This window comes from Schistocerca gregaria, chromosome 2, assembly GCF_023897955.1.
Source record: "Schistocerca gregaria isolate iqSchGreg1 chromosome 2, iqSchGreg1.2, whole genome shotgun sequence".
Taxonomy (NCBI): Eukaryota; Metazoa; Arthropoda; class Insecta; order Orthoptera; family Acrididae; genus Schistocerca; species Schistocerca gregaria.
In genome coordinates this window covers 990797107-990941285 of record NC_064921.1, presented here as the reverse complement: position 1 = coordinate 990941285, position 144179 = coordinate 990797107, and the positions used below count along the sequence as shown (strand labels likewise).

Below are 144179 nucleotides of genomic sequence, written 5' to 3'. Positions count from 1 at the left end.
TACTTGTCACTGCAAAGGCGACGACTTACCTTACTCGTCATCTGTGTTGTCATCATGTGAAAGTCCATTACGGTGTTCTGGATGGATAATTTGAATGAGTCGAACCAAGTATTCTTCCTGAAACTCGCCCGTTTGCGCACAGTCCGCAATGAAAGTGTAACGGTATTTCAGCATCGAAACTGTTCTTACGAAGTTTTAAACACTTCGCACTACCACAGTCTACACAGTCCCTTCTTTCCTCGTCTGGTAGTGCTCTGTATTTGCGACAAAAAGTCGAACAATTTTCTACGCTGGATAAACATGGAATTAGATTCTTCCACGTGAGAGAATCCGCTGAAGAAACGTCAAGTACACCAGACATCCAACTCACTAACTACATAAATCGTCTGGGTTTCCCTAGCAACTCACGAGTAATTCGTGGAGGTATGTAATTCAGAGCAACTAAGGGAACGATGCAAAACAGAAAAAAATGAGGACCACAAATAATTGATTAGCACGCCCGCCAGCGGCGTCGCAGGATCGATTAACGAACGCAGGCTCGATATGTATCGCTTGGACACCTCGACTTCCAAAGGCAATCATTCTTGGAAATTACCATGACTTTTGTTCGTTGCACTTCACCGTCAACGAGCAGTGATGGAATGCGATAGGAGCCAGTTTTACCTATTGTGTTGCTGCTGAGAAGCCTCCAAGCACAAGAATAGAAGCGCGACGTCACTAGGGGCAGAACAAACAACGCCTTGCTTGATCCCAAGGACGTATCTAAGCTGAGGCAACAGGGCCATTTTCCCGGAGCCGAAGAGGAGGAGAGGCCTTAGCTCCCGAAAAAAAAAAAAAGAAACGAAATAAAGTAAGTTAAAATTAAAAGATATATTTTTTTTTAATCTTCTAGTCAAGTGAAATCTTTCTCTATATTCGAATACATTCTAAGGGGAACAAATGGTATCGACGCAAAATGCAAAACTGTAAACTTTGGCGACCAATGGATGGGTGAGTGACGCTGCAGCACAATTTCACCGCGCAGCTGGCAACAAAAATGAACACGGGAGATTTCGACACCAGGGCACAAAGTCTTTGCGAATTTCATTGCGTGTACTCAGTTGGGCAGTAAATATGCCTTGCATACAGGCACGTGAACAGTATACGCAGACGTCAGCATTTGAGAGAAGACTTGTATTTGGACTCAAAGAAGCCTGTTGGAGTAATCGGCGAAACTCTCGACATTTGAATAGGAGCGATGCCACTATTCTACGATGTTGGTAGGAATGGATGCTCCATGACCGAACACACTATCCAGAAGGAAGCGATCGGCCTAGAGAGATGACAGAATGTGAGAACCGACCAATGGTCAGAGAGGCACCCAGAGTTCCAGATTCATCACTATCATCGATATGACGTGCACCTGGCGCATCAGTGAACACAAGGACTATTCAAAGGTGACTCACAGAAAGGTGGCTGACCTCACGGCCCACCTTTCACCGTCTACCAGTGACCTCTGCACACAAACAAGTCCGTTTGCAGTGGTGTCGGGCGCATTCGGGCCTGGAATCTCACTGACTGGAGTAGAATTGTCTTCAGTGATGAGACCCACTCCGAACTGAGTCCCGATGGCCAGTGAAGACTTGCCTGGAGACGTCCTGGGAAGTGGTGGGTTACCAACCTGATTGTCGCCCGCCCGACAACCACGAGTGATGGTCTGGGCTGCCATCTCATTTCATAGCAGGACACCTTTGGTTGTCATCCACTGCTCGCTTACAGCACAGCGGGATGTCGACGCTGTTCTACCCCCCGTTTTGTTGCCCTTCATGGCAACCCATCCAGGGCTTATATTTCAGCAAGATAATGACCACCTACACATGGAGAGGGTTTCTACTGCTTGTATGCTTGGTGGCCAAATCATACGTTGGTCAGCAACGTCGCCGGATCTCTCCCCATTTGAGAACGTTTGGAGCATTATGGGCAGGGCCCTCTAACCATTATTATGTTATTATGTAGTAATCTGCCTAGTGGCAGGTCCATGTCTTCGTACGGAGAATTTCTGATTCCACTGTTCCCTGTCTTCAGCTTCCTTTCTTTAGTCTGTTGTACCTCCTTCCATCTGTCATGTCGTCCAGATGCTGAATTCTTCTTCTTCCTCGTCCTGCGTTTCCTCTGAGTTTCCTTCGATGACACCATATATGAGTCCCTCGTGTCTAAGTACATGTCCAATCCAGTTGGCCTTTCTCTCAAGAATTTTAAGCAGAATACTTCTCTTCTCTCCTACTCTTCGACATCGTCATTTTTTATGCGATCTGTCCACTTGATCTTTTCCATTCTCCTCCAGCACCACATTTCAAAGCTCTCTAAGTATTTTTTCTCCTTCTTTCTCAGGGTCCATGTCTCTACTCCACACAGTGCAATGCTCCAAATGTAGCACTTTATCAGTTTTTTCTCTCAATGCCAAACTCAACTTGCTGGTCAGCAGGGGCCTCTCCTTGTTGAAAGCAGCTTTGGCCATGGCGATTCTTGCTCGGATTTCGTTGCTGTGGGCATCCTCTGTGATAAAACTTCCCAGGTACTTGAACTGATTCACATTTTCCAGTTCCCGATTGTCAACAGTTATCTTCAAGTGTTTCTCACGTTTTGATATGCGCATCACTTTTGATTTTTCGATGTTGATTTCCACGCCGTATTTTCTTCCAGTTTCCACCAAATTGTCCATCATGAGTTGCAGCTGTCTCTGATTTTTGGCGAGCACCACCAGGCCGTCTGCATACTTGATGGTGTTGATGAGACACCCTCCTACTTTGGAGTTTCCGCATCCTTTCAGCGCTTCTCTCGCCAGCATTTCTCCATACAGGTTGAAGAGACTTGGAGACAGAAGCATCTGAGGATTTTAATGATCTAACGCGCCAGCTGGACAGAATTTGGCACGATATCCCTCAGGAAGACATCATACAACTGTATCAGTGACTGCCAAGCCGAATACCTGCTTGCATAAGGGCCAGAGGTGGACCAACGCTTTGTTAACTTCCTCAATTTGTAAATCTCTTTCTCTTGAATAAATGAACAAGTTTTTCTGGAATTGTAATCATGTACGTCACATCTATCGATTTCCGTCACATTCCGATAAATTCCTCGTGGCGCATCCTTTTCTATGATATGAGCACGTAAAGCGTGCGTTTAAAGGCACTACGGAGACACTCTCGACTTGTCCAACAATGGCTACTCGAGCGAATACAGAGATCGGTTAGCTCGGAAGTCTCACAGGAGAAAGTACAATTCAATGCATTACAACTTTCCTGTACTAACACAATTTATAAAACTCATGCTCCTTCAACACTAACGGCATCACACCTTGATAAACACTCTGAATGATTGGTTTGCTAAATCAAATTGCCATGAGTATACCTATAGTTTCAGAGGTCCCCATATTCATACATATATGCTTATGGGAATTTTCGTTAAGCAGAAAGGTGCCTTTGATTTGACGCATGTATTTTGGGGGCCATGGATTGGAGTAACTCAGATGTTTGTTAACAGCTTACCTTCTGACTGCTATCGATGCTCGGGGTCCTTAGCGCATTTCACGGGTTTCTTAAGATTTTGCTGACTGGGGACGGATACACTCATGTTGCTCGCCAGCCGCCTCATCTCAAACTAATGCTAAGCAATGGTGTGGGCTGCTACATAGACCCTGTATTGTTGAGAACGTCACGATACGTTGTTTATTCTTAGAGGTTACGCGGAAAATAATAACCGCACAATTAAGGAAGCCATTCAGCGATAACAGCATGGTCGTAACTAGGCTGAGACGAACGGAGAAATGCTCCCGAGAATAAGGTGCCACTGGAATTAAACAAAAAAAGTAAAAATTAGAAAAAATTGTAATATGAAGCAAAAGCAAAAAATTTAGTAAAATCGATCAGTGAAGAGAAGTCATTCCCTGTGTTAAAATAACGAAAAATTCCCTTGGGAGTCCTTCAGCCGTAAGGATATGCGAGTCATTTACTTCCTTTACCCAGGTCAAAAATCAGTCTGCATTAGGATACGAAAATCAGTTAACTGAATATACGGAATGAGAGGGGCTAGATGTGGAGAAATGTTTTCGGGCAAGGCTATGACGGAACTTCTGTAATGAGTGGCGTACACAATGGTGCACAAAAAAGAATCAATCGCGACTTAAATGTAATCCTCAAAGCTGTTGTAGAGGATAAGGGGCTAATCAAGAAACGCTCTCTGTTTTGAAACAGGTGTCACAGTACACTACTATTGCAGGACTGAAAAACTTGTTCTGTGAGTATTTACAAGGTAATGTTGAAACACTATATCCAACGAGTTGAGCTGGCAAATAAAATACCGTGTTTGCACTTAGCAACTCACCAGCGTTGTTAAGACTCTCAGAAACATATTTCGTAAGAGTAAGAAACGTAACGAACGAATTGTAGCAATAGGTTTTACAAACACAATCTTACCCCTTTCAAATTAAAAACAAACCGCGAAAACAATTAGTGCAGCACCTATGACCTTGCATTCTGCGAGTATAGACATTACAGCTGCTCGAGACATCTTAGAAACTGTGCTGTCAGAAACAAAGATGGAATATAAGGACTTAAGACCCCCGCGAAGACGGCTTATTAGCGACGGAACGAAACTCGAATAGCGGAATGGTGGGTAGGGAAATTGACCGCGTTCTTTTCCAAGAAACCATCCCCGCATTTTCCTGAAACGATTATGGGGGAAATAACGGGAAACGTCAATCTGGATGGGCTGATGGAGATTTGAATCACCGTGCTGTCGAATGTGAGTCCACTGCCTGTCTCACAATTGTGACATCTTGCGCATTTATCCACAGACACACCTAGCATCAAAGGTTCATGAGACAAACTACTTGACGAAAAATTTCAACATGTGACAAATGTGGATCACTGAGTGTAAATTGCTTAACAAACGAATTGAAGCTGATGTGGTTTACCAACACAAGTACAACGATAGCGTACCAATACGGACAAGAAAGGAGGCATGAAGGTCGCCAAAAACAGAAACAACAATCATCCATTTATTGCACCATTACACACGCACATCATGATATATGAGACATAATAGTTGCCATACTCAAATATATTATGACAAACAATACATATCACGAAGTGTACACACAATGGAGTTTAAGAAATTACAATGGCACATCAACTCCGCCATGACAAACAGTGTGCATAATGAAAGCCTCACATTTTTACCAATGTAAGAAATTAAAATAATACTAGCATAAAATTAACTAAAATGCCTTAAAGGAAATGTTTATGAGAAGAACACGTTGGGCCGTAAGGGAGGAGGCAACACAATACTTAACTGAGGTGCACCAAAACAATCAACGGACACCAGGCCGCGCCAACAACGGACACGTAAGGCACGCAACTACTCTCTCCGCGCGTTCCACCCAAGTAATAGCTACCTGAAACATTTTAATACTTGGAACAGTGACCAGCAAATTAAAAAAAACAATAACATGACATAAAAATACAATAATTTAAGAAAATCACATCATATGACTATGAGCGTAAGGTCTTTCGGTAATTTACAGATTGCGAAACAGGTAAAGGGGCATGTGCCACTATTAAATCTTCCGTAATTACATTACTAAATTTCTCAGTACCCAAGTTGCAATTAACGCAACAAGAATTAAATCATTTAAGTGATAATGTTACTTTAAAATAATAATAAAATCATTTCATACAGCAGAGGACCAAGAATGGCCCGATCAGTATTCCCAGTGAAGCAGTTCACACAAATGGTACTCCACGGCTCCGAGCACACAGCCGCATACAGAATGCAATACAACCACAGGGACCCGGCGTACTACCAGAACAAACAGGCAGTAAACCAAATCGTACTCAGCCAAAACAATGACCGACTTTTAAAATAACGAGGCCTAGCCCGGGCCGGACAACAGACCGAATCCCGGGACATCTATAAGGAAACTCAGCCAACTTAATACCAAAACACCAGTTTATGAACAATATGCAAAACACAAGACCTCTCAGTCCAAAGGCTTCCGTTTAGTCGCGAAGGTGGCTCCGACCCGCCTGCTGAGGCGCCAAGCGTCCTACGGAGTGCCGAATCAAGCTTAACCTTCGTTAACGGAAAGCGGAAGCACCACAAGACAAAATAAACTCCAATCTAACTGCACCAGGCAAACTCTAAGGAGTGCCACTATAAGACTATGCACTTGAAGATCAAACATAAAGCACCCAGACTAACGTGCCGCTGAACGACGCACTTCCATCACCAGCGTCTAGCAGAGTACGGAGAGCAGCGTACCCCATCGATGTACATCCATGGGACGGTAAACGAGGATAGCAATCCCAGCGACGGAGAGACAGGAGGACGAAATGGCATCCCGCGGCACATAGAAGGTATTTCAAACTCAGGCTCGACAAACTACAAAAGGCGAGATTTTGCTCCCCTTGCGAATCAAGTTAAACGGCACACCACGCCGCTGTCCACACTGTTAACCGTAAAATCACGGTCCGGTCTTCCCATCGGGCCCCACTCGCCGTCCAGACGCAAACAACCCCAGCCGAGCCGAACTGTCACCACGCCAAGGCAGCCACCTCTTTCCTCCTCACACGCCTCCAGCTAAGCTCCGGCCAGCGATCACACACGGAAACAACTGCCTAACGCCAAAGCGCCGTCTGAATGAAAACTCAGCATTAAGATCGATACGGACTTGGAAATAAGTGAGCACCGTAACAGAAGCAGTAGATGAGTTTTGGGAGAACGAGAAGCTGACAGAGCCCGTAACTGGGCTTAAAGTAACACTTGTCGTACCGGTACACTGACTGAAATAATTTATTAGCAACTAAGTACACGGTTTTAAGGAATGAAGTATATTACACCTGGGTACTTACAGAGAGCTGAAAAAAGTCATGAGATATCTCCAAATACCGTGTCGCACCTCCTATCGATGGGCGTAGTGCAGCAGCTCGACGTGGAATGGACTCAACAAGTCCTTGGAAGTCCCCTGCAGGAATACTGAGCCATGCTGCCTCAATAGCCGTCCATAACTGAGAAAGTGTTGCCGGTGATGGATTTTGTTCACGAACTGACCTGTCGCTTATGTCCCATAAATATTCGATAGGACTCATGCTGAGCGAACTGGGTTGCCAAATCATTCACCCGAACTGTCCAGAATGTTCTTCAAACCAAACAATTGTAGCCCCGTGACATCCACAAACATTCCATCGCTGTTTGGGAACATGAAGTCCATGAATGGCTGCAGATGGTCTCCAAGTAGACGAAAATAACCATTTACAGTCAATGATGATTTCATTTGGACCAGAGGACCCAGTTCACTCCAAGGTTCATGTAACCACAGCCTACGCCACTAGGAAGCCACCACCAGCTTGCACAGTGCCGTGTTGACAGCTTGGTACAAAATGGTTCAAATGGCTCTGAGCACTGTGGGACTTTACGTCTGAGGTCATCACTCCCCTAGAACTTAAACCTAACTAACCTAAAGGACATCACACACATCCATGCCCGAGGTAGGATTCGAACCTGCGCCCATAGCGGTCGCGCGGTTCCAGACTGTAGCGCCTAGAATCGCTCAGCCACTCAGGCCGGCTGACAGCTTGGATGCATGGCTTTATGAGGTCTGCGCCACATTCGAACCCTACCATCAGCTCTTACCAACTGAAATCGGGGTTCTTCCGACCAGGCCACGGTTTTCCAGTCGCCTAGGGTCCAGCCGATATGCTTACGAGCCCAAGAGAGGCGCTGCCGTCGATGTCGTCCTGTTAGCAAAGACACTCGCGTCGTTTGTCTGCTGTCATAGCCCGTTAACTCCAAATTTAGTCTCATTGTCCTAACGGATCCGTTCGTCGTACTTTCCACATTGATTTCTGCTGTTATTTCAGGCAGTATTGCTCGTCTGTTGGTACTGCCAACTCTAAGCAAACGCTGTAGCTCCCGGATGTGCCGTCGGCCACTGGGTTGTGAGAGGCAATATCTAAAATTTGGTAATCTTGGCACACTCTGGAAAGTGTGGATCTCTGAATATTTAATTAATTAACGATTTCCGGAACGGACTGTTCCATGCGTGTAGTTCCAACTACCATTCCGTGTTCAAAGTCAGTTAATAATTTTCGTCGTGCGGTCATAACCACCTCGAACACATTTTCTCACGAATCGCCTGAGTACAAACGGCAGCTCTTCCAATGCACTGCCCTTTTACACTGAAGCGCCAAAGTAACTGATATAGACATGCGTATTCAAATGCAGAGATATGTGAACAGTCAGAATACGGTGATGCGATCGGAAACGCCTACATAAGACAACAAGTGTTTGGCGCAGTTGTTGGATCGGTTACTGCTTCTACCATGGCAGGTTATCAAGATTTAAGTCAGTGTGAACGTGGTGTTATAGTCAGCTCACGGGGCAATGGCACCCAGCATCTCCGAGTTAGCGATGAAGTGGGAATTTTCGCTTACGACCATTTCATGAGTGTACTGTGAGTTTCAGGAATCCGGTAAACATCAAATCCCCGACATCGCTGCGCCCGGAAAAAGATCCTGCAAGAACGGGACCAACAACGATTGAAGAGAATCGTTCAACGTGCCAGAAGTGCAGCCCTTCCTCAGATTGCTGAAGATTTCAATGCTGGACCATCAGCAAGTGTCAGCGTGCAAACGGTTAAACGATACAGCATTGATATGGGCTTTCGGAGCTGCTGGCCCACTTATGTACTCTTGATAACAGCACGACACAAAACTTCCCGCCTCGCCTGGACCCGTCAATACCGTTAATGTGTTGAAACACGTTGCCTGGTCGGACGAGTCTCGTTCCAAATTGTATCGAGCAGAGGGACGTGTACGGATATGGAGACGACCTCATGAATCCATGGACCCTGCATGTCATCAGGGGACTATTCAAGCTGGTGGACGTCCTGTAATGGTGTGGGACGTGTGCAATTGGAGTGATATGGGAGCGCTGATACGTCTAGACACGACTCTGGCAGGTGACACGTACATAAGCATCCTGTCTGATTAACTGCATCCGTTCATCTCCATTGTGCACTCCGATGGACTTGGACAATTCAAGCAGAACAATGCGACACCTCACACGTCCATGATTGCTACAGTGTGGCTCAGAAACACTCTTCTGAATTTAAGCACTTTCGCTGGTCACCAAACTCCCCAGACCTGAACATTATTGAGCATATCTGGGGTGCCTTGCAACGTGCCGTTCAGAAGAGGTCTGCACCCCCCCTCGTACTCCTACGGATTTATGGACAACCCTCCAAATTGATGGTGTAAATTCCCTCCAGCACTACTTCAGAAATCAATCGAGTGCATGCCACGTCCTGCTGCGGCACTTCTGCATGCTCGCGGGGGCCCGACAAGATATTGGGCACATGTACCAGGTTCTTTGGCTCCTCAGTTTATACCTGATACCACCGCCATCTGTATGTGTGCATATCGCTATCCCACGACTTCTGTCACCTCAACGTACAGTCAAGTGATGGACAGATTTTTTTTTACTTTTTCTTGTCGGGATAATGCTGGTTTTGATTTTCAAATGAAACATACATGAAGATTAAAGAAGTTGCAATTTCCTTCTAACATCTTCAAAAATCTTTACTGGGGAAAGGGGACGGTTCAAAGCAATGCCCGTACATGTCTCAGAGGGTTACTTCGAAAACTCCAAGACTCATCTTACAACGAAGGAACCAAGAACGTTCATCAGCTCCACAAGGCTCTACCCCGTAGAGATCGTGCAGATGAAACTAGGGAACTAAGAGCTGGCACAGCGGCGCAGAAGAGTTAATTGTTTCCACGGTCCATTAGCGAATGGAAGAGGAACAGAGTTCAGCGAATGCTTCAGTCAAAGGGATCTTCTGCCACGTAGTGATTCCCAGAGTGTAATGAAGTTGTAGATGTCTAAGTTATGGGAGAGCATGAAACATGGAGCTTCCTAAAATATGGACCATTTTTCATATGCAAGAACGTGGAAAAACTCATTAATGTCACTAAGTAAATACAGTTCACTAGCAGTTTACATTTTTAGTTGGATGTTCTAACTTACATACTTGTTTGAAGTCGTCTATTCATTCTTGTTTTGCCTTGCAGTGCAGCGTTTCACCTTTTGTAACACTATTAAATGTTTCAGTTAACTAGTTTTCATACGTTTCATTTTAAATATAAGAATTTTTTATACTAGTTAAATAATGATTCTCATAAGAAAAATCTGTTTTTGTATACAATTACACTCTACATTGGATGGCGTGCAGTATTTGTTAGTTGTTATGATGCTGCTGTGGCACATTTGAATAAATCGGAGAAAATTATTAAAATTATATTTCGCTTCATCGAACTAATGAAAATAAAATAGACAACTTTTTTAAAGTTTTTCGTATTTACTTTACTTTTTGATTCAAGTGGGAGGACAGCGATCGAGATAATGGTGCAATGCAATGTGTGTGTGTGTGTGTGTGTGTGTGTGTATGTGAGGAGAATGGGAACCGTGGGAAGAGAAATCGGGGGGGGGGGGGGGGGGGGGCAGGGGCTTATGTGTTAATGTGAAACCGATTTACAGTGTAAAAAAATTAGTTCAAATTTTAGCCCCTAGGAGCAAATCTGGCGCTGTACACTGTCTGTATGAGGATATGACATTTAAGTTATCATTTGACGAGCCATAGCGTGAGTGAACAATACGGCTGTGGAGAAGAGAGACCGTGTGCTGTTAGTGAAACTGTCGTGTGTGAACTGCAGCAATTACTGTGCTGCGTTGAGAGAGTCATGAAAGCCCTGAGAGGAGGCCCGATGTCGTTAAATGGTTTGGAGAAGATGATAATGAAATTTGAAAACACAGCTGAGCTTGGTGTGGCACCTTGAGGAGAGAGGCGTCCTATCTGAGTGAAAGTTACTGAGGAGGCTGTTGTCGCTGTAACTGCTACCGCTTGCGCAGTGCACGAGAATCGTCCACACCGTGGTCAACATCACAGAAATTTTTGCAGTCTGTTTTACACTGATACCTGTACAAGGTGCAGATGTTGCAGCAACTGAAATATTATGATTCGCAGAAACATTCTGAATTTGCTTTTCGGTTTCTGGCACGGATCAAAATGAATTATTCTGTGAAGTGTCTAACAACCCTACCACAACACAGGTCAGCATTTAATAACGATTGTGGTATTGCTCACGCTGCTAAATACTGCATTTTCGGGCAACAACAGTCATACTATGTGGCAGGTGTCATTAGAGCACAGTTCATAGTCATTTCATATAATAATGAAAAAAACTAGGCACTCATCTTTTTGTGTTTCCCACGCTGGTCTCGTCGTAAAATCATGGCTCAATCATTGAAAATCTAGGTGGTTATGATTCCAAGCTCGGATGCAAAGAGGCCTAGGTTTTATTCTGCTATATTCAAAAGTTTTGTAGATGCGCTTCTCAAACCATTCTTGGAGATTACACTTTCGCTGGACAATGGTGATGTAAAAAAATAATCAGCACTCCGAAATTAAGTTACGCTTCCTTTTAATTGCTTTTATTCCAATATCACGTGACACACAAACATCACTTCACAATACAAAACATACTTGAAAACATCTTCCCCACAGTCACTCTTAAATTTCACATTTTATAAGCTGACTACGTTAAGCGACTTTCTCAAGGTCCGACCCTCTAACAAGTTAACGACTAACTAACTAATAATCGCTTACGCGCCCAAAAATCAGAGTTGCAAATACGTCAAAGATCATAGTAACAAAAGAAAGAATACACATAAGAATAATATCATTGCAACATAAACATATCGATGTATCACAAATGAAATCAAATGTGAATGTTGTCTCAGAAACATGTCAACTACTTTGCAGAAACACAGTAGAATATTACTGGTATCGAGAGGTTCAGGTGAGGTGCCGTAATGGTTGCGTAATTCAAGTACCGTTACAAGTGACAAGGCAATTTTACGCTACAGGATACATGATACACAGAAGTGCCGAACTTGTATTACTGTTAAACGACGCGTTGTGCGCAATGAGGAGTTGCACTCGCCGTATGTGACTTTGTGGTGTGGCTTCAGAAGCACTCTTTTCCTCGTTTCGTTCTTCTTTGAAGATGGTACACCCATAGGAACTGTCAGGTGTACCGTGGCGTCTGTACGGTACTGACACCTTCTTCTACAGGGTGTAAATTTTAAGTTGACAAAGCCAGAGTAACTCGAAAAATCAGCTTCACACCAATAAAGGTGTAGAATCCAAAGTTGACTATTTTCGAGGGGGTGCTAAAAAGCCCACCATCCCTGCCCCCTGGGGGTGGAACTGGAGGCAACTTTAAAATTTCAAATAGGAACCCCCATTTTTTACTGCAGAATCAGATTCTACGCAAAAAACTACGTACATTTTGTCTTAAACATTTGTTTTGATTCTTGGTAGTTGGCGCTGTAATTCAAGAAAATCCATGTTCTCATTAGGTTCGTGAATCAGTTAGTTTTTTAGTTAAGGAGTTCACTTGTTAGTAAGTAGGACGTCTGGTTAGTTAGATAGCTAGTCAGAAGATTTGTTTGATATTTAAAAGTTGTGTGGCCTCACGACCACGAAACAAACAAAACCTATCCGAATCTGCTGAAAAAAAAAAAAAAAAAATTTGGGTCAACATTTGTAAAACTCTAATTCCTCTCTCTCAAACGCCACTCTATGGGGAGAGAGGGAGGGTTTCAGTTTTAGCAAATCAAAATTTACGAAGTAAATAAGTATTTTTTATTCATCCGTAACCATTTTCCACGCAAAAATGAGAACAACCTGTATATCATGTGATTCCTCCTTTGGCAGAGCATAACTGTGTGAATACCACTATTTTCATGCAAGATGGGGCAACACCTCACGTACCTCGCTCAGTGAAAGATCTACTTAATGCAACCTTCCACGAACATGTTGTTTCCAGAGGTTTTCCAGGTGCGTGGCCTGCAAGATCACCTGATCAGAATACATCTGCCTCTAGTTTCTGCCGACCGGTGTGGCCGTGCGGTTCTAGGCGCTTGAGCCAGGAACCGCGTGATCGCTACGGTCGCAGGTTTGAATCCTGCCTGGGTCATGGATATTTGTGATGTCCTTAGGTTACTTAGGTTTAAGTAGTTCTAAGTTCTAGGGGACTGATGACCACGGATTTTAAGTCCCATAGTGCTCAGAGCCATTTGAACAATTTTGAACTCTAGTTTCTGGGGATATCTAAAATAACGTGTTTACCAGGGATATGTTCAGTCACTGCCTGATCTGAACGCCAACGTACAGGAAAACGTTCCTCAGATGCCATCGGGACTGCAGCGAACAACTGCTGATCACATTTTCTTACGAATGCTGCATCTAGTGCATTCTCCGGTGCTAATACTGAACAGATTGTGTAAACAGAAGATAATAATAAAACCAACGTTATGCCTTTCTCGTTTGTTTTACCTTTTCCGTCCAGATCCCATTCCTATTCCATTACATATAGGAACATTGCTATACGTCTTTCTTTCATTCACAGTGCCAAATTTGCACCTGGTGGCTAAGACTGGAACTAATTTTTTTGTAGCGCAAATTGGTTCTGCATTAATACATTAACATATCTATCAAGTCTGCTGCCATACGATGATTACAGCCCACACTGGACCTCCGCTGAGTAGCTATACAGTAATTATAACCACCTGGTAGTTGCTGCAAAGAGATGGCAAGCATGCACACAGCAACTGTCTTGTAACAGGATAATTTTCATCGACAGCAGAAATAATTTTGTAATCGCAATAATTACCAATTCACAACCATTTATTTAAATCTTATAAGTACAAAATTAAACAGCTTTAGTGTGATGATAAATATGATGTGTAGGTGTTGCACTGATGGTATAATTCTGAACACTGGTCCAAACCTAACTCAGTGAACAACGACTGACTAATCTAATAGTAGCTCCACTATGGATCTGCTGTCAGTGACAATATTTGAGTCTTTCTCTGTTTAGAAGCCCACAGTAACACACAGCAGTTACTGAGAAACCGTACAATGACTACAGCACTGTGACAGAACTGGTGACAACCAGTAACGGTTGTGACAACTGGCCAAGTTTTCATCGGTCGATGAATGTTCATTTGTGAACTATTTGCTCTGACATCAGGCGGAAGCAGGATGTATTTCCTGTTGTCAGTGCTACAGAGGGGTCAAGTGGAGACACCTCACAATGAAGTTGGGATAGCTGTCGAGAATCTGTGAAGCATCTTTGACGCTAGTAAAACATTATTAGAGTTCAATCATTTATTGACAATGCTTAGAAGTCGTCATTCTTTTAGCGACCTAAGCACTGTGGTGGGTTGCCAGCCAGTAGGTGTGGCTGTTGGCCAGCGCAAACTGGTCTCGTCCTGCCTGCTGGAGTGTCCTAAATATCCCTGTTGCTGGCTACATATTTGAAATTAAGTGCTAGGTAATAGGCGGTGATCAGCATGAAGTTCATCGGGTGAAAACGCTCATCTCGAGTACATCTTACACTAGTTCATATCCTATGCTGGAGTATCTAGGGCATAGATTCACCACAGTACTGTAATCATGGAATTGGATGCTATTGCTATGAATGCCACCAATCCCATTGATCAATCCATGATGAGAACTGGAACACTGGAGTATTCAAAAGGAGCCAGGATGAGGCTATGATGCAAGGCTTGGTTTGTAATGACCGCATCTGTCCTTTTTATTTTCCTATATTCACTTGACAAGCTGGTGTGTCAGTTCCTCATTATGTGCTCTTGTGAAAGAGTTAAGAGTTTCTTCCAACATGTCTTAAAAACTAACAAATATGCTTGTCTGGCTTCCTTTGGTTTTCTGTCACAGTCTCCTTTCTGCTGAATGTGTATCCTCAACCGTGAGATGGCGCCATAATGTTTCAACGACCTGACCTGGCCCACTGGCGACATATGCACTCGCTTCCTGCTTCTACCTCCGTCTCTGTCATGACTTGAGTCTGCTTGTAAAATTGTTAGTGAGTTTTAATAAAATTTCTAATTTCCTACTCTTATATTCAGTGCCTGCGACGGTACCTAGTGGTTACTGCTGCTGAGTGTAGTTGCTCTACCTAACAGCATCCACTACAAACAAACCAGTTGTGACTCTCATTGACAGCAGTTAATTCGCTGGAAATAATACCTTTTCCTGCGATTCTACAGTCAAATATTAGCATACGTTATGCAAAGAATAGTCACTCACACTCTGTCTATTCTCCGTTCTGTAAATCAAGCAGCAATAGTTAGAGTCCTACACTGGAGCACATTCAGATCTCTCGAATTGTAGAGTCTGTTCAGAAGTCAAGGTAAGGTACCGGCCGATCACCTCCCAGAATAGTCCGGCCCTGGCAGCTGAGTGGTCAGCGTGACGGAATGTCATACCTAACGGCCCGGGTTCGATTCCCGGCTGAGTCGGGGATTTTCTCCGCTCAGGAACTGGGTGTTGTGTTTCCCTAATAATCATCATTTCATCCCCATCGACGCGCAAGTCGCCGAAGTGGCGTCAAATCGAAAGACTTGCACCCCGCGACCGGTCTACTCGACGGGAGGCCCTAGCCACACGGTATGGTAACCTCCCAGAATCAATCACCTACACTACCTAATACCTCTAATTACCATAGACAGGTCTTCCTCCTTCCAGCAATCAACTCAAAGTGAAGCTCTTTACTCCGGAAGTCCCAGTCTCCACTTGATTCCCGTAGTGTTCCACCTCTATCTGCTTTTCCATTGAAGGAGAACCACACCAAACATACTTCGTCCTTAAGCTCTACAGGCATGATATGATTTGAGTTGACCACTTCCTTGATTAATATATCAAAACAATATTTAAATAAAGATATGTCATAAACATTCGGTTACAAAGAAAAATGGTTCAAATGGCTCTGAGAGCACTATGGGACTTAACATCTGAGGTCATCAGTCCCCTAGACTTAGAACTACTTAAACCTAACTAACCTAATGACATCACACACATCCATGCCCGAGGCAGGATTTGAACCTGCGACCGTAGCAGCAGCGCGGTTCGGACTGAAGTACCTAGAACCGCTCGGTCACAGATCCCGGCCCATTCGGTTTCACTCAGATCATTCACAATAAATATATACAAATATAAGTAATAGTTGGCTCATAAACAAATCAGCCAGCGTTCTTCCACAAGTGTCAAAATGGTTCAAATGGCTCTGAGCACTATGGGACTTAACATCTATGGTCATCAGTCCCCTAGAACTTAGAACTACTTAAACCTAACTAACCTAAGGACATCACACAACACCCAGCCATCAGTAAATCAATAAATAAAACAGATGCAAATACGTAGCCTTTAGAGATGATAGCCCACATCGGGATTTTTCCCACGCCAGATCCTTTGTTCCTCCCTGCACCTGGTTCACCTGGAGCGGCTGCGTAGCCGGATTGCCGCAGCATGCCCTGAGCCTTAGGACCTGCAAGCTCTTATCCGTACATCAGATTCACCTCTTACCATTACCGGAGGGGCCAATTAGCGCATGTAAATACAAATAACGTTACATGCCGTAACAGCGCCCTCTGTGGCGTCAGAGCATAAGTAAGGCACATGGATTTGGCATGTCGGCCAAATAGCACTCCGCGAACGCGAGTGCTGTGGCAGCATTCCTGGCTAGCACTCAGAGCACAGCGGCGACTGAGGTTGAGGGGGGAGGGGGGAGGGGGCAGAGGAAAATGAAGGCTGCAGCCGGATGCCAACAGAGCGAAGTATTAGCCTTGTCAGACGTCAGGCAGTTCGCTGACAGTACTGCTTGAGTTAAAGTAGATTTTCGTTCTGCGTTAGGAACGCTGTGGCGCCTACACCCTTGTCACAAAAAGAAAAAGTGTAGAACACACATCCCTCAATACCTTATCGTATCGTTTAAATACCGTGCAAAGTTCTTAATAAGCCATCACACTATAATGAGCTGGCAAAACATTCATTGGAACGTCATTACAATACCGACCACAAAGACAGTACCATGCGCTTACCTTCTGACGAACGACAGTGAATGCTGGCTGAACTGAAGGTGCCATTAGTGAAAAGACTGACTTAAGCGTAAATAGAGTAGTGAAAAAGTCTTTTATGGTCGACTTCACCAATTATTTTAATTCATTAAGTGTCTTAATGTAAGAGGAGACTCATTTGGTAGCAGATATGGCGGACAAGATTGATGCTATCAAACAAAAAGTAATCCTACTTAAAAAATCAGCTTCAAGTACATGACATGTAACATTTCACGTAACTCAGGGCAGTCATTTGTGGACCAGACATGACCCCCTACGTTTTAGTAATCGAAAAATTTCATCATGAGTTCTCTAATAGATTCCAAGACATCGCACAGACTTTGATTTATCTGTCAGACAGTTCTCGCTTTTGGTCGCTGATGTACCTCATTACTTCCAACTTGAGCTGACGGATCTACCCAGCACAACGACTTGTCTGTCCAATTCATAAACTTACAGGACTTTTACAAAATGTTACCTTAAGAGCAACTCGACTGCACAGATAAGCGCTAAAGTTATTTCACTATTTGGTCCAACACAATTGTGTGAATGTCTTTTTTTCTTCTGTTGTGAAACTGACGGAGTCAATCGTAAGGTCTAACAACGTTGGCAAATTTATTATGGAAGTAAAGAAAACTGTGCCGCTTATTTCGAGCAAAACATACCCTGTAGAAAACAAAAGCTATCCGAAAATCAATCTAGCGTTAGAAAAGTTATTAGAGAGGTCTTGAAAGGTATGCTTCAGCTTTCATGAAGTTCAGTAACCTTTGTTGTCACATACAGTCACTTAACTTATGCATTTTACATGAACTCGATTACTGGAAATACTGGTGCCAGAAAGAAAGATTATACGAAACTTAAAATGTCGACTTTTGCTTTCCATTGTTGTATCATGGACAACATAGCATCTCCATTCCACATTCCGGTACTCGTAAGAACCAGAAATGGCAACTACAAAAGAGAAAGTTGTCGAGGAGTCACTCCATATAGGCAAGGCCTCTTGACCTAGTGTGATCACTCTCAGAATCTGCGCGGAATACGCAATGGAACTAGCTCGTCTTCTAGCAGCAGCTTTTTGGAGGTCACCAATGCACTGCAGCATTCCGTGTGAAATGCGAGAGCCTGATTCGTATTACTTTTTAACTGGTATTGCAGGCCGGTATAGGACAACAGACGAACAAATCTAACGTCAGCTTGTTGTAGGATGCACGGGTTGACAGTAACTTAATTCCCCATCAGTGCGAGGCAGAAGATCATAATGGTAATAAAAATAATAACTAACAACAAAATTGATTTTTTAAAATTGTTATTGAAGTAAATATTTTGCCTTCGTGGTAACTTGTCGAACGATCCAATACATCCTCTCTAGCGCGCAACGTAAATTTTGCAAGCAGCTCACTGAACTCGTTGCTCTTACACTGTTATGAGACATCTTGGCCTCTTGAGAGCTTTGGTACAATCCCATACTGTTGCTAATGGAATGAAATCCATGTTCATGATATTAATATGTGATTGAAACTGACTATTTCCAACAGCACAAAACTCAGAATGTCGTTGTCAATGAGAAGGAATTGTCAGAAGTTAATGTAACATCGAGAGTACTTATCATAATAAAAAAACTGGTTTACTAGACGCAATGTATATAAATAACTTAATGCTAGTAGATAATGAAAGTAACTTTCAGGAACTCCTGGCCAACGACTATGTTATGTACAAGAAGGAAATTAGTTAAAATGTTGTTGCCATGTGTAAGAACGTATTGCAGGAGATAAAAACTTAGTCTAAAGCTCTCAGCAAATTCAAATTTAACATGAAGTGCCTAAGCAGACGAACAGACAAGATCTTTATATGGGCCAGTTAGTAACAATGAGTGTATTTCTAAGAAGTATTCACCTCTAAACAACTCCAGTTGCCGATCTGCTCTTGTCTGTTACCCTTTAGCGCGTGTAGCGCGTCACACTTCAGCCGTTTTATCCTCATTTTGCCTATCATTTCATTGGCCTCCATATATACCTCCAAATTTTCCCTTTTATTTCAAGTTTCACCTCCCTTTCTGGGTCCTAACATCTTCCTTACTATATCCCTACCTTCCTAACCCCTCGTTTTGATATCCATATATTTCTGACAGTATCATTGTACTGCACTGCTTCAGTTGCGATTAGTTCTTACTATAAATACGTTGTTCGAACTTGTGAACTATTCCATTTTCTTAACCCTACTGTTATTCTTTTTTTGTTGTCCATTTGGCGGTAGAAAGTGCAGTATACGCCCTCCTGGAACACTGATACGATTAAATTATATCTGGTAGCGGCCACAGGCAATAAGTAATAGGCTGAAAACAGAAAGATACAGACTCAGTTTTTATACTTAACCTTTTCTCTCGGCAGCTCACTGCCAGCTCATGTAATCTCTCTCTCTCTCTCTCCAGTTTTAGCTGCGGTAGAGTAGAGACGGTCCTACATGGTCGTCCATGGTTATACGTAGTAAATGGTCTTTTTGTAGTTGTTGTTGTTGTCTTCTGTTCAAAGACTGGTTTGATGCAGCTCTCCACGCTACTCTACCCTGTGCAAGCTTCTTCATCTCCCAGTACCTACTGCAACCTGCCTCCTTCTAGATCTGCTTAGTGTATTCATCTCTTGGTCTCCCTCTACGATTAGTATTGTATTGGAAAGTCGGCCACGGACGGCAGCTTCAGTACAAAACTTAATATTTTCAGTATGGAAGAATAATTTTTTGACTAAAAATGTTAAGGGAAATTTCGACGTCTAAATCTTTTCAATGTAGCTATTTGTTGAACTTCTTTTACTAGGCACTTTTGGGCCTCTTACGTTATACACTAATGGCCATTAAAATTGCTACACCACGAAGATGACGTGCTACACACGCGAAAGTTAACCGACAGGAAGAAGATGCACTTATGAGTTCTTACTTCTTTACCGAGCGAAGTGGCGCAGTGGTTAGACACTGGACTCGCATTCGGGAGGACGACGGTTCAATCCCACGTCCGGCCATCCTGATTTAGGTTTTCCGTGATTTCCCTAAATCACTCCAGGCAAATGCCGGGATGGTTCCTCTGAAAGGGCACAGCCGACTTCCTTCCCCATCCTTCACTAATCCGATGAGACCGATGACCACGCTGTGTGGTCTCCTTCCCCAAAACCAACCAACCAACCAAGATGCTATGATATGCAAATGATTATCTTTTCAGAGCATTCACACAACGTTGGCGCCGGTGGCGACACCTACAACGTGCTGACATGACGAAAGTTTCCAACCGAATTCTCATACGTAAACAGTAGTTGACCGGCGTTGCCTGGTGAAACATTGTTGTAATGCCTCGTGTAAGGAAGAGAAATGCGAACCATCACGTTTTCGACTTTGATCAAGGTCGGATTGTAGCCTTTCGCGATTGCGGTTTATCGTATCGCGACATTGCTGCTCGCGTTGGTCGAGATCCAATGACTGTTAGTAGAATATGGAATCGGTGGGTTCAGGACAGTAATACGGAACCCCGTGCTGTATCCCAACGGCCTCGTATCACTAGCAGTCAAGATGACAGACATCTTATCCGCATGGCTGTAACGGATCTTGCAGCCACGTCTCGATCCCTGAGTCAACAGACAATAACCATCTTCAAGAACAGTTCGACGACGTTTGCAGCAACATGGACTATCAGCTCGGAGACCATGGCTGCGGTTACCGTTGACGCTTCATCACAGACAGGAGCGACTGCGATGGTTTACTCAACGACGAATCTGGGTGAACGAATGGCAAAACGTCATTTTTTCGGATGAGTCCAGATTCTGTTTACACCATCATGATAGTCGCATCCGCGTTTGGCGACATCGCTGTGAACGCACATTGGAAGCGTGTATTCGTCATCGCCATACTGGCGTATCGCCCGGCGTTATGGTATGGGGTGCCATTGGTTACACGTCTCGGTCACCTCTTGTTCGCATTGACGGCACTTTGAAAGATGAACGTTACTTTTCAGATGTGTTACGACCCGTGGCTCTACCCTTCATTCGATCCCTGCGAAACCCTACATTCAGCAGGATAATGCACGACCGCATGTTGCAGGTCCTGCTCGGCCCTTCTGGATACAGAAAATGCTAGACTGCTGCCCTGGCCAGCACATTCTCCAGATCTCTCACCAATTGAAAACGTCTGGTCAATTGTGGCCGAGCAACTGGCTCGCCACAATACGCCTATCACTACTCTTGATGAACTGTGGTATGGTGTTGTGGTTGCATGGGCAGCTGTACCTGTACACGCTATCCAAGCTCTGTTAGACTCAATGCCCAGGCGTAACAAGGCCGTTATTACGGCCAGAGGTGGTTGCTCTGGGTACTGATTTCTCAGGATGTATGCACCCAAATTGCGTGAAAATGTAATCACATGTCAGTTGTAGTATAATATATTTGTCTAATGAATACCCGTTTATCATCTGCATTTCTTCTTGGTGTAGCAATTTTAATGGCCAGTAGTGTATATTCCTACAAATAAGAATGGTACGAGTGCAACCTACACTCATTTTACGAGATCCGTGCCTATTCCGACCACAAGGGCGAAATGTGACACTCACTTAATATGAACTTTATATGTGATTGAATAAGGGAAGAATATTATCAGATGTACCACACCACTTTCACAGATATTTGAATTAATCTACCTTCTTCAATCCTCTGTGTGTTGGTTTGCTTGTTGTTTCATTTAGGATGATTGCATCACCATCGAAGGCTGAGAGTGTCGTCCATGTATGCCAGTGTTATTACGCCTTTTTTCTTGCATTCTATACTCCATTTCGAGATTATTTTTTCCAAAACTAAGTTAAATGTCGGCGGGGAGGCCGAGCGGTTCTAGGCGCTACAGTGTGGAACCGCGCGACTGCTACGGCCGCACGTTCGAATCCTGCCTCGGGCATGGATGTGTGTGATGTCCTTAGGTTAGTTAGGTTTAAGTAGTTCTAAGTTCTAGGGGTCTGATGACATCAGAAGTTAAGTCCCATAGTGCTCGGAGCCATTTGAATGGTTTGAACTAAATTAAATGGTATTGATGAAAGCCCCAATTCTTGTCTCACTACTCTGGTGTACATAAAAACCTACTTTGTTTAGCCAATATCTCATTACATCGTCAACATCGGTTAAAAGTATCGGAGGCTAACGGCATCCTTGACATGAAACTAGATTTGTCCGTACTTTAACATTATCGTTTTCAGCAGTGGCATTTTTGAGTCTTTGTACATTTGTTGGACTATTTTTATTAAATCAGATATTCTCAATAACATGGACCTGTTTACTATGGGAATAGCTTTCCAGGAACAATAAACAGTTCTTTGTTGAACTCTATATGCTTCTCAGTTATTTGTCTTATAACAAACGTGACTTCGGAACTTGGTTTATCCTTCCCGGACCCGGCTTGCTCCTCTAAAAGGATATTTTCTGAAATTACTGCGAGTATTTGTGTTTCTGTCTTCGAAAGAATTTATACCCGTATAATTCTCACAATCTTTCTTAAATATGTGTATTATTGTCGTCAGTTTTCAGTCGTTTCGAATTTCTTTCTATGTCCAGCGTTAGTTGAGAACGGAAGGTAGGTCGACTTCATAAGATGCATACGTGATCAGCTGATGTTCATGCTGTCATTCCCTGGCATATTCCTGATTTTTTTCCGGGACTCCTCTAATTCTGTCATTTCATCCTCATATTCAGATATTACACCTTGTTTTTCTCAGTTCCATTTTGCTTGCCCTAGCTCTAAAGTTTCACTGTGGTACAGATTTACTTCACTTCTGTCTGTCCTCTTAACTGAGGGGGCAGCGCATTTGACTGCCATGCAGTGCGCCTGGTTTCGACTCCTGGACGCGTCGAAGATTATCTCCACTTGGGGACTAGGTGTCGTGTTGACTTCATCATCATTTCATCACTGTCGACACTCAAGTCGCCCCATGTGGCGTCAACTTAAGAGAGCAGTCACTTTTGCTTCTTGGAGTCTTCTTTTGCAAGGTTTAGGGAAGCAGCGAAATCAAAAAAAAAGGTTAAAATGGTTCTGAGCACTATGGGACTTAACATCTGAGGTGATCAGTCCCCTAGACTTAGAACTACACTCCTGCAAATGGAAAAGAGAACACATTGACACCGGTGTGTCAGACCCACCATACTTGCTCCGGACACTGCGAGAGGCAATGATCACACGCACGGCACAGCGGACACACCAGGAACCGCGGTGTTGGCCGTCGAATGGCGCTACTGCGCAGCATTTGTGCACCGCCGCCGTCAGTGTCAGCCAGTTTGCCGTGGCATACGGAGCTCCATCGCAGTCTTTAACACTGGTAGCATGCCTCGACATCGTGGACGTGAACCGTATGTGCAGTTGACGGACTTTGAGCGAGGGCGTATAGTGGGCATACGGGAGGCCGGGTGGACGTACCGCCGAATTGCTCAACACGTGGGGCGTGAGGTCTCCACAGTACATCGATGTTGTCGCCAGTGGTCGGCGGAAGGTGCACGTGCCCGTCGACCTGGGACCGGACCGCAGCGACGCACGGATGCACGCCAAGACCGTAGGATCCTACGCAGTGCCGTAGGGGACCGCACCGCCACTTCCCAGCAAATTAGGGACACTGTTGCTCCTGGGGTATCGGCGAGGACCATTCGCAACCGTCTCCATGAAGCTGCGCTACGGTCCCGCACACCGTTAGGCCGTCTTCCGCTCACGCCCCAACATCGTGCAGCCCGCCTCCAGTGGTGTCGCGACAGGCGTGAATGGAGGGACGAATGGAGACGTGTCGTCTTCAGCGATGAGAGTCGCTTCTGCCTTGGTGCCAATGATGGTCGTATGCGTGTTTGGCGCCGTGCAGGTGAGCGCCACAATCAGGACTGCATACGAACGAGGCACACAGGGCCAACACCCGGCATCATGGTGTGGGGAGCGATCTCCTACACTGGCCGTACACCTCTGGTGATCGTCGAGGGGACACTGAATAGTGCACGGTACATCCAAACCGTCATCGAACCCATCGTTCTACCATTCCTAGACCGGCAAGGGAACTTGCTGTTCCAACAGGACAATGCACGTCCGCATGTATCCAGTGCCACCCAACGTGCTCTAGAAGGTGTAAGTCAACTACCCTGGCCAGCAAGATCTCCGGATCTGTCCCCCACTGAACATGTTTGGGACTGGATGAAGCGTCGTCTCACGCGGTCTGCATGTCCAGCACGAACGCTGGTCCAACTGAGGCGCCAGGTGGAAATGGCATGGCAAGCCGTTCCACAGGACTACATCCAGCATCTCTACGATCGTCTCCATGGGAGAATAGCAGCCTGCATTGCTGCGAAAGGTGGATATACACTGTACTAGTGCCGACATTGTGCATGCTCTGTTGCCTGTGTCTATGTGCCTGTGGTTCTGTCAGTGTGATAATGTGATGTATCTGACCCCAGGAATGTGTCAATAAAGTTTCCCCTTCCTGGGACAATGAATTCACGGTGTTCTTATTTCAATTTCCAGGAGTGTACTTAAACCTAACTAGTCTAAGGACAGCACACACATCCATGCCCGAGGTAGAATTCGAACCTGCGACCGTAGCAGCACCGCGGTTCCGGACTGAAGCGCCTAAAACTGCTCGTTCACAACGGCCGGGAGCGAAATCCACTGTTCTAATCATTCTGCGATATCTCATGGTTGCAAAGCTCTTAACTGAATCGGAGAAAACACTAAAGCGTATTTCATCAACCCTGATTGATCAGTTATTGGAAATGAGCGTATGGCATCGTTAGCCGGGAGGAACCCGTACGGGGATGTTCGGACGCTAAGTGCAGATCTTATTTCAGTGGACGCCACATTGGGCACCTTGCGCGCCGGTGATGAGGATGGAACGATGATGAGGGCACTACAACACCCAGTCCACGAGCTGAGTTACCTGTCACAAACTTTCAGTGCTTTTCCTAGAGTGTTCCATATTGTTAGCTTTCTTCCTTCTTATTAACAATTGAAGCGAGCAAGATTGGCGTTTCCTAATTCCGTTCAGTCACTTATTAAGTGATGAAAAAATTTGTTTTCATTCGAATGATAGAAATAAATCACTGCCGAGTGACTACAACACCTTATCTGATTAAATGGTCATCAGAAAACTTGCTGTACAAAACGGTTTCCTACTTTAGTGATTTTTTTTGTCTTCACTAAAGTAAAGAAACTGACTTGCATTAAACTGCTTTCCGCCGTGCACTTAGAATCTGAATAATGAAAGGGAAGAAGCATGAGAAAAATTAATGAAGCTGAGATTACTTTCTTCGGTTAACGGGACGTTAAACCGTATAATCGTACGACTCTCTAGGTCAGTGTATCAAAAATTCAAAGTGATTTTATTTGTGTTTTGGGTCCTGGAACAGTTGTGCAAATCTCTTTCGTGAGATAGCTAAAGCGCTGAATAAAGGGCATCAACAAGAAATAAATAAATAAAGGATAAAATACAAAACAGCCACGCTAAGTCACTGAAACAGAAGATGGATTGCAGAATCATAAAACATATCAAGAAACTTAGAAGACATTTCAGCACACTAAAATCTATTCTTACATCGGCTTCTTCTCGACGACGACAATTGGATTTTAGCTCGGAAACGTTGCATTCCCCGTGTTACTGCTAATTTTTTTTTACTCGTACAGTGTTACTGCTAGTTGTGAAACGAGTTCGTGTCCTGTTTGTGTACGTAAATAAAATTATGGGGAAGGAATTACAGCTCCAGTGATTTCAACGAACGAGAGCTGTAACTGCTGTCAGGCAGAAAGCAGCAATTGAGCAACAACTGCTTGTCAACAGGGATTGTGAACTCAAAAGTTGTCCAAAATGATAGATTTAAAAATAAATTTAACCGTCCGTGGCTCCAAGATAGAAGAAGAATCTTTTCAGTTATGTGATGACATTAAGGACATCGGACAAAAAAAAAATTAGTGACCTCCCAGGGGACACCACGCCTGTGCCGTGTAACCTACGTCTGATCTTGATAATGGCCTCAATTCGGTTAGGAAGAGCGTCCACAGATTCCTTCGTGTACGCCGTGTCTAGATTAAGTCCCTCATTGATGATTAGATATGGTCGAGCTACCTAGATGGGGGGGGCTGTTGGTTGTTACATTTCACCCATTGTTCCAATTAGTCTCAGACATTTAGTATGACATTAAGACCGGGTGAGTTAGTGGACCATTCGTGGTGCTGCAGGGTGATTCAATGTCCATCAAACCAGGAATGCGTCTATGCAGTCCTGTGAACACGGCTGTTCTCATATTGTAAAGTGGGAGTGTCCACAGTATCCTCAGCGTGAAGATGTGGAAGAAAGCGCATCTGATTAATGTTCACAGTAACCTGGTTGAGTGAGGACCAGTGACAGTACAAAAAAACCCCAAAAGACCACTGAAACAACTGCCGCCTGCACTACATGCTCCACACATTGCGGGCTTAGACTCTCATTAGGTCGTCGGTGCACTCGATGCCTTACATCATATGAAAATAGACAATATCGCGTCTTGTTGGAACACATTGTGCGCCCCCATTCGGCGACTGTCGAATTTCTGTTTCTTTGGCCCTACTGAAGTCGGCCAGCTGTTTCATCTTTCTGTGAGCAACAGTCTTTTGCGAGACTACATGCAGTACCCTTCGCAATCTTTGATCAGAAACCGGTCGATGTGGGCCTGCATTCACTGACAGCATCAAGTGCTGCTGGCAAGACGCACTGGAATTACAGACATTAGCTGCCACTGAGCACTGATTTATGTCGATGGGGCAAGATGAAAATTTGTGCTCGACTGGGATTCGAATCCGGGTCTGCTGCTTATCAGGCAGATGCGCTGACCACTACGCCATCTGGACACATTGGTCACCACCACCACACAGGCTAACCTAGCACACGTCCGAAAGAACAGGCACAACATACTCCCTTTGTTATAAAAGTTCCAGGACAATTTTTTTTTAAATATGAAATTACACTTACCAGATAACGATCCCAGGTCCTGTCGAGGTAGCCTCTTGGTTGCCTATAGACAGCAGCGAACGTTTCTGGAGGTCTCGGAAGCAAGCAAGGAAATTTTCAACTGCGTTGATAGTAATCTTTTTTGTCACACACCGTTGGATGCCTGCAATATCTTGATGAAGCTTTCCTTCCTGTCGCCTTTTCACTCGCGGAAGCAAGAAAAAATCGCAAGGCGAGAGGTCGGGCGAATATGGCGGATGTGGGATGGCAATAACAATGTCTGGTCTGAAACTTGGTAACAGATAAAGCAATATAGAGTCTTGCATTGTTCTGCAGTAAGAACCAGTCTTCAAAATGCGACAAACCAGGGCGGTGGCGTCAAATTGCTTGTCGCAAGCATTTCAAGACTTCGACGTAAAGAGTTTCGTGCACTGTTTGACCTGCACGTACGGACTCATGTTGGATTAATTCTTTGCTATCAAAGAATGCGATCAATATTGTCTTTGTTCTCCAAGGTTGTCTTTTGACTTTTTTCGAAGCTGGGGATCCAAGAACCCGTCATTCAGTACCTTGAAGCTTCTTGTCAGTCGTACTGGTAGCACCAACTTTCATCCACAGCAATAATCTTTGACAGAAATGTGGGAACACGTCTGGCTCTATCCAGTGGTTCAGGAAAAATTCTTCGACTTTCCTATTTCATGGTTCATGGGGTGGGTTCCTGTAGTCATGTCCTAGTTCATGAACCACGGGCAACGTATGAGTGGCCAAGTAAGTGGTCCCAACAGTCTAGATACCAGTTACTTTGGAATAAGGCTGGGCATCTCGGACATATTCTGAGTCGTGGTCACCTTTGTGCTCATCCGGCAAAGACTACAAAATCCACCGGTTAGTCCCTCAACCGTTAGGGGTAAAACTCAATGGGACTCGGGGCAAGTAAGGCTAGCAACCTACTTCCCCGATACTTTAAATACGATGCTGGCAACAATCAGAGCAAAATGCCTCGGACCTATGGAGGTGACGGAGTCCCACCTCTAACTGACAAACCAGGGACTCCTAAGATACGAATTGGCAAACAAATGGTAATGAGATGGGGAGCTATTAATATCAATGGGGGCTACCCTGGGAAGAAGGTAGAGCAGGCAGAGGCTGCAAGTAAGATGGGGCTGGACATTTTAGCGGTTAGTGACATTCGGGTAAGGGGTAAGAAGGAAGAGGAAGTGGGAGAATACAAGGTCTACCTGTCAGGAGTCAAAGCAGGAATAGCACAATGGGGTGTAGGGATTTACATCAGGAAAGAAATGGAAACCCAGCGTAGTTGCAGTAAGGTATGTAAACGAACGACTGATGTGGATAGATTTGACAGTGTATAGCATAAAAATTAGGATTGTGTCAGTATATTCGCATTGTGAAGGGACAGATCAAGATAAGATGGATAGTTTTTATGAGGCACTCACTGATGTAGTTGTTAGAGTAAAGGACAAGGACAGTGTTCTGCTCATGGGTGATTTTAATGCCAGGATTGGAAATCGAACAGAAGGGTATGAAAAGGTTATGGGTAAATTTGGAGAGGATATGGAGGCCAACAGGAACGGGAAACAACTCTTGGATTTCTGTGCCAGTATGGGATTAGTAGTCACAAATTCCTTTTTTAAACATAAGAACATTCACCGGTATACTTGGGAAGGCAGGGGAACCAGATCTGTCATTGACTATATAATAACAGATCAGAAATTCAGGAAGGCTGTGAGGGACACACGTGTATTCAGGGGATTCTTTGATGACACTGATCATTATTTAATCTGCAGTGAAATTGGGATTGTGAGGCCGAAAGTGCAGGAGGTCAGGTCCATACGTAGGAGGATAAGAGTGGAGAAACTTCAGGTCAAGGAAATCAGGCACAAGTACATAACAGCGATCTCAGAAAGGCACCAGTCAGTTGAATGTAGTCAATTACAGTCATTGGAAAAGGAATGGACAAGGTACAGGGACACAGTACTAGAAGTGGCTAAAGAATGTCTTAGAACAGTAGTGTGTAAAAGTAGGATGAAGCAAACGGCTTGGTGGAATGACACAGTCAAGGCAGCCTGTAAAAGGAAAAAGAAGGCGTATCAAAAATGGCTACATACTAGACCTCAGGTAGACAGAGAAAGTTATGTTGAAGGAAGAAACAAAGCCAAACAGATAATTGCAGCATCAAAGAAGAAATCTTGGGAAGACTTTGGAAACAGGTTGGAGATTATTGGTCAAGCTGCTGGAAAACCATTCTGGAGTGTAATTAGCAGTCTTCGAAAGGGAGGTAAGAAGGAAATGACAAGTATTTTGGACAGGTCAGGACAACTGCTGGTGAATCCTGTGGATGCCTTGGGCAGATGGAGGGAATATTTTGAGGAGTTGCTCAATGTAGGTGAAAATTCGATCAGCAATGTTTCAGATTTCGAGGTAGAATGGGATAGGAATGAGGATGGAAATAAAATCACATTTGAGGAAGTGGAGAAAATGGTCAATAGATTGCAGTGCAATAAAGCAGCTGGGGTGGATGAAATTAAGTCGGAACTCATCAAATACAGTGGAACGTCAGGTCTTAAATGGCTACACAGGATAATTGAAATGGCCTGGGAGTTGGGACAAGTTCCATCAGACTGCACAAAAGCAGTAATCACACCAATCTTTAAACATGGAAACAGAAAAGATTGTAACAACTATAGAGGTATCTCTTTAATCAGCGTTGTGGGTAAAATCTTCTCAGGTATTGTTGAAAGGAAAGTTCGAGTATTAGTTGAGGACCAATTGGATGAAAATCAGTGTGGGTTTAGGCCTCTTAGAGGTTGTCAGGACCAGATCTTTAGCTTACGGCAAATAATGGAGAAGTGTTATGAGTGGAACAGGGAATTGTATCTATGCTTTATAGAGCTAGAAAAGGCATATGAGCTGGTTCCTAGGAGGAAGTTATTGTCTGTTCTACGAGATTATGTTATAGGAGACAAACTTTTGCAAGCAATTAAAGGTCTTTACATGAATAGTCAGGCAGCAGTTAGAGTTGACGGTAAATTGAGTTCATGGTTCAGAGTAGTTTCAGGGGTAAGACAAGGCAGCAACCTGTCTCCACTGTTGTTCATATTATTTATGGATCATATGTTGAAAACAATAGACTGGCTGGGTGAGATCAAGATATGTGAACACAAAATAAGCAGTCTTGCATATGCGGATGACTTAGTTGTGATGGGAGATTCGATTGAAAGTTTGCAAAGTAATATTTCAGAGCTAGATCAGAAATGTAAGGACTATGGTATGAAGATTAGCATCTCCAAAAAGAAAGAAATGTCAGTGGGAAGGAAATATAAACGGACTGAGTGCCAAATAGGAGGAACAAAGTTAGAACAGGTGGAGAGTTTCAAGTACTTAGGATGCATATTCTCACAGGATGGCAACATAGTGAAAGCTAATGCAGTGAGCGCTCAGCTACGATCTACTCTCTTCTGCAAGAAGGAAGTCAGTACCAAGACAAGTTATCTGTGCACCGTTCAATCTTTCGACCAACTTTGTTGTATGGGAGTGAAAGCTGGCTGGATTCAGGTTACCTTATCAACAAGGTTGAGGTTACGGATATGAAAGTAGCTAGGATGATTGCAGGTACTAGTAGATGGGAACAATGGCAGGAGGGTGTCCACAATGAGGAGATCAAAGAAAAACTGGGAATGAACTCTATAGATGTAGCAGTCAAGATGAACAGGCTTAGATGGTGGAGTCATGTTACACGCATATGAGAAGCAAGGTTACCCAAGAGACTCATGGGTTCAGCAGTAGAGGGTAGGAGGAGTCAGGGCAGACCAAGGAGAAGGTACCTGGATTCGGTTAAGAATGATTTTGAAGTAATAGGTTTAACATCAGAAGAGGCACCAATGTTAGCACTGAACAGAGGAACATGGAGGAATTTTATAAGGGGGCTATGCTCCAGACTGAATGCTGAAAGGTATAATCAGTCTTAAATGATGATGATGATGATGATCCTATTTCTTTTCGTCTGTTTGTGCATGAGGGACGAGTATTACGTCCAGCATCCGGTTCCCTAAATCATCGCATAAAATCTTATGACAAACATCACAATTCAAAATAAGTTCTTCTGATATCGCATGCACGGTTACATGACGTTCTTCTTGCCATAACTGCCTTACCTGCTCCACGTTTGCATCGGTACTGCTGTAGACGGGCGACCAGCTCAGAGACCAACTTGCACTGAATCTCTGCCTTCATAAAATCTTTTGTGCCACTCAATAACACGACTTCTTGAAAGTTCCTTGCCTGCTTCCTTAATCGTTGTCCACGTTCCACTAGGGGCTTTCCGAGCTTAATGCAGAAGTTCACTCTTTGCTCACAATCAGCATCCGTTGTGTCACCGTAACTAATGTGCGAAGAACTCAGACACTGTGTTGCTAAGCACAGTCCTGCCACCTAGTGAGTTTGTGCCGAAATACGGTCAAGGTCATTTCGAGGTTGCACACGCGCCAGGTAACATAAAAACAACGTTTGTTCCTTTTTCACTATTTCAAACTCAGAATTTTAAAAAATCTGCCCTGGAACTTTTCTAACAATGCGAGTAAATAAATAACGCGAGGACGGCCAATGATTCCTTCAGCGCAGATGCACACCAAGCTTGAACTCTTACGAGAATCGGCGTGATGCCGTGATTAATAAAGCTAATCAGCAGGGGCACTGCATCAGTAGTTTGTGTTATAAGTTGAGAATTTGTGTCTAATGAGAAGCGTACTAGGTAGTCCGTGGTTATGGTGACCACTATGTCTGGATGGTGTAGTGGTCAGCGCATCTGCATAGTAAGCGAGAGACATGGGGTCGAAACCCAGTCTGGCACAATTTTTTCAACTTGCGTCATTGATATAATTCACTCACTACTGGTGTCTAAAGTCTTTAATTCCTTTATGTCCCGATTCATAGTCGCTGTGGCATCAAAATGGTGTCTGTTCTTTTGGAGTTGTCTGAAAGACCAGACACTACATACATAATTCCTCCCAGGTTTGAAAATAGTTGACATTAACAAGGCATGATACTCATCTCCAGTGTCTGTCGATGATGATCTGTTTACGATCACTGTCCTTGTGGTGTGTTATATGCTAGCGAGTGGTAAACCACAGATGGTTGGGCCTTCAACATTTGGCCTGTTGCTTAGAAACTCATGAGCAGCAGAGATATGTAGGTGTGGACAGCACACAACAATCTTTCGTCAATAAATTTAAAAGAAGGAATGTAGGGAAGTCGTTAAGTAGACAGAAAGGTAGCTCTCATTATAGAAGTGTAGGCCAACTTTTTGAGAATTATCTAGGATCAGAATACCAGCCTAGTGCTGTCTAGGTCAAGAGATACAAAATCTGCAGTCGCTTTGTAAAGATTTCACCAAGGAAGACAGCGTGGTTACAGTAAGTGGGCTCCAGAATGTTACTGACAGAGAGATTGGGTACAATATAGAGTGTGACCTCGTTCAAATGGTTCAAATGGCTCTGAGCACTACGGGACTTAACATCTCACGTCATCAGTCCCCTAGAACTTAGAACTACTTAAACCTAACTAACCTAAGGACATCACACACATCCATGCCCGAAGCAGGATTCGAACCTGCGACTGTAGCAGTCGGACTGCGCGCCTAGAACCGCTAGACCACCGCGCCCGGCAGTGTGACCTCGTATGGACTGCATCAGCATCGAGACATACCAATGTTGAGTTTGTATCTTTTCTGAGATGCTATGACCTACCTCATTTGAGCTTTTTCTCTGGAAGTTAATTCGGGATGGCCGCTTATACCGAGTGCAGAGCCAAATGTTGGTGCCGGGCCTGTTGATTCTGTCAGTAGATGAGGTTATACAAACGTGACCTTCACACCTCAACGGAAAAGAAAGGGTCTGATAGCAGAGAACATAAGGGGGGAGCCACTTTTATGTGTGGTAAAATACCAGTGCTCAAATGTGTCACGATGGTACCTTTTTAAGATTGCGGAAGTCAGAAAAAAGTAAAATTTAAAGAATGGTTAGGAATGATGAGCTTTAAGTCTGACAACGAAACTAAACAACGCAAGTACCGCATAAGCAAAAACAGCTGTTTGTTAAAAATATATATATCCTTGTACTCAGTTATATCTCTGTCTATAGAAGCACATAAACACCACTTCATTGCCGTCACTCAAATCAGCGGTGGATCGTCACGCGACCACCAACTCCATACACACGACTTCTAGCTACTACTACTCCTACTGCTACACAGTTCCTACTGCTGACAACACTGCTCTCTGGTCTGAGATTCTCTTATAGCTTATATATCGCAGGCAGCGCGAGCAATCTATCGAAATTACATCTGCTCGAGTGCGCTAGCAACAGATTCCTTAATCATGGACCTCTTACAAGGGTACCCTCCACCAGGCACCCTCCGGTGGCTTCCGGAGTATGTATGAGGATGTCAATGTAGAAATTAAGTTTGCACGTAGTACTGCTAGAATGATGTACCCAGCTCCACTGGCGAAACCAAACTTCTACCTATTTATAAGCACACAGCTAGCACGAAAACTCAGGTTAAACTTTTGCTAACAGTTCACGGATTTTTTTCGGAGAGACATTTGTATCATAAAGTTTTCAGTTGCCATGAGAAGTGCACGAAAAGATAGAAAGGGAAGATGGGGAATGGAAGAAGAACGCTTGTTTTTTGCTTCTACTTTGATTTGATTTAAGGTGGTCCTCGAAGTAATTGTATTATTACATCATTTATGACTGATAATTGTGAATTAAACATGCCGTGACGGAGAAGATGAGAGCTAGAGAGGGAAACCAAAAGATTGGCTCTGTCTGTCGCAATTTCTTCTCATCAGCTAAGTCACAGCTCTGAAGCAATTTGCCGTACTTTTGCGTGTACAAAGTAGCATTCTCCACTTTCGCTGTTTTATATCAGTCTCAGGGCATATGAAACAGAAGTATGGACTTGAGGTGTGAATCACTGTTACTCAAACATCTAAGGAGCCGTAACAATTATGTATAATAATTAGGCCGTACCGAAAATAGAAGAGGAATGGAAACTTTTCATAGAAACATACATACTGCTGCGTTTTATAGGTGACTGTACCATAATGTACATATTTATAATAGATGACTTTTTAACTCTACTATAATGATGAATACCTTAGTCAGTTTCACAGCACTAGTCTCAAATCTGCGCCCACTATCATACAAATCCCTAAATACTTACATTTTAAAACTAATAACTCAAAATTTGAAACACAAAAAGTTACTGGGCGAAGGTGAATATCCTGTAGCCGTAACACACAGTCGCATTTTCGAGTGCATGGACGAGAGCACGGAAACTACCATAAACATGGAAGGTGGAACAGTAAAACTGTAACAAAAACGCTTTTTCTCCTGGAAGTTAATTGTCTTTTCTCATTCATTAGTTGAAATTAGTATAAATTGTACTGATGATAAACTCAAGCTTTAAAACAGAACTCCAAATACTTTTGTACGAAATTTTCCCTTCTAACTGACGTCTCATACTCTAAATGGAAGAGATTAAAATCATAATCAGTTGAAAATGGACGTAGTTGGGAAATAGTCGCTGTTATATTGTATTAGTCACTTTGTGGTATTGTATCATAAAAATGATGACATTCCTATTCTTAAATTACTCCACCTCAAGCAGTTAACTGTTAACACTCTTTACGGAAGTAAGCCAGTGAACTGGGTATCGAAAAGAAAAGTGTTATTATCTTCCGCATTACACCCTAAGGAATAATTCATTAATGTTGAAACAATTTCCAATCTTAATTGAATATAATTAATCACGTTCCATGGGACCATGCACGTCACCTCTATTCGGTCATGAAACGAGTTACTATACAAATCGTAGAAAAAGATTTGCAATGGTAAATACGAAAAAAGTTCGTTGTAGTGGAAGACTGTACACCACTGCGAGAAACTCATGGGCAGAATAAAAGGAGTGTGCCACAAGAAGTCTTTCAACTTCGGTTTGAAAATCTGTGGTCTGTCACTTTATTTTTTTTAATATAACTAGAATCTCATTAAAAATTAAACGTGCAGAATAATGCACACCTCTCTATACAATTTAGTTTACTATTTTTGAGCCACAATGGGTGATCTGTGACTATGCATTAGAGAGGCTAAACTTCTTTGCCAAGATCACTAATAATAACCTCTATTCCAGATAACCGTTTTGGGTAATCAAAGTTACCATCTTCATACATCGACGGACAGGGTATTGCATATATGTTAAAATAGCAGCAAAAGCGTTTTTTCTCGTGAATTAGCAGGCACGTAACAGACTACAAAACTAGTGCATCGGCATGTCTAAATTAAAACAATTGTATACAAGTTTTTTACCACATACATTCGTCTTGTGTCACAAAGACAGATGTATGTCGTGAAAAACATGTATATAATTTCACAAGCTGCGACGTGGTCGCGAAAAAACAGTGACCCGTATATGTAATAAGTTTCCTTTAATTTACGTCTATGGTCACAAAGTTTTAGTTAACAGATTACCGGTTTCGACCTTTAATGACCATTATCAGATCTGCAGCAAAAGTTGGAAAAACATAAATACACTCGCAAACTGTATACAGCTTAAGAACAATACATAGACCATAATGAAAAGTAGTGCTGACAAATAGTATATAATTGGTTTAAGTTTGACATGGCGATACACCAATCTTCTAGTCTGTTACGTGCCTGCCAATTCACGCGAAAGGACACTTTTACTGCTGTTTTAACAAATATGCAATAACCTTTCCGTCGAAATATGAAGATGGTAACATTGAATACCGAAAACAGTTATCGAGAATTTATTGTTAGCGATCTTGGCAAAGAGTTTATCTTAGCTAATCTCTCTGTATAATGGTTAAAAAGCGTAATTGAAGTGCAAATCGTTTTGTTTAGTTTTCACTATGTGCATGTCGTTGTGCCTGTTGAATGAACCCTCATTGTTAACCACGAATTCCGTGAGAAATATATGAACAGGGATGGCAGAGTTAGAATTCCAAGGCTATTGAATAACGATATATCTACATCTACATCCATACTCCGCAAGCCACCTGACGGTGTGTGGCGGAAGGTACCTTGAGTACTTCTATCGGTTCTCACTTCTATTCCAGTCTCGTATAGTTCGTGAAAAGAAGGATTGTCGGTATGCCCCTGTGTGGGCTCTAATCTCTCTGATTTTATCCTCATGTCTCTTCGCGAGATATACGTAGGAGGGAGCAATATACTGCTTGACTCCTCGGTGAAGGTATGTTTTCGAAACTACAACAAAAGCCCGTTCAAAATGGCTCTGAGCACTATGGGACTCAACTGCTGTGGTCATCAGTCCCCTAGAACTTAGAACTACTTAAACCTAACTAACCTAAGAACAGCACAAACATCCATGCCCGAGGCAGGATTCGAACCTGCGACCGTAGCAGTCGCACGGTTCCGGACTGCGCGCCTAGAACCGCGAGACCACCGCGAACAAAAGCCCGTACCGAGCTACTGAGCGTCTCTCCTGCAGAGTCTTCCACTGGAGTTTATTTATCATCTCCGTAACGCTTTCGCGATTACTAAATTATCCTGTAACGAAGCGCGCTGCTCTCCGTTGGATCTTCTCCATCTCTTCTATCAACCCTATCTGGTACGGATCCCACACTGCTGCGCAGTATTCAAGCAGTGGGCGAACAAGCGTACTGTAACCTACTTCCTTTGTTTTCGGATTGCATTTGCTTAGGATTCTTCCAATGAATCTCAGTCTGGCAACTGCTTTACAGACGATCAACTTTATATGATCATTCCATTTTAAATCACTCCTAATGCGTACTCCCAGATAATTTATGGAATTAACTGCTTCCAGTTGCTGACCTGCTATATTGTAGCTAAATGATAAGGGATCTTCCTTTCTACATATTCGCAGCACATTACACTTGTCTACATTGAGATTCAATTGCCATTCCCTGCACCATGCGTCAATTCGTTGCAGATCCTCCTGCATATCAGTACAATTTTACATTGTTACAGCCTCTCGATATACCACAGCATCATCCGCAAAAAGCCTCAATGAACTTCCGACGTCATCCACAAGGTCATTTATGTATATTGTGAATAGCAACGGTCCTACGACACTCCCCTGCGGAACACCTGAAATCACTCTTTTTACTTCGGAAAACTTCTCTCCATTGAGAATGACATGTTGCGTTCTGTTATCTAGGAACTCTTCAATCCAATCACACAATTGGTCTTATAGTCCATATTCTCTTACTTTGTTCATTAAACGAGTGTGGGGAACTGTATCGAACGCCTTACGGAAGTCAAGAAACACGGCATCTACCTGGGAACCCGTGTCTTTCGCCCTCTGAGTCTCGTTTACGAATAGCGCGAGCTGGGTTTCACACGATCGTCTTTTTCGAAACCCATGCTGATTCCTACCGAGTAGATTTCTAGTCTCGAGAAAAGTCATTATACTCGAACATAATACGTGTTCAAAAATTCTACAACTGATAGACGTTACAGATATAGGTCTACAGTTCTGCACATCTGTTCGACGTCCCTTCTTGAAAACGGGGATGACCTGTGCCCTTTTCCAATCCTTTGGAACGCTACGCTCTTCTAGAGATCTACGGTACACCGCTGCAAGAAGGGGGCCACGTTCCTTCGCGTACTCTGTGTATGCGAAGAACAACAACTGTTCAGACGCCACAAAATTTTGGAAGAAAAGTTTAAAGTTCGGGTTGAAGGCAGTGGTCCTTAAATAGTAAGCAAAAGCTGTGGAAAATTGAAAGGAGAAGGAAATTATGGATCTGCAAAATGAACATGTTTTGGAAAGAAACAATTGCGGTCTGCATAACGTGTTCGTAAACGAGGTTAAGAACAAAAAACAATGGGAAAAATAAAATTAGAAGGACAGGCCGGCGTGCGTAGGCGGGAAACGAGTCATATTCGTGAGAGAGCAAGGCCCTCGACAGGGGTGTGGCACCCCTGGTCGTGACGTCAGAGCGGCGGTCAATATAAGGGCCGGCGGAGGCGGCGCGGCGCCCAGAGTGAGTGCCCGCAGCCAGTGGAGACCGCCAGCCGACAGACCGCGCCAGCAGCCGGAGCACGCCGCTCCCCCCAGACGCCAGACGCCAGCGCCGGTGAAAGTGAAGCGGTCCAGTGCGCATGCGCGCCGCCGCCACCGCTATATAAAATAAAAAGGGACGCCCGCAAGCTCCTTCGCGCAGAGAGTCCGTCTCAGTGCGACCGAGGATGGCCAGGACTGCGACTTCGTGGCTGGCTCTGCTGCTCCTCGTCGGCGCAGGTGAGTTGGCTTGCGCACGGCGCCAGCTGCCGCTCTAGCGTAACGACACAGGCGTTCCCAAATACGTCGCGGAACAATATCCAAGATGGTGCGAAAACTATATAACCAGCGGTTTCTTAAAATTTAAATGAAGCTATTTAAAAAAAAATGATAATAATTCATAGGCAGTTACAAGCACAGGACGAATGTGTTACAGTGAAAACATCACCATTATTTATCTAAATACTAACGCTTGTACCATCTGACTGTTGTTTTATTTCCTTTTGCACACTACTGCAATTTCACCTCTGAAACCAATTTCAAGTGATCCATTGTTATCCTTTCGAAATTGTGGTTCTGCTACCATCTCCACTGGAAAAAATTAACATATGCAAACTTCCAAAGGATAATAATAAACCACTTGAAAACGAACGGTTACAGAGCCAAAATGGCAGCAGCGTCCAGAAGGAAACAAAGCAACACTTGCTGGTTTTATCATTTAGACAATTCTACATAGCGCTGACTCCTAATAATAGAAAAACGATGAATCATCATTATTTGTTTCCGTAAAAATGCTACGAAGACTGATCAGCATGCAACGATTTTTGTTTATGAATAGACCTGACGTGATGTTGACGACAACGAAATACCAGCTCGTCTAAACGTTCGTAAATATATGAACCACCTGAAGATGAACTCCCTAGATGCAGACTCTACCGTGCATCTTCAGTAAATTCACGAGATGTGAGTGAAAGCGGACTTTTCATCAGTACTACACGCAAATAACACACTTGTGGCTCCGCTACCAACTTCAGTGGATGAAATAAAATCATGTAAACATACGTGCATCATATTTCAAAAGCCATTTTCGTAGCTACGAATCTGCAACAAGTCTACTTTAAAAGGGTACACACCACTGGACCCTGTTCTAGCTGCGGCAAGTGCCAGACGAGAAACGTTAAGTTTCCTTCCTGGCGGAGCACAGATTTCTCTGGAGAGAAACGACTGCCTGCGTATCCCTGCTAGCGTCATTTGCCACGTTGCACAGCTGCAACACTGCTTAACAGCTGCACCCAGCGTTCTAAACTAGGAAAAAAGCTCGAGCAAAGATCCACAACAAAAACATAAAGGCTCTCGTCTCCTTGACTGGTTGCGGTAAAGTTTGATATTTTAACTTTCCGTCTTGCACATCCCACTTATCTACAGTTTAGCTTCTGATTTCGAAATAACAGTTGGCAGACGTTTTCAGTGGGTAAAATTTTCTTTTGTAGTCATATTCTAAAATTCTGCTCGTGTCTACAACAACAGTGAAGAATGTTAAGTTTGAGAAGTTCTCTATAAGTAAAGTGAGAGTGAGAGAACAAGCAAACTGGGTGCATATGGCCAAAAGAGAACCCACTCACAGTCTAAGGTAGCTAGCAGCACTAGCTAGGCTAATAAAAAGGCGACAGAAGCCTCACGGATTCGAATCAAGGACGTGTATGTGATTTCCGTTTGCTGTTGACGTCTTTGGATGTTTTCCAACGTCTGCTTTGCAGGACCATCGTTAAGTGACTACGAAGTGAAGCCTTTGACACATTTTCATCAGTTGCTGCAAGGGATGCAGTTAGAGGTACTCGATCTTTGGAATTCCAACAGGCAAACGATATACCTTTGACATACTCTTTCACAACATATATAGCACTAGACTTCTGTTTCCTTTGCCGCAAACGAGAACTACCATTGCAAATACTGGAATTCAGTCTTTTCTATAGCTGCCATTTTCCGAACACATAAGGAAGAAATTTTGAGCGTAGATGACAATTATTAGCAAGGGATAAAAAGTTACGACATTCTACCAGTTTCGAGTAAGAACTGTTATCTGTTTAAACACTTCCATTAGTTAATCAATAAACACGGAAAAAGAGCCTCAGAGAAGCTATAAGCGTAACATCTGATCTACATCAAAGTCGTTATAGGCGGTGTATTAACGTAGTTGTTCAGCGTTTGGGATCAAATCGACCGTTGTCTTGAAGAAAGATTCACCTGACGTGATTTAGAGAAACAACATGAGAATTAAGCTCGGAACAGCTGTGTTTTGCGTAGGGTCCCCACTGACGGTGACAACCACTTTCTCGGTGGTTGCGGATGGGAAGGAAAACCCAAAGACAAGCGTCAATTTAGGCTACACCACAAGGAGCGCTCATCCGTAGCGCAACTAGAAAGGCGCGAGAGGAGAGGTGAGAGATGGTGGCAGGGGTGATCCCGCAGCGAAATGTTGCGACAGGAGCCGAGACTGCTGCAGAGTATTCCGTTACTCGTCCTTCTTGACCGACGCAAGGCTCCGCCGGCGGTTCCGTTCTCTCATTCCTTTTTACACATCTCTTCCAGCGGTTTACCTTGAGCAGACTCCATTCCTCCCGTGTACCTCCGTTTGACTCAGTCTGTGTGTGTGTGTGTGTGTGTGTGTGTGTGTGTGTGCAGGAAAGGAAACTCAAAGGAGGAGAAAAACAACAGCAGAGAAATCTGGCTGCTAGCTCCGCTATCGAGGTCACCCCCACCAAGAGCTTATGCGCCCCTCCCCCCCCCCCCTTCCCCCTTCTTCCAGCTGGTAGGCGTTTCCATTATGCAGTCAGCACGATTTCTAAGATGAAAGAGAAAGGGGTGCCGGGCAGTTAAAGCGTGGAAGCCTCGTGAGGTACTAGCGAAAGTGACGGCGCATGCGGCACACCACTTGTTTTTTCCCATTTAAACAGGTCGAGTGTGCCTTTTGGAAACGACACAGTTCTTGACAGTGAAAAAGGAAGGAAGATTAAAGTTTAATGTCTCGTCGATGATGAGAGACCAAGTTCACGGCTCCGCTGACACTTTCCTCACAAAGCGGCACACTAATAGCTTGCATTCTGGAATACCCATTTGTTAATGAGCAAACTGCGTACGATCAGCCAAAGCTGGGCATCACTACATACAGCGGAAATAAAATTTCGGTAGCATAAATAGTTAGAACTCTTCCAAAACTCTAACTTCCATATTCCTTCTGTCTTGCATCCCTGTAATCCAGTTATTCTCTTAATACAAGAAGTGTACGTCATTGTATAGCATTTAGTGCACCCCAGCCGAATGAATCCGACTCCTTGTCCAAGCTTTATTTAGTAGTATGTTCCGTTCACGGCTAGACAGTTGCTTGGAGCGGGGATGAAGACATTAGACTCGGGCTTCAGATTCCCATCAGGAAAAACTCAATAGTTTCCCATTGATTCGGTAAAAACACTTATAGCGAATGCTGGCATGTTCCCTGTAGAAGGAGGAAACTGTTTTTTTTCTATCCGTTCTTCTCTGACCAACTTCTCGGTCCACCTTTTATAACTTGGACGAGACGTTAAAGCACTCGTTTTCTTTTGCCCACAACAAAGTAGCGCTTGGTCGAATTTGACAAGTAAGAACGAAAGAATCATCCTGACATTATTCAAAAAACCTTCTCCGGAGGAAATTACGTAAACCAGAACGAATTTCAGTTCAACTGGCCAGTTCTGATTTTTAGTGTGTATTCAAATCACAGTTTCCAGGAGACACTGCAGTTCCCCATCATTAAATAAAAGGCATCTTTTCCTCTAGGCATAACTTTTCTTTCATTTTTAATGTGTTTTCAAATCAGCCCCTAGTCCAGTATTCTCCCTTCAGAATTTCTTTATCAATTATCTACATAATACTAACGCCAAATTTGCCCCACGTCTTATGTTATCAGTTCGTAGAGAGTTTTTTGGGTGCCGTCGCTAACGGCTTTAACCAGTAGGCGAGCTTCCGGTCTTTCGAGAACAGGCTTCATTTACAAGGTCTCGTTTCTGGCTTTCTAGTCCTCTTGTCCTCGATTTCTGTGCCGGCAGTCACATGGCGGACATCACTTTAGTCGTTTTTTTTGCTGCCGAACAGGCTTCTGCGTAGCGGGCACCACTTAATGAACTAGGACTCTAAAAGAGCTACTGTCCTACATATGGAAAAGGAGCTAACATCAAATCATTGTAATATTTACTAGCAGCAATCATAAAATTATCAATCCTGATGAATCGAATTGGAACTACACGTTCCCATCCCTCTAAATAAAAGTTCGTCTTCTGTTCCTGCGTTGGAGTCTCCATGGGCTCAGTCACCTTACGCTCAAGAAATTTCTGTCCGAGGTTGTAGCTCAGTCTTCTCACTGTCATAAAAAGAACTTACTGATACCGAGCGAGGTAGTGCAGTGGTTATCATGCTAGACTCGCATTCGAGAGGACGACGGTTTAAACCCGCGTCCAACTAGGTGGATTAGGTTTCCCGTGATTTCCCTAAACAACAGCTTTAGACAAATGCCGGGATGGTTCCTTTGAAAGGGCACGACCGACCTCGCTGTTCCCCCCCCCCCCCCCTCCCCGAACCAGCCAACCAACCAACCTCCTAACCAACCAACTTACTGACAAATATTTAAAGTATATTATTTGTGTCACTTGTTTACACTTACGTGCAACAGCTCGTGAAATCCTGTGAAATGGCTTCACATCTTTGCAGGACTTTTACTTCCTACTGAAGTAAATACACTTGAGAGAGTATTATTATTTCGCGAATTGTCACTCACCTTAAACATCGTAAGACATACACGTCTTTAACATGCTGTTTCCCAAAAGATAAGAATGGGAAACAAGAGTGTGACGTCCCGTAACATCATAGGAGATCAGAGACAGAGGACTAGCTCAATTGGATTACAATGTGGAAAGGGACTGGCTGAGTTTTCCTGTAGTAAGCATCCAGCACCTGCCTCAAATAACTTATGTAAACACGCAGGGAGACGGGTTGGTGAATCTCTTCCGTTTCGAATATGAGTCCAGTGTCTTAAGCAAAGCCACTTCTTATTTCACTTCAGTACGCTAACTCAAGGCAAAGTCTTCGCAATTTCCCAGGGTCGGAAAATGTGAATGGCTGGTACTGGTTGTAGATCTAAACTTACAGACAGTGATTCCTATCCTGTCTAAACCACAGACCACATATTCTTCATTACGAGCAGGAACTCAATTAATCATAACACGTAGGTTATTTGTTTCGTTCACTGAAGACTGTATGGGCACCATGACCAACGCCTTTGCCCGCATCCCGTGGTCATGCGGTGGCGTTCTCGCTTCCCACGCCCGGGTTCGATTCCCGGCGGGGTCAGGGATCTCCTCTGCCTCGTGATGGCTGGGTGTTGTTTGATGTCCTTAGGTTAGTTAGGTTTAAGTAGTTCTAAGTTCTACCCCTAGAACTGATGACCATAGATGTTGAGTCCCATAGTGCTCAGATCCATTTGAACCATTTTTGAACCAACGCCTTTGATTCGCAGTTAACGCGCCAAAGGTAGCCAGCTGAACACAGAAAAAGAATACAGCATCGGAATTTAATTGGAACTGGGAAGGAACAAGACGATGTGTAGCTTCTGATTATTGGGCCGTGGGATAATGAACTGAGAGGATTCCAGATCCCGCCACGTTGTCCTAAATGTAAGTTGTATTGATGACCCTTGACACTGTTGATGGCGTCTGTTCGTCAGATGGGGACGCCGGATGCATTTCGATAGAAGTGGTCATGTGCTGGATACTGACTTCAAAATTCCCTCTTCCCATTAAAGCAACAGACACCAATCACTACACTCTTCGCAATCCTCTACACCGAATACCTACACTTAAGAAACGACTTCCTCACTTCACAAAGGAAATGTTCCAACATCAGAGAAACAATAAAACCTTTGCAGTTACTTGTTCAAGCTTCCCGCCAATAATTCCAAACGATTTTACCTCTAATTCCATGCTAATTTACCTTTCATTCGTTAACCTGTGTGCTAGTGTAAGATATTGTTATCAAATACTGATTACTTTTACTACACTGGAGAGTCATGGGAGAAACTGTAATTTCTGTCCATCAATCACGTTTAAACTGACCCCTTTCAGTTAATAATTAATTATATGGACAGTTTACTATCAGTCAAGAAAGTTTTCCAATCTACTTCCCAGAAACTTTTCACAATCCATTTAAAACAGTTTTGCCAAACGAATTCTAGCGTAAAGGTCTTCACAGCGTACTAATTAAAGATTTCTCCAATCAGGCATAGTAACTAAATTTTAATACACTTCGTGCTCTTTACCACTGTGGCGCAATGCAATCGCAATTGCAATAAACGCTGCCCTCACAGACATTATCTCGGTATTATTCATGGCATGTTGCGAAATGCCTTAAAGATCCGCAACAACTCATTAAGAACTAGTGATGAACATCCATTTCTGATAGTAATTCGCTTGTAGTTAAGGCTCTGGTCGTCCAACGACCAACCTAGTAGAGGATGAACAATGAAAGCTGCCCTACTTATAACAAAATATAATCGTTCTGCAATCGTGTTGCAAGAAAAGAGCCTTGCGTTGCGACTCTCAATGACTGTGAGAAATAAGGAGCTCCTGAGCTATACTCTGAAGACAACATAGACGTTGTATCCTGGTTTCCGTTGCATAATAGAATAAAGTTATGTCTACTTTCATACACATATGTACAAATTTTGTTTTGCAGTTTCTTGCAGTGAAAGAAACTGATGATGTTCTGTAGCTAGAAAAGAAGATATGTATTGTTGTAATGCAGTTAGTGGATCCATTGATTAGGATTTGCAGGATTTTCTTTTCTGAAGGTTTTAATGAAAATTCGTAACAGTTAACCACCATTGCTTAGAGTGCAGCTATGACATTCTCGAGTCAGTACGAATGCGACCACAACTTAATACCGCAAACGGTAAGGTGTTAGGGTCGGAACTGTTCCTGAAAATTTGCACTGAATATCGCTGAGCACCACGGCAGGAGCCTTAAGATGTTGCAGCAGTCAGACGGGTGATAAGATAAGAAATGAGCAGGTTCTCTGCAGAATCGGTGAAGATGGGAACACGTGGAAAACACTGACAATAAAAAGAGACAGCATGATGGGATAACTTCCACGGTGCTAGAGGGAGCTGTAGCAAGTAAAAAGTAGGAGAAGACAGAGATTGAAATATATCCAATAAATAATTCAGGACATTGTATGTAAGTGCTTACCTGAGATGAAGAGTTTGGCACAGGAGAGGAACAAGTGACAGTCCGCATCAAAACAGTGAGATGACTGATGACCCCATAAAAGTGGTTTCTTGAGTGGCTCCACGTTTCGCCTCTCCCATTCAGTCCATCCAGAAGCACTTAGTATTTCCATTTCTGCAAACACATGTCGCACATTAATCAGCTCCCCTCAAGGATAAGGTAGAAATGGCTCAGTGAAGGAGTATAACTATCTTGACTGATATGGAACTCTAAACTCAGAATAAACTAAAGAGAAAGAGCGAAAGCATTCCGAATAGAAATTGCGATTTTTCATTGTTGGTTAACTTTGCTGTTGTTATCTTCTTGACTCATTCTTTTCTCGTAAAATTTGTGATAAATTCTCTTTTAACTTACTCGTTGTAATTAGGCCAGCAGACTTTTGGGTAGGCACTTTCATACATCAATAGCCTGAATCTAGAACGAGGAAGCTTATTCTTCCATTTGATTTACCATACATCCCATCCATTCAGAGGCAATAAGCTTTAAGGCGAATTCTAAATTACACCCCAGATTAAACGAGAATTACTGGAAATATGATGTTCAGTTATATTTACAAGCGATTTCCGGGGAGTGCAGCTATGTATAAAACAGTTTTAGTTCACATGTTGATTATGATTCAGGCTGTTATCGTGATTTTGGTAAATCGTGATCCTATGACTTTTAAAAATCGCTACTTGATATTGATAGCAAACCCAAACGCCGAACTGATATTACTCACTAAATCCGATCTAGCCTCATCCCAGAGAAATAACATCAGAAATAAACATGACCATTCCGTTCTAAAGATTCAGGCACTCATGCAGAACTCGTAAACAAATCCCAGTCGAGTCAAACAGGCTTTGTTTTCGTGGGTCCCCTAAATCATTTGAGACGAGTACGGGTGTACTGCTACTGTTCCTCTCTCATCAGCGTCTTTCTCCAAATGAACAGCTGCTCCGTCAAACTCGATGTCGATAAGTAGTTAAAAGCTATCACACACCTCTCTTTTATCGACGCTGAATAAACAGTCCGTATCGCTCTTCATATACGGTGATTGAAGCAAAGGGTTTTTCCTTCCAAAAACTGTGCTACAACTGAAAAACAGGGAATTATTCTCTATGGACACACACACCAGAGACCCGCTAATTTGGATTTGAATACTCCTTAGGAACAGAAGAATATAATAATTCCAATCCCAAAGAAAGCAGGTGTTGACAGATGTGAAAATTACCGAACAATCAGTTTAATAAGCCATAGCTGCAAAATACTGACACGAATTCTTTACAGACGAATGGAAAAACTAGTAGAAACCGACCTCGGGGAAGATCAGTTTGGATTCCGTAGAAATACTGGAACACGTGAGGCAATACTGACCTTACGACTTATCTTAGAAGAAAGATTAAGGAAAGGCAAACCTACGTTTCTAGCATTTGTAGACTTAGAGAAAGCTTTTGACAATGTTGACTGGAATACTCTCTTTCAAATTCTGAAGGTGGCAGGGGTAAAATACAGGGAGCGAAAGGCTATTTACAATTTGTACAGAAACCAGATGGCAGTTATAAGAGTCGAGGGACATGAAAGGGAAGCAGTGATTGGGAAGGGAGTAAGACAGGGTTGTAGCCTCTCCCCGATGTTATTCAATCTGTATATTGAGCAAGCAGTAAAGGAAACACAAGAAAAATTCGGAGTACGTATTAAATTCCATGGAGAAGAAATAAAAACTTTGACGTTCGCCGATGACATTGTCATTTTGTCAGACACAGCAAGGGACTTGGAAGAGCAGTTGAATGGAATGGACAGTGTCTTGAGAGGACTATATAAGATGAACATCAACAAAAGCAAAACGAGAATAATGGAATGTAGTCGACTTAGTCGGGTGATGCTGAGGGAATTAGATTAGGAAATGAGACACTTAAAGTAGTAAAGGAGTTTTGCTATTTGGGGAGCAAAATAACTGATGATGGTCGAAGTAGAGAGGATATAAAATGTAGACTGGCAATAGCAAGGAAAGCGTTTCTGAAGAAGAGAAATTTGTTAACATTGAATATAGATTTAAGTGTCAGGAAGTCTTTTCTGAAAGTATTTGTATGGAGTGTAGCCATGTATGGAAGTGAAACATGGATGATAAATAGTTTGGACAAAAAGAGAATAGAAGCTTTCGAAATGTGGTGCTACAGAAGAATGCTGAAGATTAGATGGGTAGATCGCATAACTAATGAGGAAGTATTGAATAGGATTGGGGAGAAGAGAAGTTTGTGGCACAACATGACAAGAAGAAGGGATCGGTTGGTAGGACATGTTCTGAGGCATCAAGGGATCACCAATTTAATATTGGAGGGCAGCGTGGAGGGTAAAAATCGTAGAGGGAGACCAAGAGATGAATACACGAAGCAGATTCAGAAGGATGTAGGTTGTAGTAGGTACTGGGAGATGAAGCAACTTGCACAGGATAGAGTAGCATGGAGAGCTGCATCAAACCAGTCTCAGGACTGAAGACCACAACAACAACAACAACATTAGGAACAGGTTCCCATGGTGGAATCATTACACACACTGAGACCAGGAATACATGATGCACATACTCGCATGCACGCCGCACCTGATCGTCATTACACTTATCATTGTGAGTACACAGAACGTTCACTATGACGTTATAAACCATCATCCATCGGTTTAGCCGCTCCATACAATACAGACATCTCTCTCTCACCCCCCACAAATGCTCCGATGATGCTAAGTAGTAAAATGTATTCTTAATCACATTTGTAGACATAATAGTTCAGGAAATACAGGAATTTCTTTCTTTACTTCCAGACTATAGTCACAAAATATTGTCCTCAGGCAGAGTCAAAAAGACTATAAAATGGTTTGTTGTTACGATCTTCAGTCCAAAGACTGGATCGATGAAGCGCTCCAGGCTAGTCGATTCTGAGCAAATCTTTTCATCTCTGCACCCTGAATTCGCCTGAACGCCTGTCTCCCATTACAATTTTTACCCCACACTTCGCTTCGTTACCAGGCAGATAATTCAATGATGCATGAGGAAGTGTGCTGTCCACCAATCCGTTCTTTTAGTCAAGTTGTGCCATAAATTTCTTTTTCCTCCAATTCGTTTCAGTACCTCATCATAAATTATTCAATCTACTCATCTAATCTTCAGCATTCGTCTATAGCATCACATTTCAAATGCTTCTACTCTGTTCTTCTCGGAACTGTTTATAGTCTACCTTTCACTTCCGTACAAGGCCGCTCTCCAGACAGATACTGTCAGAAATAAGATTAAGTGTGAGGATGCAACTGTGATCGTAGACTGGAAATGAAGAAATAAGAATGTGTTCCTCGTTTCACAATACTCCTGCTGGCCACATACACTGTGGTTCCCAATTTCATTGTGGTTGTTGGTGCTGATGTACGAGAACGAAAGCGAGCAGATTTAGTCTCCTATAATGTGAAATTAGTTGTGAAGATATTATTACTGCACGCACAATGCTTTCAGTTTCAATTCTGACGTTTGCACGTTATTTGCTCACTTTCTGATCAACTATATCGCCGATTAATAACAGGATCACTGTGCATTCACATCGACACTTAATACGCTCGAAAACGGCCTATAAGACCAAACGTGCCCAATAGTGCAAGATGTAATAAAGTGAGCTTATGTTAAAAACAGCCCAGATGGAATGTCTTTTAAAAAATGTGTTGCTGTGGCCCCCCACATAGAGAAAATGTTAGACACTTCGTTGACCAAAGGTATCAATGACTGCAAGAAAACGTCAGTGTCTTTAACTACGCAGTTTGTCCTGACGGTGTGCTCGTCTCTGTGTTACAGCTACTGCACTGACGAGAGTACGTCGGCAGGATGACGGCGCTGAAGCCGACGACCAGTCCATCGACGAGCTGTGCGACCAGAGGCCACCCGACGAGTATTTCCGCCTGAGCACTGACGGAGACTGCAGAGACGTTGTCAGGTAGAGGCGGCGCCTAAGCTCTTACTTACTACCTGTTGATGAATGATTATGGCCGTGGATAACACAGCGCTGCTGCACGTTTCAATTTTTAAGCACTTTGCACATATTAATCGAGTAATAGAGAGCTTTATTATTTACAGAGAAAAAGGCCATCACCTAAACAGCTCGAATAGGTAGAACAGTTTCGATTACATATTACTATCTTAGGAGCTTCAGCTGTGTAATTTACTAGTAATGTGATACCTAGTACGAAAAGACAATTAATGAAAAAAACAGTTAATTCTGTCTGTTTATAGAGCATGTAATATTGTAAAATATCTCGTTAACATCTACCATCCTGCTAAAAATTACAGCAAATGTGTTAACTTTAGTTTGTTTCTTTTAAAGTGTGTAAAAAGTGTAAATCTGTTTTTCTCTTTCTCTCACATGTGGTACAAAATCCTAACGGAGTGCCACATCTGCGATGCTTCTTCGTTTGTTTGTCTATGAAGATGTCTCTTGCTTTTCCCAAAAATATTTGTGTTATGGCGGTTACCACAAATTTCTCGACCTGTTAGTACGTACAAAACATGAAAATGTTCCATCTTAGCACTACATACAAAAATCGTTCAGCAAATAATGCCTCACAATTTTTTCGGAACATATTCGTTCGTAAGAATTAGAATTAAAGGAAACATAAGTCAATATTCCTCTTAGATGCACTGTTTTTCTACGTACGTTCTACATTCAATGGCTTTACACTAGCGTTCAATAAGAGCACTTATTCCCCGTTGGTGAAACCTTAAAAGTGATGCACCCAGGTTTCGTCACCTGTATCGATCAGTGACAGAACGGCATCTTCATTGGCTATGAACTGCTCCAACAGTAAAGATGAAATAGCTTCACTTTGAATCTTGTGATGGGTCGTGAGTATTCGTGACACCCACCTTGAACACACCTTCGAGTATCCAGTCATTGCATGCGTACTTCCAATGCTCACCGATAGTTAAAGAGTCAGTTGTCTGCACTAATAATGGCATCCAGTAATTCAACACTTTGGGGGCAGAAGCCTTGGTGGACGTCCAGTATGTGGCCGATCATGGAGCTCAGTGTCTACAATTCCTGGCACTTTTAACTCTCTTTACCCACCGACCAACAGTATTCCTATCAACTGTGCCTTAGGCACACACTGCACACAAACGCTTATGTTTGTTCACCACGGTTTTTTTTTTTCGCAAACAAGAATTCAATTACAGCAATGAATGCCTTGCGTTGACATCACTTGGACGGTTCACTGCCGCTCTGCCAGTTCTCGAAATTGTTGAAAACTACGCAGATATACAAAATAAACCTGAAATTTCAAGCTCCTTAAAGGGTATTTTCTAATACTCATTAACGGCTCTAAAAATGTGGCATTATGTATCCAAAGACATTCGTACACTGCATAATCGCATTACTATCGCAACCACAAGGTAGTCCTACAGTAGGTAAAAATATGTAAATGACTAGTTTTCAGTGTCCTTCATCAGACTGACTTGATTTTTTTCGGTTGTCATATGCACGTCAAACAACAATATAATCAAGGGAGTCTTATTGCCAGTAAAGCTGAGATCGCGATGGCTTCCACATCGATCTTGGTATGAAAGAAGTAGCGCTTTATACAGCCCCAATAGTCGTATTTAGTAACAACGCCAATATAACTAATTACAGTGTAAAATATGGCGAAATCTTGACAGCGGTCGCTCCGGACAAACCTCAAACGAAATGTCGGGGGTTATAGCAGCCTGCAGCCTGTGTGGAATGCACGTAGCGGCATTAAGTTGCGCAACAGGGAAACGTTAACAAAGAATGCGACTTTCCCTTCCCCTGGAGCAAAAGAAACAAAGGGAGAAGTCTGCTCCACAAAACTACGGAGAAAAACTCAGGTCGTCTTGCTCCTACATAAAGTGGGGCATTACTTGTAGAAAGTCCAGCCACTGTAATGTTTACAGCTTTGTCAAGAATCATGTTCTTAGCTACGACTGAAAATTTGCCCCTGTAATCGATTTCAGAAGTGTAGAAAACGTACCATGACAAGAGTATTGCATGTGTCTGAGAGGGCTAGTTTTTTCTCTTTACTCCTAGTTCTTCCAGAGAGTGAGGAAAGCTGTAAACATTGACGAGAATGGTAAATGTTACACCATGAATCACCAGTTCAATAATTATCAAACTTTGTTGAGATATCCATGTCGTAACAGGAATCTTGACGAAATTTTTGCCATATTGTGCAAGTTCATGAACCCCACGCTGCCTGGAGGCTAGTGCGAAAATATAGTCTTCCCATCGCGCGCCCAGACACGCTCTATGGGGGAGAGACTAGCAGCTAGGAATGCGAGTCAAAGATCCGAACAACCCTCAAAGCTTCTGTACTGAGAACTGCACTGTTGAGTCTTGCATTGTCTTGCTGGAATATTCCGTTTGGTATCCTGGTCGCTACAGATGTGACTACAGGGTTTACCATTCTCGTCACATGCTGGTATCATTCAGCCTCATTTCAACAATTACTGTATCGGTCCTGTTTTGCGACAGCTCTGCACAACATGCTTGCAGGAGTTTGCTGAGTCGGAGCTCTCGAGAAGTGCTGGTTCCTGTGACCTTTCACCAGGTCGTCTACTGACACGTGGCCACAAACATAAGCGACACTGTTCCTTGAACACCACAGGATCTATTCAATGTCCCAGCCAACTCGGCCTTTTCACCATGCAAGGCTCTTTTGTCTGCCTTGTGGTGACAGCGCTAAACGATGCGAGGCAACTCGAGATCTCAGTCCAGCGTCCAGTAATCTGTTCCCGACGGTTCGAGTGACGCATTCCCTGTATTGTCAGCTGTCTCCGAGCAGGAATCATTGACAATCGATAGGCCATTAAGATACACAGATACGGGAATATGAATGGAAAGACACAACAGCATGTCGCGGTTTGTGGCTAAGTGATAGGACTTAAGAAACTAGAAACTGTTGTGAGAGAATCGAACAGCTGGAATAAATGAACCATTCGACAACCAGACAGAGAAGTAGAGGGTGACCCGAAAGTCCGTTAACATTTCAAAACGCACAAATTCACGGAATAATATAGGTAGAATGGTAAAAATTAAGACGCTTGCCAGAAAGACACTGGGAATTTTATTGAAACCAAAAACGATTGCAAAAACTGGCCAACCGATGGCGCTGGTCAACAACACATCAGTGACACCCCATGACAATCGTGTATAAAATGAGTTGTGGTGAGAGAGGCAGTAAGATCATCCCTACGCTAGCTGACAAACACCTGCTGGAAGGAAGGATTTTTACTAAGGATGGTGCTCCACCTCTTACTGCTACACGTGTGAAAGATCTTCGCACACTGTCTGGTGACGATCACGTGCTGAGCCGCCACGTCCGCCATGTTTGGCCGCCCCAGGTCCCCAGACCTCAATCTGTGTGATTATTTGTTGTGGGGTTACCTAAAGTCACACGTCTACAGCGATCGCCCGACATCATTAGGGACGATAAAAGCCAACATCCGACGGCAATTTCTCACCGAACCTACTGATATGCTGTCCAGTCCTGTTTACAACGTTGTCGCTCCACTGCAGGTATTGTTGATGAATGACGGTCGACACGTTTCGTCATACAGAACATCATCTTCACTAATAGTCAATTGTTATAGTAATTATTGCTTTTATATCATATGAAGCGCCACCTGTTGACCATTTTGTCGACTTTCTTTGGTTTCAATAGAAAACCATGGCATCTCAAGAACGTGCGTCGATTTTTACCTCTCTCCTGCATTATACCGTGAAGAACTGAATTTTTAAATGTTAACAGACTTTTGGATCACCCTGTATTACGAGCTGGTGGCGACTGCCTAAAGAGGAAGATACACAGATACAGTAGGCAGTCGGGGTATACCATCTTGTTTCAGGGATCTGAAGGGAGAGGCACAATATGCCATGGGCTGTTGGCGTATGGCAAAATGCTGAATTGATGGGATTTTACTAAAGATAAATTGGACCTCCCCTCCAGAACTGAAAGATCGTCATATCAAGTTAGTCTGACACTCGGACAGCAAGTGAATTTACAGTCTCACGTCTCTTTCAGATAAAAAACTGCACTATAATTAATGCTCCCACATTTATTAAATTTTAATAGTGTTCTTTTGAATACCCAATTTCCAAAATGTATGAGATGGTACCACCATAGACACGAAGTAACTCTGATTCTCCGAGAAATTTGTGGTGACTCCGTGGCAAAAGCGATCCTCAAAGCTTCCGTTGGCGAGCGCAGTTCACAACGGGACAACATGCGGCGGCTAGAAACTCCCAAAAAAGTGTTACTAGCGCTCTTGCGTGTACCAAAGTAACTCTCAAAGTTGAATAGTTGTTCCAACCAAGGGATTCTTGTCTTGTGACGAACGAAAGTTCCCCGCCACACTAAGTATACCGCGCATGTATGTGGAGCGCGTGGCGGAGGGAACTTGACTGCCCGCAGGTGTCCCGTTGTGACCGAGGCGCGAGTCGCGAGGCGAGGAGCAGCGCCCGCTAAGTGAGTGAAACTTGTGTTCTGCTCCCAGGTGCGACCAAGCGGGAGAGAACGGCATTACGCGCCTGGCGTCCGTCAGGTGCCCTAACGGATTAGCTTTTGATATTGAGCGACAAACATGTGATTGGAGAACCAATGTTAAAAACTGTGATAGGGTAGAAAGTAAGTATGATTTACCTGTATGTCAAACAGAGACGCAAAATGCTACAGATACTCACCAATTACAACTCTGAGGAATACGGCGCCTGCCTTCTAAAGGGCCATGTTGATATTCTGGTTTTCTGGTTTCACAAACGGTACTCGGCGTGTGTATATAATGAAACACCGTAACTGTCGTAGAGCCGTTTATGCAACAAGACCTTTGAGTAAAGGGTGTGCCGGTCGTTTGCACACTGTTATGTAATGACTTATGAAGGAAATGCAGCAATTTACAGAGAAAACAGCTAGAACTGTAGTTTCAAGGCTATGGTTACATAAATGTACAACCACAAGAACGTGTCATTCAGACACCTACAGTGTTTTCGGAAATTCCAGGTACAAACTTCTAGGACTTGTATACGGCAGTGAGTAGATAATATTTTGAGTTGGAGACCATGCCCAGAAAGGTAACGTTTCCGTGCTATAACCATTTGAAAACATGTTGGTAACGGGACTACTTTTACAAGTAACTAACTACAGTACATCACTTGTTTTACAATTCCACTTATTAATAGCCAAAAAAAAGTGATCGTGCACTCGTTGACGAGTTCTCTTCAACATGATTCATAACAGCCTCTTCCAATTCGGGTGTGCGGCGTCTCCTTAGAGCACTACAATCACGCCTGCTTACGGTGAAAATACCCTTTTCTCGAAGCCGTTGCGTAATTGTGGCAAAAACGGTATGCGATGGAGTCCACCTTGTGGAGAATGATCTTGACAAAGGCGGCCGAGCAGCTCCTCCGTTACCGCGAGCTTTGCCATTCGGAAGGATCATATCGGTGTATACTGCAAACGTGTACTTAACCATGTTGCTTTAACATTCGTAGACACTTGAATGAGGCTCGACCAGAGAGTGGGGAGGGCGGGGGGGGGGGGGGGGGGTGGACGTCGTCAAATGACAGCAGCTGATCCAGCACAACCAACCCAAACCATGACTACCCCGTTGCATACCAGCCTAGCAAACATGTTTTCAAACGGCTGTTTCCGGACATTGGCTCCTATTCAAAATGTCATGTACTCACTGCCCTCTAAAAGTTCTAAATGTTTGTAACGGGAATTTCCGAATACCTTGTATACTTTAGTAATCATTTGCCGAAGTTCACGCAGAAATTGATACAGGAAGAGAATATTATTTACGCTGATAATGATGTTACTCTCCACAAGTTAAGTCGTCTTTCTATTAATGGATCATTTAATTAACCATAGGACAAGGACAAAAAATTTTGACCTCTCACCTGAAATACATGAGAAACTTTGTCCCCAATTACGAATGATATTAGCGAACGCGATTAGGTGACATTTAATGCGATGAAAACGAAAACGTATATGTAGGCCCTGTCAGAAATAGGTGACGTATCCAGTGGCATTTTGCGCCGTCGCATTTTAACTTAATAATAAGGTCTTTTTTGTTATTTTGTTTATCAGGTGCACAAAGTCTGGTATAAAGCAAATCAGTTGCCCCTCCGGATTGGCTTTCGACGTTGAAAAGCAAACTTGCGATTGGAAGGGTAAAGTGCAGAACTGTAACCAGCTCGAGAGTAAGTTTCTGGGAAATGCCAACATCCGTTGGGGTGACGGTCCGGCAGAGGTGCACCAATAAGGTCGCTTTCTATTGACCGACTGAGAAAAGCTAGCAAAAGTATTTGGTTTGGATTGTAGAAAATGAAAAATATGTAAACGGATTCAGTTTTGTGCATGGAACCCACTGTGATGTAGTATTTTTCTTATTTAGGTTATCTTGATTTTGAACTATTTCCCTGTAGTTTGGATCCTTTGGCTCCTCACCCCTTTGCATGCTCTTTTCAACTCTACACCTTATCTCATTTTCCCCTCACTCGTCTTGTCTTCTGCACGTCTACAATAACAACACTATCTCTCGACGCCATTACTTGCTGTGTTGAGTAGTGAATGAACTCAGCAGTTAATCTTTGGGTGTAGTCTGTACTATCTTAGACTGCTTATGTAAGAATAGCTCTTTGGTAAATACGCACTTTGAAACTGGTTGTTAGCGTTTTTTAATATCTTTAGTAGTATGAATAGGAAATGGGAATACTGAACTAACTACTAACACGTAACAATGAAAATATAACATTTTTTTGTGTTTTCTATGTAGAATTATCACTTCGTATTAGATAGAACTTATTTTCTTTTTTACTGTTCACACAGCCTCAATCTTTGTTTTAAATATTAAAATTTCTTTTTCGCCATCACTCTGTTGGCGCATTTTTCACTGTTTATTTTCTTGACTGTTGCTACAGTGATTTTTTCTCAAATTTCAATGCTTGATAATACGTGGCCTTCGCGGCGAGCCAGCCTCGCTCTGAAATGTGTGTCTCTCTTAACTGTGTCTGTTTCTTGTGTTTGTGTCTGCCCTTCCCCTCTTCTGTTGCCTGTTGCGTGTCTCTAACCGCCGATAACTCGAACTTCCGCTCCCTGTACCCCACAATTCCTGGACAACTTACTCTCCAAAACTGTCCGTGGACCACGACGCCCCTCTACAAACGGTGTTCCCTGTATCTGCAGAGCCGCGTAAGGTTCTGCCCATCCTCAAGACGGACGAGCCAGTGTGCCCCGAAGGCAAGCTGTCCTGTGGCAACGGCGAGTGCATTGAGAAGGAACTCTTCTGTAACGACAAGCCAGACTGCAAGGACGAGTCCGACGAGAACGCCTGCAGTAAGTACTTAAGCACCTTCTCATTTGTCGCACTAAAATCACAGAACATACAGTGAAGTGAATCAAAGGCTCCAATAGCCTAGCCATTTGCAGCAGGAATAGAATCTTCGTACTTAATATACGTCAGTCTGAGATTCATAACGGATTAAACACTTTTTTTAACTTGCCTTCCTGTCTTTGTTTCTCATTTATAGTATAAGTGTGAATGAGCTATAAAAGTGGTTGTGAACAGACAGTTACCACGATCTCCAAAATGTACGAGGGGGGTGTCAAATGAAAACCCGAAATATTTTCGAAGATTTTTTTATTGGACATCAGTGGGACACAAGTGTTTCATTTTTCGACATATTCTCCCTGTTATTTAACAAACTTCCTCCAACATTAGGAAGTGTGCACGGAATAAAGAAAAAAAATCTGTTGGTCGCGTGTGTAGCCACTCGTGCATCTCCTATTGCACCTCTTCACTCTTCATCGGAACGAAATTTCTTTCCGCCTGTTTGAGTGATCCAAACAGGTGGTACTCACTCGGCATGAGGACTGGTGAGTATGACGGCTGTGGCAGAGTATCAAAGTGCAGGTCATCGGTGGTTGCTGGAGTGGTAGTATGTTGCCGCCTGTATGGCATTCCTAACACCATTGGTAACAGACCAGCCGACTTACAGAACAATGGCGCGAAGTGTTGATTCTGAATTACACTTTTAAGGTTTTCATTTGAGTACCCCTCGTGCATCCGAAACTTAGTGCTGTCCAACAACCTTCACCGGTCTTCCGCTGAAAAATGTGTGAAATCTTATGGGACTTAACTGCTAAGGTCATCAGTCCCTAAGCTTACACACTACTTAACCTAAATTATCCCAAAGACAAACACACTCACCCATGCCCGAGGGAGGACTCGAACCTCCGCCGGGACCAGCCGTACAGTCCATGACTGCAGCGCCTGAGACCGCTCAGCTAATCACGCGCGGTCTTCCGCTGAGAAAGAAAACTTGACCTGAGGCAATAGTCATACTTGCAGAAAAATGGGACGCCAACTAGCGCAGCAGTGCTTCGATATCTCACTATATAGTGGTAAGAAACAATTACATGGATGCCGCTGTACCATAGTGAAAGGGAACAGTGTACAATCGTGAAAGGGAACAACAAATAACCTGTTGTGAACATTGAACTAAACTCTTAGCGGACAAGCCTTGCATCTTTATAAGGGTTCCGCCATGTTAAGTAGGAAAGGCAACTACCAGAAAATTAAGTACAGCTGACAATCACCCAGTGAATCTGGGCTTGTATTATGGAATAACTTTGAAAAATCAAGGCGCGTTCGACAAAAGTAATGTATCCGATAAATGAAAGCTGCGACTACAGCTCCAAGACCTCTTACCTAACCCACGTTCTTTAGAACAACGAGGCCTCAGTTTCCCACACAATTGCGTGTCTTTCTGTATCCTCTGCGCCCAGAAAGCCAACGATTTTCCAAAGCTCCTTGATTCGTAACACACATAAACCAACTACAAGGTTACTTTTTGTAACAAGAAAGCCCCATATCTTCCCAAATGACAGATACATAAAGTAGTAAATGGCAAACTGTTCTTCAGTAATTGGCCTTTGCATCAAAACAGAAACGATCAGTCAAAAACAATTAAAAGTAGCTGGTTGGAGACAAAATATAATACAAAAGTGAAGGGATCATTTTTATTCTCCATAACAAAGAATGATTCGTTGGTGCATTCAGTTTTCACTGCTGATCTGCATACAATCGAATCTCTTATTTGACGAATTCCGGAATGCAGACTAACTGCAAGAAGTTCTAGCCCATAGATGATACATATTGTACTGGAGCGATCATAGTTGCTCTTTCGGTACAGGGATTATACTCACAAAAATGCTGCTCTCAGTGAAATACAGGGTCTTAATATGTCATTTTAAGTCTTCTCCAGCTGAAAAATTACATTAATTACTGCCACAGTTCAAAATCAAGCTTAGCGCCTTACAGACGCCATACATTGACGGCGTATTTTCATGCGACTTCATAGTACCCTTTGGGGATATGAGGAAAGATAAAAGCGCGGAACATTTCGGTAATTGCAACAGTTAACAGTTCGCTGTAAATGCGCGGAACATTTCGGTAATTACAACAGTTAACAGTTCGCTGTAAATGCTATCTAACATAGGCGCACATCTGTCCGCCAATCTTATCTTAGGATGGGAATCGAAAGGCGGTGAAACTGTTTAAAAAAATGGTTCAAATGGCTCTGAGCACTATGGAACTTAACATCTGAGGTCATCAGTCCCCTAGAACATCGAACTACTTAAACCTAACTAACCTAAGGACATCACACACAGCCATGCCCGAGGTAGGATTCGAACCTGTGTCCGTAGCGGCCGCGCGGTTCCAGACAGAAGCGCCTAGAACCGCTCAGGGTGAAACTGTTGTGATGAACGCACTTTTGTTTGATAACCATATAAACATATACTTTTTTGTTGCAATTGTAGCCTCAGCCAAAATAAATTTTCTAAATAACAGCAATTTACCACCCTGGTAGTTGTTAGTTGGATTAAAATATTATTTCATTTTGGATTCGTCGCTACTGCACAGTTTAGGATGTGTCGGCGTTTCCAAGTGAGAATAGTTTGACCAGTCAAACGAATATTTTCGCGGTACAGTCAGAACGTGAGTATGGTCAAACTTTGTTAAAATTTTGTTGTATGGCAGCTTACTGGTCTTTAAAATTAACAACCTGATGCAAAAAGATTCCTAAGCAACAGACTTCAGCTCTTGTATGATACATCACTGCTGCTCAGGAAAGTCTTGTTGTCATGTTGGTAATTTTAAGGTCCGGTCAATAACCATATTTTAGCGAAGTATAATAAAGATGATTATATGTACATTTTGACTGTCACCTGAAAATGTCTTTTTGACTGATTATACTCCACTCACTTGAAAATGGCTACAAATCCGAAACTGTGTAGTAGCGGCGAATCCTAAGCGAAAAGTTATTTTAATTCAGCTAACAACTGCCCTTGCTGCAGGTTGTTGTTATTTAGAAAATTTGTTTCGGCTGCAGCCACAAATATATGTAAAATAAAATACAGTGCGTTTCAAAAAGACTATAGGTATTTCCAACGCATATACTTATTAAACTTTAAGACGAAGGGATATGAAACTTAACACACATATTTACGAACCTCTCAAGTTCAGATTACAGATGTTCAATATGTCCTCCATGAGCGGCACCAACAATGTCAGATCGATACCCAAATTCCTCCCATACTCGGGCAAGAAGGTCCTTCGTCACTGGTGTTATGGCAGTACGGATCCGGTTCTTCAACTCTTCCAGGTTCTGTGGGAGTGGTGGTACATAAGCGTAGTCTTTAAAGAAACCCCACAGGAAGAAGTCAGAGGGTGTCAAATCCGGTGACACTGGAGACCAGATGAGACGTGCTAAGTCGCCAGCTCCTTGACGACCAATCCAACGGTTCGGTAGCGTTTCATTAAGATATTCACGCACTTGGCCACTCCAGTGAGAGGGTGCCCCGTCTTGTTGAAAAATGAAGTTGACTTGGTGTAGCTTCGGAAACAACCACTTGTGTAACATAGCGAGATACTGCTGACCGTTAACCGTGCTTCCATCAAATAAGAAGGGGCCGTAAACAAATGATCGGGATATCGCACAGAACACATTGACTTTGGACGAATCTCGTACATGTTCAGTGGCTGCTTGTGGGTTATTTAGGCCGCAAATTCGAACACTGTGTTTGTTTCACTGACCACTAACGTGGAAAGTCGCTTCATCACTGAACACGATGCGTTGCGCGAAAGTATTATCATTGTCAATAGCATCAATAATCTCGTTACAAAATGCCACACGTTTGCGTTTGTCATCAAGACGCAGAGCTTATAACAGCTGTATCTTGTGCAGTTTCATACGGTAACTGAGCGACGTCTTAAAACACGCCACATTATTGCCGTAGGCAGTTGTAACTCCCGACTGGCGCGACGAGTTTATTTTAAAGACTACTTTCTAAAGCAGTTTGATTTCGTGCAACACTTTCTTCAGGAACACGAGGGCGGCCAGGACTCTTTCCTTTACACACACATCCTGTATCTAGAAACTGTCGATACCGTCTGCGAATGTTCCACTCATTCGGAGCATCAGTTTGGTACCTCAACCTGAAACGTCTTTAGAGTTTAATCACGGAATTGCACTTCGCAAACTCAAGAACACAAAATGATTTCTGCTGCGGAGTAGCCATTTTAAACGTATTACGTTTACCAAGAAAAACAGAAGACAACTGCCATCTAGCGCCTATTAATATAAACTAGACTATGCATTTGTTTCTCCAATAGCCGAGACTAGGCGCAGCGATCGATAGTTTGGACAAAATAATACTTTGTAACACCCTGTATATTTTTTTTCACAGTTTTTTGTTTTGAGGAGCAGTATCACACCTTTGATACCCATAATAGAATAACAGTGGCTTACAGATAAATAATGAGATCAAAAATTTCCAGACACTCCTTCGTAACGCGGAATTGACTACTAGATGTCGCGAGAGGCAGACCCGCCAGTATAAAAGGAGTCGAGAAATATTTCACTGTCAGCAAAAAAGCAGTAACAGCAGAATGGATGGCCAATTGAGCTCAGCCACTTGCGATGTGGCCTAGGCACTGGACATCACCTGAAAAACAAATCCATCGGGGACATTTCAACCCTTCTAAAGCAGGCCAAGTCGACTGTTAGTGTTGTGATCGTGAAGTGGAAACTCTATGCCAAAACCAGGCAACTTTCATGCACTCATGAACAAGGACCGTCAAGCATAGCAGTGCTACCAGCAGTCCAGTTGTCACAATAACTGTGTGAACGGAGTTGGGGTACGGTGGTCAATATACCCTGTGGCAATCCGATGGAAGGGTTTGGATTTAGAGAATGCCTGGAAACGCTATATATGCTTGCAGTAAAGGAACCATTCGGAGGCAATGGCTGTTTGATTCAGTGTCTCAATGCAACTAGTCATAAAGTAGTATCAGTGGGACGTTTGTGGACAATAACATTTCTGAAATGGACTGGCCTGCCTAGAGTCCCGACGTGAACCTGATGGAACACCTCTGAGACCAGTTAGAACTTAGGCTCCGCTCCAGATCCCAGCGTCCAACACCAATACGTTCTCTGGTTTCGGCTCTTGAGGACGAATGGGCTGCCGCTACTCCACAGACAGTCAGACAGCTCACTGAAAGTGTCCGCAGCAGTGGGGCAAACGTCCCACACATCCCATATTAAGGTCCGCTATTACGTGTCCGAGAGATAAAGGGACAGAGGAAGAGAAGTTTACGCTGTTTTCACTGACTTGGGGAAAGCCTTTGATAGAGAGCGGCGGAATAAATTAATGGACGTTGTAGGGAAGAATGGTGTCAACTGGATGGGTAGAAGGCTGATTAAAAATCTATAGCTACAACACAAAATCAAGTGCAGATTGAGAAGGAGATAACAGAGGAAAGCACAACTGGAAGGGGAGTGAGCGAAGCTGCACTTTCTCGCAAATAATGTTTATCATATATTTCATGCGTATTATTCAGTGTGAAACAAAATAGAGCCTTCATAAACATTCAGGCAGCTCATTGAAAGTGTCCCCAGCAGAGATGCACAAATCCCGCATTTAGGTGCACTATTAGGTGTGGTGGAAAGAGGAAGAAAAGCATATACTGTTTTCACTGAGTTGGGGAGAGCCTTTGATAGAATGCAGTGGAATAAATTCATGGATATTGTAAGGAAGAATGGTGTCGACTGGAGTGGTAGAAGGCTGATTAAAAACCTATACCTACAACACAAAATCGAGCACAGGTTGGGAAGGAGATAACAGAGGAAAGCACAACTGGAAGGGGAGTGAGTGAAGCTGCACTCTCTCCCTAATACTGTTTAATGTATATATAGAGCACACTACTCAGAAATTTGTGAAACAAAATAGAGGACTGCAGGTTGGTGGTAGGAGGAGAGCATGTATTCGACTGCCTTTTATGGTGATGCATGGACAGGAACATGAGGAATAGACTGGCGAAGTGCTTCATATGGAGAGCGGCATTATATGGAGCCAAGACAAGAACACTGTGGAAAGAGGAAGAAATAAGAGCAGAAGCATCAGAGTCGTGGCTTTGGAGCAGGATGGAAGGGATAAAATGGGTAGACAAGGTGAGAAATCAGGAGGTGTTGAGAAGAAGTGAGGGAGGAGAGTGAAATTTTAAAGGAAATCAGGGAGAGGGAACACAGTTTGCTTGGACATTGGATGACGAGAGATTGTTTACTGATGGATGCTGTGGAAGGAACAGTGAATGGAAGAAGAAGAAGAAGAAGAAGAAGAAGAAGAGGAGGAGGAGGAGGAAGAAGAGGAGGAGTACTCACAGAATACCAGTTGATTGACAGTATGTATGATAGGACACAGTTATGAGAGAACGAATGCTGTAGGAAATGACAGGACAGCATGGAGAGATAGATACATGTGAAGAGGGGGTTGGGTTGTTTGGGGGAAGAGACCAAACTGCGAGGTCATCGGTCTAATCGGATTAGGTAAGGATGGGGAAGGAAATCGCCCGTGGCCTTTCCAAGGAACCATCCCGGCGTTTGACTAGGGCGATTTAGGGAAATGACGGAAAACCTAAATCAGGATGGCCGGACGCACGATTGAACCGCCGTCCTCCCGAATGCGAGTCCAGTGTGCTAACCACTGCGCCACCTCGCTCGGTGGTACATGTGAAGACAAGTCCTAGAAAACAACACTGATGATGATGATAATGAAGAAGATGATGATGTGTGTCCGCATACTTTTGATCGCATAATATACACAGGAGATAGCAGAAACGGCATCACGACGTAGGGTTTTTCCCAGTGGACGCCAAGAATATTCTGCAGCCGAGAAAGGCGCAATGGTGTTTTGAGGCAGGCCGTATCCGGATACGCGCGGGCGCGGATCACGTGCCGGGTGGCTGCTGGGGGGGGGGGGGGGGGGGGGGGGGGGCGGAACGTGACTGCCAGGGCGTGGTCCGTGCACGGCGGCCGGGCTGCCGCGTTGTGCAACACGCCGGCCCTGCAGAATGTCAGCTCGCGCGCCAACGCCCCTCTGCTCTCGCCACACGCGTACGAAATTCCTCGTCCATTTCCTAGCTTAGGCTCTGGCATTTAACCATAATTTCTTATACCAGAGCAAGCCGTTAGTACAAAACACTAAGGTTCAAATGGTTGTGAGCACTATGGGACTTAACATCTGACAAGGGATCCTCCCCATCGCACCCCCCCCCCCCCCCTCAGATTTAGTTATAAGTTCGCACAGTGGATAGGCCTTGAAAAACTGAACACAGATCAATCGAGAAAACAGGAAGAAGTTGTGTGGAACTATGAAAAAAATAAGCAAAATATACAAGAGCTATCCACAAAGTACATTACGTTTTGGAATTAAAAATAAATAAAATATTGGAAATTCTTTTATTATATACAGATAAAAGCCACACTTAAATACTACTTTTCTACATAGTTGCCATTTAAATTAAGGCACTTATCGTAGCGATGGACGGGCTTGAAAATTCCTTCGTCGTAAAATTAATCAGTAACCCGGTAGAAATAAGATTTTTGTGGATTTCCTGGAAAGAGGCACTACAATAAACTCTCAAAGGTGTTGCCAAACTCTGCAGAACCTCAGAAGAGCAATACAAAACAAGCGCAGGGGAAAGTCGGGCTCAAAGATCTTGCTGATTCACGACAACGCCCGGGCCCACACGGCAAATGCCACTCGTGAAGTTCTCGAATCTTTTAAGTGGGAGTTGTTTCCTCATCCGCCGTACAGCCCCGACCTGGCACCGAGCGACTTCTACTTATTCCCAGCAATGAAGAGGTAGTTGGCTATGCAGCGTTTTGATGACGACGCACAGCTTCAAGAAGAGGTAACCACGTGGTTGAAGGCGCAGGCGGCCGAATTTTACGACGAAGGAATTTCCAAGTTTGTCCATCGCTACGATAAGTGCCTTAATTTAAATGGCAACTATGTAGAAAAGTAGTATTGAAGTGTGGCTTTCATCTGTACATAATAATTAAAAAAATTCCAATACTTTATTTATTTTTAGTTCTGAAACGTAATGTACTTTGTGGGTAGCCCTCGTACAATCTGAGTAGTCCATGCCAAGATAGGCAACATGCAAAGTCGCAAGCCCATTGCCGTAGTCGTCGTATAAATAGCAGACGGACCACAGGCTCTTTTCTGTGTTGTCGACACGTCAATGGGACGTCTTTTGCAACGAATCACGTTATTAAGCATATCTGGCTGCTTCAACACTGTCCGATGCGTGTTCTTTTCAGCCTGTACGTGAAATATGCAGAGACTCTACGCCGACTGCTTGTCGTAATAAATTCACATCACAAAGCTCCACGTTTAATTTTAACGATAACCGTTTTTTCTACAAACTCGGCTTCTGACAGTAGATGCATTAATTTCGCTCGTAGCTTACACACATATTATTACTAAGGAGAATGATTTACTGGTTGCTGTCCTTCACTGTAAACAGTTTGACTTTGGCACGCTCCTGATTCTGACATGTTTGCCTCTTTGTTTTTCCCGCAGCCGTGGAGACGGACCCTAACCGTGCGCCAGACTGCGACCCCACACAGTGCGTGCTGCCAGACTGCTTCTGCTCCGCTGACGGCACCAGGATCCCCGGCAGCATAGAACCCAACCAGGTACGTCACCAGCATAAAGGCACCACGCGATGTGGCCCGTATTCCCTAGTCTTAGCTGAGTGTATCGTCAATAAAGGCGACGCACAAAATATCCAATATGTTCTGCACGCAAGCTGTAGCAGACACGTTTCAGATCTGAACTGTTGTTTTACAATGATTGAAACATAGAGGGACGCACTGATGCATAGGCACTATTTTGGTGTATTTCAGATTCAGCAATGATATAAATATGAAACCAGAGCTCTATGGTAACTGTGGCTCAAACTGACTTGCAGTTTCACAGTAACAACTACACAGTTAGGACAGGAAAATATAGAGCAAACTAGAGCTTTCAGATATCTGGGAAATTATTACGACCGAAGTGAGATGTAATAAGAATGTGAAAACACGTATAACAATTGCAGAGGAGGCATTTAATGAGAATAGAAGGCTTCTATGTGGAAGCATGGACAGGGACCTGAGGAAGAGACTGGCGAAGTGCTTCATGTGGAGCGTGGTTTTATACGGAAGAAAGACATGAACATTGAGGAAAGAGAAAGAAAGAAGAAATAGAAACATCCGAGACGTGGATTTAGAGGAGGCTGGAAGGGATAAAATGGGTAGACAAGGTGAGAAATCAGGAGGTGTTGAGAAGAAGTGAGGGAGGACATTGTTTGGACATTGGATGAGAAGAGATTGTTTACTGAAGGATGCTATGGAAGGAACGGTGAATGGAAGAAGAAGAAGAAGAAGAAGACGCACACGATACCAGTTGTTTAACAGTATGATAGGACACAATTATGAGAGAACAAATACGGTAGGAAATGACAGGACTGCACTGTCCTAGGAAAGAACACTCATGATGATGATGATGATGATGATGATGATGAAGATGATGATGTGTGTCCGCATACTTTTGATCGCATTATACACACGGCACATTGTAGAAACGGCATCAAGACATAGGATTTTTCCCAGTGGACGCCAAGAATATTCTGCACCCGAGAAAGGAGCAATGGTGTTTTGAGGCACGAAAACCCATTCGTTAAGGCAACCTGTGAAATTTTTGTTGCGTACTGCTGTGAAATTGCGAACTGATTTGAGTGAAAATCTTGAGAGAGCTCAGGCTTCATGCGCTGCCCGACGCAAAGACTAAATGTTTGCACAATGTAAAAGGATACTTCTTTTCCAATATAGTTTTTTACAAACGTATATTTTGAAAATATTTATTCATTTGGTCGTAAATTTGATAATTTGCTTCTATAGAACACAGATCCAGGAGGAATGAAAATCGTGGTACGACTGTATGAGATTGAAATTATGAGACTTCGAGCGAGTCCATAAACCCCTAGAAAGGCAGCTATCTGAGTTCGAGCTTCGATGCGGCACACGGATATAACTCTCCACAGATGATTAAGATCTGTGGTTTGCTCTTGAAAATACACAACAGAATAATTTCATACCATGAGATTAAACTATCACCGTAAATCGTGCAATTTGCCGAAAAACATCTCTGTGTTTTAGGAATTCTCTAGGATTTTACAGGGTGCCTAAGGTTACATTTATTAAATAATTTCACAATTAGTTTAGAGAAATGCGTCTGTGAGCCATCACCTGTACAAATACAGATTTATTGAAAATAAAGGTCATTGTACAGCTGATGGCTAGGAGACGCATTTCTTCGATTATTGACAGCTGTAAACAGTTACCTTATAAAATTTCTAATTAGTTTAAAGTGGATATATTACATTGAATAGAACACTTCAATAGAGAAGGAACTTTTTTGCGCCCCCTATTCAGAGAATACAATATTCGATAGTAACAGGTAACTTCAGTGGTTAGACAAGTCTGATTTAATTTAGCCCAGTTTTAAAAATATTGAGTAGAGTTCTAACAAATATGTTACACTGACAACTGCTTGCATTCTAAATGCAAGACCTGAGTTTCTTCTCGCGTATACAATTTTCAGACAACTTACAGGAATTCAGCCAGGTAATATTTACAGCGACCGCCTTTCAAACAACTTATGGGAATTCAGCCAGGTAATATTTACAGCGACAAATGTAAATATTACCTGGCTGAATTCGTGTAAGTTGTTTGAAGGGTGGTCGCTGTAAATATTACCTGGCTGAATTCCCGTAAGTTGTTGAAAATTGTAAATGCGGATGCTTTACCACTACATCCTACTTCCAACTTGAACTATCTACATGATTCTAAGAACAAAATAGATTGAAAGCAATGGCATCGGATCTCCTTCAACCTGGATAGCGGAACGTAGCTGCATGAAAACTTTCATTTCCGTATGCATACTTGACAACCTGTTACTACCAGCATTCAAACAGCGTCTCATAGAAGACGTGTTTTGAAAATGTTGACAGTAACGTCCTCTCCAATATCAACGCCCTCTCTTGTTCCAGGTGCCACAGATGATCACACTGACGTTCAACGGTGCCGTCAACGTGGACAACATCGACCTGTACGAGGAGGTGTTCAACGGCCAGCGCAACAACCCGAACGGCTGCCAGATCCGTGGCACGTTCTTCGTCTCGCACAAGTACACCAACTACTCGGCCGTGCAGGACTTGCACCGCCGTGGCCACGAGATCGGCGTCTTCTCGCTCACTCACAAGGATGACCCTAATTACTGGACTCAGGTACGAGGACTCTTGTCTTTAGTGTCTTGCCACAGCTGGCGCTTTAACCTGCCGCCATCTGCTGCAGCGTACAGAAACGTTTTCTCTGTGGGTTCACAGGTTCAGATCACGAAGGAAAAAAAAAAAAAAAAAAGTAGTATACGCCCCGACATACACTAATTTGAGTCACGGCAACAGATAAGCTACTTCTCAATTTCGCTGACGTCAATTTCTTCATTACTTTCTGCAGGCAATTACCGTTTCAAAAATAAATAAAGAGATAAAGGCAGCCGATTCCATAACTGCCCATGAAATATGACGCCAAGTCTGCTATGAAAAAACAGTTTTCCAATAGGAACAAATTATACTAGTAACAACAAGAAAGATTATACAGGTTGTCCCCCCTACGAGTTGGCAGGCGCATGTTCTCTGGTGTTTCGGCAGGCATTTGCAATTTCGTTTTTTCAGTGTGTATCTGGAGTCAGCCCTAACAAATATTGCTCATCAAAGCTTTCATGCGAAGGCCATTATCGACGGAAAGCAGAATTTTACGCGCGCATTCGCTAGAGCGGTCCAGAATTATTTTAGTGCGATTTTTGTTTCATCGACATGTATTAACACGTACAGCACACACGGAGAAATAGTCAGTACTCCAACAGCGACTGACCAGCGCTGCTGCATGGCGGCAGCCGCTGGGGTACTAGTTATTCTTCCAGTTTTATCGTCCCTGTTAATACATATAGATAAAACAAATATCGCACTAGATTATATTTTGGATCGCTCTAACGAATGGGCACGTTTAATTCCGCTTTAGAAAGCATTTTGTTTGTAATGGAAACAAACCTACGGTTTCCGTCGACTATAGGCGTCGCGTAAAAGACTTAAAAAAGCAGTATTCGCTTGGGCTGACTCCAACTGGTCCTTGCAGAAACGAAATTGCAAATATCTGCCGAAACACAAGAAAAAATGCGCCTGACGGTACTTAGAGGGAACACCGTGTATATACGTAAATCCAAGGGCTCTCGTGGCCTTTGACACTGACGGTAAGACCTTCCTAATTCTTGGGCGGCGTCGTATTTTCTTCAGGTCTTTCGAAAGTTTCAAGAGGAATATGACGTGATGTAACAATTCAGAAGGTTTTGCCAGCAAGGGAGCTCATAAATGATGTTTTTGTGGACTGCACCTATCAAAATACGTGGTGCCCGTCTTCACACTGTCTGTACTCTCCAGTCACGACCGTTGTTCAGAGGAAGATGGGAGGGAGAGAAGGCTGACAGTTTACCGCCTGGTGGCAACTATGTCGTGGCAGATGGGGTACTTGCTCGCCTGGACAAGGATGTGGTAGGAAACAGGCCGTGGCCTGCTCAAAGGAACCTTTCCCGAGAAATGATTTAGGGTAACCACGAAAACCTAAATTTGTATGATCAGACGGGGAGAGCTAAACCTTGCTTCTCCTAAATACGAGCTCAGTGTTTTAGTGATAGTCTGACCGGGAGAGCGGTGTGCTGACCACACGCCCCTCCTATCCGCATCCTCATCTGAGGATGACACGGCAGTCGGATGGTCCCGATGTGCCACTTGTGGCCCGCAGACCGAGTGCTAGTTAGGGGAAACATTTCACTTATTTTCGCTTAATTGCAGAATATTTTTTAATGAAACACTTTATAACTATCTGAATAAATTAAATACATGCAAGAGCATCAGTCAGCGTGTCACTTGCACGGAAAAACTGTTGGCGGATGTCTGTCAGAGGTCAGTCGAACAAAGCTAAGCGAGGTGAAAGGACCGGCATTAGGCAGCAATTTTAAGCCCTCGCTAGATGCCCCTTTTTTTTAGTCCTGTTTGTCGCTCTTTGGAATGGAAGATAGAAATTATCATCTTGTCGTCGTCGTCGCTATCATCAGAGATGGCGCATGTCTTTAACTGTTCCGTGATAGCGTAGCCCTGAAACACGTCTTCCGAAATCATATCTTGCGGATGGATGGGCTTTCGGTATTCGGGCGCTCGCAGTTATTAGCCTTTTTTGAATAGCACTTAAAACTTTTCAGGAAGGAAATTAAAAATCCCGAATTAAAAGTAAAATGTTACAACTTATAAATTGAAGTGATATAATACACTAAACAGGAATGTAAAAGATATAAACGTATCTATATTAACGCAATAGCGATTCTCAAGTGGTTAATATCTGCTCATGCTGCACGTTTGCCTAATAGGGAATTCAGATATGAGAGAGATTTCGTTGCAAAAAGTGAATAGCCGGAAGGACAGGTCTTCCGTCGAACCATTCCCTGTCCTCTGTCCAACACGCAAACTACTCCACAAAAATATGAGCACACAGTTACGTAAACACTACAGGCACCATACACAGGTGGCTTTTCTTGACGCAGGGTGATTCCGTTGGCTGAAGGCCAGCCACTGCCTTACGAGGGGGCGAGCTACTCTCTCCCTCTCGCCTTGTTTCGTCTTGCTCTACGGTCGGATGCTTGGTTTAAACAGTCAGAGCTTTATCCCATCCACTCAACGCCATTCTCCTTGCCATCGGCCCGTGACTACAACTTTCCCCAGTAATCCTGCTGAAAGCAAAAAGACGACTTGTTTCTCTTACGTGCCAGTTTAGCTGCTGCACCTGCGATTTCGTTGCTAAGGATTCCAACAGGTCCCGGTACCCAGCAGAAATATATTTCTTTGTCATGCTTAGCACAACGCCTTTCAAGAGTCTGTTTCCAGATTTGAGTGCTGTGAAATTGGCGAGTGTGAATTTCTGCGTTGTGAGCGAGGCACAATACTCTTAAGAACATAAAAGAGACGACTACAAAAAGCAGAGGCAGAACACCACACACGCGGGTAGAAGATCCGAAACATATTCAAACTCTCACAGCACTCGAAAATGCAAATAAATTCCCGAAACGTGTTGTGTTACGCGTGATAAAAAACATTAATGTGCATTAACTTTATTATATAAATTATTCTTGATACAGTTAAAGACTTCCCAAAAAAATAGTTTATGGTGGATGAAATTAAAGTATTTCCTTGCCCTGCTTATGGTAGGAGAAGAGGGTCGTCTGCTAGATACATTCGTTACATTTAGCGCTAAAGAAATGGTGTTTTTCATATAGGCCCTGATATCCATGGCACTGATTTCGTTCTGTACACGTGTCCTGAATCGCGAGAAACTCTTATGATTACACTGAAACTACCAGCATCGTTCAATGAGTAATGCCTCTCAACTTTTTTCGCTGAACATTTTTATTCTTAAGATTTAGAAATTTGATGCCAATATCAGTCAACATTTCCTTTACATGTACAATTTTTATCCATCCTCTCCATCTCGTTCTATGGCCTTATGTTAGCACTGTGTAAGAGCATGTATTGCCTGATGATAAAAGCTGTTGCCCTGTGCTCACAGCCAAGTTTTCGCTGCAGGAATTACGCTGTCATCATTTTGAAAGTGTGTACCACGTAAAGAATCCCCATTTGGGCCGTACAGATGGAGGCAGGTCTGTGCTGTAAAGTAGATGAAGCGATGATCATTAACCACCTGGGCAACACATCTACGAGAATGACACCATGACTATCATGACTTTGCCGGCACAGGAAGCTGCCTTGAATTTCATTTGTTTTGGTGATTCTTGGTGGTGGCACTCCAGTGAATGTTTTGCTTCCCATTCAAAATGATGCACCCAGGTTTCGTAATCTTGTAACGTTCCGTAACAGAAGGGCCTCTCCATTGGCCTCAAACTGCTCCTCCAGTTCAGACGAAATCACTTTTTTTGAATCTCGTAGTCCGTTGCGAGTGTTCGTCTAATCCATTTGGAGCACACCTTTGAATATTCGAAAGTTTCAGTTACTACATTCACGCTTCTAATGCTCACCAATAGCTGTAGAACCAATTGCCGAGGTGTGATTCGCTGATCTTCCCGAATGATGGCATCGTCGCGATTCACCATGTTGTATGCTGTGGCTACCATGAGACGTCCCGAACGTGACCCATCTGGAGATCAGTTTCTGTACTTCCTGACGGCTGGAGTCTCTTTACCCTTCGCCCAACATTACCACGGACTGCACAAAAATGTTTTTGAATGTTAATCACGGGTCCTTTTTTCGCAGCCAAGAGTTCAATTTCAGCACATGGCTTGTAACGAGTGTCTTGCGTAGACGCCATTTTGATGTTTGACTACGACTTTGGCATCTGACGGATTTGTTCAAAAGTTCGCACATGCTCAGAAGAAACATCAAATTTGAAGCACCTAACAGGTCGTTTTCCTATTATGTTAACAACTGTAAAAGAAATATCGACTTCGACGTGACCTTGAGCAGTAAATATTTTCATTCAGCGTCGTAGAAACAGTTGTTGAACTATTTGAAGTAATAATGACTCCGATTCCTAGCGTCGACATCAACAGCCGGTGGGGAAATGTACTGTTCAGTTACGCCTTAACCCGTGGTTGGTAGTCTGTGGTCTTTTACGACCCCAAGGCTACTTTAACTACAAAGAAACAGTTTTAACGTCAACATAGGGTTCTTATCCTCAAGATATGCTTTTTAGGACTTTTTTATAATAAGTGGGGCAAAATATTAGAGGTTATATCACGGTTCATGGTACAATAATTTGAAATTTTTCCAGTGGGTCAGGATATGCCCCAGGTATATATGTGATTTTCAATGTTATATTTCAGTTTCTTTTTGTTTTTTTTTTTTTTTTTTGGCAATAGTACACCTTCTGAACCAAAATTCCTTTGTCCGTTGTTTTAACTAATTCGTAGAAAATACATACACATGCCTGTTTGGAACAAATTCAGGGTTAGGAATTATGTTTTGTTGAAGTAACGTGTGGTATCATATTTTATCCACAATAGATCATAGAAAGGGTCTAGAGGCTTGAGCAGGTTTTAACAGATATACATAAGAGTAATAGTAACAATGAATCAAGTTTTGGAAATGGGCATGACAGTGATGCTGATGTAGGTAAGACAGGGAGATATACAGATCGGGGATTAGATGAACGTTAATGAACGTGAAAAAATGGTATTCAGGGAACTACCGCGCCTACTCTTGTTTTCGGAAGTGGACACATGACGTGTGCAAGGAGGCTTCCAGGAGTGTAATACGTGAAACTACGCTTGTTCTACGTCACCTCAGACTACAAATTCAGACAAGGGCAGATTGTCTCAGACTTTTTATCACCGATCCTAGTCAGAGTGTAACAGCAATACTAATAATCGTGCAAAGGAAGTAAAATTCTACACCCATATCTTGAACGCTGGATTGAACGTGACCGTGCAGAACTACAGGCATGCTTTGCTTAATAATAACTGGTTTGCACAAGGTACGTTGGAAACCTTTGAGTGAATTTCGATCAGATGAGAATGACTTACACTTTCTCGAGCCACAATGAGCTGTTCAAGATTTCGTTATATTCTGCTGCGCGTCCGGTTCGATGAGAAACTTGCAAGAGGAGAAAGAAAAGTAGGTTCTGGATCAAAAGCTGAACCTACATGGGCCGTGCGCGAAATTTTCATTAATGTATGCATTTCGTCTTATATCCACGGGCCTTATATTACGGTTGATGAGCACCTGTGTGATTTGAGGGGACGGTGTCCATTCAAGGTGTACATTGCTTCGAAACCTGGACAGTGCAGGATAGAAGTGTGCACCGCTGTAGATTGTGAGACCAGTTACCTAATAAATGCACAAAATCTGCTGAATAAAGGCTAATAAATCAAGAGAAACGCCTTAATTATAGCGTGCGCATGGGCTTCACTATAAGTCATTATTATTTTTGAGGAAATATTTTACATTTTATTTCCATATAAAGTTAAAATCTCCTGGGTTGATAGGCCGCGGCGTATTTCCTCTAAAATAATCGGCGTTTCGACCCCTCTGTTGGGATCTTCTTCAGGATCTTCTCGGTGAGCCAAGCACTTCTTCGAGAAAGTATCCAGCAAATACGCAGAGAATTAACGCGACACTGGTCTCTGGCAGTGTTCTAGTATCAGTGGACACCGGAAGATCCTGAAGAAGATCCCAGCAGAGGGGTTGAAACGTCGATTATTTTAGAATAAATATGATGCGGCCTAACAACCGAGATTTTAACGTAAGTGACAACGGCCACGAAAGCTTGCAGACTTACTTCCATATAGCTGCCACGATCACCTTGGAATCAAAAGAGACCCCATACATACAGTATGCTTTTCCTGAGCTCATACAATGTGAGGGCTAATCAGCAACCAGTAGACAGACCACTGTCCTCCCACGTGGACAAAAGTGCCGCAGCCGTTAGTTAATTAGGAGCAGAAATAGGTGCGTGTGAGTAGAGCACTTGCGCGACGTAGCTCGGCGATCTGGCTGCAGGTCTCGCGGTCCCTCCGAGCTCAGGGGCGCCAAGGCGTGCGTCCCACTTCCCAGGCGGGCGACCGCGGAGCCAGCGGCGCGTGCGGGCCAGCGGTGCGTTTAGCGGCACGCGATTCCAGCAAACGCGCCCCGCCGCCTGTCACGCAACACTTTTCTCTGTCTTATGCTCCCGAGATTTGTAGCCTACAACGAACGAGCACTTTTTTTTAAAAAAAAAAAGAAGATGCAATGTTTAAGAGGTGGAGGTTTTTGAGATATAGCTGACGCAAAGCCAACTGGAGAAAGAAAGATTAGGGCTTAGCGTCCCGACGACGTTTGGGTCATTACAGACGAAACACAAGCTCAGACTGGGGAAGGCAATCTGCCGTACCGTTTCAAACGCACCATCACGGCTTTTATGAAAGTAAGGAAAACCTAAAGCTGGCTAACTAGACGGGGTTTGAACCGCCTTCCTCCAAAATACACATCCACTGTTTTACCACTTCGCAGATTCGCTCTGTGAATCCAACAGGTATGCGTCCAAAGAAGTTCATGGAACCCGTGGACAAAATAAAACAAACTACACAATCCCAATCCATATAACGACAGTCCAGAGCAGGAGTGTAGCGTTTTTCCGCTTTTGCATAATTTCATTCTCTGTAACGACGTCGTGCACAAAAATTTAGTTGTAGGTGCTGATATGGCGCGCAAGTTTTTTTTTTTTTTTTTTTTTTTTTTTTTTTTTTTTACGAGCCACGGAGAAAAATGTAATAGCCCGAACGCATGCCTTGATACACATTTTTAACGTTCGTCCTCATTTCAACAACACAAAATCTGCTAGGGCATGAAATGTATCGCCTGATATGCCGTTAAATTTGCAAGTGACCGCGCTACACAAGCGTAAAGGGAATCGTTAAACACAACAAATTTTTGTGATTTGTACACACCTCTCTTTACAGTCAATTCAAGTTCATCTGCACCTAAATCATTACTCTGCAATTCACAATTAAGTGCCTGGCAGAGGGTTCATCGAACACACTTTAAACTCCAGAATGAGATTTTCACGCTGCAGCGGAGTGTGCGCTGATATGAAACTTCCTGGCAGATTAAAACTGTGTTTTGGGCCGAGACTCGAACTCGGGACCTTTGCCTTTCGCGGGCAAGTGCTCTACCAACTGCCCTACCCAAGCACGACTCACGACCCGTCCTCACAGCTTTTACTTCTCCCAGTACCTCGTCTCCTACCTTCCAAACTTAACAGAAGCTCTTCTGCGAACCTTGCAGAACTAGCACTCATGAAAGAAAGGATGTTGCGGAGACATGGCTTAGCCACTGCCTGGGGGATGTTTCCAGAATGAGATTTTCACTCTGCAGCGAAGTGTGCGCTGATATGAAACTTCCTGGCAGATTACAACTGTTTGATTCTCGGCCCGACACACAGTTTTAATCTGCCAGGAAGTTTCAATCTTTAAACTACTTTTCAATCGTTCCACTCTCGAACAGCGCGCGGGAGAAACGAACATTTAAATCTTCTAGTACGAGCTTTGATTACTCTTATTTTACGATGATGGTTATTTCTCCCTATGTAGGTGGGTGCAAACAAAATATTTTCACGCTCTGAAGAGAAAGTTGGTGACTGAAATTTCATGAGAAGGTCCTGCCGCAGCGAAAAGCGACTTGGTTTTAGTAACTGCCACCCCAAGACACTAACATCAGACGAAAACCATATTCTTGCAAAAGTTAAAAATATAACGTATTATACAACAGGCGGAAGTTGTGAATAGGCAATAATGTGTGTAAGTTGCATTCGGATACTTAAGAAATCATGGATCTGTTTCCGTGTGAGCGATCATACATACTACAGGAAATAATTGTTCATTTCCAGAATGAGATTTTCACTCTGCAGCGGAGTGAAAATCTCATTCTGGAAACATCCCCCAGGCTGTTGCTAAGCCATGTCTCCGCAGTATCCTTTCTTTCAGGAGTGCTAGTTCTGCAAGTTTCGCAGAAGAGCTTCTGTAAGGTTTGGAAGGTAGAAGACGGATACTGGCAGAAGTAAAGTTGTGAGTACCGGACGTGAGTCGTGCTTCGATAGCTCAGTTGGTAGAGCACTTGCCCGCGAAAGGCAAAGGTCCCGAGTTCGAGTCTCGGTCGGGCACACAGTTTTAATCTGCCAGGAAGTTTCATATCAGCGCACACTCCGCTGCAGAGTGAAAATCTCATTCTGGAAACATCCCCCAGGCTGTGGCTAAGCCATGTCTCCGCAGTATCCTTTCTTTCAGGAGTGCTAGTTCTGCAAGTTTCGCAGAAGAGCTTCTGTAAGGTTTGGAAGGTAGGAGACGGATACTGGCAGAAGTAAAGCTGTGAGTACCGGACGTGAGTCGTGCTTCGGTAGCTCAGTTGGTAGAGCACCTGCCCGTGAAAGGCAAAGGTCCCGAGTTCGAGTCTCGGTCGGGCACACAGTTTTAATCTGCCAGGAAGTTTCATATCAGCGCACACTCCGCTGCAGAGTGAAAATCTCATTCTGGAAACATCCCCCAGGCTGTTGCTAAGCCATGTCTCCGCAGTATCCTTTCTTTCAGGAGTGCTAGTTCTGCAAGTTTCGCAGAAGAGCTTCTGTAAGGTTTGGAAGGTAGGAGACGGATACTGGCAGAAGTAAAGCTGTGAGTACCGGACGTGAGTCGTGCTTCGATAGCTCAGTTGGTAGAGCATTTGCCCGCGAAAGGCAAAGGTCCCGAGTTCGAGTCTCGGTCGGGCACACAGTTTTAATCTGCCAGGAAGTTTCATATCAGCGCACACTCCGCTGCAGAGTGAAAATCTCATTCTGGAAACATCCCCCAGGCTGTGGCTAAGCCATGTCTCCGCAGTATCCTTTCTTTCAGGAGTGCTAGTTCTGCAAGTTTCGCAGAAGAGCTTCTGTAAGGTTTGGAAGGTAGGAGACGGATACTGGCAGAAGTAAAGCTGTGAGTACCGGACGTGAGTCGTGCTTCGGTAGCTCAGTTGGTAGAGCACCTGCCCGTGAAAGGCAAAGGTCCCGAGTTCGAGTCTCGGTCGGGCACACAGTTTTAATCTGCCAGGAAGTTTCAATTGTTCATTTGTTATAATACGGCTCGCGTCGCGATTTTTATGTTAAGCTTTGTAAACACAATACATAAAAAGAAGTCCAAAGCAAAACCTAATTGATCAGCTACGTGACAATGCGTTATTTGTCTCCCGCCGCAAGATTACGCGGTTTAAAAAAAAATGGTTCAAATCGCTCTGAGCACTATGGGACTTCTGACGTCATCAGTCCCCTAGAACTACTTAAACCTAACTAACCTAAGGACGTCACACACATCCACGCCCGAGGCAGGATTCAAACCTGCGACCGTAGCGGTCGCGCGGTTCCAGACTGAAGCGCCTAGAAACGCTCGGCCACACCAGCCAGATTTTATGTTTTTGTGAAATTTTTTTTTTATTGCTATTGCCAGCATGCATTGTAAACCCTCTCTACGTCAGCCACTGGCAGTTATTTTGCTTCCCAAATATTCAAAACTCATCTACTACTTTGGCACATTCCATTGTCCTTTGTTTCGGTTTTCGTGACAGTCGTCTTGTATTCTCTTTCCAATACATTAATCATTCTGTTCGACGCATCTTCCAAGTGGTTTGGCGCCAGAATTACAAGATCATGGACGAATCTCGAGGTATTTATTTTCTTCTCCGTATCCAAATTTCTCTTTCGTTTCCTGTATTACTGTTTCAGTCTGCAGACTGAATTACATTAGTTACAGGTTAAAACACTCTCATTTACCTTTTAACTGTTTCTTTTATGTCCTTCGGCTCACAGTCTGGTTTCTGTAAAATCTGCAGCCAATCTTTCGTAGTAGGTATGTTGTCCCCGAGTCCCTGAATGGTGGTACACCACGCACACTTCTGTTTACTGCGTGCGCGTTCAGGACGGCTAGCTGACACTGTGTGTTGTCCTCGCTCAGGGTTCGTACGACGACTGGCTGGCTGAGATGGCCGGCGCCCGCCTCATCGTCGAGCGCTTCGCCAACATCACGGACGGCTCCATCATCGGCATGCGCGCGCCCTACTTGCGCGTCGGCGGCAACAAGCAGTTCGAGATGATGGCCGACCAGTTCTTCGTGTACGACGCGTCCATCACGGCGCCGCTCGGCCGAGTACCCATCTGGCCGTACACGCTGTACTTCCGCATGCCGCACAAGTGCAACGGCAACGCCCACAACTGCCCCAGCCGTAGCCACCCGGTCTGGGAGATGGTGATGAACGAGCTGGACCGCAGAGATGACCCCACTTTCGACGAGTCGCTGCCCGGTTGTCACATGGTCGACTCCTGCTCCAACATCCAGACTGGAGAACAGTTTGCCCGTCTCCTCAGGCACAACTTCAACAGGCACTTCAACTCCAACCGTGCTCCTCTCGGTCTGCACTTCCATGCCTCCTGGCTCAAGAGCAAGAAGGAATTCAAGGATGAGCTTATCAAGTTCATCCAGGAAATGCTTGAAAGGAACGACGTCTATTTCGTCACCATGCTTCAGGTGAGTGTGCACATTAATCGTAATTAATTTTTATTGATTAAAAACGTGAGACTTAAAACATCCATTTAAATATGAGGGGTAGCCATGAAGTTTTAATTATCAATACAAAAAAATAAAGTTACCAGTATGTAATTAATTTTTTCTTAATTAGCAAGTGCATTTCTTTAGTCCTTCTACACACAGAAACAGGAGCCCACTGATAAAGTGGGGGGAAGATAGTATCACTTGAAGCTTACTGGGAAGTAATATAAAAATAATGTGTACTCGCCCAGCACATTTGTCGATTGCTATCAAGTTTCCTGGTCATGATGAGATTTACGGAAGTAGGGCCTAAGGTGTGGTGGTGGGAGTGGGAGGTTGGGGGTGGGCAGGAGTGTGGGGGAGACTTCATTTGAAGCTTCCTCAGTACCTGGATATGGCATGCACCATTTTATTTTGGCTGCTTAGTGACATGCTATGATATTATAGCTGAGGATGTCAGTGAAATTCAGTTCTGCAGTCGTGTACCTGTAAGGAAACCAAAAATTAATTACATAACTTCATTTTTTCAAAGAGATAATCAAAATTTTATTACAACCCCTTGTACACCCACATGTGAAAGTAGCAATGAGTTCCTTCTGCACTATATCATTTTTCAGTCGCATGATCAAAACACACATTTTCAAATACTAGCATCAACACAAATGACAATTCAGCAATGAAATGTTGAGATAATGGCAATGCATGTTTTAATGACAAGTATCATTTGAGAAACTTTCAGAGAAATATCCAAGTTCCTTTTTACATAAGAAATGATTTGTTCCTACAGATAACTGTGTTTCCTGAGAAAATGTGAATCAAGAAAATATATTATAATGAATCATTGCTCTGACCACCTCTTCATATTACTACAAAGTGAAAAGTCTTTTTACCAAGAATGAGCACAGTTGTTAAAAAGAAGTTTCCAGATCTGTCCAAATAAAAGTAGCACATCTACATCCATTCTCCACAAACCATAGTAAAGTGTGTTGCAGAGGATATTTCCCATTGTACTAGTTATTAGGGCTTCTTCCTGTTCCATTCATGTATGGAGTGCGGGAAGAATGACAGTTTGAATGCCTCTATAAGCAGTGTAATTAATGTAGCCTTGTCCTCACAGACCCTACGGGAGCAATGAATCGTAGTAGTCATCATTTAAAGCAGTTTCTTGAAACTTTGTGAGTTTGCTTTCCCTGAATAGTTTGTGTGTATCTTCAAGTGTCTGCCAGTTCTGTTTCTTCAGCATCTCTGTAACTCTCCCAAGGGTGAGACAAATCTGTGACCAGTCACACTGCACTTCTGTGTGTACATTCAACATCCCCTGTAAGTCCTATTTCGTATGGGTCCCACATACACAAGCAGTATTCTAGGATCTGTCATGCTTGTGACTTATAAGCAATCTCCTCTGCAGAGTGGTTGCATTTCACTAGTATTCTACAAATAAAATGAAGTTTATTGCCAGTTTTACATGTGACAGAGTCTATGTGATCATTCCATTTCATATCACTACAAAATGTTACTCCCAGATATTTGCATGAGAGTAACAGTTCCAACTATGACTTATTGCTACTGTTGTCATAACACATCACTTGTTTTCATTTTGTCACATGCACAATTTTACATTCCTGAACATTTAAAGCAAATTGCCAATCTTTGCAACACTCTGAAATCCTATCAAGATCAGCTTCTTTCAGATAGCACTTCATTACAGATAACTGCATCATCTCTAAAAAGTCTGAGGTTACTGTTAACATCATCCACAAGATCATTAATATAGAACATGAACAACAAGATCCCCAAAACAATTCACAGGGGCACACCTGAAGGTACTTCTATGTCTGTCAATGACACTGCATCAAAGATAACATACTGTGTCATTCCTGCAAAAAAATACTCAATTCAGACACAAATTTCCCTTGACACCCCATGCAATGGTACTTTGGTAATAAGTGCAGATGCAGTACTCAAATGCTTATTGGAAAATGAGATATACTTCATCTACTTGACTGTCTTGATCTATGGTCTTCAGGATGTTGTGTGAGAAAAGTAGAAGTTGGGTTTCACATGATCAGCATGATGGTAGGCACGGAAGAGATAATTCTGTTTGAGATACCTTTTTATATTTTTGTTCAGAGTATATTCCAAAATTCTACAACAAATGGAGGTAAAGGATATTGGACAACAGTTTTGTGGATCACTTCTGCTACCTTTTTGTAGACAGGAGTGACCTACACTTTTTTCAAGTACTGAGCATAGTTTTTTTGTTTGAGGGATCTACTGTTCATTATATTTAAAGGATGGGCTAAATTGACTGCAAATTCTGTGTAGAACCTGATAAGGATTTCATTAGGCCATGGAATGTGTTCAATTTTAGTGATTTCAGCTGTTTTTTTGGTTCTTCCAGCTCTCCTTATACAATTTACATCTAATACTTACTGTACACTGATAAGCAACTGAATAAAGGAAAATGACAAATGTAGAGAAAATTGTAGTTGTAGAGAGTACAGATCCTGAGTGTATTACTAAGTGAGTTTAATGTTTTAGCAACATAATTCAATGAATTATACCCAGAAAGGTATATATTTTTATCAGGAAGTAACATGAAGTTAGATGTTCATATCCTGTTCTGCAAGAAAAGACCGTTCTGAGTGACTTATTTACAGCACGCACAACATCAGCTGACTGCCTGAAATCAGGATCCTACTTTAACCCAGAGTTTCAAATTCTTTTTAAAATATCTCCGTAAATAAATATCAATATCTGAAGAAAACTGAAAATTCATTGGAAGGTAGTGACAAACATTTGCACATTACACTAATGGAACAGCTAATCACACTTTATCTTCTATACAGGTGATCCAGTGGATGCAAAACCCCACAGAGCTGACTGGGCTGCGAGACTTCCAGGAATGGAAGGAAAAGTGCGATGTGAAGGGTCAACCGTATTGTTCGTTGCCCAACGCTTGCCCACTGACGACACGTGAGCTTCCTGGTGAGACACTGCGGCTCTTCACATGCATGGAGTGCCCCAACAACTATCCCTGGATCCTCGACCCCACAGGTGATGGCTTCTCTGTGAAGAAGTAAACCCCACTACAACAGCTCATCAGAGTAGATACTTGAGCTGATTCCATTCCCAAAATACATCTGGAGAGTGTGCATTGTTCTGAGTGGACACAAGAAGAACCCTCTAGTCTGTGTCAACATGGAAAAGTGCATCCTTCAATGATGTCTCATCCATAAATGTGGAGCTCGGACAGTGAAGAAGATTATGCTCTGCCTTGTGTGCTGTGTTGCAGCTGCGTTAGACTGAGATACTTTGACTTGTATATGTATTTTATGTTGACATTGTCTTCTGAAAGACTGAGCACTCCTATTGTTCTGTGCCACAGTCATTAGAAGTTTGTGGTTGTCGAAGACCTTTGACATTCATTTCAAACTTTATATTTATATAAAAATTGTTTGAGTATTGTGAAATCAAATCATTTAATAAAATTGTTCAGGACTTAAATTACACATTATACAGTAATATATGTTACACATACTCTAAATTAATTTAACTGAAAGAAATTTTTATTTAGATCCCTACAGGTCAATCTCTATAATCTTAGCTATGTGCATTTTCTTTTTATTAAGTACCTGCTCTCATTGATTTATTTACAGTGAGTTAAATGATGTTACAGATCAAATATGTAATCAGTTTAGTTGATTAAATTATGTCACTCCGAAGATAACTATACACTGAACAAACAGAACTGCCTGTTGCCCAAGTATTCATTATGTTTCTGAAACAAGAACATGTTGTTCTATTGCAATTAATTATGGTATTTTAATAAAGTCAAAACTTTTGTCAGTACAATGACTTTTGAATATAGCACCTTCATACTTGTTTCTTTCACTTCTTGATTAACAGGAACAAAATTAATTTTCACAGGTTGTGTATAATTAGAAACAAGTATTACAGGCCTTTTTGGAAGGGAAGGGGAACTCTGAGAACTAGTGTAGATCAGAAGACCTATAATTAAAAAATTATATATATTATTACTACGAATTTCATAATGTGAAGATAATATGTTCAACATCTCAGTGCTATCAAGTCGTTTTAATGATGGCAGATAAAGTGAGATACGATGATCATTGTTGGACTTACTGGTGTATTCTCATCTGGCGTTTATGCAGAGTTACACAGTAGTATTAATGCATAAGGATGTTGCATCTTGGGCTTGATTTCGAAACAGTATTACTGCAGTGTAATTTAATGAAAAGAATCACTAAATGTTTATTGTGCTGTCCTGATATGATGGTATTGTTTGTCAATTTTGGTTCCACTGAATTCTGCTGACACATATTATGCTAAACACTGATTATTCTGCCTCTCAGATGAAAGATCAATGCGCATATTCTTTACTGATCAACATAACATCTTAAAATGGTACTATGATCTGTGTGTTTATTACAAAATTGTTAAGGCTTTCGTGGCCACTTGTTGACAAACTGCCTATTGGCTTCTGTCTCACGTTCTTCAACCAACGTTCCTCTAATGATTTTACTGATGTTTCGCCAGCACGAGTGGCTGGCATTGTCAAAGCTTCACCCTCCATTGCCGGTGGTGAACTGGAATCGAGCTCGCGGCTGCAGACTATATGTACCTGGCGCGCCAACATCCGAGGGCTTCTCTGCGGGCATTTCTGGTGTGGGTTCTCCTCTTGCTACCTGCAGCGGTCGTTCGCTGCAGTACGGCAAGCCAGGATCCATTTACCTTAAGGCTTTCCTCTTTCTTGTTGAAGCTGTTCACGTGTTTTTGTATTTCTACAGCTTCTCTGAACAAGCACATGCGTTAGTGCTTCTCTACAGCCAGATCTTCAGTGTCGGCAAATTTTATTACATGGTCGGTCTCACTCAGTGCGTGCTCTGCCACCGTCACAGGTAGCAAGAGGAGAACCGCACCGGAAATGACCGTTGGCTCGGCAGGTACATATAGTCTGCGGCCACAAGCTCGGCTCCAGTTCACCACCAGAAATGGAGGGTGAAGCTTTGACAATGCCAGCCACTAGTGCTGATGAAACGTCAGTAAAATCATTAGATGAACATCCTCTGAAGTACCCGAGACAGAAGCCAATACGCAGTTTGTCTGTGTTTACTGCCTATACCAAGTCTCATTTAGATACAAACTTCCACAGTAGTCTTTGGTCAGTTTTAACTGTTCCAGTTTCCTCTAATTACTTCAACTACCTGCATGGTACCATAGTTAAACCAGAACTAGCTCCCACTGAAAGAAACACTTTCAGTTGTGTAAGTATTCAAATGTGGATACCAGCACAATTCATTTCAGATTTCTGAGTAACTAGCTGACACACATGAATAATACACAAGGATAAACACAATATAAATAAGAAACCAATTATTCCATGTGCAAATAGAGTGGATTTGTTCACAATTTATAGCAAAGAGCAACTATTAAGTCTAAAAGAAGGCTATGATTTTTACATAACTGATCAATGTTTTGACCGTTTTTGAATTGGGGTTTACTTTATTGTTATTATGGAAATGACTCAGTCATTAATACATTTATTTGATTCACTGACCAAGAATCCATTAACAAATGAGAGTGCCTCACACTTTAACCAACAATGTGGAAGCACATCTTCAGTATTATTAAGAACACCTATAAGATGCATATTAAGCTGAATAACAGCAGAAATAAAATAAGGGGAATGGATTGCAGTGGAATTAATCAGTCAATGCTAAGTAGAAATATCAATGAAAAATCACATTAAGTTCTCTTGAGGACATGGCACAAAGTCACTGCAATGTCATACTGTATCTTTCAGTCTTTTATCATCTCTCACTAATGTGCAAAAACCAGCAGTGAGCAGAAATTTGTACTGTGGCACCAGGCTAATGAATAATGTAGTAAAACTGTATCTTGACTTCATTCTGTTGATGTCCCTTCCATAAATTTCCAGAAATGTTCTGACAAACAATACTCAGTTATAATAACATGTAGGCTCTCATGACTGGTGTCTTCATTAATTAAAATTTTCAGACTAAGAGACCCTGGTCGAACAGTAGAAATTCTTCCTCTTGACATTTCATTGGCAACTGCCGGCATCACCTTCCAAGGTGAGTCAATGACTGACTGCTGGGCAGTGGAGTTCATGTTTATATGGAGCACATAGAGGGCACCACCACTTGTCACGTGCTGTCGACAGTGAAACTATTTCTGGATAATGTCATTACTCTCGATCACAGATAATCGATTGCCACATCATGGGTACAAAGTTGACCGCCATATCTCATCTAATTTTCAGCCTTTAGGTTTCTGTTAAAATTATCATGGTGTTTATAAATCTCTATGGCTTCTCTGTACATATGTGTATAATAATGCAGTATCTTAGCTACCACATGTGGCTAGGACACACCAGCAAATTGGCTGTCATGGAACATGTTTTTGAACATGGTGATCATGAAAGAATATTTAGTGAAACAAGTGGGCTGGCTAAGGCAACACATTATTATGCATGTACGTACAGAGAAGCCGCAGAGACTTATAAACACCACAATAATTTTAACAGAAGACAAGAAGGTTTGAAGTTAAAAAGGACATGATGGTCAACTCTGTACCAATGATGTAACAATCAATTACCTGTGATCATGAGTAATGATGCTCGTCAACTGTCTACAGCACATGATGTGTGGTGTCGCGCTCTACGTGCTCTATATAAACAAGACCTCCATGGCCCAGCAGCCAGTCGTTGACTCACCTCGGAAGGCGTTGCCCGCAGTTGGCAACGAAATGTCGGGAGGAAGAATTCCTACTGTTCAACCATGGCCTCTTAGGCCGAAAGTTTTAATTAATGAATACTCAAGGCAACTGGGTATGATTTTGTGAAAGTCTGACACTAATAATAGTTGTTGTTTCTGCTATTTATGGAGCAAAATAACTGATGAAGACAGAAATAAAGGGGATATAAAATGCACACTGTCAACACCAAGAAAGGCACCTCTGAGAAGCAAAAATTTGGAAATACAAAATATAAATTTAAGTGCGCGAGAGTGAGTATAATCTTAGATGGAAGTGAAACATGGATGATAAAGTGTACAAATATGAAAAGAATAGGTTTTGTAAGACGGTGTTATAGAAGAATGCTGAAGCTTAGATGGAAAGACTGATTAACTAATCAAGTATTACTGGAGAAAAGTGGGAAGAAAGACGCTGAATAGCATGACTTGACTAAAAGAGGCAATCAACTGATAGAAAACAGCTTGAGACATTAAGTAATAGTTCAGCCAATAACAGATTAGTAAAAATTGTAGAGGGAGACCAAGGGTTGACAAGAATCTGAGTAAACTTCCTGGCAGACTAAAACTATGTGCTGGACCAAGACTCAAACCCACGACCTTTGCCTTCCATAGGCAAGTGCTCTACTGAGTGAGCTACCCGACCATAACTCAAACCAATCCTCACAACTGCACTTGCACCAGTACCTCATTTCTTACCTTCCAAACTTCATAGAAGTTCTCCTGCAAAACTTGCAGGACTAGTACTCCTGGAACGAAGGATGCTGGAGAAACGAGACTTAGCCACAACTTGGTGGCTTTTTCTAAAATGAATTTTTACTCTGACAGATTAAAACTCTGTGCCAGACCAGGACTCAAACCCATGACTTCTGCTTTTGCAGGCAAATGCTCTACCAACTTTGGAATATAGGAGATGAGGCACTGATGAAAGTGAAGCTGTGAGGATGGGTCCCAAGTCATGCTTGAGTTGCTCAGTTGGAAGAGCACTTGCTTGAAAAAAGCAAAGGTCCAGCACTTGAGATGCAGTACAACACAGAGTTTTAATCTGTCAGAAAGTTTTATATTGGTGCATACTCCAATGCAGTGTGAAAATTCATTCTAGAAACAATCCTCCAGGTTGTGGCTAAGCCATGTGTCCACAGTATCCTTTATTCCAAGAGTGCCAGTCCAGTAAGTTCTGCAGGAGAACTTCTGTGAAGTTTGGAAGAAAGAGATGAGGTACTAGGAGAAGTGAAGCTGTGAGGATGGGTAGCTCTCTGTCAGCATCTAGGTCAGAGGTGCTCGACCTTTGTACGCTTGAGATCTACTATATGCAGTTTAGTACATTTATAATCTGCCACCACATAACTTAGTACATTTTGAGATATACTGAATTAATACGGTTTGAGCACAAAACAACACTGTAGGCAAAATTAATCATTTTAATTACACAAAATGCATGAAAGTTTACCTTCTCTCCATCAAACGTTGTAGGCCTACTACTCAATTTTCAAGATATTACTTATGTAAAAAAATTAAAACATACACCACCATTTATGTTGAAAAAAGTTTAGTGAGATATTTGGTTATGCGTGTCATTGGTAAGTTTCTAATAATCTGGTGAATAATTGGCCAGAGTCAACCTTACACAGTATGAAAAATTAGGATCAGTAAGTTTATTTCTACACTCAGATTTTACTATGTTTATCATTGAAAATGCTACCCCACATAGATAAGGTGATTCAAAAGACAATAAAAGATACTATGTAACTTTTGCAACGTTAGGGTATGTTTTTACAGTCGCCACCTTCCAAAAGTTATCTACATTGCATTCCTACTTTAATGAAATGTCATTCTGAAATCAACTTATTTCTTCTTCACGTTCAGTCTCACTAAAAGAGAAAAAGATACTCTCTTTACTTGAAATCTCTTCCACTTCCTCTTTTTGGAAACACTGAGCTACAGAAGGGAGAATAGGTTCATTGCCTTGAACTCTGAATATCAGCTTTCAAGCTCTGTCCTCAGTGCTGTCAGGTTGGCTTCTTGGTACAAAGGTGTTTGTTAATCGGACTATTCCAGCTGTATTTGAGGAAGTGTTTTGATAATGCAAATACTTTGACATTTGAACATTACCTTCATCTTGCACTTGTTGTTTCATGGAAGCTTGAAAACAGTAGTTTGTGTTGCCTACTGGAGGCAGAGCTAGTCCCCTGCCCTAACAGCACACTATACCACACCTCATCCTGTAGCCCTGAGTGCTCTTGCTGCTCACATAGTAACCCTGAAACACAACACCATGCAGGAGGAAATACTGTTGCCTGGCACAAGTATTAAAGCTGGTGAAATGCTGATGGAAGAAAAAGAGAGAGTATCATCAGATCTGTCAACAAACTGGTATTTTACAAAAGCAAATCATTTACACAGATTTGACAAGGTTTACGACAGATCAGCCCATAAAACTGTGGCAATCAATCGGTTGATTGCGATCAGCAGGTTGAGCACTCAGGTCAATCAAATTACCTTCTTCCAAATCTTTAGAACCAAGATGGATTCTTAAGTTTCATATGAGTTGCAAAATTTCAGAAAGAGAATCAACTTCAGTCAGGTTCATTAGTTTTTATGCATTCTGATAAAAGAAATTCCCCTAACTTTGTTCAATGTGGTTGATTTCAATTCCCTCCTTGATTCTATAACACTGTCTATGGCATCTCTGATAACATATGTTTTCCAAAAATGTTTTACTGAAGATTCACCATCGGTTTCTTATATGCGTTTATGAAGAGTTCTAAAGATGGCTGTTTCACCCTTACCTATTGGCTGGAGCAGTACAGTTGTATTTTTGGTAAGAGATTCAATCTCCACATCAGCAGATAATTAACTGGGTGTCCTGGAGCATAAGACAAAATAAGCAATGACTTCTTGTATAAATTTTTAACCAGCCCTCAATGAGAATTTTAGTAATCGATCCTTTTTTGTTGGACCTCCAAATTACGGGGAACTGTTCCTTATTCAAGGCTTTAAAACACCTGGGATATTCTGAAACATATCCGAAAAGTAGTTTTAGCTTAAAATCACCTAACCATTAGCACCAAGGAGCAAAGTTAATTGTTCTTTTGACACCTTATATACGGACACAGATGTTTCACATTTGAAATGCAAGTTATTTCAGGTATTCACTTCCAACAGAATACTGTCTCGTCTAGATCAAAAACTTGTTCAGTTTGGTATCCACCTCTTTCAATAGTTCTTTCTGAAATGTTGAGATATTATTCAGCTGTATCATCATCTGCACTAGCTCTTTCACATTTCATTTTTAAGTTGAATTTCATTTTTTCCATTACATTGCTTCTTTGGTGAGTCAATTTTGAAACACTTGAGTGAGCAGCAGATAGTACTGCATTTTGATTTCTTCTTTTCTATCCAATAGGTTTTGAACAGTGGACTTTGCCAGACCCATTGCAATACAAATGTTAAACTTTTTTTCACCAGCTTCTATGTCGCATAAAACTTCAAAGATTTCAGCTTCTCTTTTTTATTAGAATCAATATCCAACTTCAAATGCTATGGTGGCATTTTTCTTAAAAAAAAAGGAATGATTATATGTGATGAATAAACCAATTAACTACATCCATAATGAAAACACAGTCTTTCTAATTTACACATACCAAACATGCTTATGATTCAGCAATTAATTCAACCAAATAAAACAGAAACTAACATGTCAAACTACCGAGTCACTGGAAACAAATAAAGTGATATCATACGAAATAAAGTGTGACAAAGACAAAATATAGTAGAGCATATGAAGAGAGAAGCTGAAACTAAACAGATCATCATTACTGGTCATGTAACAAACTGAATAGGGCATTGCTATAGGCCCTGTAATGAAACACTGTGGGCTGTAAATCGAATAAGAACCATATTTTAAAAGGTCATTATAGTGAAAGGCCATATAAAGAGCAGCTGCACAGCACGGCATAGGTGTATGAGGTTGACTGATTAATATCAAAATTGTTTTAATGCAACTGAAATGTCTATCTGTCCTGCAGCTGAATGGTCAGTTTAGATGGCTGCCATGCTGAGGACCCAGGCTCGATTCCCAGTACCGCATAGGGCTTTGACTTGGTGGGAAGACTGGATGGGGTGCACTAAGCCCCATGATGCTGACTGAAGGGCTATCTGACTGAGAGGCAGCAGTTCCAAGATCTAAACACTGACAATGATTGGGAGAGTGGTGTGTCGAGCACATGGCCCTCCATATCACATCCACATGATGTCATCATGACAGAGGATGACACAGTAGGCAATCTACATTGCACAGTCTTCAGGGCCTGAACATGAAGTTTCATTTTTAACCCAAATATTATACATAACCACAACCACTTACTATGCACTTTGAAGAGCTCCTTTCATGATATAATCCTGTTAGAAATACCATAGCAAGAAATATTTTGGATAATGTTCAAATTAAATATTTGACACAGTACACTTGTGGGATGCTGGCTTCTGTAACCCATAGTGCACAGATGGTTCCTGAAAGTAGGCTGCTCACTGATTCCTGTGGTCCAACACTGAATCAGCAAGTTAATCGCTCCACTGTTACAGTAAATAACAACCTCTTACTACCTCATGGATACATTTTACACAAACTACAAAACAGAAACATTAATTCATATATTTGTCTTTTACAAGCAATGAAATACGATCTTAACATGCCTCATTGACTGGCTCTAAGCTTCACAGTTCCAGAAACACTCTCCTACTTTCCCAGTAGATTTGTCAAATACCTGACTGGGCTGCATCTTCAGGAGATGGCAGAGAATGGCTGACAGTGTAGAGGTTAGATTGTTGAAGATTGGCTGTGAAAGACTGAGCCAATTTGACTTACTATCCAGTTTTAGAAAAAGAATATTAATAATTTAATGTCAACATGAAGATGGTGAGCTGTCTCACATAGTGTATGAATGAAGGACCCACAATTGTGTGTTTCAGTATCCAACCAAACATTTGCCTGTAGTGGTTCAGAAAATTATGAAGAATCTAAAGATGTAGCCTGGATGGAAATTTTAACTTAACTCCTCCGAAATATGACTTTCCCTATTAGTCATCATTCTCTCAAGTTCCTGCCTTAATCATTATAAGAAGAATCATTCACAGAAAGTATTTTTTTCCACTTGTAGACACAAGAACAAATAACTTTATTTTTATAAGTTTCATCATAGATTCCAGTAACAAGTTTTTGTTTAGAGGCTGCACAAATGCTTCCTCAAGGTACATTAAGTTACAAAACATATCTACAGGATGAAAATGAATTGTTTTGCATATCACAAATGTTCATTGCAGTGAAACATGTTTACATAATACAAGTAGAGTTTTATGAGGTTACTTCTTCTGTAGCCCCATCAAACTCCAATTTCACATCTTCTGGTAACCCTTCAACATCTACTTCTGATTCGTGGGCATTCAGCATGTTCAGCGTCACTTCAGCAGATTTTCCCATCATTCCAGACTGAGAAACCTGCTGAGTTTGCACATTGGTAATTGTCCTGACTGGGAGACCTGCATCTTCAAATGCTTTCTTCTTAAGAGTGGTCTTGATTTGAGATCTGAAAATTGGGGAAATAGATAGATGAAAATTATCTTAGTTTGAACATTTTTACTTGATGAAAATAGTAACCAAAAAACAAAAATGAAGAAACTGCCACAATTACATGATGAATTAACAAGTTTCCTGTGTACAGCACACATACTCAGTTTACATACAATGGTACAAAAAATTTGTGAAATTTGCATGTCACAACACTTATAATATGTAGGAGGGAAAGAGTTTCTTTTTCTTACATAAGCTGTTTCACTAGATCATCACATGTGGAACAGAGTCAAAGTTTTACCTTGGCACCATAATCATAGTAGATTAACCTAGTCACCTACGATTTTCTGAAATAATATTCGCCACATTCTTATTTTTACCATACATTTTTTCGCATATACATGACCAATTACATATCATGGACATCTTGGCACTTATTGTCTCACAAAATATTCACAAATACCACAGTTCTTTTGTGTGCAGTACACCATGAAGTGTTTGTCCAAATGAAGGGCCACTTTACATTGCTTAGTTCAAAACACAATTCTACATGTTGTCCACAATCATAACAGATGTTGAAGTTTCTAGATTGAGTGGTTTTCTTCTAAGTTAACATTACTTTCAATGGGTAAGATCCCTAACTTCTGCCTTGAATGTTAATGCAACTTTTTCCTTGGACTGGTTGTCCCTTAAAAAGGCAGTCAGGGAGAATCACAATCTTCAAAATCTGCTCTGCTACAGTGAGCTGGAATATAGTGAACTTCATCCCGTAGTGTGCAGGGTTCAGTATATGGTAGACTATGCTTGCGCCCTTGCCATGTCCAGAAGATAAAAATTTATCTTCTTATACCCCTCAACATACATTTCCACAAGAGGACAGACAACAATCTGTGTATGTCACCTACACCCATTCTTCACTGTAACTGATAAAACAACTAGGTCTAATCTCTGTTCTTCCAGTGTTAGGCTGCGCCACATTCTCCGGTGAACTATGAAGCATTGATAAATGGTGCACTTTTTTATAACCTGATTTTATAGAAACTTGTGTAGCAATTCAATGAACAATTGGGAGAGCAGTATCATTTACCCCTGTAAATAGTTCTTGACTGGTGGAACAGTGCTGCACACATTTGGAATTCAACTGGCAGGAAATTACCACTTTCTTTTTTCCTTTCTAGTGTGTATCTTCAGATTGTGACAGTATTTGCTTTCTGAAGAACAACTTTATATATTTATATGTCAAATTTAGGTCTCTTTCATGGATTGTACTGGACATATGAAAGTCTGTCCTTAAATTTAACTACATTTTCATCAATGTTGAGGAACAAACATTCTTTGAAATTTGATGATCATGCCTAATTACAGAATTATTTTCGTACCTTCCTCAGTTTATCATTTAGTATTTCTGATGAAAAATTAGCAATGCGAAAATACCTGGGGACTGCTGTGAATTGTCTCATGAGAAGACCATATGACAATTGGACTTTCATATTTTCTTTTTTACATTTATAGTGGATCAAGTTCAGAACTCAAATATCAATATCCAAAAGCAGATCAATGCAATTCTCAAAAATTCTCAAGAAAATTATCTTTGAAGTTTTCAAGGAGGCTTTAATACTCTAAATCAAAGTCACTTTTTTGATGTCTCGTATGCTCTGTGGTAGAATGCTCACCTGCCTTGTGTGGGGCCTGTGTTTGGTTCCTAGGTGCCATAAATTTTCAAACAAAGGTGATTACTCTATGAGCATTTCCACAAAGTTTAAAATGGATGTAGATAAAAAAATTATTTTATTTTTAATTTGAAACATCTTTATTAACAATATGTTATAAAAGACAAGTAATTAAGAACTTATATTTGTGATGAAAACTGGATTTTTGTGCGCATATATAATAAAAAATAAAAATAAATGAATTTTTCAAAAAAATGACAATTAGATATATGTTAACTAGAATATATTTGAAAGCATTGTATATTGGTGTGATTATAATTCTGACAAAAACCAGTTAAGTACTATGTAATATAGTAGAAACTACACTCTTTTGGATTGCATAGTGAGGTACGTCTTTGCATGTATAATAGCATCATAGATGGCAGGATAAGTTCTGTTACGAAATGGGTTGTATGATACATGTTATGGCAAAGTGAAGTATGCCTGACTTGCATCACAATGCCATAAAACAAAATAAGATTTCTGTGCTACCACTGGGAAGTTTTTCATTCTTTATGATAATAATGTACTATTACTACACTTAATTGTGCTCTGGTACTGTTAACTGAAAGTTACCTGATGGAATTTATAATAATTATGGTGATAATAGTAACATTATTTGCACTTAATGTTCCAGTATTAACACTATCCCTTATCAGACTGAATATCCCAAGATATGCAGACATAAAAGCCGACCTCCACAGAGACTAAGTTGGAGTCATTCACTTAAGTTGGCCAATATGACCGGCTGCCACTCAGAATTCCAAGTCCAACAATATGCACAATCTGGAAATACTGCAGAAATGCAATGTAGAAATTCAGTCGCTGGATCGAGACCCTTGATGTCTTATTTAATTTGAATTTCAGGTGTCTGTTTAAGTCCTGTCTGATGGAATCTCAACCATAATTTGCTTCACTAATACACAAATAATAAAAAAAGCCTCCTGAAATAATTCCACTAAACAGCTTGTGGCTGTGACAAGATCAGAACAGATCGTGCTCAAGAGTTTCCTTGGCCTACAATAGCTACCAGGCACCGGCTACCAGCTGTAGTGTTTCGACAATTTCCGCATAAATTCTAGAACCATTCTGCCTTCCACCATCTCAAACACAGAATATTTTAGATGTGAGTGGGAGAAAGAAACCCTATCTACTGCACATCACCGGTCTGTGTGTACAGGTCCGAAGTTTATCGTGAGAAGTCGGTAGACATGGCGGTCAAACAGCTCTGGCAAGTACTTGTCGGTGGCACCATGGAAGTTGTAATGAAAGCACACAGCAGAACCAAGTAACGTCTGTGTTATTCTGTGCTGTTTTATAACTGTGACTATTGTTAGTGACAAAAGAACATATTAGCTGAGAAGACTTTTAAGTAACTTTTAACTTGAACTTGCTAGAGCCAGGACATGTGTATGATTCCTGTATAATAGAGTCGTGGTTATCAAGCCAACTCTGTTGCAAATGAAACTTAATTGTTTCTAATGTGAGACAACAAAGGTGACTTACAAGAGGTCAATTGTTTATGTGAGAAGTGTGAATTTTGTTCTTTGTGGAAGTTCAAATATACTGATAGTTGTTGAAAAGTATTCTTCGAGTACCTCATTATTTCACAAAGAGAGAGAGAGAGAGAGAGAGAGAGAGAGAGAGAGAGAGAGAGAGTCTTAAAGTTTCCTGTGACTAGCATCATTCTTCGGAGAAGTAGTTTGTAGAGATTCCAGAAGCCGGCTATCCAGAAGATCAGCTGCGCATTCCCAAGTCAGTCAACTCATATAAGAGAAGTGGGGAGTTTGCACATACACTACACACACTCTTAGTCATCAAAAACGTTAGACAGCCATACGCCACCCACTGCCTTATGCCAGATGTCATCAGACCAGCTGATGGCTGCGCTGAGTGTACTATCAACATCTGAAACTCACTATAGGCTATGGGTTTAATAGAAGAGTGAAGGAAACACAAACAGCTTCAAACCTTTGTATTTTGTGTGAAATGAATGCTTTTGGGAAAACACGTCAGAAGAGGATTTTCTTCTTTCAAGACAGATTGTTCTGGTGTGACTGGCTTTTCACTGCAGGAAGTCTCGATAACAGACATTTGTGGTGAACTGTGACCATTGAAACGTTGTGCAACATTTGTATTCAATAGGCAAGGTTCAGAAGTCTGGAGGAGTACTGGATGATCTAACTCAAAGCAACAGAAGTCAAAGGAATGACCACTGCTGCATTTTTTCTTGAAGGACATCAGTTCGCTCGCTGAAAATTCCTATGCCGTATTGTTACTGGTGGTGTGTTATGATGCTTCTATGTTAACCACTTAAGAAATTAACTGCTGAGACCTAATAAAAAACATGTACTCAAGCAAAATCAGTCTGAACATAATATTTTGCATCCAGTAGCTCAAAAAGGGTGCTGTGTACTGCGGACCTCTCCCCTGGGGCATGCCTATCACACAGCTCGTATTTGTTGCCAACAACTAACACACCTTTCTGGTGAAGCATAATAAAAACAACAAATGAAACTTTATCACATGTTGCTACTATAAGATAATGCACTCTGCTGATTTCACAAACAAAGCTATCCAGGAGTTTGTTTCAAAAGTAATCCCTAATGCATTTATTATTCTGATCTTACGTCCTTGACTGTTTATCATTCTTGCTCCTTATCAAAAAGCCTTTCTGGAGAAAAAAAAAGCACTTCAAACCTGGTTTGATGTCATCTTTCATCCAGATCTTGTAGAATTCTACAGGCAGTTCGTAGATCTGAGCACTGTCAGACTCTTTTTAGATAACATGAGAGAATAGTATGTTGATGATTAATTTCTGTCTGAGATAAAATAACAGTAAGTGCTATTAGATAACACACTGTGCTAAAAGAAATGAAATGTTACTTACCATGAAAACCATACACTGAAAGTCTATTGTTATGAAACATAAGGTATCCGTAACACCAATGAGCTTACATCGGCACGAATGAGCAAGCTATTACTCACAATGGACTTCAAAATGGTCCGTGTTTACTCACTGTCTTGTGTCACTCTCAAGCAGTACAGAAACGTGGCAGTTCATAAATAAAATAAATAAGATTTCCTTGTTGACTTTAGATCTGGTTGCCTGTAGCTCTGAAAAGCAAAACATGTTACAAACATGACCTTTGCTTTGCTTCATGTTACTTCGGTGCTAGGGAAAAGCTATAGTTTCGCTGTCTCCCTTATTGCCCCAGTTGTGGCTATGACAGCTAAACTGCAGTGTAAAAGATGAAATTAGTTGCAATCTCCACATGGAACAACTTTCCTGGACGCAAAATCACACACCGACAAACTTATTTCACACCTTAGATGCAAATCACTCACGTAATTCAACAAAAGGGGGACGAATAGATCAATTGAATTTAGCAGGATAATTTTGTACCACCCAGGAAGTAACTCATCATTCACATTGTTGCCAAACATATCCAGTGTTGTTGCCAAGATTCAGTTAGATTACTAGCAAGAAGAAAACCAGCCTACGGTGCTTGAGTTGGCTGCAAAGTTATTCTGTCTTAAAGATGTGGCTGCCGAGGCTCGGAATACAAAAAGCATATGTTACTGAGTCTTATTTGCATTTCTGTAACAAGGTTAGGGACTAGAGCATAGTTACTAATGTGCAACAACTGCAAACTAAACATTACACATCCAGAACTGCCACAATTATTTGCATTTTTCTGTCCTAAGAGTATTGAAAACCAAACAGCTAATCATCAGACAACATTCACATTTCTGGAGCATCTCCAATGCTTATACTGTCAATGTTATAAGTAGGCAACATATGTTTTTCTATAAAAGCAGACTTGGAAAATATTTTTTTTGGAATAAGTGTCACTGGCACTACCCCAAAATAGAGGAATGAAAAGACAACAACACAGCATTGACTGCAAGGTGTGAACACCCGCAAGGTGACTTTGTAAGTTACAAATAACAAAGTTCCAATCGACATAGGCTATTGTATTGGAAGCCACATACAATGGCAGAAAACGTGGGCTCAAAAAGCTGTTAAAATTAAACCAGTCACAACTAGTAAGGCATCAAGAACATGAACATTCTCACATTGCTGTAGTAGAGGCACAGGCAGAAAGAGGCAGATTTCCTAGCCATTGTAATTTACTTGTAAAATAAACTTCTTCCAGTCGAAAATGCAATTTTCCAACTTACTGTCACTTATTACACGCAGATTGTTCAGAATATTTCGTCAAAGTTACAAGTCTAGAAAACATAGTAGGATAATTCAGCTAAAGTCCTGGAAGTCTATTGCCCATCACTCAGTAGTCAAACATTTTCTAGATGGCATTTTATATAAAAATTTATGTAACTTTGAATGAGGGGGGAGACAGAAAAGGAAAGGAAAGGTAGAGGAAGGGACTCCTGATATCAGCGGCATCAGGAGTTTGTGCTGCATCAGCAGTGATGAGTCAAAATGTGTGCCGGACCGGGATTCGAATGCAGGATCTTCTGCTTACTAGGCAGTTGCGTTAACCACTTTATCACCGGGACACAGTGTATATCAAAATTGCAAGGTCTATCTTGGCACATCTCTCAGCCAACCCACATTCCCACTAACACCACCGATCTACAATCCTTGTCCATGTCCTCCATGCTCGCTACTTCGAGATTTCTGCAGGAGGTCAGACATAACTGTGCATCCACACTGAATGTGGAGGATCAATCGCCCAGCAAGCAAATTAATTATATGAATGTATAGTGTCTGTTCTTTTGGACAAATTCGAAAGGACACACACCGCGTGGAATCCCCAGCTGCGACATATATTATGTAACTCTGAAGGAGGAGGAAATGAAAGGAACTATTGATATCAGCTGCATCAGGACTTTGTGCGGCATCAATGGCAATGAGTGAAAATATGTGCCAGACCAGGATTCAAACCTGGGATCTCCTGCTTACTTGGCAGCTGCATTAACCACTACACCACCCGGACATGTACGAAAGAACAGACACTATGCATTCATAATACTGATTCACCTCGATGGGCAATGATTCCAGCACATTCAATGTGAATGCATAATTATGTCCAATCCCCCATTGATATCTCAAAGTAGCAAGTACAGAGGACATGGACAGCGACTACGGATAGATGGCACTATGGGAGGGGAGAATGTGGATTGGCCAAGTCCACGCAACAGCGATAAAAATTGTATCTGGGTGGCATAGTGGTATTATATTAACTGTAAAATATAAAATGTGTAGTTAGTGACATTTCAGGTGCATAGCAGACAGTAATATTTGTTAAGGAACTACCTGTAGAATTAGTGTATTTAGTACAAGAATGAACTCTGTGCCTATTAGGTGCTAATGATATATGTGATTCATATGCTACACTGAGCATATTGACAGGTGTTTCCTTTGAAATGTTAGGAGTTCTTGCTTCCATTCTCTGCTTGTTCTTGAGGTAAACATAAGGCAATGTATCAGGGTAGGTGAAGCACCAACAGTCCCACACTTTCTTGCATAAGTACTCAGTGCTAGAGTACGCGTGTCACCACTAACGTCATTCAAACCAAGAGGAAAGCATAACACCATCAGATTTACTGAGCACTCATATCACTCTGATCATTCAGCTTTTACTATCACCAACTCACAGTTACAACATAATTGCAAATGGCACATGCCAAGAAAAGCGAAAAGTGCCTTATGAATGAATTTCTACATGCTGTTTGCCTATGACTGGGATCCAAAATAACAATAGATGTTAACACAACAAAGTAAAGGGCAGAGCCTTTACTTATTTTTTCGAGTTCTTGAAGTTTGATCTTAATTAATTCCTGATAGTTGTGCATTAATAGGTACATTCTACTATCAAAATATTCATATGGGTATTATCAAAGTTTAATTGCCTTAACTCTCAATTACCTTAAGCAATACTCAATTTTGGATTGAATGGGATTCTGAACACAATGTTATTTTGATTTTCAGTCTCTCTCATGATGTTTCTAGAATGAAATTTTCACTCTACGGTGGAGTGAGCGCTGATATGAAACTTCCTGGCAGATTAAAACTGTGTGCCGGACTGAGACTCGAACTCGGGACCTTTGCCTCAGGGGAAGTGCTCTACCGGTCGGTAGAGCACTTGCCCGAGAAAGACAAAGGTCCCGAGTTCGAGTCTTGGTCCAGCACACAGTTTTAATCTGCCAGTAAGTTTCTCTCCTGATGACTTACAAAAAGGATGTCTGAACTGTTTTGACAGTTGTGTTGCCTGGTACCTTAATTCAGGAAGGAGCTGTGCCACCTGGCAGTCACAGCTAAATACAGATATGCGAATATGCGCGAAAATCTTCACTGCTGTAAAGGGTTCTCTGCTTTCCTGCCTACTCTCCGTATCGTAATTAGTAAAGTAATATACTGCTCATTCTGCTGGAAAACCACACCACATTCAGCTGTTGCATGGTGCCTGGCGTTAGGCGGCCAGTAGCCGGTGTAGGATGGGGCAACTTTTTAGCTTGAACTGTTCTGATTTTTGTGTAGCCATAAGCTGTTTGGTGGAATTTTTTCTGCAAGTTTTGCTGTTACTGGTGTATTAAACAGTGAAGCGAATTATATCTGAGGCTCTATCTGACAGAACTTCAGCAGATGCCTGAAATACAATTTAAAAAAGTAAGGCATCGAGGTGTCCCAAACTCATGACTTCATATCGACATTGCGCAGCACTTACCTCTAGACTGCAAGCACGTACAACTCTTTAGCGGCTCAAGAAGAATGATGGCATGTCCTCCATACATATGTCCACACCCTGCAGTGTTGCCAGATTGTGCATATGGCTGGACTTAGAATTCTGAATGGCAGCCTGTTATATTGGCCACCATGAGTGAACAACTTAGTCACTGCTGTGACTGACCGGCGTCCAAGTCTAAGACTGTACTTCTCTTACACTTTCCTTATTTTCCTGTACAGTGTTTTACAAAATGATAAAATTTCTCAAAATGGGCAATATTGACTTACATCATTATGCCATAAACCTCCTTCATTTGATGAATTTTCTATTTTAATGGCATAGGCATTTGAACTGAACGAAAGGGGAAGGGAAGTGGAAAAGAGGGGGGGGGGGGGGGGCCAAAACATGACTCCAAACCAACAATTACGTCTCGAGCACTTTCAATTTTTTTTTTCCACTTTTATGTATTCTATGCTTCCCAAAAATGATTGTGGGACATGCACTTCTGTTTAAAATTTTGCACTCTCCAGGAAGCGAACCCAGCCAACCCCCCTCCCACAAGGTAGGTGTGCATTGTACCACAGAGCCAAGCCACCCATCAATAAAAAACGAATCGGAAAATTTGAAAGTTGATTTTCTATAGAATTTTTGAGGGTTGCATCAAACTGCTTTGGCCAATCAATACTTGACTTCTGAACTTCACATATTATTAATATGAAAAATTACAAAAATCCTATTGCTGTGCGGTCTCCTTGTCAGCAGTAGTGTTTCAGTGAAAACTGGAGTCTCAATTATTTTTCTTCTTTACCAGTTATCCAGAATGGGAGGTTTCACTGTCTGTAACAGAAGGATTCAGAGACAAAAGTGCACTTTCAATTCATTCACTGTTACAGGAAAAGAACTCGCGTTGTTGCTTGGATCAAAAACCAATGTTGTAGCTGCAATTTTCTACTAACATATTACTTTGTCTTGTACATTCAATTTGCACATTACAAAAAATACCACTACTGTTTTCTTTGTCTTTCAATACGCCATTTGCACTATCAATGTTTTCAACACTGTCTGAATCACTACAAACACTTTCTTCCAAAAAACACAGAATTCTCACAGCTACTTCTTAGTACATATTGAGCATGCTGTCACTCACTGAGCTCATGAAACAGCTGAATGCTTGCAAAATCAGTTGATAGACTCAATTCCATAAATCACCACTACTGTCATCTACTGGTGTGGTTACAGAATTACTACAGAAAACAGCAACTTCCCGGCAAAACATGAGGCTGCTGCAGCACTTTGTCAGCTGTACCCATCACTGAAGTGCAATAAATGGAACCACCAAAATGCCTGTAGGCGAATGGGTTAAGACAACAAGGAGAAAAGTTGCATATAGTGTAACTAGTATGTTCTGCTCCACCTCAGAACCCAGAAACATCTGAATAGAATTTGACACAGAGTAATTTCTGAACTGCATTAAATGTTTTATCTGTCTCTTAAGCAGCATAACAGGCAACACAATTTCCTGTTTTTGTATTTACATATATTATAAATTTCTTTTTTACATTGTATGAATAATATTCTTGCTGTTGTCAAGGATTCTATTTCCATTACTTCCGAGTGATAATTTAACTACAATTAGCTGCTTGTCAATCAACTGGCTGACTTTTTTAGGAAACTGATTTCAGCAAAAAAAACTGGGGGTAGGGCCGGCACACAAAATGCTACGTAAGAGGTTGAACATAGAAATTTTGATTTATCCAGTATTTTAGATTTGTTGCCATATGGCAAACCAGAAACATTGATTAATTATTAACCGTAAAATTACAGACACAGAAACATAATCTGTGCTCTCATTTTACATACCTTACAAAACTGACTAGGCATGATATAAGTGGCAGCAGTAACTCACTCTTTCAGCTGCTTTCAAGAGTGTTTATGTACATGCGACCTTCAGTGAAGATTATGGATTTTGAACTGTTTCTGCCCACATAATGACGCTAATCACAGTCTACCTCAATGTGGCGAGTCTGTGTGCACTGCCAAACAGCATCATCACAAATGTGGCGAAGTTGATAGGTGTGTTGCTGGCATCTACTATCAACACCACAAAGATGCTCCTTGCTACCGGAGGATAACTGGCTACAGCAATGTGACAAGTAGCGAGACACGCCCACTGTTCAGAGCCCAATTCATTTGTGATGGCCTGTTACAACAATGCATATACAAGTCGTTTCTTTAACATTATACATGAACTACCAGTTTGTTAAAAAAAATAACAACACCATGCAGTAGAGGGTTAAATGCAATGCAGCAATAAATAATTACGGGACTAATTACTCTGTGATCAGTCACTTCCACATTGATCTTCGCCCTTCAGTTCATCAAATTAACATTACTTCTAGAGTTCTCTTCTTGTACATCTGTATTGTATAGTTTGCATCCACTTGAATTATTAGAATACGAGTTTAGCTGACATCAGCTACCAATAAAATCTGTATTCCTTTTTGTGCATCAGCGTTACACAATAATCTTCCACAAATAACAAGGATATAGCATACAGCGAATTGTAAGAAAAAAAAAATATTTAGAAGAAAAGAAACTAGTCTGAAACATTAATATAGCTTTATTCTTATAAAGTCTTCCTTGTTAAGTATGTAAAGTGTCTGTTCATTCATCCCTGCATTGTTAATCTGACACGTCACTAAATTCTTCACAGTTTTGGAGTTAAATGACCTTTCACCTTGTAACTAGCTCGATACTGAACTAACATTGGTCCACAAAAAACTACTTCGTTAGTCCTAGCATCATGGACCATAAAAACTTTCAAACTTAAAGTGTATTATAATGATTATAAAATAAAGAAAACTGGGTCTGCTTGGAGCAGCACAAACTTGTCAGTGAAAAAGATCCCACATGCTGCATTAACTTACACAGTTCTGCCTTTAATGTGCTCACTTATTTTCGTAAGTTCTTCACCAAAGTGTTTGACAGCCTGTCGAAGCATTTCTATTTCTTCATCAGTCCATTTACTGCCACAAAAAAAAAGAATTTTTTTTACTGTGTTATACCAGTAAATAATTTAAGTAAACAGTGCCAACGTGCAATACTACCAATGAACAAACAAGAGAGTGAAACAACAAAAAGAAAATAAGTGATTCACATTGAAGGACTATCAACGGTTTCTAAAAGACACATTGAATAGTTTTAGTGTGTAAACAACTTTTACTTTAAAACTGTAAAGAACCAATACACATACTTGACTACAATTACATTAAGAGCACAATAAAAATGCTAATTATAAATGGATAATCTATTCAAATAAAAGACACTGCAATGGCAGTGTATCTTATTCTGTTAAAGAATGCTAACAGCACTTTCCAACTTCTCAAATTCCAGATAATCACATATTTACCAGTTTTTAACACATTGCATGAAAGGAGTGAACTGCCTAATCAACTTTGCATCTGGATGAGTTCAACACATGAGCAGAACAACAACACATTAACAATAGTGTCTGTCACAGTTCTGCCACTAGCATGCAACCACCACCTGCACATCTAGTGCTTCACCAACACGTGTATGGTACATGTGAATCCATGTGGATCCCAAAACCTTTCCACGTCAAAACAACTGTGCTGTACATACACAGACTGAAGCACCAAATGTAAATGTGTACCAAGACCAAGATTCAAACCTGGGTCTCCAGCTCACTAGGTAGATGTTCTAATCACTATTCCACTCTGACACAGTGGCTTTGCACAACTGCATTGACTACACTCACACACCTCCCTCCTCAGTCCTGATTTCCATTCACTCTTCAGCCCACTTGGTATTTCATTTGATGAAGGCACAATCTGCCGTTCCCATTCAAGGCTGAGCTGCTATTCCAATACAGCTGGATTAACTCTGCAATGCTGTTCGGGTGTACAGGGTGTATCAAGTAAGCTGAAGCACAGAAAGGTATTTGGATTGAGGAAGGAGGCCTGCTAGGTTAGTCCATGCAGTTGTGCAAAGTCAGTGTGCAGTGTGGCATAGTTAGTACAACTGCCTAGTGAGCAGGAGACTCGCATCTGAATACCAGCCTTGGTACAAATTTTCATATGTCGCTTCAGTCTGCATACATACATTATATGTATGGTAATCATTACATGCAAAAAGCTTCTGCCATTTTGACCTACAGCATGTGCAACATCTTCAAGTTTGAGACAGTACTCTGTGACTTTTATTTTGGAGGAATGAATGACACTATTATTTGTTGCTTTTTTTTGGGGGGGGGGGGGGGGCAGTAGAGTACGTTACTTGAACAACTGAAGGATACTCCCTGGGCTACAAATAATGCAATTTACTTCTGGCATGATGAAGCCTCTGCATACTACACCTTACAGGTGAAACAACAACTCAACAATAGTTCCCTAGTTGATGGATTGGTGTTGGTAGTGCTCACCTTCAACATATAACATAACTGCAGCTGTTAGCTTGTACTATGGGCACATGTGCTTTTGTAAAGGAAAACAACACAGAGACAATAACAGAAGTAAAGCAACATATTCAATTAATGTTGGAGTATAACTTTTTGAAAACTGATTACAATTTTATTATGAACTGTTGAAAATGCACTACAAACTGTATTGAATGTATAGCCTGACAAATAAATAATAACTAAAAGAACAAACAATGAAATACAACATTTCTTAATGTGTGTGCGTGTGGGGGGGGGGGGGGGGGATGAAAAAAGCAGCTACCTGCAACTCTATGTAAAATAATAAGACTTTTATGCACATGTATCAACTCGTTAGCCTCAGAAAACGAAAAATAAGATAAGGGGTTCTGAAATAATATTAGTACTGCATGGTACTGAAAATCAGATACCAATTTCTCTCTACCTGTAGCACATAAAGCAAAACAGAAAACAAAAGCACTCAGTTGCATACATTTTAGGTTAGGCTTGACTGTGATTGTAATGAATATTAGTTGAAAAAGCATATTGCTGTAAGCACTCACTTTTATTTTTCTTCCTACTATGTGTTCTGGAGGACTATACCTCCATTATCAGGTGGCTTACTGTCAATTACGAAGGCATGGGCAATTTGCACATACATTGGAGCATGGAATGTCACATTCCTTAATAGGGCAGGTAGGTTAGAGAATTTAAAAAGGGAAATGAAAAGGTTAAAGCTAGATATAGTGGGAATTAGTGAAGTTCGGTCACAGGAGGAACAAGACCTCTGGTCAGGTGAATACAGGGTTATAAATACAAAATCAAATAGGGGCAATGCAAGAGTAGGTTTAACAATGAATTTAAAAAATATGAGCAAGGGTAAGTTACTAGGAACAACATAGTGAACACATTATTGTAGCAAAGACAGACATGAAACCCACACCTACCACAGTAGTACAAGTTTATATGCTAACTAGCTTCACAGATGACGAAGAGATTGAAGAGATGTATGATGAGGTAAAAGAAATTATTCAGATAGTAAAGAGAGTAGAAAATTTAAGAATCATGGCGGACTGTAATTCGATTGTAGGAAAAGGAAGAGAAGGAAAAGTAGTAGGTGAATATGGAATGGGGGTAAGGAATGAAAGAGGAAGTCGCCTGGTAGAATTTTGCACAGAGTGTAACTTAAATCATAGCTAACACTTGGTTTAAGAATCATGAAAGAAGACAGTATATGTGGAAGTGGCCTGGAGACAATGGAAAGTTTCAGATAGATTAAATTATGGTAAGACAGAAATTTAAGAAACAGGTTTTAAATTGTAAGACATTTCCAGGGGCAGATGTGGACTCTGACCACAATCTATTGGTTATGAACTTAGATTACAACTGAAGAAACTGCAAAAAGGCAGGAATTTACGGAGATGGGACCTGGATAAACTGAAAGAACCACATGTTGTAGAGAGAGAGCATTAGAAAATGACTCGCAAGAACGGGGGGAAGAAACACAGTATAAGAAGAATGGGTAGCTTTGAGAGATGAAATAGTGAAGGCAGCAGAGGATCAAGCAGGTAAAAAGACAAAAGACAAGGGCTAGTAGAAATCCTTGGGTAACAAAAGAGATAGTGAATTTAATTGATGAAAGGAGAAAAAATAAAAATGCTGTAAATGAAACAGGCAAAAAGAAATACAAACGTCTCAAACATGAGATCGATAGGAAGTGCAAAATGGCTAAGCAGAGATGGCTATAGGACAAATGTAAGGATGTAGAGGCATCTATCACTAGGGGTAAAATACATACTGTCTACAGGAAAATTAAAGAGACCTTTGGAGAAAAGAGAACCACTTGTATGAATATCAAGATCTCAGGTGGTAAATCACTTCTAAGCATAGAAGGGAAGGCAGAAAGATGGAAGGAGTATATGGGCGGTCTACAAGTATTCAAGGGAGTTGTACTTCAAGGCAATATTAAGCAAAAGGAAGAGAACGTAGATGAAGATGAAATAGGAGATATGATACTGCATAAAGAGTTTGACAGAGCAATTAAAGACCTAAGTCGAAACAAGGCCCCAGGAGTAGACAACATTTGATTAGAACTACTGATAGCCTTGAGAGAGCCAGGCCTGACAAAACTCTACTATCTGGTGAGCAAGATGTTTCGGACAGGGTAAATACCCTCAGACTTCAAGAAGAATATAATAATTCCAATCCCAAAGAAAGCAAGTGTTGACAGGTGTGAAAATTACTGAACCATCAGTTTAATATGTCACGGCTGCAAAATACTAACACGAATTCTTTACAGACGAATGGAAAAACTGGTAGAAACCAACATTGGGGAAGATCAGTTTGAATTCCATAGAAACGTTAGAAAACGTGAGGCAATACTGACCCAACAACCTATCTTAGAAGGTAGATTAAGGAAAGGCAAACCCACTTTCCTAGCATTTGTAGACTTAGAGAAAGCTTTCGACAATGTTGACTGGAATACCCTCTTTTAAATTCCAGAGGTGGCAGGGGTCAAATATAGGGAGCGAAAGGCTATTTACAATTTGTACAGAAACCAGATGGCAGTTATAAGAGTCAAGGGGCATGAAAGGAAACATCTCCGATGTTATTCAGTCTGTATATTGAGCAAGAAGTAAAGGAAACAAAAGAAAAAATTGGAGTAGGAATTACAATCCATGGAGAAGAAATAAAAGCTCTGAGGTTTGTTGATGACATTGTAATTCGGTCGGAGACAGCAAAGGACCTGGAACAGCTGTTGAACAGAATGGACAGTGTCTTGAAAGGAGGATATAAGATGAACATCAACAAAAGCAAAACGAAGATAACTGAATGTAGTCAAATCAGGTGATGCTGAGGGAATTAGATTGGGAAAGAAGACACTTTAGCTAGTAGATGAGTTTTGCTATTTGGGGAGCAAAATAACTGATAATGGTCAAAGGAGGTTGGTTGGTTGGTTTAAAAGAGGGGGGAAGGGACCAAACTACGAGGTCATCGGTCCCTTGTTCCTAATAAAACAATGCCACAAGTGTGAGAATAAAACAAACAAGACATATAACACAAAACCAAAAGAAAGGAAAAACCACAAGAATGAAGGAAAGGCAATGAACACTAAAAGGAACAAAAGAGGACAAGAAAACAACAGAGACACTAGAAACAGAACAGAGTAAAACACGGACGCAGATTACAGTGGCTAGCCCACCACGTGAATAAAAAAGAAAAGCCAGCCACTCTGCAACACATTAAAACTACCATCCTAAAAGCACTAAGGTGGAGGACACAGAGGGACAAAGGACATGTGCAAAAACTTAGATCAAATGATAAAACCCACCCTCACGAATAAAATGTAAAACTAAACCAGCCAATGAGGCTTTGTCAGACAAAATGAGCGGCATCGAGTCCGGTAACTCAAGATTTCATTGCTGGGCAGTCAAAGTGGGACAGTGCACCAAAATATGGGCCAATGTCAACTGGGCGCCACACCAAAACTGAAGTGGGTCTTCATGGCGCAACAAGTAACCGTGGATCGCCGAAGTGTGGCCAATGCAGAGCAGACAGAGGATAACTGATCCCCTGCGAGAGGCCCACAAGGAAGACTTCCACACCTTCGAAGTCTCCTTAATGACATGCAGTTTGTTGTGCATACTGTTAAGCCATTCGATCTCCCAAAACCAAAACTCCCTGTGGCTTAAGTCAGAACGCAGGTCAGGTTCAGGGATCCCCGTCTCCAGAAGCGGTTTCCGCATAGCCTGTTGGTAAGTTCATTGCCTTGGATGCTGACGTGTCCTGGGGTCCACAAAAATACCACTGAATGACGGAACCAGTCCAGGGCATAGATGGACTCCAGGATGGGTGCCACCAAAGGATGGCAAAGGTACCACTGGTTGATGGTTTGTAGGCTGCTCAAGGAGTCAGTACACAGAAGAAACAATTCCTCGGGGCATAAACGGATATACTGAAGTGCACGAGATATGGCCACCAGCTCTGCAGTGAATACACTGCAGCCATTGGACAAGGAATACTGTTCAATATGGCCTCTGTGGACAAAGGCGAAGTCAACATTACCATCTGCCATCAAGCCGTCGGTGTAAACCACTTCACAGCCCTGGAACACTTCAAGAATCAAGAGGTAGTGACAGCAGAGTGGCGCAGGGTTAACGGAGTTCTTAGGGCCATGCGAAAGGTCCAGGCAAAGCTTCAGCCTTCAGCTACACCACGGAGGTGTATGTGAATGGACCTCGAGGAGAGGTGATGAAGGGAAGGATTCCAGTTCAGACAGAAGCGATCATATGCGAACCGCAATCGTTAGCCCTGACCTGAGCTGCCTGTGCAGCAGATGAACCGGCATGGTTGGGAAAAGAAGATGGTAATTAGGATGTTCAGAAGAGCTATGAATGTGTGAAAAGCTCCTGTCGCTAATCGAACTCTGCAATTGTGCAATGGGTCAAGCAAATGCAATGCTGAGGGTGTCGCGAAACCATAAATCACACTCCCACAGTCAAGGCATGTTTGAAGAACAGCATGGAGTGATCTGCACCCCAATCGGTGTTGCTCAGGCAGCGGAGGGCATTGAGGTGCTGCCAACACTTCCAGTTAAGCTGACAAAGATGAGGAAGCCAAGTCAAACGAGCACAGAAAACCAGGCCTAAGAATCCATAGTCTCCACTACAGTGAGTGGATCATCATTAAGGTAAAGTGCTGGTTCCGAATGAACAGTACAACACCGACAGAAATGTATGAGATGCATCTTCATGGCAGAAAACTGGAAGCCATGGGCTCGAGCCCATGACTGCGCCTTGTGGATGGCTCTCCGTAGGCAACACTCAGCAACACCAGTACTCGAGGAGCAGTACGTAATTCAGAAGTCGTCAGCATACAAAGGGGTGAGACGGAGGGCAAGACAGCTGCTGCTAGACCGTTAATGGCCACTAAAAAGAGACACACTCAATACAGAGCCCTGTGGGACTCCATTCTCCTGGATATTGATGGAACTATGGGAGGCACCATTTGGACACAGAAAGTACAGAGCAACAGGAAGTTTTGGATAAAAATTGGAAGTGGGCCCCGGAGACCCCACTCATACAATGTGGCAAGGATATGATGTCGCCAGGTCATGTTGTATGCTTTATGTAAGTCAATAAAACGGCAATCAGGTGTTGCCTTCTGGAAAAGGCTGTTTGGATGGCAGACTCGAGGGAAACAAGATTATCAGTGGTAGAGCGACCCTGGCGGAAGCTGTCCTGACATGGAGCCAGTAGGCCACGTGACTCCAGGACCCAACCCAACCGCCGACACACCATACGTTCCAGTAGCTTACAAAGAACATTGGTGAGGCTGATGGGCCAATAGCTATCCACATCAAGCAGGTTTTTACTGGGTTTGAGCACCGGAATGATGGTACTCTCCCACCATTGCGATGGAAAGACGTCATCACACCAGATACGGTTGAAGATAATGAGGACTGTTGCTTGTAGTCAGATGAGAGATTTCTAATCATCTGGCTGTGGATACAATCAGGCCCAGGAGCTTTGTTGGGGCAGTGTGCAAGGGCAATGAGGAGCTGCCACTCTGTAAGTGGGGCGTTATAGGATTCACAGTGGTGTGTAGTGAGTGGGGGGGGGGGGGGAGTATTGCCAGGAACCAGGTTTCCTGGATGGCAATCCAGATAGCAGGTGTAAAGTGTAACAGCTGCCTTAGCTCACCCAGGTGGTGGAAAAAACCGCCACATTTCGACTGGAGGGTGACCTATCGTGAGACTGGGAAGGGATGGAACATTCAATGAGGCTGTTTACGCCTCAGGGTCACCTGCTGCCACCGACTTATTGCCTGAGCAGTCTATATCCATCGTGTCTGAGGATCTGGTGAGATCTAGGTCCTCAGTGGACGTCAGAATCTCCATGCCATTCTCAGACACAAAGCTTGTAAGTAGCGGTGGTGTGGGTGCCACCGCAATTTCCTCGGTCTTATGGGTCTTCTTTTTGGATTTCTCTTTCTGCTCCTTGGGTTTCCCTGTCTGGGAGGACTTCATTGGCTCAGTCTCCAGGGCTGAGGATGAGCGTGAAGACCTGCGACCAGCTGCATTTGATATCTTCAGCCACTGGCAGGTGTCATCTTTCCCACTAGCAGAAACCAGGGAAGGGAGTGACCCAAGGGACCCATTCCTAATGAGAGAAGCCGAAGAAGACTTATGCTTCTCCGGCTTAGAAGTGGGGACAGACATCCCTGATAGTTCAGGGTGGTGTTCCTCCTGAAGTAGGTGGTGCGGGAGCAACAGGGAGGGAAATGCCCCCCACCATCAAGTCTTCCAGCTCTGAGAGGTGACTGGGGTTGGTGGAGCTGATGGTGCCAGAACTGCTGTAGCGGCGGCATAAGATGATGTCATACGTACAGGATGCAGGCGTTCAAATTTTCTCTTAGTATCAGAGTACGTCAGTCGGTCCAAGGTCTTGTATTCCATAATTTTCCTTTCTTTCTGGAGAATCCTGCATTCTGGCAAGCAAGGCGAATGGTGCTCTCCGCAGTTGACACAGATGTGAGGTGGGGCACATGGAGTATTGGGACGTGATAGGCATCCGCAATCTCGACATGCGATACTGGAAGTACAGCGGGAAGACATATGGCCGAACTTCTAGCACCGCATCAGGATAGGGGTATAGAGCTTTAACCACAGGGGTAGACCATCCTCTTGACCTTCTCAGGCAATGTATCACTCTTGAAGGCTAAGATGAAGGCACTGGTGGTAACCAGATTATCACTCGGACTCTGGTGGACAAGCCAGACAAAATGCACACCTCACCGCTCTAAACTGGCATGCAGCTTATCGTCAGACTGGAAAAGCAGGTCCCTGTTAAATATGATACCCTGGGCCACATTCAAGCTCTTATGTGGTGTGATGGTTACAGAAACATCTCCCAGCTTGTCACAAGTGAGTAACGTCCTTGCCTTGGCAGAGAATGCTGTTTTGATCAAGACTGACCCAGATCTCATTCTGGACATTCCCTCCACCTCCCCAAACTTGTCCTCTAAATGCTCAACAAAAAACTAAGGCTTCATCGTCATGAAAGATTCCCCATCAGCTCTCTAACATACAAGGTACCGGGGTGAATAAGATCCACTGCTATCCTTAGCCTGATGTTACTCCCATGGTGTGGCCAGGGAGGGGATTGATTTGGAATCGTACTTGTGTGCGTTGAATTGACCTCCTGAAAGCTTAGAGACTGCTGATGTTTCACGACCAGCAAGAGATGATGGACTACGCTTCATTACATGTCATCTACCCTGATGCCACCCACTCTGACCAGGGGCCCTTCCCATGAGCGCAGCAAAGGCCATCTGGCAGATGGCCACTGCCAGGAGTCCCAATGCCCCAGGGGGATGGGCATCTACCCCTTGGTATATGTTGGGAGTTAACAGTGCAGGCATCAGCAGAGTGATCCCTGTGTGGTCAGGGGCTACAACAAACAGGATACATGGCAGGCCCCACCACAATAGACTGGCTACCGTGCTGGATATCAGGTGCAAAGAAGTCCATGGTCATCGTCGACGCAGAGAGCAACACTGCACAGTGCATGGTGGAAAACTGAAATGTGACAACAAGGAAGTGGGCTAAAGATCTCAATGCACGATGGACACGATGCAGCATGTAAGGCGCTCTTACCCAATTGGCTTGCTCATCAGGAAAATTTTGAAGAATGAAAGTCAAACCCTACAGGGGACCATCACATAAGGGCAGAACATGTGAAATTCCTTTTAGTCTCCTCCTACGACAGGCAGGAATACCTCAGGCCTACTCTAACCCCTGGACCCACAGGGGGGAGGCCGAAGGAGGTAGGATATAAAATGTAGACTGGCTATGGCAAGGAAAGCGTTTCTGAAGAAGAGGAATTTGTTAACACAGATTATAGATTTACGTGTCAGGAAGTCTCGTAGCCATGTATGGGTTGGGTTGTTTCGGGGAAGAGACCAAACTGTGAGGTCATCAGTCTCATCGGATTAGGAAAGGATGGGAAAGGAAGCAGGCCGTGCCCTTTCAAAGGAACCATCCCAGCATTTGCCTGGAGCGATTTAGGGAAATCACGGAAAACCTAAATCAGGAGGGCCGGACGCGGGATTGAACCGTCCTCCTCCCGAATGCTAGCCATGTATGGAAGTGAAACATGGATAAATAGTTTAGACAAGAAGAAAATAGAAGCTTTCGAAATGTGGTGCTACAAAAGAATGCTGAAGATTAGGTTCTGAAAAGAACTGGGGAGAAGAGAAATTTGTGGCACAACATGACTAGAAGAAGGGATCGGTTGGTAGGACATGTTCTGGGGCATCAAGGGATCATCAACTTAGTACTGGAGGGAAGCATGGAGGGTAAAAATCATAGAGGGAAACCAGGACATGAATACACTAAGCAGATTCAAAAGGATTTAGGTTGCAGTATTTACTCGGAGATAAAAAAGCTTGCGCAGGATAGAGTAGCATGGAGAGCTGCATCAAACCACTCTCTGGACTGAAGATCACAACACAGCTCTACTGTATCCAATTATCATGTCAACAATTACTGAAGTGAACTACCCATCTCTAAAATAATCTTACCCAGCTGGAGAATCAGCTGTGGGGTGAAGCTGCATTGTTAGTTCGCCTAGTTTATTGAATGCTGCACCAGCTGCAGCAAAAATCTCGCCAACCTGCAACAGTAAACCAATAACAATACACACAATGTCAACCCAAAAGAAAAATTATTCTTGGTTTCTGCAAAATGAATATGCTCATCTTATATTACTAGATGCTTTTAATGTTAACCATTATTATTTACCTGTGTAGCCTGATATTATAACTCCAGGAAACAAAGTGTGTGTCTACAGTAACAACATTGCATCTTCAAATTACTTATTGCCTAACTTACTGATGGGTTAGAACTGAGAGCCTCATCAGTTCTCGATCCTGGATCATTGCCTTTTGTAGGTAACACTATCACTTAATTAGGTACCTTGAAATGACTCAAGACCCACCATCACAAATGCTCTGCCAGCAACTCTCTCCTACTTTCAAGTTTTGTTAAGTAAAAGACTGGTTCATTCCACTCATGATTATTAGACTGAGTTATATGGACAGCCAAATTTGTTATGCTCATTCAGAAGTAAGAAAGTCACAAGAATGACACCATTCTCTTTTTGGTATGTTTGCGCAGTCATTTCTTTGTCAATAAATTATTTTCTATATTGTTTTAATATTAATCCCACGACGCTTTGGTTTCTTATAAATTTGTAATGGATCTTTGCAAAGGAGAATAATATGATAGTTCCATTTTCTATTTATGCTGATGACTCACTTCCCCTATCTCATACACTGGAAGTTTTATTATGATTTAGCAAAGCTAATAAGTATATCATGACAATCTCTTTTGCTAATTAAGTGAAACTTTCATGATTTCATTTTTTATTTTCTGCTGTGGTATGAAATTTTCAAGTCTGAAGGCATTAATGGTAATAATATCCTCATCCAAGAGTTTGTATACTTCAATAGTTAAAACATGCATCATTGTATGACATCATAGTTGCCTTAAAATATGCATCACTGTATGACATTGTAGTCGCCATACCAGTCGATGGCTTCACTGGTCAAAGCTGATGTATTCTACCATATTCTTCAATTCTCCTCTCATATTCTTCAATTCTTCTCTTCACTTGGAACATTATCACTGTTCAAAGTCTAAGCTTTCATTTACAATGAACCAATTCCTTTGTGTAGCCTTCCATACATTCCTTTCATCTTTAAACGTTCCCTTCTTCATTTAGTATTATCTTGCCATATAAGCTGTTGATATTCATACAAATGTTTCTGTAAATGTTTCTTTAATGGTCCTATATGGGGCATGTGGCTTTACAATTGTCATGAATGACGCACAACAAAATGACGTGTATGGGCAGACATACTGTCTGTGGAGAGATGCAGCAACTTTTGGCAAGTTATAGCTTTTTATTTATTTCAGTGAATATATAAGTGATACATTAAATTGCAACTTAACTGAAATAAATAATCACTGTAAGATGACATACCAGTAAATAAAATGAAATAATAAGAAAAACAGTGCCCATATGAAAGCTTTCCTTTTATTTCATAAGAATCTATGGCTATTACACAAAAAAGGGTATGTACTATTAAATCACTGAAACAATGAACCATGCTGGTTAGAAATTACACCTGTGCCATGCCTTCACAGGGCTTAACACACTGTTTATAACCAGGTCATTAGAGAGAGATTGCAGAATCTTCCAATATTTCAATGCCAGCACAGGACTATTCAGTTTATTGTCCAATTTGATTTCCCACAGCAATTTCACCAGCACATCGGAAGGCAGTTAGTTAGTTATTTGCACCATTGCAAATCTTGGGGAGGAACAAACAAATGAAATGCCATATTTTGAATATCTTTATTCAATAACGTAATATGGTATAATGATGTGGGTAACTCATCTTTAAGAAAGAAAGTCTTCATTGGTCGAAAATGCGCTGTAAGAATAATGTGTGGTGCTCACCCACTAACATCTTCCGGACATTTGTTTAAGAAATTGCTTACTGCATTCCCTCATGAATTTTATTGTACATAATCTACTACAGTCCCAAAGGAATGATTATGCATATAATTAAAATTCCAGAAGGAAAAATGAGACATTCATTAATTCAAATTGTCTTTAGCACAAAAAGAGCTGCACAATGCTACAACTAAAATTTCTGATCACTTACCCAGTGATATAAAATTTCTGACACACAGCAAAGTAGAATATGAAAACAAACTGAACAAGTTTCTGCTTGACATCTCCTTGTATACTGTAGAAGAATTTCTACTACTGTAATGTGTAAAAGGCGATGGGTAGAAATTAGGGGCCCACTAACATCTCTATGTTTTTTTGTTTTTTAACTTCTAAATATCAGCATGTAGCCATATTTACAAATTAATTTGTGATGTGGATGGAAAATGATTCTTTCCACACAAATAGGATCCACACAAGTAGGATTTATCATGCAAAATGATCAATGCAACATGAAACTAACTTCCATGGTTCTTAGTGTGACTTCTTCCTATGATGTAGAATGAATCAGTTTAACAATTACAGCACACTTTTTAAGTGAAAAATATAGCACAATACTGACAATTTGCACGATTGTCTTAAGAGTATGCTCAATAATTTTGGGACAAACTGATGTTAAAGTACTGGTCTGTAATTTTGAAGGTCCATTCTTTTACCTTCTTATAAACAGGAGTTACCTGCACTTTTTCCAGTCACTTGGGACTATGTGTTTATTCTTGATAAATGCAAGCTAAGTAAGGGGTCACTGTTGAAACTGAATGGGATTCCATCTAGACTGGCAACCTATCTGTATTCAACTCTATCAGTTGCTTCTCATTGCCAGGGATGCCTCTTTCTATACCTTCCTTATGACAGCCTGCGCAATGGTCAACGGATGGTACATCTATATGATCCTCCTGTCTCAATGTTTTTTTAAACAGAAAATTTAGAACTCATCTTTTCTTTTGCTTTCTTCTACTGACAGACAAGATTGGTCGCCGAATGACTGGATACAAGCCTTCAACTCACTCATGCAGTCACTGTAAAGAAACTTCTAAGAAAATAGAGATTACTGCATAATAGGTGTAAAACAAAGTGTAGGGCTATAGCTAGAGAGATGCTGAATGAAACGCGTTTGGCTGTCAAGAGAGCAATGTGAGATGCCTTCAATGACTACCACAGCAGAATATTGTCCAGTGATCTTTCACATAAACCAAAGAAAATCTGGTACTATGTAAAGGCTTTTAGTGACACCGAAGTTAGTGTCCAATCCCTAGTGAATAAGACAGGAACTGAAATTGAGGGTAGCAAAGCCAAAGCTGAAATGCTTAACTCTGCATTCAAATGTTCCTTTACAAAAGAAAACCCAGGAGAATTGCCCCAGTGTAATCCTTGACCATTGACAAGATGAACAAAATAAGAATGTGTGTCAGTGGTGTTGAGAAACGGCTGAAATTATTAAAATTGAACATAGCTCTGGGGCTCGATGCTATCTCTGTCAGTTTCTATACTGAATTTGTGGCTTAGTTAGCCCAGTTCCTTGTAAAAAGGCACAGAAGGCACAGGTCACACCTGTCTACGAGAACAGTAGTAAAAGTGATTCATAAAACTATGGTCCAATATCCTTGACATTGAGTTGTTGTAGAATCTTAGAACACATTCTGATCTCAAACATAATGAGGCATCTTGAACCAGATGACCACCTCAATGCCAACCAGCATGGATTTCGAAAACACTGATCATGTGAAACCTACTAACTTGCACTATTCTCACATGACACACTGAAAGCTTTGGATCATTCTTCCCATGCTCCATACATGAATGGAACAGAACAGATTCTAAAAACTGGTGCAATTGGACATATCCTCTGTCATGCAACTCAGGGTGGTTTGGAGAGTATAGATGTACATGTACAAATAATTTTACACAAGACCATTCACTAACATGTGACTGTAGAATTTGTTGTCCACTTTGCACATCTACCTTTTTGCAGACATGTAAATTTCTGCCAACTTTTGCCTGTTGACATGCCCGTGTGCTGTTTTGAACCAAGAGTGAAACAATCTCTCTTTCCTCTGTATTTTCTGAGTATTGTTATTAAATTACAGTGGGAGGGACTTTTCCATCCCTAAACCACTTACTTAGCATATACTTTTCCAAAGCAAGCATCACAATCAGTTTGAACTTTGCTAGGATGCTAAAACTGCTTATCTGCTATTTCCAGCATAAAGACACTGTTAGTTTTCTTGATGGATTTATGAGTTTTAGCAACCACAGTTGCTATGAACACAGCCCCATCTCTATTTGGGAATTGTCAATAAGGTCAAGTCTACAACCTGTATAGATAAAATTGTGACAAATTATTCCTTTGATGATATAAAAAAAATCCTGCACAGATTTAAGTATTTCTGATCACTCTGCACTGTTTTTGCAGCTACTAAAAATAAATGGATCAGCCATTAGAAAAACATCCATCAAACAATGTTTCAGTAAGGAAAATATATTTTTTTTCACTGTAGCCTTCAAGAAGTAGACTGGCCATTGGGTCATTGTACTACAAGTTCCAAAAATTATGACAGAGTTTTTATTTTTGCATGTGTTTAACAAAGTATCCCGAAGCCCCCCCCACCACCACCAAAAAAAAAAAAAAGAAAAGAAAAAGAAAACAAGCAAACTGAAATGGATAAGAGATGGTATAAAAGTATCGAGTGCCAGGAAAGAATGGTTACATAATAAATAGAAAAGTAATAAGAATTTAGATTTCATAAATTAGGTAAAAAGGTATAAAATAATATTTAGTAGGGTGATAAAGGCAGCAAAAGAAGTGGCACACAAAAAATTCATTCTGAACCTTACAAATACATCAAAGGCAGTATGGTCAGTCACGGAATCTGAACTTGGTGTGACATCCGGCAATCCATAAATCTCCAAAGTTGAGATAATCAACAAATCCATTTTCAATCCTTCAGAAATATCTGAATATTTCAATGTGTTTTTTTGAGTCATTCCATGTCAAATCAACACAGATAAGTACTATTTTTAACTTGACCTCTTTTGATTTCCATAAAATTTGGTGTGTTCATGGCATATGAGAAGAGAATGAAAATACCAAATTACAAAATTTTAATGCAAGTAAGGTAAGAGTAACAGCCACTCAAAGTTCTAAAGAGGTGCAGAAAATTTGACAAATACTGCTGAAAAATTGCTGTAACCTCTGTTCTAATAAAGATAGAACAGTGAACCCAATAATTTTGGAAAGGTCTTGAAACAAGCTTTTTAATGATATGCAATTTTGTCAAATTCAAATAATGTACACAACTAAGGTAAGTGACCTTGACCTCCGACCTTGAATATCTCAAACCATGTCACATCTGAGACGGATGAAAAGAATGTATCAGCTTCTTCATGTTAGTACAGCAATGAGTTGCATTAATGCAAACTAAATTGTATTCAGCCTCCAACATTGTGACACAAAGCACTGAAAAACAAGTTTCTTGTTAAAAAGGTGGTGTTATAAAACAGCACGGTATGATAGTACAGTCAACAAGCCTATAGCAAGCCTATAGCACAAATATGACAAATGTATCATCTAGACAAACTATGCCTCAATAATGGGAAGCAACATATAACACTATCAGAGACTTTCTCGACATAGTAACTGCTTCATTGGTTCATGGGCATCATGCTAGATAACGTTGCGGACACTGCACAGTATTTCTATGGACAGCTGCTTGTCATCTACATGTGCTTACAGACATGTTGCAATGGCTCACCAATATATACACTGCGTCACTAGAAAAGCATAGGGCCAAGGGGCAGGGTTATAACATCATTGTAGGTGGATCATAGAGCACGGTGACATCCAGTGCCCCCTGCCAGAGAAAGAACCCACAGCCTTTGCATCCACGATGCAAGAAAAGCGTGGTCGCAAATCGTGGCCCTGCACACGTGCGGACTCCAATTCCCTATCTGTGTTGACATGGATCTATTCATCAGCGGCTGATGATGCCTTAGTACCACCAATGCTGGTTCCCATGCCTTGCTGAGTTGAAATACCGTGTCTCTATAGATCAGGTCGTTACTTATACGTATTCGACTGTTTCTTTAGTGTGGAGTCCCAGTACGTGGAAGTGGATGAAAAGGTCTTTGCCTCTCCGTAGTTCATGCTGCGTTCTGTGTCAAGAGTGTTCAGCCACAGCAGAATTTTCTGGTTTGACTCAATCTGGTGTGTCACCTATGTTCAGCTCATCTATCCTTGACAACAAGTCTGGCTAATGTAGTATGATTTCCCACCCTGGCATGGGATTTCACATATCCCTGACCACCTTAGACCTAGGTTATCTTTAACAGAACCCAGCATAGTTTGCACTGGCACAGGAGGGTGGAAGACACACTTTATTTGGTGTTTCTTGAACAGCCTGCCAATCTTAAAGGACTCGCAACCAATAGAGGGTAGAAAACTATTCTCATAGAGTTTTCCGTTTCTTCTGGCTCTTCTTGAGAATTAGTGTGTGGAGGTTGAAACACATTACCGATCCATTTATCAGGGTACCCGTTTTGTACAAACACAGGGCAAAAATAGCTAAGCTCTGCTGAAAAGCTGTCTGCACTCCCTATGAGTGAGGGTCCATAACACACCTCTGCATTGAGATGGGTGATGGCAGCTCATAGATACAGGTCAATATGAGTTGGTTTACGAAAGGTACTGTGTCCCAAGGAACCGTCTACTTTCCTGCAAACCTAGACATACAATACTGGGAGGTCTCCATGTTTCTCCACTTCCATGGTGAAGTAAATGCTTGGATGCATGGAGTTAAGGTGTTCCAGAAATGCAGGAAGCATTGCTGCTCTATGTGGCCAAACTACATATCTCCATAAATGTTTAGGTTTCAACACCACTGTCAGAAGTGCTTTTTCCTCAGTCTTCCACAAAAAGATTAGCCACTATGGGAGACAAAGGGCTACCCATAGCGACACTGTCAGGTCGCTCAAATTTATTGTTCATTAAATAAAAAGTAAGTCAAGCTAAGCACATGTCTGAATAGATGTAAGATGTCCTCCTTAAACTTAGTTCCTGTAAGGTGTAATGAATCCACCAGAGGTACTCGTTTCAACGAGGAGGCTACAGCAAAACTCACTAAGGAAGTCAGCTGGTTTGAGATGTAAAGTCTTCATTCACTGTATAAAATCTGCCTAGTTTCGAATGTGATGTTCACATCTTCCTACCAAAGGGATCAGAAGAGAAGGCAGATGTTTTACTAGGTATTATGTTGGGGCTCCTACATTGCTCATGATGGGGTGAAGCAGAACCCTTCCTTGTGGATCTTAGGCAGCTGATACAGTTGTGGTAGAACTAGTGCTTGTATTCTTAAGCTCTTTTTTAAGATAATCACAAAAGTGGCTGGGTTTGAGGAGCACAGATATCTTCCGTTGTACTGCATCAGTAGGATCCTTCTGGAGACTAGAGTACATTGAGTCCTGCAATGGTGCTGAAAACCTAAATGTTTCTGGAGATATGCGAATGACACTTTTGTAGTTTAGACACACAGAGCAGCAATGCTTCCTACAGTTCTGGAACACTTTAACGCCATCCGTCAAAGCATTTGCTTCACCATGGAAGCTGAGAAAAATAGAGACCTCCCATTCTTAGATGTCTTGCTCTGCACGAAACAAGATGGTTCCTTGTGTCCCAGCATGCTTCGTAAACCAACTCACACTGACCAATATCTATGAGGTGCACGCTGCCATCACCCACCTCTATCCAGGGGTGTTTTACAGACTTGTTCAGAGGGCCAGAATTATCTCAGATGCAGGGAGCTTATCAGCAGAGCTTAGCCATCTTTGTTCTATGTTCGTACAAAACAGGTACTCTGATAAACAGATCCATAATGCATTTCAACCTGCAAGCACTAATTCTCAATAACAACCAGAAGAAAAGGAGAACTCCATGAGGATGGTTTTCCTGCCCCATGCTGGCAGCGTGTCCTTTAAGATTGGCACGCCCTCCAGCGTGAGTGCAAACTATGCTGGGTTCTGTTACAGATAACCTAGGTCTAACAAGGCCAAGGATATATAAAGTCCGTTGCCAGTGTGGGAAATCATACACTGGCAAGGATGGATGCACTGAACACAAGATGTCACATTAGATTAGGTCAGCCAAAAAAGTCTGCTGTGGCTGAACACTGTCTTGGTATGGGACACAGCACGAACTACAGAGAGCCAATGATCCTTTCATCCACTTCCACATATTGGGACTCCATCGCTAAAGAAGCAGTTGAAATACATATAAGTAACGACCTGATCAACAGAGACACGGGATTTCAACTCGGCAAGGCATGGGAACCAGCACTGGTAGCGCTAAGGCACCAACAGCCACAGACGAATGAATCCGAGTCAACACAGACAGAGAATCGTAGTCCACACACTTAAACTGGGTGCCAATACAGTGTCCATGCAGGCAAAGGTCCACAATTTGCAGCCGTATTTTTCCCATGCTGTGAATGCAAAGACTACGGTCCATTTCTCTCACAGAGGGCATTGGATGTGGTAATGCTCAACGATTCATCTACAATCACGTTATAATCTCACCTCTTGGCACATGCACTTTTCTACCTAGTCATCACATATATTGGTAAGCCACTGCAGCAGCACACCAGTAAGCATCTAAAGGTGATGAGCAACTGTGTCATTGAAACACTGTGCAGCTTCCACAACACTGTCCGATGCCATGCCTATGAACCAATAAAACAACATGTAACACTTTTTCTGCGTCTTTTGGTGAAAGAAAATACATTAGCCCTTTTGCTGTTCTCATTGCCAGTTGTACAATGGAAGTGACACACTGCAATGTTCTTTGAACACCAATCAAGCAACTGTCTGGGTGTCATTGTATGAGAGTTGTATATGCTCTGCTGCAGGCAGGCACAGGCAGCAAGACTCTTGATACCAGCAATACCATCACATGGTCCTTTGCCATGTGATGTGGCAAAGAAATGCCACTCTGCAGAGATATTGAAATCAGCCTGATGAAGAGTTGCGTTGGCAAAATTCTTGTGCTTCGTATACTGGGCTACAGCACCATCTAAGAAACAGTACATGCACTTGGGTGTTCCTTGGAAATGGGATCTCATGAAGCTAACCAAGCGAAGATGTAAAAGATGAACACTCACTGTGTCATGTTTAAGGCATTCTGATATTATAACAAAGGAAATGTGATCAACTGCATGGTTTCCTGGATGTCTATAATAAACGACACATGAATGAATGTTCCAATCAAACCCCTGCACCTCATCCTGCAACAAATGCATAATTTTCAGCAAAATCACATATTACAATTTATTCATTGTCATAAAGTGTGTCTTTCAGATGTAGTAAAAATTTCAACTTTTGGATTGTTATGAAGGAACGCAATAGGAGCTTTTTTAATTTGTCTTCAAGGTTTTCCAGGTCTTCCACAGATGATACACTTGTCTGGAGAGTTGTTCTATCTGTACATGTCCGCAGTTTATATGTTATTTCATAAGTTTCTTTTTCATCAAACAACTGTTGCACATGCGTCATGATAGAATGTGTACGTGTGTGGTTTTCACAAGTGGACATACAGCATTCTGGCAGTGTGGAATTACAAATGATCTGAGTAAGACAGTGTCTGTAAATGCTAAATTGACAACCTGCAGCATGTTTTAGATTAGATTAGATTTACTTTCATTTCAATTGATCTGTAGTGACGAGGTCTTCCAGGATGTAAAACATGTCAGAAAAACAATGATACATGACAAATATTTACAACTCAAACAAATAAGCTAATGTACCATTCCACAGGTCCCAAGTGGAATGATTGTCATTTTTTATGAAAGGATCATTTTACAAATACTAATGCACTGAATTTCAAATAAAAAGTTTGTTTATTTATTAGATAATAAACATGTAATACAACTACTACAATACTTATTTACAAAGAACACATTGTTGTTGTTGTGGTCTTCAGTCCTGAGACTGGTTTGATGCAGCTCTCCTTGCTACTCTATTCTGTGCAAGCTTCTTCAAAGCCCAGTACTTACTGCAACCTACATCCTTCTGAATCTGCTTAGTGTATTCATCTCTTAGTCTGCCTGTACAATTTTTACCCTCCACGCTGCCCTCCAACGCTAAATTTGTGATCCCCTGAAGCCTCAGAACATGTCCTACCAACCGGGCCCTTGAACACATTACTGCACTGAAATGGTGCAGAAGTTGATTGTACTTACAAACAGAAACACACACACACACACACACACACACACACACACACACACACACACACACACTATTTCCCTAAATAGGGATCTGCAGGATGTTCTTGAGTTCACACCACATATAACTCTTACTGCATGTTTTTGTGACTGGATTGGCTTGATGAATTACCCCAAAAAACAATTCCATATGACATTATGAAATGAAAGTAAGCATAATGTCATATGGGATTATTTTTTGGGGTAATTCATCAACACTTTACATCTGGAACTTTCCAACATGAGCTTCACATTTTGGTGAATACTGCAAACATACACACTATGGGTACATAGTTCTTGGGTGGCAACTGGCAGAACTTCGATAATTCTATTTTCAGTGCTGGGTGTTTATCTTTGAATTCCTGATATGATTCACGCAGGTTTCCCAACACTAGTTCCTTTTAAGACTTTTATCCATTGTGGATGTGGAACACTGCGACTGTGGTGTGAAAAGGTTTTCAGAAATTACTGCAACCAGTCGCCTTTAAAGGCGACTGGTTGCAGTAATTTCTGAAAACCTAGTTCCTTTTGTTGATGAATCCCAGAACCATTTTCCTTCACAGAAACAAAATCCTTCTTCCCAGGCAAACAGCACCTTTTATTGTCTCTGTTGTAGAATTCTATAACACCATTCACAAGTTGTTTGCTTAAGACACATTTAGATCTTGGAATGGGAGTTGCTAAGATACAACACGCTTTAGCTAATAGTTTTTCTTTTCTCACAAAATAGTTAGAGGCTTCAAATTCATTTTCTGTCCTTGGAATGCAACTTTTCGAAAGAAGTGCCAGAATTTTGATCTTCTCAATGCTTGTGGTGCTAGTACTGAATTTCTCATTCAATTGCATAATCATTTCAAATTCAATATTTGTTTCACAATCTACATTTTCCTTCCACACATGGTATTTACTTATGTCGGGATGCCTCAGAAACTTGCTCCAACTTTCCCTTGCATATGTTTCTCTCTGTGTCTCTTCTTTTTCATTGGGAACTTGCCAAGAGAGACCAAGGTATCATTTAATACAACTTTTTGGACTACAGATGTGTCTGACTCATCTGAAGAGCTATTCACATTTGTGGTCTCCACTTGATTCAATGTAGTTTAATCAGCCACACCCGCTTGTTCGTGAATTAATTTTTACTACATTTATCACATATTTTGTTGTCTGTCATTATGCCACCAATCATACCCACCATCCAAATTTACACTTTCTGTAGATCTTTCTTGTATCTGTTGTGCCCATCTTCCCTGAATGGATTACAGCAACACATGGTCTTCTTGAACTCCATCTTCAAGGCAGATTTGTGTCATTTTAACACACAACATCTTCTGCAACAACTATCTGTGTACATACAGCAGCCACACTGCCATCCAATATCTGATAGCTTGATATTAACATGCCTACATTGTTACCTTACTTTGCATTGTTATAACACTACCTTTTTAACAATAACATGTTTTTCAGAGGTTTTGAGTGATAGTGTTGGAATATGAATACTAGCAACACATTGCTCTATTTATTAATTTATATCTCCTAATCCCATTGTCATCCCAACTTGATTTTTTACTATGCTGTGTAGTGTAACATTAGGAAGCAATTAAATTTTTTCATCAGTTCTGAATGTGACATGTTTAGAGCTATTTGAGGTTACAGGTCAAGGTCACAGACCTTAATAGTGTACATTCTTTGATTATGACAAAATCATGTATCACCAAAACTACTTGGTACTCTGTTCTATCTTTATTAGAACAGAACTTATAGTCACTTTTGTCAGCAGTGTTTGTCAAATTTTGTGCACATTTTTAGAACTTTGAGTGGCCATAACTCTTGCATTACTTGTGTTAAAACTCTGTACGTTAGTATTTTTCATTCTCTTGTCATGCGGAATGAAAACGTGAAGTCTCATGAAAATCAAAGTGGGTGAAAACTAAACTTTTCTGTTTTCATTTGACATGGAATGACTATTTTATAAATGTATCAAAATCAGATGTTGATGTAGGTAGTTACCTAGTGAATGTCCAACCCTTTGGTCTTAATCAGGATAACTGGCAATTTCTAACTCAATCTGAATGAATTATAGCTGAAGATGTAGAAATAGTAGTATTCTCCCTTAAAAATTCGATTGGATGGGATGGGATGAAATACTCACTAGAGTAATTAAAACAATTTCTAGTACAGTTTCAGAACCCCTATCTGAAATAATAAACCAGCCATTTGAAGAAGGATGCTCCCCAGATGCTCTAAAGACACAACAGTAAAGCCATTATTCAAGAAAGGCCTGAAGGAAAAAGCAGGAAACTACAGACCAGTAAGTCTTCTCCCACTATTTTCAAAAATATTTGGAATTCATGGCAAAATGTATTGTCATCACATTAAATCAATTTGGCTTCCAGAAATGGAAATGTACAATATGTGCCACCAACAAATTTGTTGAGAAAATTTGCTTATCTTTGGACAAATCTTAAAAAGGCACAGGGATTTCCCGTTACCTCAAGAAGGCTTTCAACTGTGGAAACCACTAACTAGTGTTATAAAAATTAGAGAGATACAGAATAAATGGTAGTACTCTGAAATGGTAAATATCATATTAAACAGATGGAAAGCAAAGGGTAGTTGTAATGTCAAGTAGATGAAACTGTTTATTAGAATATAATTGTGTTTCACAGGGAGTCCCACAAGGTTCCATCTTAGGTACAATCCCTTTTTTTTTATCTTATATAAATAATTTACCTCTAAATATAACATCCCAAACAGTTTAATTTGCAGACAACCCATCTGTACTTACTGAAAGCGAGACTACAGAACTAATTCCCCAAAGATTCATTGAGGCCCTAAATATTTTAGAAAATTGGTCTGATGTAAATGTATTAAAACCTAACATGATAAAACATCTCACACATTTTACAAACAACCAAAATCAAGTGACTTCCAAAATACCCAAAAAACAAGTAACTTAGGGAAGCAGAATCTGTCAAATACCTGGGAATATTTTTGGAAAAAACTTTCTACGGGTCTTCGCATGTAAGCCTTGGCAAACAAGTTAAACAGTCTTGCATTTGCAATGACAACAATGTATTACACAAGAGACACTGACACCAGGAACGTTGTTAACCACAACTATGTTAAAGCTGCTGTAAAATATGGGAATTATAGGTAATGTAAAGAGAATATTATTACTTCAAAAAACCTTTTATTAGATTTAACTGTAATATTAAACCTTGAGAGTCATGCTGACTTTTTTTCAGTGATCTAAAATTTTTACTATTCCAAGCATTTACATTTATGAACTGCTTGTATTTATCCGTACCAATCCAGAATTATTTACAGTAAACCATTTTCAACCAAGCAAATTTTGTGCTCCTGTCTCATAGACTAATACTCTACCCTCAGACTCCTTAATAAATAATTATGAAAATTTATAATAAATTATAAATGAAAAACTTTCACAGTATGGAACTAGATTTAGTGAAGATGAAATTATGTACCATCCCACTGCAAAAATGTTGTTAATCACGCATGGATTTTTTATTGGACGATGAAGATTTCTTTGTAAAGTTATGAAACAAATGATTTTTGTAAATTAAGATTGTTTTCGTTCTTTGACACGCTGCTTGTATCTCTAATACATTACCTATACTAATGAGTCTCCTGTACTTTAATCAATGATTTATGTTCATATGATATAAGACAATATAATTCTGATTATTTTTGCAGCTACAGGATCTAAGATATTGTTGCTGAGTGGGTTGCTGAATCAGTTTGCTCAATATAGTTTTCAGAAAATGTGTTCAGAACTACTTTATGAGACTGTCTTATTAGAGTCAAAAATTGTTTTCTTGGGAAAGCAGCTACTATAGATGAATGAAATTCAAATATAAACACATTAAACTCAGAACTGACATCTGTCACATTACACACGCCCGTCCAATAAACTTCATGCACGGCTGCCTTCAAACTTTCTGTTGCCTAAACATTAATTACTCTTTCCTTTACTGGTGATACTAACATCATGTTAAAGAACCTTGAAAATATCTTACACAATACTACACAAAGAAATAGGAAACTAATTATATGTGGGGATTTCAGCATTGATTTTGCAAGTGAGTCCAAACAAAAAACTGCTTTACTGAACCTCTTAGCAACTTTCAATTTAAAGGCTACTACAGAAACACCACCACACATCACAAAAACCTCAGCCACAATCCTTTATCAAATATTTACAAATGTGCCCATGCAATATTCAACACAAACCCACAACATAGTCTTTGGGGACCACATAGCCCAAGAAATTAGTATAAGATTAGGAAAACAGTTTGGTTCAACTGACAGTCTAACAATACATCTAGGAAGTATAATGACCAGAATATACAACATTTCCTTAACTACCTGAGTAAAGAAACTTGAGAAGACATCTATGAATGTAAAAGTACAAATGATAAGTTCAACAAACTCCTAAATAGTTTTAGCTATTATTTTGAATCTTGCTTTCAACTCCATAAAAAGACAGTCACACAAAAGGATCTGAAAGTAAAATGGGTCACAACAGGGATACAAATACCTGCGAAGAAAAAGAGATTATTTCATGAAATATCTAGACAGCACACCACATCCCCAGAATTTGATTCCTATTTTAAGAATTACAAAAAGATTTTAACTAAAGTCTTAAAAGAAGCAAAAAGAATGGCAAATAGTTCCTTCTTAGCAAATGCACCAAATAAAATGAAAGCCACATGGGACATTGGAAGGCATGAAACAAGAGTAAAACAGAGAGAATACCGTAATATCAAACTGAAAAAAAACTCTTCTGTCATATGTGATCCCAACAGATAGCAAAGAATTTTAACTGATATTTGTCTGAGGCAGCTGAGACTCTGGTGAAGCAAAACTTTCAATATGCTGCCACTGCAAATCACATTAAAACTATCTCTAGTAACAAGTCTCTCTTCCTATACCAAACAGATGAACAGGAAATGCTAAAAACAATAGGGGAGGTAAAATAAAAATTTTCCTCTAATACTGACAACATAGCAGACCATCTCATTAAAAAATGTGCACCCATAGTAGTTAGGCCCATGGTAGACATACGCAACAGTTCACTTTCTTAGGGAATCTTCACAGAAGGGTTAAAAATAGCTAAAGTGAAAACATTGTACAAAAGGGTGAAAAACAGATATAACAAATTATAGGCCAATCTCTCTACTACCTGTTTTTTCTAAAATAATTGAAAAATACCCTCTTCACGAACCATGGACCTTGCCAATGGTGGGGAGGCTTGCGTGCCTCAGCGATACAGATGGCCGTACCATAGGTGCAACCACAACGGAGGGGTATCTGTTGAGAGGCCAGACAAACGTGTGGCTCCTGAAGAGGGGCAGCAGCCTTTTCAGTAGTTGCAAGGGCAACAGTCTGGATGATTGACTGATCTGGCCTTGTAACATTAACCAAAACGGCCTTGCTGTGCTAGTCCTGCGAACGGCTGAAAGCAAGGGGAAACTACAGCCGTAATTTTTCCTGAGGGCATGCAGTTTTACTGTATGATTAAATGATGATGTCGTCCTCTTGGGTAAAATATTCCGGAGGTAAAATAGTCCCCCATTCGGATCTCCAGGCGGGGACCACTCAAGAGGACGTCGTTATCAGGAGAAAGAAAACTGGCATTCTATGGATCGGAGCGTGGAATGTCAGATCCCTTAATCGGGCAGGTAGGTTAGAAAATTTAAAAGTGGAAATGGATAGGTTAAAGTTAGATATAGTGGGAATTAGTGAAGTTCGGTGGTAGGAGGAACAAGACTTTTGGTCAGGTGAATACGGGGTTATAAATACAAAATCAAATAGGGGTAATGCAGGAGTAGGTTTAATAATGAATAAAAAAAAACAGAAGTGCGGGTAAGCTACTACAAACAGCATAGTGAACGCATTATTGTGACCAAGATAGACACAAAGCCCACGCCTACTACAGTAATACAAGTTTATATGCCAACTAGCTCTGCAGATGAAGAAGAAATTGAGGTAATGTATAATGAGATAAAATAAATTATTCAGGTATTGAAGGGAGATGAAAATTTAATAGTCATGGGAGACTGGAATTCGTCAGTAGGAAAAGGAAGAGAAGGAAACATAGTAGGTGAATATGAATTGGGGGGAAGAAATGAAAGAGGAAGCCATCTGGTAGAATTTTGCACAGAGCATAAATTAATCATAGCTAATACTTGGTTCAAGAATCATAAAAGAAGCTGGAAACATGGAAGAATCCTGGAGATACTAAAAGGTATCAGATAGATTATATAATGGTAAGACAGAGATTTAGGAAGAAGGTTTTAAATTGTAAGACATTTCCAGGGGCAGATGTGGACTCTGACCACAATCTATTGGTTATGAACTGTAGATTAAAACTGAAGAAACTACAAAAAGGTGCTAATTTAAGGAGATGGGACCTAGATAAACTAAAAGAGCCAGAGGTTGTAGAGAGTTTCAAGGAGAGCATAAGGGAACAATGGACAGGAATGGGGGAAAGAAATACAGTAGAAGAAGAATGGGTAGCTCTGAGGGATGAAGTAGTGAAGGCAGCAGAAGATCAAGTAGGTACAAAGACGAGGGCTAATAGAAATCCGTGGGTAACAGAAGAAATATTGAATTTAATTGATGAAAGGAGAAAATATAAAAATGCAGTAAATGAAGCAGGCAAAAAGGAATACAAACATCTCAAAAATGAGATCGACAGGAAGTGCAAAATGGCTAAGCAGGGATGGCTAGAGAAAAATTTAAGGATGTAGAGGCTTATCTCACTAGGGGTAAGATAGATACTGGCTACAGGAAAATTAGAGAGACCTTTGCAGAAAAGAGAGCCACTTGTATGAATATCAAGAGCTCAGATGGAAACCCAGTTCTAAGCAAAGAAGGGAAAGCGGAAAGGTGGAAGGAGTATATAGAGGGTTTATACAAGGGCGATGTACTTGAGGACAATGTTCTGGAAATGGAAGAGGATGCAGATGAAATGGGAGATACGATACTGCAGGAAGAGTTTGGCAGAGCACTGACGGACCTGAGTTGAAACAAGGCCCCCGGAGTAGACAACATTCCATTAGAACTACTGACGGCCTTGGGAGAGCCAGTCATGACAAAACTCTACCATCTGGTGAGCAAGATGTATGAGACAGGCGAAATACCCTCAGACTTCAAGAAGAATATAATAATTCCAATCTGAAAGAAAGCATCACCAGACTTAATTTGACTACATTCCATTATCCTCGTTTTGCTTTTGTTGATGTTCATCTTATATCCTCCTTTCAAGACACTGTAGATTCCGTTCGCTTGCTCTTCCAAGTCCTTTGCTGTCTCTGACAGAATTACAATGTCGTCGGTGAACCTCAAATTTTTTATTTCTTCTCCATGGATTAATTAGATTAAGAAATGAGACACTTAAAGTAGTAAAGGAGTTTTGCTATTTGGGGCGCTAAGTAACTGATAATGGTCGAAGTAGAGAGGATATAAAATGTAGACTGGCAATGGCAAGGAAAGCGTTTCTGAAGAAGAGAAATTTTTTAACACTGAGTATAGATTTAAGCGTCGGGAAGTCGTTTCTGAAAGAATTTGTATGGAGTGTAGCCACGCTTGGAAGTGAAACATGGGCGATGAATAGTTTGGACAAGAAGAGAATAGAAGCTTTCGAAATGTGGTGCTACAGAAGAATGTTGAAGATTAGATGGGTAGATCACATAACTGATGAGGAAGTATTGAATAGAAATGGGAAGAAGAGGAGTTTGTGGCACAACTTGACAAGAAGAAGGGACCGGTTGGTAGGACATGTTATGAGACATCAAGGGATCACAAATTTAGCATTGGAGGGCAGCGTGGAGGGTAAAAATCGTAGAGGGAGACCAAGAAATGAAGACACTAATCAGATTCAGAAGGATGTAGGATGCAGTAAGTACTGGGAGATGAAGAAACTTGCACAGGGTAGGGTAGCATGGAGAGCTGCATCAGACCAGTCTCAGGACTGAAGACTAAGAAAATTCTTGCTGAATGCACATCAATGGAGATTATAAAAAAAATGAGTACTATGCACAAGCAGAATCATTACTAAGATATGGTTTAATTGGCTGGGGAAATTCACCACCCAGCAAAAGCTGTTTTATTGCACAAAAAAGAATTATAAGAGCGGTGGAAGACACAGCACCTCAATCTTCATGCAAACCCTCATAGTCTTCCATTACCTTTCCTATATATCCCTGAAACAATAATGTTTATAAGGAAAATCTTAGATGAAAATAGCAAGACTGCTCCAAAAAACCAAAATATCCATTTATACAACACAAGGAATAATCAAGATTTACATATGCAGTTTTCCCATACAACAATAAAACAAAAACGACCCTTAACCAACAGGAAAAGAACTGTATAAAAAAAATTCCTAAGAAAATTAAGGGGTCATTTCATGTCAAATCAACCAATTGTACTACATTATTTGAACCATGACCTCTCCAATTTTGATGAATATTTTTTTTAGGTAATGTACTCACTAACACCAGTTTAAATTTGAAATTGTTCTGATCTTTGGTTTTTGAGTTTCAAGGGTTTAAAAATCAAAAAAACCTCCGTTTTTTGAGCAATTGATAATTGTTTTAAAATGCTATAGCTCAAAAACTATACATCCTAGAGAGCTCAAACTTGCACCATTGTTTTCCTCTAAAAATTCCCTTCAATTTGATATTTAACATTATTATGCTACTTAAATCTGAAAATTTTAAACTATTCCAAAAAACATTTTTTGAAATTTCCAAAATACGTACCCTCGGATTTCTTTATAAAAATTATATTTGTTGTCCAGTCTAACTAACTACATGCTTGCAAAATTTCAAGATGGGATCTCAATGGGTTCTTCTATAAAATAATATTTTACTACTGCAATACACACTAGTGAAGTGAAAGGCAGGGTATTTCTAGGCTATGATTCTACAGTAGGCCTATGTAATTATAACAAACTTAAATTATTATGTTAGCCTTTTTATGCAGCATTACGCTCTTATTGTTTGTTAATTCATTAAATGATATAGTGTTGTTTCAATTTAATGTTCATGATTCTTTTAACTATGATTCTTTTAACTAATTGGTAGTATACGTGCTACAAGTTAAAATTTTGAATAAAGCCACTCACCTTCATCCTTAGTTGTAAATGGTAGAGATTATCTTTTTCTTGGTTTTCCAGTGTTATTTGTAATCATTTACAACAAGCTCCTTATATTAGAAATTGGCATAAAAGTAATGTCACTTGGGAAAAAGATTAACTTGTATATATCTGCATGGATAGAACTGTATTTCTAATACCAATTGGCATTTACAAAGTTAATACACATGGTATTTATACAGCGTAGTGATTATTGAGGGTAGGTGTAACATAATTTAAACATGCTTCTTTTATGATCTTTTACGATATTTTTCGAAAGCAAGAGAAGACAACTTCATTTCATAGCACTTAAAGTGTAGGTTCTTCCTGTAGCTGTTGTTGGATTCGCTGTTTGTAAAAGAGTATTTCCTGGGACATCTAATATATCTCTTGGTTGTGGTTAGTAAAAAGACTGGGCTGGACCCTTTGGGCGTAAAAAATTTATTTGTTACATGTCATTGTATTTTTCTTCAATGCATCCTAGCCACCAAGAGTCGTCATATGCTTCTGTCACAAAACCAGCAGTAATATTTTCCGTATGAGATGTTGTTATTTGGTTCAATGCTGTCACATATTCAAGAGACTCATCCAGACTAAACCGAGCGAGGTGGCGCAGTGGTTAGCACACTGGACTCACATTTGGGAGGACGACAGTTCAATCCTGTCTCCAACCATCCTGATTTCCCTAAATAATTTCAGGCAAATGCCGGGATGGTTCCTTTGAAAGGGCACAGCCGATTTCCTTCCCCATCCTTCCCTAACCCGAGCTTGTGCTCCGTCTCTAATGACCTCGTTGTCGACAGGACGTTAAACAACATTAACCTAACATCATCCAGACTAAAATGATAAGGCTTGACAGTAATTTGACACTTTGTGCCAGGTTTATATGAGTGAAACTTTCGTGTTCCCACAATCTGTTTTAAGTCACTAAACCGAGGAAGTAGGTATTCCTTGGTCAGTTCATAGTCCATTGTTGTGCAATATTCAAAGTCAATGTTTTTTATGTTTTCCATGGAAAATACATAAAGTGATTTGGGTGTTAAGATTCGTTGGTCATATTACTTTGTAAGCTGGCTTTAGCCGCTTAACAGTTCCGCCAAGGCCATCGCATGTGCTCTTGCCATGGGATGTTGCAGAGAACTCCCACTCTACCTCAACTTCAAAATCAGTTTTACGCAAACACAAATTAAGAAAGTTTTTCTTATTTTTATATTGTGCAGTGCTGCCATCAGAAAACTAATCTTTTTAAGTGCATAAGGCAAGTTTTGCTTTATGATTTCTAGCAGTTTTTTCTGGAATACATAGAAAGCAACTGCATTATGTTTCAAGCAATCTGATATGAAGACATAATGCAGATGTTTTAGTTTTCCCTCCCATTTATAATATATGATGAAAAGATGCAGTGTAACTTCCCCATTACATCAAGGTGGCCATTAGTGGGGTAGTGGCCAAAACTAGAGCGTTGACCCTATATGAAACTCTCACGTTTTTTTATAATAAAAAGTGAATGTCGTACAAAATTGTAAGATTCTTAAGTTATTATTTTTTAATATATTTTACTCTCAAATTAAAATATCATTAATTTAATTAACAAACAATAAGAGCGTAATGTTGCATAAAAAGGGTAACATAATAATTTAAGTTTGTTAGAATTACATAGGCCTTCCTCAGTATTCATAGTGTAGAAATAGTCTACTTTTCAACTCACTAGTGTGCATTGGAGTAGTAAAATATCATTTTATACAAGAACCTACTGAGATCCCATCTTGAAATTTTGCATGCATGTAGTCATTTAGACTGGACACCACATACAATTTTTATAAAAAAAAATCCGAGGGTAGGTATTTTGGAAATTTTAAAAAATGTTTTTTCGAATAGTTTAAAATTTTCAGATTTAAGTAGCATAGTCATGTTACATATCAAACGGAACGGAATTTTTAGAAGAAAACAATGGTGCAAGTTTGAGCTCTCTAGGTTGGATAGTTTTTGAGCTACAGCATTTTAAAACAATCATTGATCGATCAAAACCTGAGGTGTTTTTTATTTTTTTTAAACCCTTGAAACTCAAAAACCAAAGGTCAGAAAAATTTGAAATTTCAAATTTAAACTAGTGTTAGTGGGTACATTACCTGAAAAAATTCATTCAAATCTGAGATATCAAGATTCAGACTGTTAGTTGATTTGAGATGTAATGACGCTAAGGCAATAACTGGCATGCATAAATTCAAAACTAGTGAGTGACTACTTGCTACAGAATTGCTACTGTAGTGTTGATGAATATTTATCTGCTATGTAAATTTGTGAAAAAAATAGTTTATACAATTACGGCCAAAATAAAAAAAAAATGTGTACATGTAGATTTATGTGTATTATACGTGGTGTATGACATATTGTGTGTATCTGATAATCAAGACCGAAAGTAAGAAATGTTATTTACTATTCCTAATGACAGTGAGGCAATTCATTACTGGTAAAAATTTATGTATTTTATGTGAACCTATTAAAATGTCGGTGTATTGCTTTCCTGTACAATTCTGGTGGGAAAATTAGAAAATGAACTCGGATATATGCGCTCAATAACAATTACAATTCATTTCTTTTATCTGAATGTTTCATAAAATTAATGTCAAAATCTCCAAGGACTTTAATTTGCTTTCTTTTATCCGTAACAGGTTTGGTTAAAATTATCTCTTGAACCAAAACATGTTAATATAAAAGACTTGTCTTACACAAAAATCATGAAAACATTACCTTCGTAGCTGAATTCATTTTAAATACGAGCAACAACACAGAATAGTCTCTACACTTCACGACACAACTTATTACTGTTCTTGAGTGCTGTCATAAAATAGCTGTTTAATCCCCTAAAATACAGTTCCAAATCATTTAATCCCTCATGTGTTTAATCGCACACGAGAATATCACATCCTAATAAATAACAACATCGGCAACATATACGCGCTTATACTTAAGCCAAAGATGCAATAGGTAAACAAAACGACGTCTGGTAGGAGACGCTAGTCACCTCTCCTCCGTGACGTCACTATGACGTGAACACGCGCAATATCGATCGTCGGGGACGTCTATGACTTTCGTGGTTGTATAGGGTAGAACCACAGTCTAACATAACAGTCGCGTCACCTCGCTTCTATTTTGTTGCCTACAGCGCCAGCAGCGCCCCAAGTGGCCGGTAGGTTGAACTGTGAGTTTGGCGCGATCGTGAAAGCGAATAGTGATTGTTTACTTTGATTTACACAATGGTTTTTACCATCGGGAGCGTTTGTAGTGCAATAAATTGCAGCAACAAAAGGGAAGAAGACACCACAGCTGTCTTTTTTAGGTTTCCTAAGGGTCCTGGGAGGTATGTACCATCATGTTACAAAACTGTATCGTCAGGATTCACTTGCAAACTTATATGTTTATAAATGATGAATGTTTCGTTTTAGGAGCAGAAAATGGCTATTTAATAGCAGACGAGAAGATCTTATGAAGAAAGACCCAGTTTACTCTTATAATAATATTAGGTTTTGTTGGCTACATTTCGAACAAAACCAGTTCATGAACGCAAACTCGTTTGGAATGCAGTACCCACACTGTTTGATATTCCAAATAAGCCCCCTCAACTGACGATGAAGAAGAAACTGCCACAAAGATTCGACAGTCAATCTAAAGCTGTAAAACAGTCATATGACACGAAGCAACCAGTTCGACTCTCCATGTATCAGTGCCAGATTCGTTTGCATCACCACAGACCTGCTTTGACGATGAAGTGGTTAAATTAAGTACAGCTGTTAGTCTTACAAAAGCGTGTGAGGTGTCAGAATGTGCAGAAGCGAAACTATTACGGGACAAGGAAAGTGCCTATAGACAGACTGTTTGAAAATTACTCAAATATTTGGTTTTTCGTGAAATGTAATGCAATCAGCTCATTATAATGTTTTCAGAATATGTCTCCCACTATTTGTCAGTTGCTTGTCCCAGTGACTGGTAACAGTAAACTTATTTTCATTTAATGCTTGTCCCACTTAGAATATTATAAAGATGAAGGTCGTACTTGTGGCAACAGGCGACAATGACAAACACAGTAAGCCTGCAGCACGATAAACAAACTGTCGATCCCTTTTGCATGTAGAGGTACATGTCTGTGCTTCTTACATGTGAATCTGTGTGTTTATATTCTTTTGATTTCAACGTGGTAAGCTGTAATTCTGTCCAATGTCACTAGTGTTTCTTCACGAATGTGTTGTAGTTTGCCACTCTATTCATGGTTTTTGTCCATACTTGCGCATATTTTAGAATCATTTTTAGAAACGTATATGCCTTCTGATACTGCACAAACTCTTGGAGGCAAGAAAATTGTGGTGTCATCGCCAGACACCACACTTGCCAGGTGGTAGCCTTTAAATCGGCCGCGGTCCGTTAGTATACGTCGGACCCGTGTGTCGCCACTATTAGTGATTGCAGTCCGAGCGCCGCCACACGGCAGGTCTAGAGAGACTTCCTAGCACTCGCCCCAGTTCTACAGCCGACTTTGCTAGCGATGATTCACTGACTTCTACGCTCTCATTTGCCGAGACGATAGTTAGCATAGCCTTCAGCTACGTTATTTGCTACGACCTAGCAAGGCGCCATTATCAGTTATTATTCGTCAGTTTGTGTAATATCAGAAGACGTAGATGTTTCCAAAAATGATTCTAAAATAAGCGCAAGTAGGGATAAAAATCAAGAAAACAGTGTCAAGTTACAACACACTCGTGAAAAAACACTTTTGACGTTGGATAGAACTGCAGGTTACCAAGTTGATATCAACGGAATATAAACACATAGATTCAGACATAAGCAGCACATACATGTATCTCTACATGCAAAAGGGATCGACGCCGCATTTGTCGTTCCGTAGGTCTCCTGTGTTTTAGTCAGTGACCCCTGTTGCCACAAGTACGACCTTCATTTTTATATTATTCTAAGTGGGAAAAACAACTGCCAAATAGTGGGAGAAACATACTGTTAGTGTAACTCCCAAGTCCTCAAAACAATAACACTGTTAGAAGTGCTGTCATGTGTTAAATTTGCCATTAGAGACTTTTCATCTAGTGACATATGCACTAGTTTATCAATATCGGAGAAATGCTGGAACCTTCTGCTTTAAAAGGTGGATCTTATTGTCACTTATCCCACATTTTATTTATATACCTTCCACATACTCTGTAATGTATGCATTTATGGAAACAAAACATTTTGACAAAACCTGTATGCCTGAGTGCTGTAATATAATAAATTTAGAGCAAACAGCACATCTTGCAGAGGGCATGCTTATCTAGCTTAACAACAAGTCAAGAGCATCGTTTTTTAAATATCAGGGTCCTATAGTCTTCAAAATTTGTTTATCCCTCTTCACTTTAGCTTTCTGATAGTTTCCTTTGCTGTCTGTACATAAAATGATAGGCACTTTCCTTGTCCCATAACAGTTTTGCACGAAGTCTAGCGATCTGCACATTCTGATATTCCACACGCTTTTTCTAGACACGCATAATTGCAATTAATTTTACCACTTCATCGTCGAAGCAGGTCTGTGTTGACGATTCAGATGAATTTGGCACTCATATGTGGAGAGTTGAACTGGCTGCATCAGTGCCATAGGAGTGTTTTGCAGCTTTAGATGGATTGTCGAATCTTTGTGGCATTTTTCTCTTCAGCGCCAGTTGAGGTGGCTTATCTGGAATCTCAAACAATGTGGTTAACTGCATTCCACACGAGTTTATTATCGTCTGCATTCATGAACTGGTTTTGTTCGACGAGTAGCGTCCAAAACGTAACAGTATTATAAAGGCAAACAGGGCTTTTTTCATAAGATGTTCTCATCTGCTATTCACTATCCATTTTCTGCTAATAGAAGGAAACATTTATCATCAATATACATCTGGTTTGCAAGCGAATCCTGATGACACAGTTTAATAACATTCTGTTATATCCGTCTCAGGGTCCTTAGGAAACCTAAAAAAGACAGACATGGTATCTTCTTCTTGTTGTTGCTGCAATTTATTGCACTATGCTACGTATCCATTTGTAGAAACACACAGTACAAACCAAAATAAACAACTACTTTTCGCTTTCGCTTTCACGATCGCGGCTAACTCAACGGTTTAACTTACTGGCCGCTTGGCGCGCTGCTGGCATAGAAGGGAACAAAATCGAGGCCAAGTGTTGCGACTGTTATGTTAGACTGTGGTAGAACTGATACGTGCTACCACCTAGGTGAGAGGGGATGTTTTCGTAATAGCAGTCTATCGATCTGATAATGTGACTGGTTGCTGTTTTCAATAGCTACTCATTTCCAAACATAAAAGTAACCTATGGAAAACGAAGTTATGGTCTCTTCAGAAATGGTCTGCAATCGCCCAATTATTTGGTGTACCTCATTATTATTACAAAACTGAAATGGATATATGGACTACATAACAGTGGATAAGTCACATCTTCCTTATTTTTTATTTATTTACACGTCAAGTTCCGTAGGACCAAATTGAGGAGCAAGTCTCCAAGGTCGTGGAATGTGTCACTACATGAATTTACAACAAAAGAGTAATAACAGATAAAAACAAATCTTTATGAACCTGAAAAAAGCCAATGCATAAGTTTATGTAAACGCAATCAACAATACGATAAGAATCAAGGAACTTCTCGACAGAATAGGAGTAGTGACCTATGAAGAAACTCTTCAGTTTCAATTTGAAACCGCATGGATTACTGCTAAGATTTTTGAATTCGAGTGGTAGCTTATTGAAAATGGATGCAGCAGTATATGTCATACCTTTTAGCACAAGAGGTAAGGAAGTCCGATACAAATGCAGGTTTGATTTCATCCGAGTACCGAGTATTATTCGAGTGAAAGCTGCTTATCCTTGGGAATAAGCTAATATTGTTAACAAGAAATTACAGTAAGGAATATATATATATATATATATATATATATATATATATATATATATGAGAGACCAATGTCAACAATGTCAAAATACCCAGACACATGAACAGGTGTCGACAAGTCGACAAGAGGTTCATGAACTTACAACACTTATTGCCCAAACCATCTGTTTCTGAGCCAAAAATATCCTTTTTGAACGGGAGGAGCTAACCCAAAATATAATACCATACGACATAAGTGAATGAAAATAAGCAAAGTAAACTAATTTTCGTCTCGATCGATCACTCACTTCTGATACGATTCGCTTAGTAAAAATGGCAGAATTAAGTCTTTGAACAAGATCCTGAGTGTGGGCTTTCCATGACAGCTTACTATCTATCTGAACACCTAGAAATTTGAACCGTTCAGTTTAACTAATCATAAATCAAAACATCAGGTTTTGTTGAATTGAGTATTAGAAACTGTAAAAACTGAGGCTTACTGTGATTCAGCGTTTAGTTTATTTTCTACATGCCATGAACTTATGTCATGAATTGCACTATTTGAAACCGAGCAAATGTTACACCCAACATCCTTTACTACCAAGCTAGTGTCATCAGCAAACAGAGATATTTTAGAGTTACCCGTAATACTAGAGGACATGTCATTTATATAAATAAGGAACAGGAGAGGCCCCAACACTGATCCCTGGGGCATCCCCCACTTGATAGTACCCAACTCAGACCTCGCATCGCAACATTGTGAATAATGATTTTTTGCAGCCTGTTGCTAAAGTAAGAGGTGTGAGCGACTCCCCGTATTCCGTAATGATCCAACTTCTGGAGCAAAATTTTGTGATCAACACAATCAAATGCCTTGGTTAAATAAAAAAAAATATGCCAAGCGTTTGAAACCTTTTATTTAACCCATCCAGTACCTCACAGAGAAATGAGAATATAGTATTTTTTGTTGTTAAACTACTTCTAAAGCTGATCTGTACGTTTGATAGCAAATCGTGTGATATGAAATGATCAATTTCCTTACATACATAACCTTTTCAATAATTTTTGCAAACACTGATGGCATAGAAATGATCTAAAATTATCTGCTTTGTCCCTTTCTCCCTTTTTATAAAGCACCTTTACTACTGAGTACTTTAACTGCTCAGGAAACTGACCATTCTTAAAGGAAAAATTACAAATATAGCTAAATACAGGGCTAACATGCATGGCACAGTACTTTAATACTCTGCTAGACACTCCATCACAACCATGAGAATTATTAGTCTTCAGTGATTCAATTATTGCCTCAATTTCCCTCCTGTCAGTGTCACAGAGGAGTATTTCAGACATCAGTCTCGGAAATGCATTTTCCAAGAGAGTTATTTAATTCCCTGTAGAAACTAAATTTTTATTTAATTCACCAGCAATGTTCAGAAAATGATTGTTAAATACTGTACATATATCTGATTTATCAGTAACAGAAATATTTTTACTCCAAACTGACTTTATAGTGTCGACCTTGTGCTGCTGACTAGACACTTCCTTCACAACTGACCTTATGATTTTAATTTTATCCTGTGGATTAGCTATTATATTTGCATACCACATTCTCTTTGCCTTCCTAGTAACATTTTTAAGTACCTTACAATACTGTTTGTAATGAGCTATTGTAGCTTGATTGTGACTACTTCAAACATTTTGATATAATTCCCGCTTTGTTCTACAAGATATCCTTATCCCACTAATCAGTCACTCAGGCTGCCTATTACTGCTAGTACCCCATTTGGAACGTTCCAATGGAAAGCAACCCTCAAGGAGCATGAGAAATGTGTTGAGGAAAGCTTTGTATTTATCATCTATATTATCGGCACTATAAACATCCTGCCACTCTTGTTCCATAACAAGGTTTAAAAAAACTCTCTATTGCTGTTTGATTAACTTTCCTACATAGTTTGTAATTAAATATGATATTGGTTTGAGTACAAAAGCCTTTTAGTGTTAAAATTTGTGATTCATGGTCTGGAAGACCATTCATACTTTTACTTATAGAATGCCCATTTAATAATGAAGAATGAATAAAAATGTTTTCTATGGCTGTGCTACTGTTCCTCTGCACCCTATTTGGAAAAAACACAGTCTGCAACAGATCATATGAATTTAGGAGACCCACCAACATCCTTTTACTTGCACCATCATATACAAAATTTATATTGAAGTCACCAAATATAACTAATTTCTGATACTCCATGCAAACTGAATCAAGAACCCTCTCCAGCTTGAGCAGAGTTGCTCTGAAATCAGAGTTAGGGGACCTATAAACAAAAACAATTATAAGTTTAGTTTCACTAAACTCAACTGCCCAACACAGCACTCAAATATCTGTTCAGTGCAGTGCCGTGATATGTCTATGGACTCAAATGGAATACTATTTTTTAAGTACATAGCCACTCCCTGCCCCCACAAGGAACTCCTTTAAAAACAGCCAGCTAATCTGTATCCTGGTAAAGGAAGCCTCTGAATTGTCAATTTATTTATGTGGTGCTCCAACATACCAATAATTTCAGTGTCAATATCTATGAGCAGTTCACTAACTTTATCTCTAATACCTCTTAAATTTTGATGAAATATGCTAATTCCTTCTCTACTCCTTGGAAGATGAGCCCTTAGTTTGAGGGACTTCCTTCAAGCAGGTATACCTGTCAGCTGACTTCAATCTAAAAAAAAGGTGCAGCTCTAACAACAACTAATACAGGAATTTTTCCTTCATTTTATTCAGTTTCGCCTGTTAACTGACTACGTTCTAAATGGGACTACATATGTAATGTAATTTTCTGTGGGTACATGTACATAATTAAATGTGCTTTGAATAATAAATGTAATATTACCATAAAAGTCTTCTGGAATCGAAAAAAAGATTGTAATAGCGCAGTATAGTTGTGATTGGGGTAGGCATTCTTGTTCACAAATTACAGCAGCAACTCATATCTTAACTGGTACATTCATTGCTATTTTGGAAACTATACTCACCTACGTGTGGTGGCTGTATGAAGTATGTTGTAATTCATGAGAACAATTACAATTCACTGCGATAAAAATTAATTTACAGCGTCTGACACTCCAGATTTTACACGCTAGTGCAGAGAAATGAAGTTTTCGCTTAAGAATGTGTATGGGCAATGTCGCATGATGTAACAGCGGGATCGTGGCTGTCATGGTAGTTCCATGCCGGCCGCCAGGGGTCCTGTGTATAATAGTGAATTGCGGCTGTCAAGGAGTTCAGCACCCGGCCACCAGGGACACTGGTTTTTTATTTTTCACATATGCTAGTGCATCTCCCAAGCACGATTTTTTAAGTTCCATGATTCACAACCGAAGTCCAAGACTTCATCACTGCACCTGCAGCGGCGAATTCCGTCGAGAAACTCAAGGCGTAATTAATACATGGAGTCGCTACTTCGCTGAAAGATCGCATTCAACAAGTTCTTACGCAGGAAGACATCGGTGATCATAAACCGTCACAATACCTGCGGCTCCTGCGCAGTAAAGTAGACACCATCACTGTGCCTGACGACTTACTGTGTTCACCGTGGAGCGGTAGATCACTGCTGCAAATTAAGACAATAGTGGTATTATAAACTAACATGCCATTGGATACCATGGCAGAGTTGACAGACCGCATACAGTGAGCTATCACTGCTGCCCACATTAGCGCGGTCGCGGCGCAAAGCAGCAGAACAATAGCGCGCGCCAATTACGACTTGCTTGCAGGAAAAGTAGGTATATTATATACCCAGGTTAGAGCATTACTGTCACAAGGCGGCGTCAGAAACAACAGAGGGCGTTACCACAGACGTTCGAGGAGCTGTTCAAAGAGAGCAACAGCCTGTGTACTGGTACCACCGCAGTTTTGGCGAGAATGTAGTTACCCAAATGCCGGCGGCAGTCGACTGTAGGCGCAACCGACTGCCCTTCGCCATCCGAGCGCTTGTTCATCAGCGACAGGGGTTCTGGCCTGAAATTTCTCATAAACACAGTCTCCATTGCATAGCTGTTGGCACCAACTGCCTTCAGTCTAGCAGCTGCCAGTAACTCGACTGTTGCGAACTATGGAACCTAGTGAATGGAGCCGAACTTAGGTCTACGTCCCCCGTCCACATGAAATTTCACTGTTTGCAGACGACAGGGCAGCAATCATCACTGCATCTCTCCTAGTGCATTAAAACCACTTTCCAGACGTGGCAGACGCCCGATTAGTGGACAGGATTACTGGTTTAACAGCCACCAGTTTTCATCACATTCCAGCCGTCCACAGTACAAAGCTAGTGCAGACACATGAGGGTGAATATGCCTGACTATTGAAGCAGTTCCCGAATTTGACTAGGCCACCGGGCACACCTAAACAGATTCAACAAAATACAGTGCATGACATCAAGACGACAGACGGACCATCAATGTCATGTCCATCTAGACGTTTAGCACCAGATCATCTAGCAATCGCGAAAGCCGAATTGGTCACCACACTGCGAGAGGGCATTATTAGACCATCAAACAGTCCATGGTCCTCTGCCTTACATGTGGTGCCGAAAAAAATTGGAGCCTTGCGCCCGTGTACAGATTATCATGCACTGAACTCGCGAACAGTACCGGGCCAATATTCTGTTCTGTTATTAAGAGACAACAACTACATGTTACATGGTGTGGCAATATTCAGTATCTTAGACTGTGCTAAAGCCTATACTCAAACAGCTGTGGCTAAAGAGAAGATTCCAAAGACAGCATTTATAGCACCGTTTGATATGTTTGAGAGCATCTATATAACCTTCAGATTACGAAACGCACCGCAGACTTGGCAAAGATTAATTTCCTCAAGGTCTACCGTTCTGCTTTGCGTACTTCGATGACTTGCTCGTGTTATCTGAGACTGAGGAACAACATCGACAGCATCTACAACATATGTTCAAGCGTTTGGAGCATTGTGGTGTTATGTTGAATGTTGCCAAGAGCGTTTTCGAGCAACTGAAGTGACGGTCTTGGGACACAGATTCCCTGCTGCGAACTCCCTGCCTCTGACATAGAAGGTAAGATTACCTACTCCAACCGCAATCAAGGAATTGCGTTATTTATTTGC

The 144179-nt window shown here is 41.4% G+C and overlaps 2 protein-coding genes and 2 non-coding genes across 5 annotated transcripts; 3 read left to right on the top strand and 1 right to left on the bottom strand.

Moving 5' to 3' along the window:
* Positions 1–38041: 38041 nt before the first annotated feature.
* LOC126335494 (chitin deacetylase 1) lies at positions 38042–82803 on the top strand. Of its 2 annotated transcripts, none has more exons than XM_049998828.1 (8): positions 38042–38305; positions 49184–49322; positions 53891–54021; positions 56581–56730; positions 65326–65441; positions 67838–68074; positions 78358–78927; positions 81798–82803. In XM_049998828.1, the coding sequence occupies exons 1-8, from the start codon at positions 38254–38256 to the stop codon at positions 82029–82031; spliced, it is 1629 nt and encodes a 542-aa protein (XP_049854785.1). In that variant the 5' UTR covers positions 38042–38253; the 3' UTR covers positions 82032–82803. The 2 variants fall into 2 exon arrangements, with proteins under 2 accessions (XP_049854785.1, XP_049854786.1); XM_049998829.1 differs by lacking the exon at positions 53891–54021 and adding an exon at positions 55483–55595 and having other exon boundaries at positions 38050–38305.
* Positions 76468–76542, top strand: Trnas-cga (transfer RNA serine (anticodon CGA)). The gene has a single exon. It is a non-coding gene; the product is annotated as a tRNA-Ser (tRNA).
* On the top strand, positions 77068–77142 carry Trnas-cga (transfer RNA serine (anticodon CGA)). Its single transcript has one exon. It is a non-coding gene; the product is annotated as a tRNA-Ser (tRNA).
* An 8082-nt stretch (positions 82804–90885) lies between the features above and the next one.
* Positions 90886–135267, bottom strand: LOC126335493 (chromatin complexes subunit BAP18). The gene is made up of 4 exons (XM_049998826.1): positions 134897–135267; positions 112737–112828; positions 102646–102744; positions 90886–91330 (listed from the first exon to the last, which is right to left on the bottom strand). The coding sequence occupies exons 1-4, from the start codon at positions 134912–134914 to the stop codon at positions 91099–91101; spliced, it is 441 nt and encodes a 146-aa protein (XP_049854783.1). The 5' UTR covers positions 134915–135267; the 3' UTR covers positions 90886–91098.
* Between the last annotated feature and the right edge of the window lie 8912 nt (positions 135268–144179).

Bases quoted from the DNA above. Each gene is read 5' to 3' on its own strand.
- LOC126335493 (XM_049998826.1), bottom strand. The intron at 102,745-112,736 runs GTAAGATTATTT...TTTTTGTGGCAG, and splicing joins ACAGCTGATTCTCCAGCTGG to TAAATGGACTGATGAAGAAA. The intron at 91,331-102,645 runs GTAAGTTAATGC...CCCAATTTTCAG, and splicing joins CACATTAAAGGCAGAACTGT to ATCTCAAATCAAGACCACTC.
- LOC126335494 (XM_049998828.1), top strand. From the start codon at position 38,254: ATGGCCAGGACTGCGACTTCGTGGCTGGCTCTGCTGCTCCTCGTCGGC. The intron at 38,306-49,183 runs GTGAGTTGGCTT...TCTGTGTTACAG, and splicing joins GCTGCTCCTCGTCGGCGCAG to CTACTGCACTGACGAGAGTA. The intron at 68,075-78,357 runs GTACGAGGACTC...GTCCTCGCTCAG, and splicing joins ACCCTAATTACTGGACTCAG to GGTTCGTACGACGACTGGCT.